The sequence below is a fragment of the Felis catus genome, chromosome B1, assembly GCF_018350175.1.
Source record: "Felis catus isolate Fca126 chromosome B1, F.catus_Fca126_mat1.0, whole genome shotgun sequence".
In the NCBI taxonomy this organism is placed as follows: Eukaryota; Metazoa; Chordata; class Mammalia; order Carnivora; family Felidae; genus Felis; species Felis catus.
The window spans coordinates 195,511,496-195,655,674 of NC_058371.1; the positions used below are offsets into that span (position 1 = coordinate 195,511,496).

Consider the following 144,179-nt stretch of genomic DNA (forward strand, 5'->3'; position numbering starts at 1 on the left):
TATTGTTGTAGAGGAGAGCTGTGTAAAACAAGGTTCCATAAGGGATCAAAGTCAAGGATATTATGCCTCAGAGAACGTTTGTGCCATAACTCTCCATGGAATCTGGAAGTGCAGAGTTTCCTTAAAATCACTGACTTCTCTATGCTCCTTCTGGACGGTCAGGGAAATCCACATTCCCAAAGCTCCCACAATCAAGTTTCAAATAATATTTTGCATTTGTACCATAACTTCTCTTTTTTCAAACCATTTCTACACCTATTACCTTATTTAACCATGTCAGACTCACTGGTAAGTTGTGATAGGTCTGGTTTTCACAGCTGTAGAGGTGACTTGAGAATTCTCCTGCTTTACAAATTTTTGGTTTTGTCTGGAGCTATGCTTTAGGAATCAGTGAAGCACATCCCCAAGCAATGAGGCAGAACTATGGACAGCTGGGAAATTGCAGCTCGCACACCAGCTTGGGATTCTGTTACCAGCAAGGGTTTTTTTTTTTTTTTTTTTTCCTTTTCAAACAAAGGCTCTTAGATGATTGTGAAACTAACAAGTTTTCTGTATTCATGGAATCTACTCACATCGCGGAGTTCTCATCTGCCCACTGTGAGAAGGACTGTAGCTATTTAGCGTTTTGTTGTTGTTGATATATTTTTCATGTTTTTTTCTGATTATAACACACAGGCATGCTCACTATAAAGAATTCATACAGTGCAGAAATGTATAACACGGAAAGTGACAGTTCTTGACGATCTCATTGCTATCAATGGGTATTAATAATACGGTTTTTATTCTTCTAGGTGTAATTTTACTATTTATTTGCTATCAGCTATATACTATATTATGTTATGTTACATTATACTATTTTAATTTAAGAATAACGTACTTACAGAAAATCGCACTGTCTTAAGATTACACCCCAGTGAGTTCTAGGAAAGTGGGCACACTCATGTGACCCACATAAAAAAATAGAACCTTACCAGTCCTCCAAAAGCTCCTCTTGTGTCCCGCTCTTGATCACTTCTTCCTCCTCCCCAGAGGTAACCATTTATTTGACTTTGAATTGAATACCTGAAGTTATTTTTTTGAGCCCTATGTAAATGGAATCATGGAGAATATGCTCATTTGCATCTGCCTTCCTTTCATTCCACATTATATTGATGAAATTGTTTCACACTGTATCATGTAGCCACCCATTCATTGTAACTGCTGCATAATTTCCCGTTGTGTGAATATACCACAATTCGACTGTGGATGGACATTTGCAATGGTTCTAGTTGTGGGGTATCATGAATAATGCTGCTGTGAACATTGTTGTGTATGCGTTTAGGTGCGTTTCGGTCAGATAGACACTAAAAAATGAAATTGTTGGTCTATTGGACATACATTCAGCTTTAGGTGGTGATGCCATACTTGCTGCCAAAATGGCTTCAGATGGGGCGCCTGGGTGGCGCAGTCGGTTGAGCGTCCGACTTCAGCCAGGTCACGATCTCGCGGTCCGGGAGTTCGAGCCCCGCGTCAGGCTCTGGGCTGATGGCTCGGAGCCTAGAGCCTGTTTCCGTTCTGGGTCTCCCTCTCTCTCTGCCCCTCCCCCGTTCATGCTCTGTCTCTCTCTGTCCCCAAAATAAATAAACGTTGAAAAAAAAAATTCAAAATGGCTTCAGAAAAATATACTTCTACAAACAGCACATGGAAAGTTGAAATGCTCCAAATCTCCACCACTTGGCAAAGCAGTCTTTCTCATTTTAGTCATTCTGGTGTGGGTGTGGCGACGGTTCATTGTGGTTTTCCTTCACATTTACCTGATTACTAATGAAGTTAAGAAACTTTTTTGTTATTGGTAATTTTCTCAAGTGTTAATTCAAGCCTCGTGTCCAATTTTCTATTGGGTCATTTGTGTCTTTTTCTTATTGAAATAGGTATACTTTCCAATTCTAGATACAAATCCCTTGTGAGTTATGTGTATTGAAAATACCTTCTTTCACTCTTGGGTTTTCATTTTTAATTTTCTTAAAGATGTCTTTTGATGAGCATAATTTTATTTTTTAAATGTTTATTTATTTATCTTGAGAGAGAGAGAGAGAGAGAGAGAGAGAGAGAGAGAGAGAGAGAGAGAAAGAAAGGGAGCGGGGCAGAGAGAAAAGGAGACAGAGAGAGAATCCCAGAATCCCAAGCAGGCTCCACTCTATCAACACCGGCTCCGTCACAAGAACTGTGAGATCACTATCTGAACGGAAATCAAGGGCTGGTCGCTTAATGGACTGAGCCATCCAGGTGCCCCTTGATGAGCGCAATTTAAAAATGTTAATGTAACTCATTTAATTACCTTTTCCCTTAAAGATTGGTTTATCTTGTGTCTTCTTTAAGAAGTCTTCACCTAGCCCAAGATCATGAAAATACTTTCCTGTGTAATCTTTTGAAAGCTTTCTTACTTTATTTTATTTTCTATTATTTGTTTAAAGAAAGATCTACATCGAATATGGGGCTTGAACTCATGACCTCGGGATCAAGAGTTGCATGCTCTACTGATTGAGTCTGCCAGGCACCCAGAAAACTTTCTTACTTGGGACTTGGCTTTACAAAATGCCTGGAATTGATTTTTGAATATGGCATAAGGTAGGAGTCAAGATTCATTTTTGTTCTATATGAATATCTAATCGGCCCAGTGTTATTTATTGAAAAGTCTTCTTGTCTCGGTGTTCTGGAATGCCAGAATGATGAATCGAGAAAAAAGGTATTATCTTTTGGAATGGCAATTATTTATTTTGAACATAGTCCGTTTGTCTTTTATTGTCTTCTCTGTATTTTCTATCCCACTGCTTTTGTGTCCTTCAGTCTAGATATTGTTTTTTGACTTCCATGTTACTTCTGTCTTCAACTATGTCTAACCTGCTATTCAACTTACTTTTGGGGTTAATTTCAGTTATTCTATCTTTTATTGCTACTTTCCATTTGGTCCTTTTTTTTAGTTTCCACCTCCCTAACAAAATTCTCAATCCTGTCCTATAAACCCTTACACATATTAGCTACTTAAAGTCCCTGTAGCATAGCTCCATTATCTGGATATCGGTGGCATACTTGTGTAGCTCATAATTTCTTTTGAGTTTTAGTCACAAAGTCTTTCTTCTTATATCCTAAGTGTTTGACAGAGAGTCAGAAATTGATCATGGGAATTGTAGAGCTACCCTGATATTCCTCCAGAGAGACTATAGCTTTGCTTCTAGTAGTTCACTTAAGGGCACCAGCAACCACCCCCCCCCTTCCCCTCCTGCCCCCGTCATCTGAGTCCAATGAGGGATTGAGATAACACAAAACTTGACTTTAGTTTCTGTGGAGATAATTATTTTCTGGTTCAACCACCCTCACTTCTAAAAATGGAACTTTTCAGTGTCTTAAAAAAGATGGGAGCTGATGTGTGCTTAACTCTAATGTTTGCTCAGACCTCTGTTCCTGGCTCTTGAGAGCACTACTTACCTATCGTTCAACTCAATTCTTTTTTGTTGTTGTTGTTAAAAATTTTTTTTAATATTTATTTTTTTAGAGAGAGAGAGAGAGAGAGAGAGAGAGAGAGAGATTGAGCTGGGGAGGGGCAGAGAGAGGGAGACAGAGTCTGAAGCAGGCTCCATCCAGTCTCTGAACTGTCAGGGAAGAGCCTGACATGGGGCTTGAACTCACAAACCATGAGATCATAACCTGAGCCAAAGTCAGAAGCTTAACCGACTGAGCCACGCAGGTGCTCCCTTAAAAACAAACAAACAAACAAACAAACACACAACTTTAATGTTTATTTATTTTAAGGGAGAGGGAGAGAGAGAGCAGGGGAGGGGCAAAGAGGGAGGGAGAGAGAGAGAATTCCAAGCAGGCTCCTGTGCTGTCATCTTGAAACCCGACCAGGGGCTCCATCTCATGAGAACCGTGAGATCATGACCTGAACCTAGACCAAGAGTCAGAGACTTAACTAACTGAACCTCTTAGGTGCCCCTCAAACTCAACTCTTGAATCAGCAGATACCTTCTGGGAAGAGTGGCCCTACAGCTGGCTTCTGCTCTTTGGGCTTCCTTTCTCCATTAGATCTTTGGTAACTCTCTGATAACTTCAAACAGATTAAAATAAATGTTATGGCTAGCTTTTCCGGCTTTCCTCAGTGGGAAGATTGGTCCTAACTGACCTATTGTTGATGGAAGCTTATATGATCCTAATGGTGCTTTTTGCCACATGGATATATAAAGTTTTAGGCACACAAATTATTGGTATGTAATTTTTTGACTTGAATTTTATGTGATGCTTACAGGAGTTATTTCCATCCAAAGTTATAAATATTGTCCCATTTCCCCCTAGTTTGTTATGGCTTTATTTAAAGAATATGCTTTAATTTCATGTGGAATTCATTTCGGGGTAATGGATGAGGTAAACATCCAGTTTTGAAAATTAACACCTAGTGGGTAATAACATGTCTTCCCCACTGACTAGAGATGCCACCTTTTCTATTTATTTAATGGCTTTATATATCGCAACCCTTCTGAACTTTTCTGTTGAAGGAATTCATCTATCTAGTCCAGGGTATTTTCCATATAATTTTTAAAACAATTTTTAAGTGTATTCATTATGAGAGAGAGACAGAGCAGGGGAGAGGCAGAGAGAGAGAATCCCAAGCAGACTTTGCACGGCCAGCGTCGAGCCTGACACAGGGCTCGAACCCACGAATTATGAGATCATGACATACGCCGAAATCAAGAGTCGGATGCTTAACCGACTGAGCCACCCAGGTGCCCTTTCACATGAGTTTAACTATAGTAGTTTAATAATACTTTAAAAATATCTGGAAGATCTAATCCCTTTTCAGTATTTAAAAATTAAGCAGGTGTCACTTATTTATTTATTTTTTTTAGATACTGATATAAATTGTGTTCCTGATCTGTTTTTAGTCAGCTTGGGCTACCATAACATAATATTGTAGACTGGGTAATGTAAACAACAGAAGTTTTTTTTTTTTTTTTTTTTCTCACTGTTTTAAAGGCCAGAAGTCCCAGGCTCAGCAGGTCAGTTTCTGGTGAGGGATCTTTATCTGACTTGCAGATGGCTGCCGTCTCGTTCATTCCTCATGTGGCTTTTCCTTGGCATGTGCAGATGTAGGGAGGGAGATCTCTCTCTCTCTCTGTCTCTCTGTCTCTGTCTCTCATTCTCTTTCTCTTCTTATAAGGACACCAGTCCTGGAGCTCCTGGCTGGCTCAGTTGGTGGAGCACGTAACTCTGCATCTTGGGGTTGTGGGTTCATGCCCCACATTGGGTGTAGGGATTACTTCAAAAAATATTAAAAAAAAATAAGGACACCAGTCCTAGGACTCCACACCAATGACCTCATTTAACCTTAATTACCTCCTAGAAGCCCTAATCTCCAGATGCAGTCACCTTGGGAGGTAAGATTTCAATACATGAATTTGGTGGGTGGGTGGGGGTAAGGACACTATTCTTATGTTGAAGACCTAATCCCCACTGTGTTTGTTTCTCTTCTCTCTTATCCATCTTCCTGTCTTGAGGTTACCACTAACTAGAATTTTATGTTTATTATTATCTTTTGGGGACAATTTTTATCATGTATATACATATATATGCATATACACTTAGTTTTGAGCTCTTGTTTTAGAGCTTTATAAATATGGTATCATGCTGTATGTAGTCTTTGGGGATTAGCCTTTTTCACTCAATATTATGTTTCTAAGGTTAATCCACACAGCTGTAGTTTATTCATTTTACCTTCCTATATGATATTTCCTTATGTGAGTATGTCAAGATTTACTCATTTTGCTCTCAAAAGATTTTGGATTATTTCGTTTTTTTAATGTTTATTTATTTTGAGAGAGAGAGAGAGCGCGTGCATGCACACACACAAGTGGGGAAGGGGAAGAGCGAGAGGGAAAGAGAGAATCCCAAGTAGGCTTTGTACCACCAGTGCAGAACCCAACATGAGGCTCAATCTCATGGACCGTGAGATCATGACCTGAGCTGAAAATAAGAGTTGGACGCTTAATTGACTGAGCCATCCAGACGCACTGGATTATTTCTCAAATGAAAATGAGCCTATGAAAATTCTTGCACAATTCTCTTGGTGCATGATGGGAGTTTTCAGGATCCATACCTAGGGGTGCAATTTCTAGGTCACAGGGTATACAAATCTTTAATTATGCAACATAATGACAAATTGTTTTCTAAAGTGGTTTCGTATACTCTCTACAAGAAAAGTACAAGTTCCTGTTGATCCGCACTCTCCTGAACAATTGGTGTTGTTCTGGTTGTAATATCATTGTTAAGCCCCAACCCCACCTTCTCTATGGACTTAGTATGATAAGGGCTAGTACTCTCTACTCGGCATTGTTCTTTTGCTCATTTTCTTCCTTTCAGTTTCTGCCAATGGCAGGGGTACTAGAGTTTTGAAGGTAGGAGGATGCAGAGGGGCTTTTCTTCCCCATTTTTGGCATATTCCTATCAATGTTCTTCCAACAATGACATTTCACCTCAGCAGCATTTCTAGTTTCCCACTTCTTTCCACACTCCTAGAATTAGCCTCATTGTGCTCACATAGAGGCACCAGAGCAGTGGAATGGTTTTTTTTTCTCCTCTGTGGGGAGTTCTAGCTCTGGAGGGGCCCCCTGTGCAGATCTTCCAATGCATGGCTTGTGGCAGCAAGTGGAACTCTGTCCTCAGAATTCTGACTCAGCTACTTGGGTTCTTTCTGTCACTGAAGCACAGCAGCAGTGAGCCAATAGTCTGGGTCCCAAAGCCCCAGGCTTCCTTCGAGCTTTAATGTTATGATAACTCCTGACCTCTTCCCTTTATTCTCTGGGTCTTGGGGTAGTTAACTGCCTCCGGGAGTGACTAACTTGGTGTTACCGCAGTGTTTCCTTTTTGTTTTTTTTTTCAGTCTTTCAACACCATGTAACCAATTCCCTATGTTAAATTCTCTCTGATAACATTACTATGTGGTTTCTCTTTCCTTGACTGATAAAGATTTGTTGGACTTCTTAAGTTTTGCCAATGTACTGGGCATGAAATGGTATCTCATTGAGCTCTCTTTGTGTGTGTGTGTGTGTGTGTGTGTGTGTGTGTGTGTTTCTGCGGTTATATTAAGGAGATTGGACATTTTGCATAAGTTTATTTTCCATGTTTCATTTTCTGTAAAATAACTTTTTATAAATGTGCTCATTTTTCTACTGAATTTTTTTTTCTTATTGATTTGTAGTTCTTTGTGGATTCTGGATATCAACTGGTTTTAAGTTTTAGGTGTTGGAAATATCTTCTCCCAGTTTGTGACTTCTACTTTCCCTTTCTTTTTTTTAAAAATGTTTATTATTTTTTAGAGAGAGAGAGAGAGAGAGAAAGAGTGTACAAGAGCATGAGCGGGGGAGGGGCAGAAAGAGAGGGGGGACACAGGATCCAAGGTGGGTTCTGTGCTGACAGCAGAGACCCCGATGTGGGGCTTGAACTCGTGAATCGTGAGATCATGACCTGAGGCAAAGTCAGACGCTCAACGGATTGAACCACCCAGATGCCCTTCTACTTTCTTTATGGTATCTTTTCATTAGTCGTTTTAAAATTTATTGTAATTTTCTTCATATTACCTTTTATGATGCACTCTTTGTGTCTTGTTCAAGAAACCCTTTTCTATCTCAAGATGAGAAAAGATAGGCACCTCAAATCATTTAAATTTTGATTTTCACATTTAGAATCTTGATTACGTTGGGATTGTGTATGTGAGAGACAGATGAGATGTAGGATCCCAGTTTCATTTCTTTTCCTGTATGGTTTCTAACTGCTACCTACCCTTTTATCTACTACCATATATATTGTGTCATATATCAAAGTTCCATGAATATGGGAGCCTATCTGTGGCTCTCCATTTTTTTAAATAATGGTCAATTTGTGTATCCCTGAAATAATATACTGTATCTTAATTCATATAACTTGATGCAAAGTCTTGACGTCTGTAAAGCAAATTCTTTACTCTTCTTTTCCAGGAATATCTTCCGTGTTCTTGGATCTTTGCCTTCCATATGTACCGTTCCAAATTCCATGACAAATTGTATTAGTTGCATTTACACTATAGGCCATATGATAGAACTGATGTATTTCCAGTATTATGTTTCTATACATGGACGTGAGATATATCACCATTTATTGTTTATTTACTGTCTTTCAATGTTTCATAATTTTTTTCCTATACATATTTGAGATACATTCCTAGGTGCTGCATGATATAGTTGCAATGGTAAATAGTGTCTTTTGGAAAAATTGTGTTGTCTGGTGATCCTTTCATCTCTTGCCTCTTCCCTTAATTTTCCTCATTGCTCATTCTTTTGGGTGAGGTTTAACATTATCTGCCATTCAAGACAGGGAGGTTTTGGTTGAAAATGAGCTCAATCTGTTTATTTGTGTGGAACTGGCATGTTAGAAACCCCTGTGTGAAAACTGAAGTTTCAGTGGAGACCACTAGATATGACAGATGAGTCACTCCAAAAGCAAATCAACACATCTAGATGTTACAAAGATGTTCTCAAAAACAGCTCCATGATTATTAAATGCTCCAACTATCTCAAGGCTATAAAACGTAGATGGACGATTGGTGTGTGTGTGTGTGTGTGTGTGTGTGTGTGTGTGTGTGTGAGCACTTGTGTGCATGTGGGAAAGGAGAGTGCTATTTTGTGGTCTGTGGTTTTCTTTGAGGGAGACATGAAGCGTTATTCATAATATCCCCAAACTTGAAACAATCTATTTGTCCATCGATGATGGAGTGGATAACTAAATTGTGGTTAATTTGCACAATGGAATAGTATGCAGCAATGAAAAAGTACAAGCTATTGCTGCACATAACACCGTGGATGACTCTCACAGACTATATTTAGTGAATAGAGCCAGATACCAAAAGAGTACATACTATATGGAGTCTATTTATATAAAGTTCAAAACCAGGTAAAATTAATTTATGGTGCTAGAAGTCAAAGTGGCAGAGGAGGTAGTGATGGAGAGACAGCACAAGGAAGCCTGCTGGGATTCTGAATTGTACTGTATCTTGATCTCTGTGGTGGTTACATGTACCTGCAACACACACGTACAGATGTGTATAAGCAAGGGAGAAGAGAATTTCAGGAAGAGAGGCTTGCTATGTATGTATGTATGTATGTATGTATGTATGTATGTATGTCCTCTAGGAATTTAATGGACCAATAAAGCCTATAGATCATTTCTATATTTTTCTTACGTTTTCAGCAGAAATACAGCCACAGCGCCCAAGCGGAAAGCATGGCCATTATTCTGCCTTCCTCAACAATATTTTACCTTTGTTTCCAAATCTATCCTCACTTGGGCTTTAATCCTAAGGCCTGCATCTTCAAAATTATGCAATATTTAAAAAGATGACAGAAAACTAATGGATGGCTCTTGGATTTAAAATGATAGCAGACATGGGGGTTTTGAAATTAGTTTACTTGTTGATTCACTTACCATTTTTCCATCTTAATTGGTGATACATAGAATGTTCTGATGGTTTGACTCTTAATTCTATCCATTGAATGTTTTATTACCTATTTTACCTGAATCTAAGATTTTCCTGTTGATGTATGAAATATCTGTGTTCCTCCTTGGATTAGTTTCCTGTGGCCATTGTGACAAATTACCATAAACCTGGTGGCTTAACACAACACTTATTCTCTCATAGCTTTGGAGTCCATAAATGCTAAATCCGCATTCACTAGACTGGCGTCAAAGTGTGGACAGGGCTGCACTCTCTCCAGAGGCTCTACAGGGAGAATTCCTTCCTTGCCCCTGCCAGTTTCTGGCGGTGGCTGGCATTCCTTGGCTTGGGGCTCTATCATCCTAGTTATTGTCTCTGCAGTCACATTGCCTTCTCTTTTTTGTTTGGGTCAAATTTCTTTCTGTCTCTCTTTCATAAGGTATGTATGATTGCAATTAAGACCCAACCCAATAATCCAGGATTATCTCTTCATCTCAAGATCCTTAATTTAATCACATCAGAAAGATACTTTTTCTGAACAAGGTAATATTTATAGGTTCCAGGGATTGGGACCTGATAGCTGTAGGACAGTCACCATTCAGTCTACTATACCTCTCCACCAAGTTGCAGGGACCATGGGAGCAGAGCCCTTGTATATTTTGGGTGCTCTTATTGCTTAAAACAGTGCAATGAGAATGTCTGGCACATAGTGGTCATTCACTTAATATATGGCAGGTAAGTAATCATAATGAGTAAATTTGAAGATCTTCTTTTAGAATAGGGGAGATCTGTTTTACTCCAAAAGATAGCCAATACCACTAGTTGGGATTTATAGTGAAGGGCTTCAGTTCATCTCAGAAAGAATATTCTAATAACTAGACCTATCAGTCCACAGTTCGAGTTGCTTCATGAGGGAATAAACTCCTTGTATCTGGATGTATTCCAACAAGGTTTATCATCTGTTAGGGAGGGATGCTACAGAAGGTATTTTAAAATTAGTTGGGAAGGTGGTAGCAGAGAGCAGTCAAGTTTGTCTTGTGTAAGTACTTTTACTTCTTCATATCTAAAGAACCCTAATATCCCGAAATTGCTAGAATTCTTCTTTAAGCATTTTGTTAAATTGTTGGTTTTATGACCACTGAAAAAGATTCCCCTAGTTTATGGCCCTGTTGTGGCTGTTTTACAGAGGCGCCACAGAAATTTTTTTTTTTTTTTTTCCCCATGGATCAGCTCTATGTCTCTGTAGACTGGTAACACCATACTGGAAGTTTTCAGTGCTAGCTAGCCTGAAAGAGGAATTTTCTTTTTCTCTTTAATTTACAAATATGGCTCCAAGTCTTCAAATCTAATTTTCAACCTGGAATCTTGCCACTGATGTATAAAATATGGTCACTAAAATAATGCAATTGGCTTGTTTCATGTAGCAACACTGCCCAGGGATGAATCCATATGCAAATAAGTGAGGTCTCTCCATCAGGGCAGTTGTCTCGAAAATTGATGATAGGAAAATGCAAAGTTGTCTTCTAAATTTCCTCTCACATGAAGCCACACACGATAATTGATCTTATGATCTTAACTAAATCGAGCTTTTGGCCAACGTAGTTGTGCCAGTTGGGATGTTTCTATCTGCAAGTAATGGAATTCATTGCCAAAGTGCCCCATGACAAGAAGCTTGGAAGATGGGCTGAAGCAAGTTGAGGCAGTACCAAACATTATGTCCTCACCCAAATAATAACAGCAAGGGAAAGGAGGGGGAGATGTTTTTCCCCGCATGTCGTCGTCGTCTTCTACTTCTTCTTCCTCTTCTTCTTCATCAGGGAGGAAAATCTTCTCCAGATGTTTCCCAAAGCATATCCTTTTCTGTCTCATTGGTCAGAACTGGGTCACATAATCATTTCCATTAAGGATGAGTAGAAAAGCAAATTTGTATAACATTAACTCCCTTCATTGACAAGAAGGGGTTAAATCTGTCCTCATTAGAAACAGATTCCTCAAACGAACATTTACAAATAACTTTGCAGATCCCTTTGAGGTACTTTTTCTGATTCTCATTAACACACCTAGTAATGTAGGAAGTTGTTGTTAGTGGTGGTGGTTGGGAGTAGGGAAGGTACTGGGAACTACTACTAACTGGGTATCATGGACTAACCGTATCTACAGATGAAGAGACTAGACTCTACATAAGAAACCTGTCTAAGGTCACATGGCTAGGAAGCAATGATGCTCCAATATGGACCATCGCTAATGATGATGATGAAGATGATAATTACATCAGTTAATATTGCGTGCTTACTAGTATATGTCAGGCATTGCGCTGTTACTTTACATTGATTACTTCATTTAATTTTCAACCTTATGATGTAGTGCCTCTGTTTTGTAGATAAGGAAACTGTGGTTCAAGGTCACACATTTAGTAAGTGTGGGTCTACGATTAGAACTCCAATGCTCCCCTTAGGGCTGGGCACTTCTTAAAACTGTACTGGTTTCCTATTCTACTTCCTACATTCTTTCCAGGACCACTGCCTCTGAGCTAGGCTTTCTGTCCCTTAAGCTCACTCATCTGTAAAATGAGATAATTCTACCTACTTTATGGGGTTCCCACGAGGAATCAACCGTGATAATCCCTGTAAAGTAGTTAACAACGAGACAAGCATAGGAGTAAGTTGGCATTATTATTGTAGAATTTATCCTACTATCTTGAAATTTTCAGTTATGTCTTTTTACCTACCCTAATGGACTGAGATCATCCAGGACAGCAGTTCTTGTACTTTTGGGACTCAGGGCCTGTCTACACTCTTAACAAATTATTGTAGACCCCAAAGAGCTTTTGTTTATGTAAGTTATAGTTATCATGACTGCTTTGCAATTAATACCAAGAAATGTTTGAAACTTCGTAACAAGCACACGCTTCCTTAACTGTCCGAGCAATGATACCATACACATCATGCATCCCCTGGAAAACGTACACTCGTGAGAGAAGGAACGCAGAAAAGGCAAAAAGGTGTTTGTATTGTCATGAAGATAGTTTTGACTTTATTGGGAACCCCCTAAGGGTTTCTCGTACCACACTTTGAGAACTGCTGTTCCAGGGTACTTGCTAGATTAATGAAACATCGGATTCTGTTCGGTCGAGAAAATCCATGGTTCGAGAGGTCAGAATAAGCGCTAGAGCTCCGTTAAACGGCAAGCCATTATCGCTGTGTCCCCGAAGGCAGCGCGATCCCGAGCAAAGTCCGCGGCGTCCACGCTCCTCTGGGGTCTCCACCCCCGGCGCCCACACCACTTTCAGAGGCCCCGCCCCAGTGCGCTGCCCCTCGCAACCGGCTTCCCGGGCGCCTGGAGACAGGCCCCGCCCCACCGCCTTCCATGGCAACCGTGGCGCGCAGCCCAGGCGTCTACGCGCCCCCCTCCCCTCGGGCTAAACCATTTGCTTCAGGGACCTTCTCAGGAGGTGATGGAAACACGGGAATATGATACGACGTCTGAGAGCTCCTCAGCTTCCACTTTTCTACCTGGTTGGGACGCTATATTTTAGTTTTATGCTTCACAGCTGCCCCTGCGAGAGGAGCAACCATCTCTCCCTGCTCGGTTCGAATGCCTCCCCCATCCCAGGCCAGCGGATGGGTCGGCTCGCCAGGGAGGCTCGCGGTCGGCGCGGGTTGGCCCCGAGGAGGGGGAGCGCGACCGACGTAGCGCGTGGGGGGGCGGGGCCGCGCTCAGGGGGGAGGGGAGGTAGGCAAGATGGCGCTCGGCGACTGATTCTCCCCAGATACGTCCAGCGGCCGCTGAGACACCGGGGCGGGGGGTCCTGCCCTCACGGTCGCCCTTCCTCCTCTCCCCCACCCCCGGAGACCCCCCCTACCCTTCCTCCCTCTACCTCGGGGTGGGGGTGGGGGGGCGAGCCTGGTTCCCGGGACACCATGTCGGACTCTGAGGAGGAGAGCCAGGACCGGCAACTGAAAATCGTCGTGCTGGGGGACGGCACCTCCGGGAAGGTCAGTCCTCCAGCGGGCCCGCCGTCCCCGGCCTGCAGGAACCCCGGCACGGCCCCGGCACCCCCCTCCCCCCGAGCCTTCTCCCCGCCGCTCTGCGTCGCCTCATTACCCCAAGGGCGGGGGCCCACCTGGTCGTGTGGCCTGGGGCCAGACACGAAGTAGGCGCGGGGTGAAGGCTGACGGAGCTGTCCAGCTCCCATTAAATTAAAAAAAAAAAAAAAAAGAAAAAAAAAGAAAAGAAAAGAAAGAAAGAAAGAAAAAAGGAAAAAAAAAAGTCACTCCCCAGCTCTCTCTGCCTGGATCTCGAACTCCTACTTCTTCAAGAGTCGGGCCAGCATCGCCCTCCTGGGAAGCTTTCCAGCTTCTCGCCTCCGACGACTGGCAGGCATCTGCCAGGGCCTCTTACTTGTTCTTCCTTTAGTCCAGGTCGCACTTTGCCTCCGCGCCCCCCACCCCCGCCCCCCAGTCTCCGCGCCCCCGGCCGCTTTACGGTTTCGGACACCAGCACTGCGCTGGCGGCTGCCAGGAACTTGGCTCTGGAGTCAGAGTCCCTGGGTGCGCCTCGGGGCTCCATCGCTAACTGGTCGGGGCAGCGGAGGGCAAATTCTTAACCTGTTTGGGCTTCATCGGTCAGGTGGGTATGGAGAGGGGTCGCCTCAGAGGGTGCAGTGTGCAAATGCACATGAGATGTGAAAAGCCACGTAAAGCTTTCAGAACGCGGCGTGCACCCAATAAACGCCAGTTGCTGTTTGATGGCGTCATACCTCGTCGTCGCTGCTGCTCATGCAGCACCTGTCCGCACAAGCATTCATTCAACAAGTACCTGGGCGCTCCTAGTGAGGGCCGGGTGCCGAGGGGTACGGCCGCTCTCCTGCCAGAGGGGATCCTTGCTTAGGGTCTAGCCTTTGGGGACGGTTGGTTGAGCCCGAGTGCGTGAGAACATCCGACAGCCAGTCTCCTGGCTTGTTAGGCTGAGGCTTTTAACTCTGGGTCGTGGAGTTCCGCAAATGGTATAAAATCCTCTCTCGGTGCTTGCTCTTTGGGGAGGGTCCACGGGATCCCGAAGGGTCAGTGACTCTCCCCCAAATAAAGCCAAGAGCTGCTGCCCGCGGTGCCTTCACACCTGTCGCTTCTGTCAAAGGCGCCCACAGTTTCTGGAATCTTGCTGCAGCCTGTCTCCGCTCCTCCCCTCTCCCTGTTCCCAGCCAGAGTCTGCAGAAACGCAGGTGGTTATTGTCCACCAGTGTCCGGCTTCACCGATCCGTGCGACTGGTGTAGCTCGGACCCTGGCGTCTGTGGCGACGCCTGGTCGTTGCATCTTCCCTGGCAGTCGGCCCTGCAGAGCTGCCCCTGGCTTTGTGGGATTCGAGTTCCCTGGGGCACCTGGGAGAGGTGGCATCCACACGCAAAATGTGCAGCATTCCGTTGATTTCCTTCTGCCTTCCCGGGTGGAGATTTTGTTACTGATTTTTATTGCTGAGGAAAAGCGTCCTCGTACCCTCTAATGACCTTTGAAGGTTTTGGGGAAGCAACTTTTTGAATAGTTCGACTGTTTTAAATAAATCGGCATTGTTTCTAACACTCTTATTTAATAAAAAAAAAAATTCAAGTTGTGTATTTGTATGGTTTTATTCAATTTCCTTCTGAATACCTTCTAATCTTTCATCTCCTAAATCTTTTTACAGTCAGCTCATAACTGAATTTATTTCCTGTTTCAAGTTGTAATGACAGTCTATAGCCCCAATACACTTGTTTAAAGAGACAAAAATTGCCCTTTATCCTGCATTCTATCATAAGTCTTTAAACTTTTGCTCATTTTTTTTTCCCTCCTAGTATATATCAGTCTTCATACATGTGTGACTCAGTTGAAGTTTGTTCATCATGTTGTATTTGGGCTTTTTATTTAGCCTGCCATATGTTTTTTTTTTTTTTTTCTTATTGCTAATTTAATGTGAGTAATTGCAGTTTTTCATCTCTTTATAAAATTCCGTCTAGTGTAGGACAGGGCATAATTTCTCTCCCTTCCATACTGTTGAATTAGGACTATCATTCTGCTTGAGAGGGTAACAGTGGTAACTCTTTATGGTGTTCTGATTGAGCCTATCATCTCGACTAATCTATTTGAAAGCTGTAAAGGCATTTTCTGCCCGAGATTCTCAGACACAAACATCAGGAACTGAACGTTCTTTCTGTTGGTATACCAAGCTTTTTTCTCCTTCATACCCTGTCCAGCCCTCAAGTTACTGGCTGCTATCAACATCCCCATTCTGTTTCCTTTACTATCCTTTTATGAATTCGGCCTCCCTTTCATTCTTACTTGTGTCCTGATTCAACGCCTGACTGTTTTTTCTAGCATTATTTTTTCTTGTTAGTTTTAACTCCTGGCATTTAGATACACATGGACGGAGGCAGTGGAATATTGAGATAATCACTAACAGTTTCTCCAGGAGAAATATAAGCTCCTCCTCCTAATAACATGTGTTTCTATTTCTTTCTGTTTTGATTCATACTTTTGATTTTATTACACATTTCTTAAGATTTTTTTGAGGCAAAATGTTCTTTTTTGGTCCCTTTTTTTTTTTGGTATTAGTAAATGTAATATTGGTAAAAATTATAAGCAGAAGTTCACCCCAAAAAAACCAATATAAAGAATCAGATAAAAATGTTTCAGATGTGGTAGATGATTGTTTAAGAATGATATTTATATAATGACTTGTGAGAACTTATTTGAATATGAAAGAGGCAGAAAGTCCAGAGGATTGAGGAAGTGCCTACCACTGATTCAGCCGATTCTCTGTTTGCCCAGAGATGGTATAAGAACACGTGTTAATATTCTGTGTTCCCAGTGACCTATGCTTTTGACAGATTATACTTTATTCCAATAAAAATCCTAGCTTTACGTTTGCCTCAAAAGTGTGAGGGTAGGGCTTTCAGAATCTTGCAGTCCTGTTTCCAAGAAAAGAACCTTCGAATTTTTCTAAATACTCATCAATGTAAAAATACTGAACTTTGAAAACCCTAAATGAATGGGAAAAATTACCTTAAATGGCACGGTGCTAACGCTATATGTGCCTTGAATTTCTCTTTGTCTTATAAAAGTATATCAACCATCCCTGTGTTAAACACTTTGAAACATCTGTACTAAATAGTGGTATTTTTCTCTAAAACTATGAGCCTCTTAACAGATTTTGCACTCTAAGTTAAACAAGCTCGGTGGCATAAATAAAGCTAAATGAAAAACAAAAAGCTTTAAAAAGGAATGCTTACCTTTTTCATTCTAATCTCTTAGTTTTTATACTATTGTTCAGGGAAGCCAAATAAATTTTCATTTGGGTGTAGTGAGTTTATTTCTCAGTGCCTGGCAGAACCTCTTTCCTATGGTGCTCAATAAATATTTGACCAAATATCTTAGAAATTTATTGCAAGTTCTGAGTGTTTAAATAATAGAAGAATTGGAGTGAGGGTGTGCAAATTGTTATTTGTGTGAAAAACCTGGTTCTTGTGTCAAAAAGAATTTTAGGTCTTTTTGTTTGAAGGAATTGAAATGTGGCCAAGTTTTCTTTTGCATTACTGCACTTATGTCATAATTAATTATACTAAATTATCTTCGAAATTTTATTTTAGTTTTTGTTATTTTGGGAGTTGACATCTAATTTTAACTTTCAGAGTAAAAAAGGGTAATTTTCACTTAACTTTGGGAGTCTTGCTTAAAGAGCATAAAAGCTTCGTGAAGCTGCCTTTCTCCTTTTTGGTGAAGTGTCCAAATAAATAGTGCATTTAATGTTTAAGAAGCCTTTAAGTTATTGAGTTATTTCACTTGTTACCAGAGTGATGATTCTACTTTGATATGAAATGGTTGGTACTCTAGAGTTTTGAGTACAACTTTGAGTTTTTATTTAAAAAAAAAATGTAGATATATATATATATATATATATGTATATATATATATCTGTTCTGGTTATAATAATCTTGTGACTTTTAATCTTTATGGTTGTTGGATTGAAAATACTTTTTTTTGCCTATAATATTAGTCTCAAAAATGCTTTTTAATTTTAAAGATAAATATTATCACAGTCGTTCTATAGGATCATTTTCATTTAACATCTTTAATGTAGAGAAAATTAGACATTTAAAGACACTTTTTTGTGGGGAAAAAAGAAATTATATAAACAGTCTTTCCCCCTTTTTAATTAGTACTGCTTGTTATTGGCTGAGGGCACAAATACTCAGAATATTTAACCTCAGAAATGAAACTTAGAATTCTCTGAAATTTGTATTCAACTGATATCTATAGATATACATATCTTTAGTCGTGTTGTTTTAGTTTTCTTGTTGATATATCTCAAATTCTGATTTCCAGCAAGAAGGAGCTTGACTATCTGGGGATTTAAAGAGATCCAACCCATTAGCCTGTTGTCCCCACCGATAGTAGTTGCAAGTGAATTTACCTGGTGGAGTGTTAAGTCCCTCCTCCCCTCGCAACTGATTAGAACTGCTTAAAGTTGCTTGTTGGATTAATGGGAGTGTAAATACTAAGATTACTTAATAAGGTTTAGTAGTGATTTTATGTTTACATTTCTAAAACAAAGACATTAATTTTGGTTTTCTGTGCATCAATTTTTTAGACCTCCTTAGCTACGTGTTTTGCTCAAGAAACTTTTGGGAAACAGTACAAACAAACTATAGGACTGGATTTCTTTTTGAGAAGGATAACACTGCCAGGTAAGAGACTAAAAAATCTTAACATAGTAAATTGTATATATCTTACAATAAGAGACATAGGGAGACATGCAAAATAAATTTGGGGGTCGCTTCTGTGTGAAAAAATATATAATTAGCAAATCTATCTTCAGAGGTTAACTTCATCAGCATCTACCATGAAGACGAATTGTCTATGGGCGTGAGAGAAAAGTTTATATACTCCCCTACTCTCCTGCTATTTTTGACCACTCTACACATTTTTTTGAGGATACATAATAGTTGTTTATAAAATTCTAAAAAGTTAAAAAAATCAAATGCTGTACAATTATAAACAGATATTGTATAAACTAAATGTGAAAAGACTGGAAAGGATTATTTTTTTTAAATATTATTTTGATTAGCCTCTGCTTCAGTTTTTTGTTCGAGAGAAAGTTGGAACAGAAGTATAATGTAGCTATGGAACTTCTGTGCTCTAATATGTGAATGCTGTTTTATGCAAGGCAGCATGAAATTGCTGGCATTTAATAGACCACTAAAATTTAGGGTCCCTAGGCACTCATAAAAATACAGTTTGAGCATTCAAGATGTTTCAGTTCACCATGCAAAGAAACTATTTAGATGCCAGTTGCAGCACATTTTGTGGGAAATACAGGGAAATAATAACAAAAAGAGAGTGGTTTCTGTTTTAAGTTAGTTTCTGAACAATTGGGGCTTTAAAATGCTCTGTCCATTCATTTGTAATGGTTAAATTATATGTTTAAAGTATTTTATTAAAACCAGTTTATCTTGATTGACTTTCTGAACCAGTCCATCCCTCTCCTCTCTGAGGAAACACATTTGAGTAAAAACGGTTGCAAGTATAGCGTCAGATTCATATACTGGAGCATGAGTGATACAGTGGGCAGGGGTTTAAAAAATTCCAATATTATTGAAATATGTTAACCTCTCAAGCATCCCATCTATCAGACATCTCTCCGTGAAAGTTTTAGAGCAGCCAATGAAAACTCTTGGTAATTGAAGGTATTCTGCGTATCTCACTGGTAGAATGTTCTATTTTGTGACTGAATGCAGCTACCAATGAAGAATGCATTAAAAGATACAGTGTGACAAAAGATTTCCAACTTTCCATTCTAAGTTATTGTTCAGCAAGAGGCTTAATGAGAAACATATGCATATTTTGTTTCGATTGTATTCACTTTTAATCTATTCAAAACTGAAAATCTCATTTTATTATTCTCACTAGTGTGGATAGGTCAACGCTACATTCAGAATTTTTACAGCAGTCACTAGCAGAATACACGCTCAAATCATGTAATATACATGCTAGAAGCTTATTTTTTGCAACAGTGTTTTCAGGGATGCCAATTGTACAGAGAACTTTAATATGCATATAATTATTGACCGTTTTTGCTGCTAATCGGCAAAAGCATCAGCTTTCTGTACCATTAATATTAGTTTTTCTGACTTTTTTAGTTCAAAGGCTTAAATAAAGGAATAAGCACCACGCAGATATTAAGATATTTTAAGACTGGTTTTGGACATCTCATATATATATATATATATATATATATATATATATATATATAATGTGTATGTGATGATTTTGGATTTGTTGCACAGTGTGACCCATTTTAAAGTTTTGATGACTTTGTAAAAATACTTGGTATTTTTTGAAATCAACATTTATAGTATAATATTTTAGAGTTAGAGAGTACTTCTATTAAAAATGATGTTAGGAAATTGATAGTCCAATGTGTATTTTAATATTCCTGATTAAGTTTTTATTTTGATGGGTAGAGTTCCAGAAAAAAAAAAATTTTTTTAAGGCAGTTGATTTTATGCTGCTTAATAGACTCAAAATATGTTAGAAATTTCAGCAGGAAAAATTATTTTCGTATAACTTGATTTTATACAATTAATAGTATATTAACAAATGAGATAAGTAAATTACAAGGTTCATAGTATATCCTTTATAACTTCAACCTTAATTTCAACTGTGTCAAATGTAGAATGATTAATATTTGTATCGTTAGCTGAAACATTATAGACAGCATTATTGAATTTATAGAGTGTACTAGGCAAATCTAATGTTTGTTAAGTATTCTGGTAAGTCTTCTGTCCATTCAGATTGTTAGAAGTGTAATACCTCCTGTCCATCTATTGACATTCTCTTCATGCAAGTTTTCAAGGTCATTACTTTGTAAATATTCATCCATTTTAGTATATTTCATGTTCCGGTATGCTGTATAGTCTGGATGCAACCACTGTGCAGATTTTACTGCTTAAAATAGTGTATCTGTTAGTCAGAGATTCTGCTGATAGAGCTTCTTAAGAGCCTTAGTCAAAATACTTTCAGGAAGCTTGTGGGTACAGTCCAGTAAACAGCGTTCTACTGTGAAAAGGATTTCTAAGTCTTTAGTACAAGAAGTGGGCAGACTTGTGTTTTTAGTTCCATCTTGACTATGCAGCACTTTAAGTAAGGTTAACCAAGGCTCCAAGTGTACTTTCACAAGGTCACTGTTGAATCCTCTTGGTGGCTTTGATTCATACCAAAAGCAACTTACCTGTATTTTGTCACCTCATTTATTTTATTTTTTTCCCTGGTTACATGTCATTTCTTACTGAGGAGCAGGAATTTTGTAGCATTTTACATTCAAGATTAGATTGCTGACAATTTCCTTAATGTTGTTAGTTGGAAATTTATGTTAGATGGATTTTTGGTTTTTAAAAATTTTATAGTATTGATTACTTGAATACTCATACATAGGTTATTAGGTATGTCACTTTGAAAATATACTTGGAAGCTTTATATGTTTATGTTTGGGAAAACTAAAATGAATATTAACTTGAATTTCATCCGTATGTGAGTTTGTTTTCCAAATAGAGGACTCTCATTTATTTTTATTTTTATTTTTATTTGTTAATAAACTTAAAATTCAAATGTGGAGGTTAAAAATATGTTTCTAGATATATGAAATGAGTATGAAACTAGTATCATTTGTTGAAGCTATACTGATAGCAAAAGTGTTTTTTTTTCCCCCCCAGCTTTGGCTAGCATTGTGGGTTATCAGTAATGCCTAACTATTTTTATTTCTGAGGCACTAGAATATGTATATTAAGGAAATAAGAAATAGTAAAGAAATAAGCCAACAACAACCAACACTGTTTATTTGGAAAGGTATGGATTTAAAAAATACCTACAACACATGAATATAAATCAAAGCTTCTTGGATGGGAGACAATTGAATAAACAATGTAGAGTCTTGAAATGATGTCGTCAGAATTTGGAAACGTGTAATGAAACTCATGTTCCTAAAGTTGTAGTTAAGGTGTTCACAATAACTAATTCAGATAGGATCTCGCTATTAGAATTTAAAGAAAGAAAAGCTTTCTATTTCTTGATAAAAGTTAAGTGATAGGAGTTATTGACCTTGAAGAAAATGGGATTAAATGCCTTTTATTAAGTGTTGCCTAAAATCCTATAAGAAAGTTAATTTTGTTAAGCACTGTTGGTTTGAAGTAAATAAATGACTGTAAGAGTGTGCAAGTAAACTGGATAGAGTACTGCCTGTTTATCTAGGGGCTTCTGAAGCTGTCTGACATAGATCTAGTGACTTCTGGCCCTTTCTCACCTGCTTAATTTGAGACCACATCAGAGGAGAATGAGTTCAGCTTTGAATCTTGAAAAATTTAGATTTTTAAGTAAGTGGGTTTATCCCAGTTATTGGATACAGTCTTAGTTTGTGACATTTTGGTTTTCACATTCATAGAGCTTTAAGAACATTTTTGTCATTACTCTGTGAGCCTTGACGGTGTATGTGGGAATGATGACGAGTGATAAACTCCAGGAGCTCTCATTAATGCTCATGGAAGTTCCCCATGTAAATCCTTTGCCCATTGGCAGATGCAACAGACCCACCTCAAAATAATGGAAAGACTGTATTACAAACCCAACAAAACTTAGAGTCAAGGGTAAAACTTGGCTGGTTAATCCACTGTTATACTTGCTTTTCAGTGGAATGGTGAAACTGACATTCTCCAAGTTGAGTGTTTTGCATTAGTATAAAAATTCATGTCTTTATAATCTTTTTTATTGTTGCTTTTGAAGCAAGACCGTTTTTTGCTGTCTTTAAGTTTTTATTTTGAGTTTTCCTTATTTGCAAATCATTCAGAAACATACATTTGTAGTATGGGAGTTCATTTTGAAGGTGCTAATTGAGACTTTGTCTAACTTTGGAGAAAACTGTATGGTTTTCTTAGGAGAAACAGTTTGTAAATGTTAAAAGCATGTTGGACATGGTCTTTAACTTCTGGGGTTCTGCATTGATAAGAGAATAGCTTATCTCATAAATTTTTGGATCAGCCGAATATTTTGCAAAATAGAAAAAAGAAATTTAAAGATTGCTTTTTAGTATTTTAAAATGCTTTCATTATGCTTGTGTGGGGAAGATTTACACCATTTTATGAAGGCTTCAAAGCACATGTAATAGTTTGTTTCACCGGAAATTCTTTGAACAGTTATAAATGTATCATAATATTTAGTGAAATACTGGGTATCTATCCTGTCTGTTATGAAGATAGCTATCATATGTGTTTATATTTTATAGGTTAAATTTGAAAACATGTAGTTTTAAAAAAAAATGTGTTTACTATTGCATATAATAGGTGACATTCAAATTTTAAAGGTCCATTAATTTGAGTTGAAACTCTGGGTCCATTTTTGTATTCTATTATTAATCTATGAGTATTAGAAGCTATGGAGTTTAGATTACAGCAAAATTCATTGTGTGCTATAGGGTAGGTTAGTATATACGGCTCTATTTTTATTTTTTAAGTATATTTTTTTTTACCCCACATGTAAGTGCTTTATTGTTCTATTCTCCGTTTAAGAAAATTACTGTTTTTTTAAGTTTTAAGAGGTTTATGAAATTAAATCGTTCTTTTGTTTTGAAGGTGATTATAAATACAGCTCTATAGAAATGGGGTAAAAGTATAAACCTAAATTCCCCCACTATAATATCTTTTGGCAACGTTATTTCACAGTTCCAAATATCTGACCATAGGAACATGCAGAATAAAAGGCAAAATAGATTCATAGTTTATCATTATGACTTAGTGTTCTCTGAAACTGTATTCAGTTATTTTGTTACTTATCTTTTCTGCATTCTTATTTTTATATTCAAGGAAACTTGAATGTTACTCTTCAAGTTTGGGATATAGGAGGACAGACAATAGGAGGCAAGATGTTGGATAAATACATCTATGGAGCACAGGTATGACATTCTGTGATTATTCCAGTATTAAAATATCCTCTCCCAAGCACATATAGCTGGGTACACGCACGTGCACGCACACACAGACACACACACACACACACACACACACACACACACACACACACACTATAACTTGATTTTTATCTGATATGTGGAGAGACTGATTTTATCTTTGTGCTAATCCTTTCGTTTCATCGCCCCCAAATTATGTTTGGAATGATTTGGGTCAGGGAACTTGTGTGACTGTAATACCTTTTGTATGCTTACTTATATTGTTAGGTATTATGTCAGCAGTTAAATAAATGCATGATAAGTGATATATTTATTAGCTGATTTGGTTATGGTGACTGCTTTCAGAATATTCAAACTGAATGAAAAATATAGAAGGGAAAAATTTAATTTCATTTTAAGTTGTAAGGACAAAAAGCATATTTATATATTTTTGTGCTATAAAATGGTTTACTAAATATTTATAATTCTTCAGATTTAATACATATATGAATCTATTATATGAGCAAACTAAGTATGAAAAATTATATATATGAAGCACATACAATATCTTAACATAATATATGATATCTTTTCAGAAGAAAATCTATATAGAAGAAGAAAAATCACTCAAATAATTATATAACACATTTTTTTTTTGGCAACATGAGCTTATATGGACATAATTTATAAGTTGCTAAATTATTATACAAATAGAAAACGTGCATGGTAGTGATATACTTTAAAAAGTTAATTATTGACATGCTATTTAGTTTTGCTTTTTCTTCCACTCTAGTGTGTGTCTTTTACACCATCATGAAGCATCAGAGGGGGTAATAGCCATAACCCTTATTTGGTTCTCTATTGGAGTTTAATGTTTTAAGTGGGAGGATTTTACCTTGGTTATGTGGAACTATGTTTATAGGAAGTGACAAAGACAGGAGACAAAGTCAGACTGTTAAGCACTGTTCTGTACGCTGATGCTTGGCATGTGCCATTGCCTTAATTTTGGATGGAAAATAGATTCTGAATTATTTTCTAAAATATTCAGAGAAAAGTACATGAAGCTCATATGGTTCTGAATCATTTGTGAAGGCCCTAGAGTATTGGTTTTTGCACTGTTAATATATAGATTTGGATCTTAGAACTATTTTTTCTATGCGTTTTCTTCTGCATTGTTCTTTGTCTCCTGAAACTCTTGTTGCTTATTTAGCATTTTTCACTTGTAACGTATGACTTAATATTTTATGCGTATTCATTTTTCTTTTAAAAGATAAGTCTCAAGGTTTTTGTGTCTGGCTTTTTGTTGTTTAATTTTTTCTGTTTTAAACTGATTATATTTAACATAGGTATTAAGCTAAAGAAAAATTTCTGGACAGAGATGTGTGGGAAGCCATAGTTGTTTTTTTACTCCCCTGTTTGGTAAAATTGGTTTCGAAAATAGTAGTCTCTTTCCCCTTTGTCCATTAAAGTATACCTTCAAGGGTGCATATTGGACTTAAAAAAAAATAAATATTAGATGTGTCAAGCTTCTCACAATATTTGACTCTGAATGTCAAATAAAGTAACTTTTTATTATTTAGATTTATCTAGAGAACAGGAAATTTTATGACTCTCAGGGCAAATAATAATATGAAATTCAATTAATGAATTTTTTTTGACTTAAAAATTGAGAGAATATAGTGTTCATGATTTGGATTCTCTTAAATTTACCTTCAGATCATTGAAAATTTATTATTTGATTTATGTAAATTAATTCGGTTTATTAATATAAAATTATATATAAAACTAATGATGTGAAATTGACAGGATATAAAGTTAACCATTTTAAAAGTATGTAATCAGTGGCATTTAGTGCATTCACAATGTTTGTGGCCATTCTTTTAAATCATTTTTTTTTACAGTGCATATTTTATGCTATTATGTAACTGCTTAAAAATCAGATATTATTGGTTAAATTTGTAGAAATTAAAAATTTTTCATCTTTTCTGAGAGGACCTGACTTCAGTAGGATGTCTTCATTCTCTTCTTGTACCTCATATCTTCTGAGAAAGAGCTTGTTATATTTATATTCCTTCTTAGAACTTGTCAAATAAGATTTCTGTTTTGAAGGTACATGGGAGGTTTTTTCCTTTGGATGGTGCCTTATATTACTTATATTTTACAATTTCTGTGAATGTTATAAGCGTATGTCTTGTCTCATTAAACAACAATGTAGTACAGTATTTCTGAGAAGTTCATGAACATTTCCATGAAATTGTGCCAGGAAATGGGGAATTCTGAGGTGATAAAATGAATTATCATAAATTAATGATAACATAGTAAATTTTCCCTGCTTTCCAGAGATTCTAAACTAAATTATGCGTAATACATAAACAACATTTACTAGTAGTTTCTTTTGTAAAATATATGTAAATTAAAAAAATTTTTTTAAATGTTTATTTATTTTTGACAGAGAGAGAGAGAGAGAGACAGAGCATGAGTGGGGGAGGGACAGAGAGAGAGGGAGACACAGAATCCGAAGCAGGCCCCAGGCTCTGAGCTGTCAGCACAGAGCCCGACACGGGGTTCGAACTCACAGACCGCAAGATCGTGACCTGAGCCGAAGTTGAATGCTCAACCGACTGGGCCACCTAGGTGCCCCAATATATGTAAATATTTTATCTAGGCCAGAGAAGCTCAGACTACAGTTCACTACCATAAATTGGAGGAATGTTACTTTTTAAAAATACTGCTTTCAGAAGCATTCTAAATAGTATTTTAATATACTCAATCACTTTATATTGTGTAGTCATATAATTATTCTTCAGAGTGGATCTGTACTTTTTCCAGAGTTCTTGTAGATGCTTATGTTGGTTATGAATACTTTGTATTTTGGTATACATGCTACAGGATAGAAATCTTTCAGACATGATGTTTTGACTGGCTGTTTTGAGGAAGGACATCAGTTTACTGTGTATTTAGGATTTTCTTTTAGGTTCTCTAACTTCTGTATGGTGTATGGAAAGCCTCATCTTATACATACCTGGGCTATTAAGCTAATTAATCTATTTTTCTTTTTTTTTTTAATTTTTTTAATGTTTATTTATTTATTTATTTATTTAACATTTATTTATTTTTGAGACAGAGAGAGACAGAGCATGAACAGGGGAGGGGCAGAGAGAGAGGGAGACACAGAATCTGAAACGGGCTCCAGGCTCTGAGCTGTCAGCACAGAGCCCGACGCGGGGCTCGAACTCATGGACCGTGAGATCATGACCTGAGCTGAAGTCAGATGCTTAACCGACTGAGCCACCCAGGTGCCCCAATGTTTATTTATTTTTTGAGAGAGAGAGAGAGAGAGAGACAGACAGACAGACACCGAGTATGAGCGGGGGAGGGGCAGACAGAGAGGGAGACACCGAATCCGATAAGCTCCAGGCTCTGAGCTGTCAGCACAGAGCCGACTCGGGGCTCGAACTCACTAACCGTGACCTGAGCTGAAGTTGGATGCTCAACCGACTAAGCTGCCCAGGCGCCCCTTGAATCGATTTTTCTGAAAACATTTCTTAACATCAGAAAGAGGTTTACTTGTAGGCTGGGAATGAACTTAGATTCAAATGGAACTGATTATTTCACCCCGTTCACATTTTTCCCCTAGCAGCATTAAACTTCAGCAATCGTCTGTTGAACAGTGTTGGTTGAAACAAAATTGGATTGACACCCAAGAAAGAATTAATGAGGTATTTTGACAAGAACTAGTTCTAAGAATTGAAGTATTTCCCAGTTAAATTCCCAGATTTTAAATTAACTTGAAATTTTCTAGGAGTCTTCAGAAAGATGTTATAGGCTATTTTTCGTAGTGGTTACGAGCAAACACACAGTACATAGTGTTTAGTGCCCTGTAACCTGTGGCTAACAGAGGCTAATAACAAACCTCAGAGAAGGACTGGGTGTTTCATTTTGGTAGCTCTTTCCGTCCTGGAATCTAAGTGGTTTGCAAACACTGCCCTACTGAGCATAAACTCAATGAAGTGTAGTCACTTGTAAGGCAGAACATAACTACTATTGTGTGCCAGTGCCCCCCACAGATGAGCTTGCCTGTTAACCAGCTACAAAAGGATTGGGTTGCCTGGATGGCAGCTGGGGAGAGAGCGCATCTCAAAGCTGGACTCTCTGAGACCCTCTGCTGTCTTTTACTATGCATTTTTAGTTGGCTATTTGCCAGCTTAGAACTGATTATACACCTTTCTTGGATTAGTGTTCCTTCTTACACAGCAAAGTATGTGTTGTTAGGACTGTGGTATAATCTGTATGATCTAATCCATTTCTGCGTATAAAAGGCTACTGTAGATTATTTGTCATACAAATCAGGGAGAAAAAAATACCTGCTTTGTGGGATTTGGGACCCTTTCACTTTTGGGAAGGTTAAATGGTGTACTACTCTGTGGGTTGAATTTTAGAACTAAATCTATGGAGTCACCTACAGGACTTAAATGTTGCCACCAGTTCTCACGTTTCCTTGAAGACTTCAGTGTTCCTTGGAGAATGGTTTCTGCCTGGTTAATGACTCGTCGTGTTCATCAGATATGATGATCAGTAGAGAGATGAAAACAGAGTGCTGTGTGAAGAGACTTTATGTAATATTTACCAAAAGTGTTGAGGTTTATGAAGAGAAGGGTGATAGTAGAGAAGGGGAATTGTAGGTGGAAAAAGTGAAGTGAAGGCATAGAAAATATAGGGAATTTTTGTTGAAGAATTTGAAACTATAGAAGAATGTATTAAACTTGAAATCTGATTTCCAAAAGCCCTATCAAAAAGATTTGGGACGAAGAGGAGCAGTTGGAGGGTAAGGTGGGAAGAGCGAGCATGGGGCAGTGTGGGGAAAAGATGGAAGAAGATGAATGGATAGGAGGGTGATAAAAGCCCATCAGGGACAGCAGACGTGATGATGGATTTCAATGGCCACCGGCTTGCCAAGAAAATGGCTTCCAGCAGTTCCTGGTAGATTCTTCATGATTCTTCATCCCTGTTGCCAAGATGTGTTGCATTTCTGAGGGAGTTACACCTTCTTGTGGCTGAGAGGATTCTGATAGTTTTCTGGAAGCAGTCAGAAGAGGTCTGGATTGATGGATGTGGGGAGATACGTAGGCATTGGGGGTGCTTGTGTTCTAGGCTCCTGAAGAGGTGAGTACTTAGAGGTCTGGCTCTGGGGTAGACTACAAAGGAATTAAACTGGAAATCAGTAATTGAAAGATAGCTGGAAAAACTCAAAATCTATGATGATTTAAAAACATGTTTTTCAATAACACAAGTCTCCAGAGAAGTTTTAAAATATCTTAAATTAATAAAAATTGTGGGAGATAGCAAAAACAATGCTTAGAGGAAAATGAATAGCAGTGAATATATATGTTAGAAGAGAAGAATCATCAGTAATCTAAGCTTCTACTTTGAGAAACAGAAAGAAAAGCAATTTAAGCTTAATGAAAGCAGAACCAAAAAATAATAAAAACTAGAGGAGAGCTCAGTGAAATTTAAAAAAAAGAAAATAATGGAGAAAATCAATAAAACCAAAAGCTGGGAAACCTCTAGCCAGGTTAACCAAAAAAAAAAAAAAAAAAAAAAAAAAAAAAAGAGAGAGAGAGAGAGAGAGGAAACGCAAATTAATGAGGGACCATCGCTACTAATCCCATAGGCATTAAAAGAATAATAAGGGAGTAACATAAATAACCCTATGGCCAAAAATTTGCTCATGTAGATGAAATAGACCAGTCATTTGAAAGACACAAACTACCAACATTCATACAAGCAGCCTGACTCCCAGGCTTGGTATGATTTCCGGTCTTATAAATTTGTTAATGTATGTTCTGTGGCCCAGAATGTCATCTGTCTTTGTGATATTTCATGTGAGTTAATTGATTTTCTCCTTGCTTAATGTAAAAGTCAATGAAAAAGGGGCATTGAGGTCTCCAACAATGCTAGTGGATCTGCAGATTTACAGTTCTATCAGTTTGCCATTACATATTTTGATAGTCTGTTGTTAGGTGGGTATACATAAAGGGTTGTTATGTCTTCTTGGAGAATTAACTCCTTTATCATTGTGCCAATTTCTGTACCTAATACCTTTCCTTATTCTGAAGTCTGCTTTGTCTGAAATGAATACGAGTACGCCAGTTTTGTTTTCATTAGTGTTAGCATGGTATTTCTCTATTCCTTTACTTTTAATTTGTGTCTTTATATATAAAGAGAATTTCCTGTAGTCATCATATAGTTGAATCTTGGTTTTTCATCTATTCTGATGATCTGTCCTTTAATTGATATATTTGGATCATTCACATTTAAAGTGATAATTGATGCATTTTGGTTCATTTTTATCATATTTGTTTTTTATTTATGTTTGCCTTTTTCCTTTTCTCTTTCTCTTACTGTTTTATTTGAGCATTTTAGCTTCTCTCTTAGCCTATTAGTTATACTTGAACAATTTTTTTTAACAATTGCTCTAGCATTTCCAGTATACATTTTTAACTAGTTTAAGTCCACCTTCATCTGACACTGTATTGTTTTGCATGTAGTTCAGATACTTCATGAACACATATTCTCCATTCATCCCTCTTGTCCCTGTGACATTGCTGTCATTCATTTCACTCACCCATATGTTATAATCACTCAGTACATCGTTAGTATTGTTACTTTAAACTGTTGTATTTTAGATTAGTTAAAAATAAGAAAATAAATGCTTTTGTTTTGTCTTTACTTATTCCTTTTCTGAAATTCTCCTTTTCTTAATGTAGAAATGAGTTTCTGACCCATATCATATCATTTCTTTCTCCCTCAAGGGCCTCTTTTTTTTTGTTTAAAAAAATTTTTTTTTAATGTTTATTTATTTTTGAGAGATAGAGACAGAGCATGAGCAGGGAAGGGGCAGAGAGAGAGGGAGACACAGAATCTGAAGCAGGCTCCAGGCTCCGAGCTGTCAGTACACAGCCCGACGCAGGGCTTGAACTCATGAACCATGAGATCATGACCTGAGCCCAAGTCAGATGCTCAACCGACTGAGCCACCCAGGCACCCCCTCAGGGGCCTTTTTTAACATTTTCTTTGGGGCAGTCCTGTTAGCTCTGACTTCTCTCAGGTTTTGTTTATCTGAGAAAGTCTATTTCTCCCCCACTTATAAAGGATAATTTTACATATAGAATTCTAGATTGGTCTTTTCCTTTCTTTCAACACTTTAAATATTTCACTCCATTCTTTTCTTATATGGTTTCTGATAAGAAATTCACTGTAGTTCTTATCCTTGTTCCTCAGTAGATAACATATTCCCTCTCACCACCCCTTCCCAACCCCTAGACTTCTTTCAAGATTTTCTCTTTGTGTTTTGTTTTACACAGTTTGGATGTATGCTGTGCCTACATGTAGATTTTTTGGGTATTTATCCTACTTGGTGTTTTCTGAGATTTCTACATCAATGGTGTGGTGTCTTTAATTGATTTTGGCAATTTCTTGGCCATTATTACTTCAAATATTTCTTAAGCTCTGTTCTCTTTTCTCTTCTGGTGTTCCAGTTATATGTATGATATACAAATCAGAATTGTCACATCGTTTTTTAATGTTCTGTTTTATTCATTCTTTTTTCTCTTTGCATTTCAGTTTTGGAAATATCTATTATAATGCTTATCTTCAGGCTCATGGATTCTTTCCTAGGCTGTGTCTAGTCTACTGATGAGACCCATCAGTGGCATTCTTCATTTCTGTTACAGTGTTTTTGATAGCTAGCATTTTCTTTTTGTTATCCTTTAGTGTTTCCATCTCTTTGTGTACCTTATCTACCTGTTCTTGCGTGTTGTCTACCTTTTGTACTAGAACCTTTAAAATATTTATCATTGTTATTTTAAAGTCATCATCTGATCATTCCAAAATCTGTATCATATTTGAGTCTTACTCATATTCTAAGGCTTACTTTTTCTCTTCAAAGTGCCTTTTAATGTGCCTTCTAATTTTCTGTTGAAGGCTAGATAAGAACTCAGGTAAATAGGCCTTTAGTGTGGAGCTTTATGTTAATTGGCCAGGAGTTGGTCTGCGTTTAATGTTTGCTGAGGCTCTAGGTTCCAGAGACGTCAAATTCCTCTAGTGTCCTTGTTTTTTTTCTCCCCTGTCTTTTTAGACATCTCAAAGCACTCTTCCTCAGTTGAAGTTTATGTTTTGCAGCTCTTTCAAATAGTGTACTACTATTATGCTGGAGCCCAGTTGGTGTCGTGGTGAAGTGTAGGGAGGGGGAGGGAATTCTCTCATTCTGTGCTCTTATGACTAAGTCATAGCCTTATGGTGGGCCTGTGTCCCTGGGCTGTGACCTTCACAGGTATTTATTAGCTCTTCCCACTTAGGTGACACAGGATGGCTAGAAGGAGCTAGAGATGGGAACTTGTCCTACCCCCATGTGATATAAGACACTCATTAAGCTTTATTCCTGGACAGTATGCCTTTTTTATGGCTAATACTCTGGGCATATTTACAGTGGTAATTTCTCCCTCCCCATGTCAGAGCCATGTGGGGATCTTTCTTGATTCTACCGAGAGGATGTGGTAGGGTTTCTGGAGGTAAAATCCATGAAAGTGTGGGGGTACCCCCACAGACTGTGTCGCCTGGTAGTTGTTCATTCTCACAGTGGAACAAAGGCAGCCTCCACCAGTTTATCAAAATTACCATTTAAGTGTTCCCACCGTTTCCTGGCTATGGTGGCTTCTGCGCCAGGTTAGCATATTTGGGCTGTGACTCTTTGGATTCACCTGCTCCCCAGATTTCAGGGTGGCGATTTACCCTGCAAACTCAGCTCTCTGTTTTGTCCAGAAGAGTCATTGATTTTGTTTGTTTGTTAGATTTTTTCTTACTGTAAAGACAGACATGATGACTTCTTGGGTCTTTACGTGTCAGAATTGAAGCTGACAGTTCTAGAACTTTTTTGTGTTTTGATGTCTTTTTGGTTTTCCCATTTCCCTTTTTGGATTTTGACCACATTGGTATAGGTTAGAACTGATGGAAAAATTGCCATATTAGGAGCAAAGATGGAATCATAGTTTTTACATCAAGTGGTATTGAGAATGGGGTATATGACGTTTGGTTTGTGGATAGCTAGATTAATGAAAGGCATTTAACCTTTTGCCTTTCTCATGACTTCTGGAAGATTCATACTTATTGATCTCTGAAAAATACTGACGCACACTGGTTTAGCCCTGGAATTGGCCAGCTTTTCCTTAGAGAGCCAGACAGGAAATATTTTAGGTGTCACAGGCCGTACTGGCTCTGTTGCAGCCACTCAATTCTCTAGTTGTAGTACAGAAGCAGCCCTTGATAATACTTAACCAGGTAAGTATGACTATATTTCAATAAAAGCTTATTCACAAATATGGGCTTTGAACTGAGTTTGACTTGGGGACCATAGTTCACTGACTTCTGGTATATAATAGATACCTATTCTAAGCTTAGTGTTTAGTTTTTATTCTAAGCTCTGGTCTAGTACTGATCATTAAGGGATTGTGGCCATGTTTTATTTGCATCATATGCACGTACTGGCCCGTGTTGAGATGAAGATTTTCACATATTGATTTCGAAGGGTTCCAAACATCTTAAGGTTTAAGAGTCATCGTGGGTCAGCAGCTCAATCTATGAGTTATAAAAACTATCACAGAGTTGCCTTGAAAATGTGATTCTTACACAGAATAATAAAAATTCCCAGTAGTTGTGTAGTATGTTAGTTTTTAAATAAATCTTTTTGTTACTTCCCATAATCGCTTAGACATGGCAGCTGTCATGAAGGTAGATTACAGAAGCATTGCTCAAGATCAGTGGATGGTAGGGCCAGGCCAAGACTGCAGTCCAGCGGCGATCTGACTTTCAGGGCAGAGCTCCTTCAACACAATATGTGGTATCATTCGAGTCAACTGAAGGTGGAGTCAGTCGTTTGAAGATTAGCTTCCTTTCTTCCTCTCTTCCTCTCTATACGTGCTGCCAAAATGAGTACTGAAGATTAGTTTTCTTCAGAGGCCAGTTCTGGGGCGTTATTCTTAATAAGAAAAGTGGGCTTGTGCTGATTATTTCAAATAATTCTATTGCTCGGCATTATTTCAAAGCATTTAGGAAGACAGAAAGAAGTGTCTAAGCTACCAAAATGAATCAGACAAGTGATTTTGCATAAAAATTATAGAATATTTAAACTGGAAGGGATGTTAGAGACCATTTACTTTCAGTGATCTAATTTTAGAGGCAAACAACCTGAGACCCAGAGGAGCTAAGTGACTTAGGGGCCAGTGTAATTTAATAAAAGAACATGGTCCTAGAAGGTTATAATAGTAGTATGCTATTCTCTGGCTTGAGAAAGGCAGTTGTTAAATTTTCAGGAATTTTTGTGAGCCAGTCGTCAAATACATTCATGATTAAAAATACATAAACTCATCAATTGCATTAAAAACGAAGATATATGCTCAAAATTCATCACTTACTAATCATTTTACCAGATATTTTCTTAAGTATGTTCTTGAAATTATTGATGTCTAATGTACCTGTATGGTTCAGATGCAATCTGGCGATGTCCTACCCAGCTTTGTTGAGTGAAGTGACATTGATAGCTTGAAAATGGCCACAGGGGAGTATTTATACCACAGAAATAGGCAAATGAGACAAATAACACTCTACCCTTTCCGACCCCCACCACGGCGCTAGCCAGTTTATTAACATTTACCAGCATATCACTGGTCATTACTTTTGTGTTCTATACTTGTCTGTTTATGTGCCTGGCTGCAAGACTGAGTTTCTTGAGGTTTGGAATTTATATCCTTAGGACCCAGCACAATGCTTGGCATATAGTTGGCAGACAAATGCTTATAGAATGCATGAGTAGACTTTATATTCACACAGCCCTTGATTCAGATCTGGCTTCCTCACCTACCCTAGTGGTAGTGGTATGTGACCTAAGTATGGTTGACCTTCGTTATTGTAGCCTCTCCTTATTAGTAAAATGAGAATAAGAGTTAGCAGCATTAGATGATTATTGTAAGGACTGATGAAAAGATCTAAATATACGTCTAGATGGATAGTAGGTACAAAAATGTAGTAAAAGTTTGTGATTATATCCTAAGAAGGAGGAGACGTAAATGCTATTAGGGTCCAGACTTAGACTATATGCAGAGCTTTGTATTAAGTGTTTGACCACGAACTGGATGAGAATCAAGAATGTGGCACTGTTATTTTTGTGTGTGTACATACTTCTCCTTCCCACACAAAATAATGGGATATATTAAAAGGAATATGATATATAAGAGGCAGGAAGCAATCCCTCTGTTATATTTGGCTTTGTTCAGGCTCTTATTACAGTATCATGTCCAGTTTTACATTGCTCATTTTAAAGAGGATGTCAAAAAACTGTATGTAGTGTGTCCTGGGAAGAACCCAACAACTATGATTAAAGGGATAGAAAATAGGTCCTTTGAGGCAAGTTTAAGGAATTGAGTTTGTTTATTCTGGAAAGGAGATGGTAAAGGAGTCACTTAACTATCTTCAAGTACATGAAGGGTTATTACAAGGAGGATACCCCAGTGTTGTTCTCCAAATGCACAGAGGACCAAAAGAGGAAATCGACTTACTTCATTTAAAGAAAATTGTGTTAAACACTAAAATTGACTATCAAGGGATGTCATGGAATCTCATTTTTGAAAATATTTAGAAAGAGCAGCAGCAGATGGTTATTTACTGGAAGGTTTACATGTTTGACCTCATGAAAGTAACAGGCAGGATTGTAGACCTTTGCAGCCTTTTCACCCATGATAGGATTTTTTCGTATTTGTGGTAGCTCACCACGTCTATGCCAGGTATCTTACAAAAAGTTCTGTAACTCTTTTGTGACAGGGAATCCTGTTGGTATATGATATTACAAATTATCAAAGCTTTGAGAATTTAGAAGATTGGTATTCTGTGGTGAAGAAAGTGAGCGAGGAGTCAGAGACTCAGCCGCTGGTTGCCTTGGTGGGCAATAAAAGTAAGTCATTAATGCTTCTTTCTGTATCGTTGTTTATCTGCCTATCCTTTAGTCTTTACAAATTTATTTAGTCTAAACAAATTTTGATGTGTAGAAACATAAAAGATACAGCTTTCCTGGAGTAAGTAAATTGCTTGAAGAGAAAGTTTGCATGGATATATACGATCTTTTCAGTGACAGTTCTGATGCTTGATCTCACTGCCCTGCTGCTTTGGCCGATTCCCGTTAAGGTAAGTTCTGTTCTGACAGTGTGTGTTTTGGCTTCCTGTGGTCTAAGGAAGCAGCACGGACTATTAAGAACAGCAACACAGCTGCAGATTTTATGATATTGCACTGCAGCTTCAGCTCTGCCCCAGAGATTTTGAGGGAGAGATTTCATTAAATGATCGCCCGTTGTAGGGAAGAGAGCAGCGTCGGGTGGAGTTTTGGGTGTGTGGTTCCTTGCTCCTGTTTCTCGCAAACGTCTCTCTAAATTTTGAGATTAGTTCTAAAGTACAGATAATTTCTTGTGTTGTTTTGTTTTTTGAGAAAGAGTGTATTGGGGGAGGAGTCGTGCGTGGTGAAAAGGGTGGATAATTTTTGAGATCTGTCAGCTGGGCTATTATATACAGCATATAAAATTATAAGGCTGAATTTTGTACAGGACTGTTGGTTCATAGTCCTGCAGTGCAGTTACCTGGAAAAAGAGACCTTAATAAGGGTTTTTAAATATATAAAATATTATAATATGACCTAATCTTCTACAACTATTTGAGGTCACAAAAAGAGAAAATGAATTTAAATTATACCATGGAGGATTTAGGTCAGGAAGAGTTTCCTGACTACAAGCGTTGTTAAACCAATACCCAAGTATACTACCAAGAGAATTATCTTCTCCAAAGGTCTTTAAAAGTATAGTGCGTTTTTTTGGTCTGTAATTATTTAGGAAATAGTACTTCCTGAAGGACTAAACCAAGATTTCTTCATTATGTGGTTTTGCACACTTAGATGAACATTTAATAAATCCAAGCCTTACTTTAAAACCATTACAAAACAGGTGTGGATATCATTTCTCTGAAGAGTTAAAAATACAAATTTTATAATAGTGTCTAGAAAAATAGTATTACATATCATGAAATGGATGCCTTGGGTACAGTTTTTTTTTAAGTTTTAGGTGAATTTTACTTTTCTGTTCCGTAAATAATTCTAATTGAGTGAATCTGATGCTTTTCAATTCATTGAAATTCCCCTTTAGAAATCATAAGTTTTGGTGACCTTACCTTCTATTTCTGAGTGCAGCTTTTCATTTTAGGAGACCCTTCCTTTCTTCCTTCCTTCCTTCCTTCCTTCCTTCCTTCCTTCCTTCCTTCCTTCCTTCCTTCCTTCCTTCCTTTCTTTTTACGTTTGTTTATTTTTGAGAGAGACAGACAGAGAGAAACACAGAATCTGAAGCAGGCTCCAGGCTCTGAGCTGTCAGCGCAGGGCTCGATGTGAGGCTCAAACTCATGAACCCTGAGATCATGACCTGAGCTGAAGTCGGACGATTAACTGACTGAGCCACCCAGGTGCCCCTAAAATTGTTTGTGTTTTTATGAAAATATAGTAAACTGAAATTTGGACTGAAGAATGAGGATACTCTTAGGTAAGGATGAATTACAGGTTTATTTTTACTAAAAATTGTGTTTTATTATGTTTAAATATAAACAGTAACTAGAGTAGGTTAATGAAGTTGCCAGTAGAGGAAGAGATTTGCTTTAATGAAATAGAATTAGTAATGACTAAACTATTTCAGTGTATAATACTTAAAACAAGTTTATTTTTTTCCATATTCTGAAAGGCTGTAAGACACTAGTTAGTGATTTTTTTTGTAGTATAGAAGACTTTAAATGAAGTATTGAGTCATGGTTAAGATCATAGGACTTTGAATTTAGAGACTGCTTTTACAAGGCCGGGTTTTTTCACTTAACAGCAGTGTGACATCAGATAGGTTACTTTATATCTTTATACCTCAGTTTCCTCATCTGCAGGTAAAGATAGTAGTTTCTGTCTGATAAGGTTAAAGATTGAGATTTACATGGAAAGTGCTTAGCAGGAGGTCTGTATACTGTAAATGCTCAGTAACTATTATCATCATTATTATTATTAATCATAATAGCCTTTAAAAAACACTAACTATAGCTTCAATTTGAGTGATCACAAATTACAAATTAGTACAGCTGAAACAGACATCTTACAAAAGTGGCCTGGAGGAAATGGTTCCTAGAGAATTCCTTTGTCACTATCTTATGCCTCATTTATTTCTTAAAAAAATTTTTTTTAAGTTTATGTATTTTAAGAAAGAGAGGCAAACAGGGTGGGGGCAGAGAGAGAGTCCCTAGCACTCTGCACTGAAAGTGCAGAGCCCGACGTGGAACTTGAACTCATGAACCGTGAGATCATGACCTGAGCCAAAATTAAGAGTCTGATGCTTAACTGATTGAGCCACCCAGGCGCCCTCCCTCCTTTTTTTTTTTTTTTTAGATTGATACTTCTTGTACCATAAGATGGGTAGGGCGATTCAGTTCAGCAAACACTCTTGAGTGCCATTTATGTGTATTCAGTTAGTCATTGTTAATTTGCACAAAGTTTGAGCTAGAGTGCTTTTAAGTAGTGAAAGGGCCTGTTAACCTTACTCTTAGTTTTTTGAGGTTGTTTTTTTTTCCCTTTTTTTTTTTTTTTTTTTTTTAGCTGACTTTAAGTTTTCTAAAAACTTGACTGCCTTTCTTTTGCTCTGTTTGGTTGTTGGGATTAATAAATACAATTATGTCCAAATCTTCATGGAAGGCCCTACTTTTTCCTAGCAAGGTAAATATAAATTCCTGCTAGGTCTTTTCCAAAATGGGAAAGAGGGTAAGTCAGCTGTTTATTCTGTGTATTTTACAGACGTTCTGTTGAAGTTTGATCATGTCTGTAGCCCGATGTGGGGGGAGATGACTGATAGGCACCTGGAAACAATTGTATTACCATCTAAAGGCAATTTCTGCAATTCACAGAGCCATCTTTACCAGGTCTGATACCTGGTTTCCTGGTTTTGAAAGTCTTGGTTTCCCACTTGACCAGAGCCTACACTGCAGAACCTGGGGGTTTTCCATTCATGTCCACTTTATGGGCTTATTACAGGTGCACCTGGCCATGGCCTAACACTGAACCATCACCTCACACACGAATACTGCAGTAGCTTCCTAACTGTCCCTCCTGCTTCTAGCTCTGCTCTCGTACTATCCAGTTCTCTAATGGCAAATCATGGTATGCCTCTTCTAGTGCTTTCTCATCACACCTAAAATGAAACCTTAACTCTTCATCCAGGTTTACCAGACACTAGGTGATCTGGCTCCTACTTGCCTCTTAGACTTCATCTGTGTGTTCCCTTGCCCACTCTGTGCTAAGACACACTTGTATTTTTTCCTCTACTTTAACATTCCAAGTTAATTTGTATCATAGGGTTTCTTCTGCTTGAAATACTTTTCTGGTCTTTACTTGATTGGCTCCATTTTATCATTTGGATCACATCTTAGGTGTCACCTCCTCAGAGTTGCTTTTCTTGACCACTCAGTGTAAACGAGCCATGTAGTCCCTTTGTCTCAGGACATTCTGTTTCACTTCTCTGTGTCACCTCAGTGCCACCTGATGTTTCTTGTTTGTTTCCTGTCTGTCTTTCCCTGCTAAAATCTAAGCTCAATGAAGCATAGGGACCTCATCGCTTAGAATAGTGCCTGAATGAGTGAATACTGAATGAATGAATAAAAGCCTTTTCATGAAGCCTCTGTTGGAATTAGAAGTGTTTATGGCCTGGGATGTGTTATTAAGGGCAAATGGTTTTCTTAATGAGGAAAAATACATACGTAGATACAGGGAATCTATTAGATGGCCTTCAGGCCCGGCTGGCCTACTGAATTCCACTTTGGTGAATAATGTCAGAGAGTTTCTTAGGAAATATTCTGAAGTTATATTATGCTGGATTATGTTCAAGATAAAATGTCATAGATTTTATATCATGACTTTAGGTTAAATGAATACAAAAGAATTAAGAATTTTGCTTTTTCCGAAAGTGACCTTTATGTAATGATAGAAAACCTACACTTTTGACTTATTTATTTTTAATTTTTTTGTTTAATTTCAAAAACCATCTGCATTGAAGTAACAGTTTTCATGTTTCTTTCAGTGTTTCAGGAAAGGTTCACATTGAAATTAAATGAACATTCAGGAATATTCATTTTTTTTGAATTAATTTTAAATTCAATCCATGTTGTTATAAGCACATGGCATTTTAATTTGTCATTTTGTTATTTTCTATCTTTAAGCTGTTATGTTTTCCTACTATCTGATCCATCAGCTAGTTTCTCCCCTGACTAGCTAACATTCTCGGTTGGATAGATTGTAAACAGAAATTAACAGGGGTTGCATAGAAGCTGCCCTCTTCCTGATTTATAGTTTCTTAGTCAGTGGAGGGGTGGTGGTTATCAGTAACTTGTATTGGGGGTAGGAATTATCACGCTCCAAGATAGAGTGGATAGATGAATGATTTCTGCTCTTAAAGATATTAACCAGATCCTTTCCCAAATAAAGACTAATAACTCAGATTTTTAAACAATCTTCATGACAGATGAGGGCATCGAGAAGAGTGCATCAACACTAATTAACAACGTTGAGTGTATATTCTTCTTAACAGTGATTGATTGTTCTTGGAGTACTATCTCTGCCCAGGAAGTGATGTGTTACACTGCGAGGTTCAAAGGTCACATTTTAATGTACTCTGTAGTTGTGTTCCCTGAACTCAATGGAAATGTATTAGTAAAACAAGTACATTTCAGGTTGGAAAATTTAACTGATACCCTCAATAAAATTATGACAATTTTTTTAAAGATTATTTTTAGTGATAGAGGAGTGTGAAGAAATGGTTATGCATCCGGCTTGAAAAGTTTCATGGGAATTTACATGAAAGTGCTTGCCTATACTGTGACTTTTTGAGTCTTCAAAAATCCTTATTTTATCTGGAGAGTAGAAATAGGAAACTGTGAGGTAGGTGACATTTACTCTGATTCCTAAGTTGAAGAGTTCGTATCAACTTCTGTAAAATTTACCATCTACAGTATTATAACAAAGTGAACGAGTGAGTCATTATTATCAGTTTGCTTAAGAGAATTTGTAATTTATAAAGCATGAATCAAAACTCTTGAAGATTTGAAAAATTCATTCTGTTTATACATTATGAATTAAAACATTCCACCTCTTTGCCCATTTGTTTTAATACTTTTTTGTTCTGGGAATAGTAATCCCAAAGTATCAGATCCAAGTGTCTTTTTCAGATGGACTTTATATTTTTGTTTCTATTGCTTCTTCTTTTTTTTTTCCCCCTCTCTATATGTACATTTGTTTAACTAGAGCTATGGTTATTTGCTAGTAGGTGCTGATTGCATCTGATTCTGATAGTGACAGCATCAGTATTTTGTGTACTGAGAGTGAGCAGGGAAGGGGCAGAGAGAGGGAGAGAGAGAATCCCTGTGTTGACAGCCCATTGCCTGACACAGGACTTGATCTAACAAACTGTGAGATGAAGACCTAGGCCGAAATCAAGAGTTGGATGCTTAACCAACTGAGCCACCCAGGTGCCCCTAATACGTGCTCTTAAAACTATTCTTTTACATGATACTTCACACTTCTGCTGAACTTTCAGAACATTTTGATAGTATTTCCAGTTTAATTGGTGGAGTTGTTTCCTCAAATGCATAAGCTTGCATTCAGACTGGTTTTAGGACTCGTAATTATTGGGGAACAAAATGTCAGATGAGTGCTTTTTCATAATACTAATCAAAAATCATTTTCACCTGACAATTGTTGCAGTGATGTTACTATGTCATTTCAGAGTAACTTTTTTTTAGATAGTCTACTTCAAACCACTTGACAGTATTGTAATTTCCTTAGCCTGAGAAGTATTAAGATTTCTGTGGTTTTGCTTTGTTTGGGGCAATTATGTAAGCATTGTATATGTTATAACAATCGGTTTATATGATTTCTGTCCATCTTCTTGTCATGATAGAGTTTATTAAATGCTAAAGAAAGGATCATCCACTTTACTTTTTATTTCTTTTATGATGAATCTCTGATTTTAAAAATTAGAAGACATAAAATATTAAACTTAATTTTAATCTATTAAAAGTTAAAAAATATATAGCATTGTAAAATGTATAAATTAAACTTTTATTGGTATAAAAACAGATTTTGTGAAAAGATTTAAAATTTTCACTAATGTAATTTAAGTCCCTTTACTAATTTAAATTTATTTGCAGTGATTGAGGAACAAATCCAATACAGATTAAAGGAACATTTATAGGGAGGATCAGAAAACTTTAGCTTCTGTGCTAGGGCTGTCATTTTATCTGGTTATGTCACCTTGGGCAGTTTACCTAATCACTTAGGATCATCCTCATGTATAAAATGAAGGATTATACTCGGTAATCATAAGCACCTTCCATTCCTAAAATACAATGACCCAAACATGTCCAGTAATAAGTCTGCTTAATTGAACATATTTACTGCCATATATATTTTTTTATAATTTGTTTAATGTTTATTTATTTTGAGAGAGAGAGCACTCACATACAAGCGAGCAGAAGCGAGGCACAGAGAAAGAGAGACAGGGAGAGAGAGAGAATCCCAAGCAGGCCCTCCCACTTGTTAGTGCAGAGCCCAATGTGGGGCTTGAACTCATGAGCCATGAGATCATGACCTGATCCGAAATGAAGAGTAGGATGCTTAATCGACTGAGCCACCCGGGCATCCCTGCCATATAATTTTTTTTTTAAACGTTTATTTATTTTTGAGACAGAGAGAGACAGAGCATGAACGGGGGAGGGCCAGAGAGAGAGGGAGACACAGAATCTGAAGCAGGCTCCAGGCTCAGAGACATCAGCCCAGAGCCCAACGCGGGGCTCGAACTCACGGACCGCGAGATCATGACCTGAGCTGAAGTTGGACACTGAACTGACTGAGCCACCCAGGTGCCCCCCTGCCATATAATTTTAAGAGAGTTTAATTTTAACTTTATGTGTATTGTAAACACTGTCTTCTTATCTTTGCAGAGATGGTTTCTTAGGTCATTTTATTCACTTGTTAGATTATTAAGCATCTATTTTCTTGATACATGGATAAGTGCCCATACCTAATAATAACAATAATAAATCTAGCTAAGATTTATTGACTTCTTACTACTTGCCAAGCACACCCTGGAACTATGGTCAACTTTGGAGTGTTTGGGGGGCTCTAAAAATAGCATTTCTTCTTAATTTAAAATTGTTCTTGAAGTTAGATTTAATTATTTTTTATATTCTATGACATTTTCTCAAATTTCACATGAATGTGTAGTTTTGCAGTATAAATAGAGCAATTCAGCATGTATTTCCTTTTTTTTTGCTTTCTTATGTCTTCTTTCATTCATTTCATTTAAAAGTTAGTGATTGAGCCCATACCTGTCTAGGTGTTAGGGATACAGAAATGAAGAGACAAACTTTTTTGCCATCATCTAGCCTGGTTCCAGTAGAAGAAGATAGTAAATAAGTAAATCAGAAAATATATAATATGTTAAATGATGGTAAGTTTTGCATAGACAAAGCAGGAAAGGGAGAAAAAGGAAGACTTGGAAGAGGGTGTTAAGATTTTAAATATGGTAGCAAGGAAAGTTTGAGAAGATGACATTTGAACAAAGAGATAAAGGAAGAGACAGTGCCATGTAGATATTTGGATGAAGAGTTTCCACGGCTCCTGGGTGGCTCATTCGGTTGGGTGTCCGACTTTGGCTCAGGTAATGATCTCATGGCTCTTGAGTTTGAGCCCCGCGTCAGGCTCTGTGCTGAAAACTTGGAGCCTGGAGCCTGCTTCAGATTCTGTGTCTCCCTCTTTCTCTGCTCCTCCCCTGCTTACGTTCTCTCTCTTTCTCTCTCTCTCTCATTCTCTCTCTCTCAGAAAAAAAGAAAAGAACTTAAAAAAAAAAAAAAAAGATTTTTCCAAGTAGGAGGAAGAGTAGGAACAGAGCCCTGAGGTAGTATTTTGTTTTTTGATTTTGTTTTTTCTCCCTAGGAGCTATAAAGAGGGGTGTGTGTGTGTGTGTGTGTGTGTGTGTGTGTGTGTGTGTGTGTAGGTAGGTAGCAATTAGTAGGGAATAGTCAGCAAAAGAATAGTGTAGGACATGACATTAGATATAAAGAGGGAAGGATCTAGGAAGAGGACAAATCAGGAACAGCTTTGTAGGCCATTGTCAGGGCTTCAACTTTTACTGTGTGTGAGATGGAAACCCACTGAGGGATTTCAGCAGAGTGAAGTGATTTAACTTGAAAGGATCACTGCAGTTCTTGTTTTGAGAATTTACTACAGTGGGTAAGAATGGAAACAAAGTAAACAGATAGGAGACTGGACATATTTCAGGTGAGAAGTAATGGTGGCATAGACTAGGGTTACAGCAGTGCAAGTGGTGGAGAAAATGAGTTGGTTTCTGGATATATTTTGAAGGGACAGGTGATGGATTTTCTCATAGGTTGGCTGTGGAGTAGAGGAGAGGAGGCAAGATAATGCCAAGAGTTTTGGCCTAGGCGTTTGGAATGCTGAAGTTCAGGTTACTGACGTCAGAAATTGAGTGCAGGAAGAACAGATTTGGGTGAGGATCTCAAGTTTCCTTTTGGACATGTTAAGTGTGAGGTACTTCTATTAAGCATCTCTGTGGAGCTACTTAATAGGTAGTTGGATATATGAGTCCGGAGTTCAGAGGCAAGAGAAGGTCTAGAGATAAAAGTCTGGGAGTCAACAGCATATTGATGATATTTAAATCCTTGAGACTGGATGAACTTTACATAGGAGTGAGTATAAAAAGGGAAGAATTACAGAGATTAATCCTTGGGTTACAGCCATGTTTTAAAGCTTGGGGAAATAAAGAGAGATCAGCAGAGGAATTGGCATGTGGCTAGTGGAGGTACGAGGAAAGTCTGAGAGTGAAGTATCCTGGAAGCCACATGTGAAGGTGTTTTAAGAAGGGAGTGATCAACAGGTGAGCTCTAAGAATGGTTATTAGATTAAGCAGGCTGAAGTGATTGGTGATCACCTTGGCAAATGGATTCATCGGAGTGGTGGGGGTGAGAGCTGAGTATAGTGAGTTGGGGAGAGACAGGAAGACAATGAATTGTAGACGACGAATAGAAGCAACATGTATATGTAATGCCAGTCTACAAGGGAATTGACACATGGGGCAGCAGCTGGAGGGAATGTGGGTCCGAACTCTTTGGTGTTGTTTTTAAAGGATGGGAGAGATGACAGCATGTTTTGTGTTTATGGGAGGAGAGAGACAGACATGGAGGTATGTGTGCAAACACTTGATGATTAAGCGCGTCTTACGTCTTCTTTTGTTGTTTTAGCACTGATTCTATTTTTAGATATAATTTTGAATGAGTCAGCTCCACTCCTTAATCTTCAGTCTATTGCACTGATTCTGATTTAGTGAAAAAGTAGAACATGAGGGGTTTGTGAGGACTTTCCCAAATCTTAAACTCATCTTAGAGGGTTGAGAGACATGAACAAATAGGAGTAGGACAGAATGCTAGGTAGTTTCTTGCTTGATTTTAATAATTATTAGCTATTTCTTGCTTTTTAAACTCTGAGATTCTTCTGAAAAAGTCACCTTTTTTTCGAATACACGTTTCCCCCCCTACCCCCTTTGCAGTTATCCAGGTGTTCTGTAATTGAAGCTCCATGAAGGCAGAGACTGCTTTGTTCACGGCTGTCTCTCTAGTATCTATCTAGCTTAGTCCCCGAACACCCGAAGTGCTCAGTAGATACTTGTTATGAATGACTTGAAAAGTATTCATTCTCTACCTCAGTGAAAAACGGAACTATGGACTTTTTGAGATGATAAAGTGAAAATAATACTGTTCTTCTAGCTTTTGTGTAATGCTGAGCCCAGGTTTTTGAATCAGAAGAGGAGTTTAATAATGACAGACTCATTTCATGCTTATGAGTCACTATCACATCAGACCAGGCAAGACACCTGCTACGTTACACATGTAGTTCTTTTGAAAACCAAACTCCTAACTTTAATTAATCTCTTAATTTTCACACAAAATTTTAGTTTAAAAAAGATGAGAAATTGTATTTTCCCTTATAGATATTTACTTTATAGTGCGTCTGGCACGTTAATATTGTCCATACAGTGGTTAAGGGCACAGACTTCTAAGTAAGACCACTTAAGTTCAGATATGGGCTCACTTATTAATTGTTGACCATGGTAAGGTACTCACTTCTTTGTAGCTCGATTTTCTCATCTGTTAAGTGGGAGTAATTTACAGGGAGGTTGTTGCAAGACTTATTTATATAAAGCTCCCAGAACCAATGCCTGTATGTAACAGGTGCTATGTGTGTTAGTTGTCATTATTGTGTCTCCCACTGTGTCCTCAAATTCTGTCTTCTAATTATGGATAATGGGAGGAAGTATTGCTAAGTACATATAATTTTTTACTTTAAGGATTTAAAAGTCAAGACCATTAAAAATCATGTGAAATGTCTCTGAAATACATAGTGATTAAAATTTCAGTTATAATTAATATTTGGAAGCCAGTCTTCATTTAGCTTCTATTTTAGAAACACATTTTTCTGAAAAATTATTTAAACTCGGTGGAGGTGATACGATTTTGATATCTAATCTCAATGGTGAAAGCTGGTGTATAGTTGCCATGAATTTTATCTCAAGTTTATTTTGGTATGTAGACATATGTCTAATAAAAAAAAAGATGCTGCATAAACCATCGTTTGAGTTTCAATGTGCTTCTGTTTTTGGTGGAGGTATAAATGTTATTTCTGGCCGTGTCCTTCATACTTAGCTCTTCTTACAACAAATGGAAAGGCCTTAATTGTACCTAAGGGAATAGTTAATCCACAGTGGACATATGGTGGACAAAAGCCGAGTCTAGTGAATGAAATAAAATTATAAATGGTAAACATGTGAATGCTTGCAACGTCTGGCAGCCATGAAGGATGGAGTATTGTTTGAGATTAGCAAATTTGTGTGCAGCATAATAATTCTTTTCTTGACATGTTTGGATTGTACAGGTTTATAGAAATTCGATTAAAAGATTCTTATATACAAAGCATATTTGTCTCTTTTATTGTTCATTAAGCTTTGTGATATGACTTTGGTGTCAACAATAGAGGCTGATGATCTCACATTTTTGGAAAGTTACTGCTCTTTTGATTGGGGGCAGTTAATTAGCATTAACCCAGAACAGCTCTTGGGCTTTATGGATTTGAGCATTATATGTGGTTGCACTGCTCCAGCAAAAGGTTAAGTATTAATGGAAAACGGTCACAGCCCTTTTACTTAAAGAAAACATGTTACTTGTACGTTTTCTTTTGATTTTACTTTTACAGTTACATTGAATGTCTTCATTCATTTAGCCATCCATAAAGCAAATATTGTTGCACACGCAGTGGATAATAAGTCTTTTTAGGACTACTTGTGTGGTATGTCACAGATCATTAACTGCAAGTAACCACCTGACTTGAGGGAAGCCTGGAAGCATCATTATAGTGAAATAAGCTTTTATTTAGGTATCACTGCAGCACATTGATTTATTGAAATGTCACCAGTTGCTACTGTGAAAATATATTCTCATTATCATTCAGGGAAGGGTAGAGATTAACTGCTGTAGACTGTAAAAGAGATATATTGCTGACAATGGAAAGAAATAAAAAATGAAAAAAATGTTATGTGGTCTGTATTTGATCTGATAATCACTTTTAAAGAAGTAATTAGGTAATTAGGCTAAATTAGGTGATTCTTTAGGATGCTTTCAAGTCTGTGTGTGCTTCTACATATGTTTTGCTTTCTCCCTAATTTGAAATACCTTTAAGTTAAGCAACATAGAAAGGCAGCAGCAAACTTCATTATAACAGTCCATAAAGTAGTAAGTTCTTTCTGTGAGCACATGGCTGCTTTCTAGGCAAATATATCATGGATCCTACTTTTAGGAAATTTCAGGTCTTGTTGTGGAAGTGAGATTAACATAAAAAGTACAAAGGAAAGACAACATATAATTTGGTACTGTCGTATCAGTGGGAGGGAAAAATTGCCACCTAAGGATTAAGAGGAATGTGTAACTCACACTGAGTCTTTGCAAAAGTAGTAGGGTTTGGATATATAAATGGAAGGACTGAAATTCAGGCAAAATGTTAACATTTTAAGATAAAGTGTAGTTAGGGAGAATTTGACAGAGTCTTGAATCCTTAATTATTTGATTCATTTAATAGAGTCTATGCCAGGTATTTACTATTTTTCAAAGCAGTATAAGCTATGTGTCAATTTGATTTTATTTGGGCTTTATTATTTAAATTATAGTAAAAATTACATTATAGGTTTTGGCATTTTGCTGCCACACACACACACACACACACACACACACACAGTGCTTAGGTGGGTAGCTTACTGTTCCTTTTGGACTAATGCTGAGTTGTTTAAATATAGTGATGGTATGGTGTTCCCTTTTATAGAACATTTGTTATGTGCCAGGCATTCATGCGAAGTGATATCCCTTTATGACTGAGGAAGCAATCTCAGAGACGGTAGATTGGTTGTTGTTAGATAGCTAGTGGGAGGTGGAGCTGAGAGTTAAACTCAGCTGTTTTCCTCCTGAAGACCTTCACTCCTTTCCATTTTGTTACAGCTGTTTTGAGCCAATTCAAGGATATTTATCCATATGGAACTTAATGTTGGCTCTTTTGCAATTAAATAAAAAAAACACTAAAGAAACATGTATACGTATACCATAACACAAAAAGCTGGTTAACTTTTGCTTTAGGGATGTGGAATTTACTATTTCTAAAGCCCTGCTGCACCCAAAACAATTCAGCTTCTTGGGAAGGATGTCCAGAGCCCTTTTACACACTTATATCTCCAAAGAACTCATTTTAGTTTCTTGAAATAGGAGTTCTATTTCTTTATTTTGTTTTTGTTTCCATGCTAAGAAAATCTAAATAACTGAAAAATATTAGAGCCTAGGTTAATTTGGCAGGGTTGCCATAATGAAGTACATCGGACTGGGTGGTTTAAGCAACAGAAACTTACTTCTTCACAGTTCTGGAGACTACAAGTCCAGAATCAAGGTTTCCTTTTGAGACCTGTCTCCTTGGCTTGCAGCTGGCTGGCAGTCATCTCCCTTCGTCTGCACACGTTCTTGCCTCTGTGCACGTCTGTATCTTAGTCTCCTGTAAGGACACCAGTCAGAGTGGAGTAGGGTCCATCCGTAGGACCTTGATTTTACCTTCTTACTTTACAGGCTGTATCTCCGAACAGAGTCACATTCTGAGGAACAAGAGAATTAGAACTTGAACATATGAATTCATGGGGATGGGGGTGACACAGTTAAGCCCCAAACAGAACCATTATGTTTAATATGTTGGAAGTAAATCTCAAAGAATTATAGAAGTTGAAACTAGAAGAATCTAGAACTTTTTTAATTTTGTTATTTTACTTACTAATGAGAAAACCAAAATTAGAGCTCTTTTAGAAACATGAAAATTAGTGGGAATTAAATTTACAAATTACCTTTGAATATTTAGTATATAAAAATGTGGTTTATTGTGGTGATGAATCAGATTATTTAAATAACTTTTTTTTTTTTGGTATTAGGAGAATCAAATGCACATACTTTGCAAATTAAGGAAGAATACTTCTAAAAGTAAATGGTGCCCTCCCTCTTTTTTTCTGTTCCAGTACTTCTAAAAATATAATGGAAGCCAAAGGAAGGGTGATAGTGAATTGATTTACAGAAATACAGTATTACATATGACTTTTAGAAACATATTTAACATTCAAATGTACTTTTTTTTTTAATGAGTATGTAGGTTTAATTACAGAAGCTTGGTTATTTTACCTCTTTTTGAACTAATGCTTTTCTATGGATTTTTCTCAAATTTAATGAATGTGTAATATGGAACTATAAATTTTAAATAATTTTTGGTAGATGATGAGGTACAAATGAACTATACAAGAAGCTACTGGGTACTTACTAAAAGTAACTGTGTTTCTAAGAAGTACTTCGTATTATAATCTATCAATTTCTATATGATCAAAGATTCTGATGTTGCTCCCTCCCCTCCCCTCTCCTCTCCTGTCTTCCAGTGTAATGTGTAGTGTTGTATAACTGTCAGGGGTACACTATAGCAGTTCATCCATTAGTGCCCATATATTACTCAGTGCCCATCAGCGTATGTGTACGCTTAATCCCCTTTACCTATTTCACCATCCCCTCCCCCATCTACCTCTCCTCTAGTAACCCTCTGTTTGTTCTCTGTAGTGAGGAGTCTATTTTTTTGGCTTGTCTCTTGTTTGTTTGTTTGTTTTGTTTCTTAAGTTCCACATATGAGTAAAATCACGGAATTTTCTTTCTTTGGCTTATTTCATTAAGCCATCTGTATAGACGCACCCATGTTGTTGCAAATGGGAAGGTTTCATTCTTCTTAATGGCTGAATTATTTATGTATGTGTGTATACACACACACACACACACACACACACACACACACACACACCACATGTTCTTTATCCATATTCATCTATCAGTGGGCATTTAGGCTGCTTCCGTAATTTGGTTATTATAAATAATGCTGCAGTAAACATAGAGGTACATATATCTCTTCAAATTAGTGTTTTTATATTCTTTGGGTAAATACCCAGTAGTATGACTATTGGATCATAGGGTAGTTCTATTTTTAATTTTTCAAGGAACCTCCATACTGTCTTTCACAGTGGCTACACCAGTTTGCATTCCCACCAGCAGTGCACAGGGGTTCCTTTTTCTCCACATCCTCACCAACAATTGTTTCCTGTGTTTTTATATTTTAGCTATGTGTGATATCTCATGTGGTTTTGATTTGCATTTCCCTGATCACAAGTGATGTTGAGCATCTTTTCATATATCTGTTAGTCATCTGGATATCTTCTTTGGAGGAATGTCTGTTCATGTCCTCTGCCCATTGTTTAATTGGATTATTTGGGTTTTGGCTGTTGAATTGTAAAAGTTCTTTTTTTTTTTTTTTTTAAAGTTTATTTATTTTGAGAAAGAGACAGTGAGTGGCGGAGGGACAAAGAGGGAGAGAGAATCCCAAGCAGCCTCCCTGCTGCTAGCGTAGAGCCCAGTGTAGGGCTCAATCCCACGAACCATAAGATCATGACCTGAGCTGAAATCGAGTCAGATGCTTAAGCAAGTGAGACACCCCTAGTTGTTTAAGTTCTTTGTATATTTTGAATGCTAATCCTCTATCGGATATGTCATTTGTAAATATCCTCTCCCATTTGGTACGTCATCTTTTGGTTTTAGTTAGCTTTTTATTTTGATGTAGTCCCAATAGTTTATTTGCTTTTGTTTCCCTTGCCTCAGGAGACATATCTGGAAAGATGTTATTATGGCCGATGTCAGAGAAATACCTGCCTGTGGTCTCTTCTAGGAATTTTATGGTTTCAGGTCTCACATTTAGGTCCTTAATCCATTTTGAGGGTGTGTGTGTGTGTGTGTGTGTGTGTGTGTGTGTGTGTGGTGTAAGAAAGTGGTCCAGTTTCATTCTTTTGCACGTAGCTGTCCAGTTTTCCCAACGATATTTGTTGAAGGAACAGTAGTTGTTTTTTCAAGTAAATCATCACAGAAAACATTTTCTGGTGCAATAAAGGCAGTCATGGCACACTTGATGTAATCAGTTGTGCTCTGTATTACAAATAATTTAGTAATAATAAGGCAGATCTATGTATGTAATATATGATAACTATATAATGTACTATATGTCTATATAAAGTATTACCTTGTATTCTGATTGGCTTTCTAAAGAGAGAGAGAAATGAGTGGAGATTCAGTAAGTGCTTTGGGAATTGTGCATACATAATTGTGTTTGATGGCATTATTCATCGCATATTGTATTGGAAAAAAATTTGAGGATTAAAAGAGGCTCTGGGAGTCTTGTATGCACGATTTAAAGTTTTGTTGTCCATGTATTAGTTCAGATTGTTAAAATAGGAATCAAAACACCTCTTAATAGTCCAAGAGACCATATAGTATCTTATGCTTTTATAGTTTTTTTCCCTTTTATTGTTTTAAGATGCTGTAGTTTTAGGATCTTTTTTGTTTGTTTTGAGATATAATTCATATACCGTAAGATTTGCCATTTTATTTATTTATTTATTTATTTAAAAAAAATTTTTTTTTTCAACTTTTATTTATTTTTGGGACAGAGAGAGAGAGAGAGAGAGCATGAACGGGGGAGGGGCAGAGAGAGAGGGAGACACAGAATCAGAAGCAGGCTCCAGGCTCTGAGCCATGAGCCCAGAGCCTGACGCGGGGCTCGAACTCACAGACCGCGAGATCGTGACCTGGCTGAAGTCGGACGCTTAACCGACTGCGCCACCCAGGCGCCCCAAGATTTGCCATTTTAAAGCATATAGTTTTTAGAATATCTACTAGGTTATGCAACCATTGTCACTATTGAATTTCAGAACATTTCTGTTACCCCAAAAAAGAAACTCTTTGCCCATTAGTACTCATTGCCCTTTTCCCTTCTTTCCCCTTCCATTCCTAGCCCCTGGCAAGTACTAATCAACTTTCCATCTCTGTGGGTTTGCTTATTCTGGGTATTTCTTATAAATGAATCATGAAATATGTGGCCTTTGTTTCTGGGTTTTTTACTTAATGATGACGTTTTCATGGTACTCTGTTATAATGTGTATCACTACTTCATTTCTTTTTATGGTTGAAGAATATTGCTTTATATGGAGACACTTTACCACATTTTGTTTATTCATTTATCAGGTGATGGACACTGGCTTGTTTCTAAGTTTTGGCTATTATAAATAATGCTGTTATGAACATTTGTGCACAAGTTTTTGTGTAGACCTGTTTTTCATTTCTCTTGGGAAGATCCTTAGGAATGGAATTGTTGGGCCGTATTTGACGAAGTGTTTGAGGAATTGCCAAGGTACTTTTTACAGCAGCCGCCCCATTTTACACTTCTACCAGCCATGTGTGAGGGCTGCAGTTTCTCTACATCATTACCAGCACTTGTTATTATGCTCATTTTTTAATAGCCATCCTAGTGTGTTTTCTGAAATGATATTTCGTTGTGGTTTTGATTTGCATTTCCCTAACGATTAATGATGTTAGGTATCTTTCAATGTACTTAATGTCTATTTGCAGATCTTCTCTGGAGAGATACATATTCAGATCATTTGCCCATTTTTTAAATTGGGTTAATTTTAAAAAAATTATTTCTTTAAATTTAAGTGAGTTAACATACATTGTAGTCTTGGCTTCAGGAGTAGAACCCAGTGAGTCATCACTTCCATATAACACCAGGTGCTCAACTCAACAAGTGCCCTCCTTAATGCCCATCACCCATTTAGCCCATCCCCGCACCCGCATCCCCTTCAGCAACCCCTGGTTTGTTCTCTATACTTAAGAGTCTCTTATGGTTTGCCTCCCTCTCTGTTTTATCTAATTTTTCCTTCCCTTCCCCTATGTTCATCTGTTTTGTTTCTTAAATTCCACATATGGGTGAAACCATATATTTGTTTTTCTCTGACTTATTTCACTTAGCATAATGCACTCTAGTTCCAGCCACATTGCTGCATATGGCAAGATTTCATTCTTTTTGATCACCAAGTAGTATTCAATTTATTTATTTATTTATTTATTTATTTATTTATTTATTTATTTATTTATGTGTGTATGTATATATTTATGTATTTACATGTATATATAAATTTGTATGTATATATTTATATATTTATGTGTATGTATATTTATGTATTTATGCGTATATGTTATATATTATAATTATATATAATATATTCACATACATATATACACATAAATATATATTCATACACATATATACACATATAATATATATTCACACACATATATACACATACATACGTAAATATTTACATACACACAAATATTATATTATATCACCTTCTTTATTCATCAGTCAGTGGATGTTTGGGCTCCTTCCATAATTTGGCTATTGTTGGTAGTGCTGCTGTAAACATTGGGGTTGCATGTTCCCCTTCGAATCAGCATTTTTGTATCCTTTGGATAAATACCTAGTAGTGCAGTTGTTGGGTCATAGGGTAGCCCTGGTTTTAATCTTTTGAGGAATCTCCATACTGTTTTCCAGAATGGCTCTACCAGTTTGCATTCCCACCAATAGTGCAAAAGGGTTCCCCTATCTCTGCATTCTCGCCAACATCTGTTGTTCCCTGAATTGTTAATGTTAGCCATTCTGGCAGGTGTGAGGTGGTATCTTATCGTGGTTTTGATTTGTATTTCCCTGATGATGAGTGATGTTGAGCATCTTTTTATGTGTCTGTTAGCCATCTGGATGTCTTCTTTGGAAAAGTGTCTATTCATGCCTTCTGCCTATTTCTTTACTGGGTTGTTTGTTTTTTGCGTATTGTGTTTAAGTTCTTTATAGATTTTGGATGCTATCCCTTTCTCTGATGTTTCATTTGCAAATATCTTCTCCCATTCCATCTGTTTGCCTTTTAGTTTTGCCAGTTGTTTCCTTTGCTGTGCAGAAGCTTTTTATCTTGATGGGGTCCTGATAGTTCACTTCTGCTTTTATTTTCCCTTGCCTCTGGGGACATGTCTAGCAAGAAGTTGTTGCGGTTGACTTTTTATTATTGAGTTGTTAGTGTCCTTTATATGATATTATACCCTTATCAGATACATGATTTGTAAATACCTTCTTTGATTCTGCAGATTACCTTTTATTTTCTTGTTAATGCCATTTGATACACAGAAGTTTTAAACTTTGATGAAATCTGTTTTATCTCCCCCCCCCCTTTGGTTGCTTACACTTTAGGTGTTATATCTAAGCAATTGTTGCCCTATCCAGGGTCATGAAGATTTATATCTTTGCTTTCTTTTAAGAGTTTTATAGTTTTAACTCTGTAGGTTAGGTGTTTCATCCATTTTGAATAAGTTTTTTTGTATTCTGTGAATAGGAGTCCAGGTCTATTCTTTTTTGCATATGTGTATGTTCCAGCATAGTTTGTTGGACATACTCTTTCCCCATTGAATGGTCTTGGCACTTGTTATGGTCAATTGACTGAAGATGTATGAGTTTATTTCTGGACTCTTATTTATATTTCATTGATCCGTATGTCTGTCCTTGTGCCAGTACCACACTGAGTTATTACTGTAGCTTTGTTTGAAATTAGGAAGTGTGATTCCTCCTATTTTTTTTTTCTTTTTCAAGATTGTTTTGACTATTCTGAGTTCCTTGCATTTCCATATGAATTTTAGGATTTACTTGTCATTTGCTACAAAGAAGTCAGCTGGAAATTAGGTACATATTGTGTTGAATCTGTAGGTCAGTTTGGGGAGTAATGCCATTTTAACCATAGTAAGTCTTCCAGTCCATGAAATTGGAAGTTTTTCCATTTATTTAGTTTTTCTTTAATTTCTTTCAACAATGTTTTACAGTTTTCAGAGAGTAAAATTTATACTTCTTTTGTTAAATTTATTCCTAAGTATCTTATCCTTTTTAATGCTATTGTACTATTATAAGTAGAAATGTTTTCTTAATTTCATTTTTGGGTTGTTTATTGCCAGTGTATAGAAATGCGATGATTTTTGAATATTATATTCTACAGCCTTGCTGTGCTAGTTTATTATTTCTAATAGTTTTATGTGTGTGTGGATTCTTTAAGATTTTCAACACATAAGATCACGTCATCTCTAAGTGGAGATAGTTTTACTTTTTTTCTTTCCAACGTGGATGCCTTTTAATTCCTTTTCTAGTCTAATTGCCCCAGCTAGAATTTCCATTGAACAGAAATGATGAGAGCAGATATCCCTGTTGTGTTTTTATCATGAAAGAGTGTTGGATTTTATGAAATGCTTTTTCTGTATCTGTTGAGACAATCATCTCTTTGTTTTCTTTTGTTTTAGTTTTTGTTTTTCTGTATTCCAGTTTGATTATGAATAGCCTCAATGGACCTGTCTTTAGGTTACTCCTTTTTCCTGCCTGCTGGAATCTGCTATTCTGTTGAATCTGCTATTTTATGACTTCAACTTCTCTAGTGAATTTTTCATTAGTGCTTGTTAATTAACCCCATGATTTTTATCATTTCTGAATCTGTTTCTCTGACTGGCTTTTATCCTAGTATTGCTCAGATTTTCTTGTTTCTTTATATAAATACTTATTGGGCTTGGACAATTTTGAGTGCTGTATTTTATTACCTTCTTTTGTGCTTTGGTAGGCACTTAAATTTTTTGTAGCTTGAGTTTTTAAGCTTTGTTAGAGTCCCTGTACTCTAGGGCCAACTTAGTTCCATTCCTAAGGTGCTCCCCTGTTGTGCTCTCTACTTAATGCCCTGGGTATTCAGTGAGTTCCATCCTCTGTAGTTGGTTGGAAGTTGAATATCTGCTAGATCTAGATCTGTGCATTCTGGCAATCTTTCTGGTTCTTCTTTGCCCAGCCTTATGGAATTTTGCCCTATACACATGTACCTTAGTCCAGAACAGGCTCAAAGAGACTCTCCTAAAGATTTCTGGACTTTTTCTCCTTGTAGAATTGTCCTTTTCGGTAGTCTGTTGCAGAGTCCCAGGTGCTTCTGCTGACTTGAACTGTGTTCCCAGTTTTCACTCGTCAGTGAGCTGATGGTGCTTACTTCAGTTCTCCCTTTCCTTTGTATGGTCCAGAAAGTCAAAGTGACTGTAAACTCACTTTATTTGTATCTCATCTCTCAGGGGTCATCCGGCCTGATGTTCAGTGTCTGCTGAATGTATTTTGTCCAATTTTCTAGTGGTTTATGGTAGGAGAAAAATCTCGTCCCAAGTATTCTGTCGTAACTGGAAGTAGTAGTACTTTAAGAAAGTCATCAAATATTTTATATCTTCAAAATGTTTTGTATTTTCAGATTTGTATATCAAATAAAACATAGATTATACTTACCAGTGTTTTATATTAGGTTTTTTTTTTATGAAGAGAGTTTCAAGATTAAAAATAATTAGAGAAACTCAAAACTAGATCAGTTCAGGGGCACCTGGGTGGCTCAGTTGGTTAAGCATCCAGCTTCAGCTCAGGTCATGATCTCGCGGTTCATGAGTTTGAGCTCCACTTTGGACTCCCTGCTGTCAGCCTGTGAGCACAGAACCCACTTTAGATCCTGTCCCCGTCTCTCTGCCCCTCTTCCACTTGCACTCTCCCCACTAAAAAAAAAAAATCAGTTCATTTCAGAATACCAATCTATAGGGAATTTCACTCATTTGGGTCATGAGGCTGAGCCGTTTTCTTACACCGTACATACCTTGATTTCATGGAAAGTAAAGAGAAAGACAGCGTTGATGATGATTAAAAAAACCACACAAACTGATGTTTTTTTTTAAGAAAGTGGCCTTGAAAATCAAAACCTCTGAAGTACATGTTGTTACCCATAGGGTAAAAATATTCTTGTTAGTGATACTCTTTAGAGTAAAGGTTACTAAGACTAATAGTTAAGTACTTTAAAGGTCAGCCAAATATTTTGACTAATACTATTGAATAACATGAGTATCATCTCAGCAGTGCAATATGGTAATATGCTTACTTAGCAAATATCTGTTAAGGGCCTGTTATGCCTAGGAATCATACTAAATACTGGGAATACAAGAAGATTAAGGTGTGGTCCCTATCCTTAAAGACCTGATAGTTTTCAAGATATGGTCATAAAATTACAAGGAAAGTTGGAATAATAAGGTTGGAAGTATGGACAGTCAGGGGAAGGTGGGATATTACATGGAGATCAAGGTAAAGGATCAGTACTATGTGAAGACTATGGAATAAAAAAGGCATAGATGTGGATGACATATCATTTGGGGTTTTATGGCATCACTTATGTTTTTTTCCTCATGGTTCTCATTCTATTGAGGCCTCACTTCAGGTTCTCCTCCTCAGAGAGTCTTCCCCAAGGTTGCTTCTTAAATTGCACAGGATTCCTGTGAGATTAGGTGAGACCAGATGGTGACCTGAGGTGAAGAAGAGGATGAATTCTGCTCTGTCCTCTCTTCCCCATTAAGGCCTTTGCACTGAATCTTTGCGGAGTCTCCCAGGAATTTTTTCAAAAGATGGGAATGTCAAAGAGAGGGGCTCCAGGTTGAAACAGCAATCAGGGCAAATTTGTGTCCTCTTCAATTTGAACATTATCTCAAGTTTAAATCTCTAGAGAAAATAGATTTGATAGTAATATGATAGTCATGAAACTTAAGCCAAAGTTATCAGTGTGACATTTGAAATCAAATCTTGCCTTTAACCTAAGTTTTAATTTGTTCTTTATTAAAAAAAATATTTTAGTGTTTGCTTATTTTTGTGTGTGAGAGACAGAGAGAGAGAGAGAGAGAGGGAGAGAGAGAGAGAAGGAGGGAGGGGGAGAGGGAGGAGACACAGAATCTGAAGCAGGCTCCAGGCTCCAAGCTGTCATTACAGACCTGATGCGGGGCTCAAACTCACAAACCATGAGATCATTACCTGAATCAAACTCAGACCCTTAATTGACTGAGTCACTCAGGTGCCCCAAATTCTTTTCTCTTTTATTTATTTCGCTACTGTAATACAAGTAGGTGTTGAGTGGGAATGGAAGGGGAAAGTAGTATCTCACAGTGATAACATTATGAGGATAGTCATGTATGTATTGTTTAGAATTGATTCAGCTCCAAAGTATGACTGTTGTACTGTTACGTTTTTCTTGCCACAGAACTTCGTATACATGTGGTAAATTAAAAAATCAAAACCCAGAAAACTTCCAGGATGTATTAAAGCCAGGAACTTTGCTAGAGGTTAGAAATTTCTATTGATTTGGGGCACCTGGACGGCTCAGTCAGTTAAATGTCTGACTTTGGCTCAGGTTATGGTTTCACGGTGTGTGAGTTTGAGCCCTGCTTTGGGCTCTCTACTGTCAGCCTGGAGCCCGCTTTGGATCCTCTGTCCCCCTCTCTTTCTGCCCCTCCCCTGCTCACTTTCTCTTTCTCTCTCTGTCTCTCTCAAAAGTCCTTAAGAAAAAGAAGTTTCTATTGATCCTCCTATAATGCCAAATTCAAGATGTTGAAAAAAATATATGTGGATCAAATTTGGCTTTCTCTAAGAATTCCTCCTGCTCAGTTGCCTGTGTATACACCCCCTGCAACCTCCACACCAACAGCTTTAATGTAGGATCTTGAGTGCTTTTCATATTGTTTTTAAGTTTATTTATTTTGAGAGAGAGTGCAGTGGAGGATGGGCAGAGAGAGAGAGAGAGAGAGAGAGAGAGAGGGAGGGAGGGAGGGAGGGAGGGAGGGAGAATCTTAAGCAGGCCCCATGCTGTTAGCGCAGAGCCCGACACAGGAACTTGATCCCATGAACTGTGAAATCATGACCTGAGCTGAAATAAAAAGTCGGGCACTTAACCAACTGAGCCACCCAGGCGCCCAGTCTTTAGTTTTAGTAATATCCACGGAAGCTTATTTAATTCCGGAATCAGCTGCCTGCTTACTGATACTCTTTTTTTTTTTTTTTTTTTAAATATCATTAAGACTGATTTTTTTAGAGCAGTGTAAGTAATATTCACAGGAAAATTGAAGGGAAGGTACACGGCTAGCTTCTCCCATTTTTCACACTCCAGAGTGGTACATGTGTTACAGTTGATAAATCTACACTGAAACATCATAATCACTTAAAGTCCGTCGTTCCCTCTGTGATTCATTCTTGGTATTATGCCTTCTCTGGGTTTGGAAAAATATGCAGTGACATTTGTCCATCATTATGGTGTTGTACAAAAGCCATATTGGAATCAACAAGTTTAGATTATTCTTCTGAGGAGTTTTAAGAAAGCAGAGAAATAGAAGTAGGGGATGGTGAAGAGTTTTAAAATTATTTTTGCTTTTGTTTTTTCAGATGAGAGAAATACGTTTGTATGCTGATAGAAATGAAGTGATAAGGTGGAACTGATGTAAGGCAGCGAGGTTAGAATCGCTGGAGTGATGTCATTAGATGGTTGAAAAGGGGTAGGATTTAGGGTGCAAATGTTTGGCTTGAGGTATGAGGATGGACCGTTTATCAATTCATAGTAACAGGAGTATAGGCAATTTCTTATACCATGTTTGTGTGTGGAAGGTCTCGGCTGTTTCCAGTTTCTCAGTGAAATAGGAAGCATAGTCTTTGTTGTGGGTTAAACTGTTTCCTTCCAAAAAGGTATATTGAAATCCTGACCTCCAGTACCTGTGACTGTGACCTTATGTAGAAACGGGATCTTTGCAGATGTAATCAAGTTAAGGTGAGTCACACTTTGATTAGAGTTAACTTTAAATCCAATGATGTATCCTTTTAAGGAGAGAGAAGTTTGGACAGAGACAAATGAGGAAGAAAGCCATGTGGAGGTGGACTCAGAGTTTGCAGTGATGCAGCCGCAAGCCAGGGAATGCCAAGGTTTGCTGGAAACTTCAAGAAGCTAGGAAGAGGCAAGGCACCGTTGTTCCCTGTAGCCTTCAGAAGGAGCACAGCCCTGCCAATACTTTGATTTCTGACCTCTAGCTTCCAGAATTGCGAGAGAATGAATTTCTGTTGTGTTAATATAAGCCACCTAGTTTATGCTACGTTGTTAATGGCAGCTCCTGGAAACGACCAGCCTTTAACTGATGGGGAGAATGGAAGAAGCCCTAAGGTTTTGATTTCTTCTGGATGTCTCTTAACTTTTCTTTCTTTGACCTAAGACTTCATATGATGTCAGGCTGCCTTGACATTTTCATTGGCTGGTGGGTAGAATGTTTCTCCCCACTTTTAACGGACAAGGCATCTCTTCAGGATTCTCGGCTTCACACTAGAGTCTTGGTACTAGTTTTCTCTCCGTTTGCATCTCCAAGCACATGAGTTTTCTTCTGGGCAGGTTTTAGAAAAGCTGACTGCAGCACTTAGAAAGGATGGAATCTCCCTTCCCCTCCTGGTGGGCTAATGTAGAATTAGTTTAGAGTCAGTTAAAAGACTGATTTTATTATTTTATTTTTTTAGCATTGTTATACAAATTTTTAAACACAGAGAAGTTGAGAGAAGTTTTCAGTAAACACTTGTATACTTACTGTCTAGAGCAAGGGTTAGTAAAATTAAAAAAAAAGAGAGATTTTAGGGGAGAGAGAGAGAGAGAGACAGAATGTGAGTGGGGGAGGGGTAGAGAGAGAGGGAGACACAGAAGTCAAAGCAGGCTCCAGGCTCTGAGCTGTCAGCACAGAGCCCACATGGGGCTTGAACTCATGAACTGTGAGATCATGACCTGAGCTGAAGTCGGACACTTAACCACCTGAGCCACCCAGGTGCCCCAAGCTTTTTTTTTAAAAGATCTAGATAGGGGCACCTGGGTGACTCAGTTTGGTTAAGCCTCCGAATTCAGCTCAGGTCATGATCTCACAGTTTGTGGGTTTGGGCCCTGCATCAGGCTCTATGCTGACAGCTCAGGGTCTGGAACCTGCTTCTGATTCTGTGTCTCCCTCTCTCTCTGCCCCTCCCCTGCTTAAGCTCTGTCCCTTTCTCTCTTTCTCAAAAATAAATAAACATTAAAAAATTTAAAAAAAGGAAAAGATCCAGATAGTAGATATTTTAGCCTTTGCAAGCCATGCAGTGTTTGTTACAAGTGTTCAACTAGCCCATTGTAGGGCAAAACCAGCCACGGATGATATGTAAATGAATGTGTGTGGTTGTGTTCCAATCAAACCTTATAGATGCTGAAATTTGTATTTCATACTTCACATTCATGTCATGAGTTATTCATTTATTTTCAACCTTTAAAAAATGTACAACCATGTCATTAGCTCATGGGCCATAACATAAACAGGTGGCAGACCACATGCGGCCCACCGGCTATAGTTTACTGACCCCTGATGTAGAGTTTACAATGACTGTCTTGCTGGTTTTGCTTTACCACATATCTGTCCATCTGTCCATCCCTCTATCAGTCTAGCAGTTCAGCTACATTTTGATGCATTGTAAAATAAGTTGCAGACGGTGCTCTTTAAACCTAAACATTTCATTGTATATATCATTACTTAGAATTCCTTTTTTTTTTTTTTTTTTGGTGGTGAGATTTAATGACAGTGAAATGAAAAAAATTTAATTCTACCATGATGCAGAAATGAAAGAAGCAGAATTAGTAGCAGCAGCCCCCAGAAGGCAAACAGGAAGAGACTGGAGATGAGAAGGACAGGATGCTTGCATGTTTTATTTTTTGCATTGTTGTTCATTTTTTTAATTGACTCTTTCTTGAGAGCCAATAGCTCTGTGGCCTCACATTCATGTTTTCGATTCCTTACGATCTATAGATGCTTGCTTCTTCCTATTTAAATGTGTAGCTAGAATTGAATGGTATTAGTAGCTGATCCGGGTTTTAAAATGTATGATGAAAGCCAATTTGGATTTTCTTAGCAGTTGTTATGAATGTGAGGACAGATCTCAGGGCTTGCAGTATATTTCATCCTGAACATAGTGTATTGGTAGGATGTTGAAAGGTCAGGCTTAATTTAATTTAGATATACAGGCAAGCAATAGCTGAGACACCCCCCGTCCATTTTGAAGTTGAGGAATTTCTTTGCACCGATTTACCACTGATTTCCCAATCTGTATAGCTGTCTTTCACTCTTTATATCTTTGTAAAATTTGAGGTTATGTGGAGTTACTGATCTGTTTTTTCTCTCTGGTGGTCACCTTGGCTGACCTGAAAACGTTCCCCCAAATTTCCTTCCGTGTTTTGTTTTGGATAGTACTGGTTACATTTTGCACAGGAAGTGACAGGCATGCTGCATGCTTTTTGCCTCTCGTAGGGTCGGTGCTGAGTACCAGGCACTGTGTCAGCTCTCTTACAGTGTAGTGTTCCTGATTTGTTTGCTCATGTTGTAGGTATAGGATTGCACATGGTTTTCTTTCTCTCTCTCTCTTTCTTTCTCTCTCTCTTTTTCTTTCTCTCTTTTTCTTTCTTTCTTTCTCTCTTTCTCTTTTTTTCTTTTTTTAATGTTTATTCGTTTTTGAGAGAGAGAGATTGAGACAGAGCTCAAGCAGGGGAGGGGTACAGAGAGGGAGACAGAGTCCAAAGCAGGCTCCAGGCTCTGAGGTGTCAGCACAGAGCCCGACGCAGGGCTCAAACTCATGAACTGTGAGATCATGCCTGAGCTGAAGTCGAACGCCTAACCCGCTGAGCCACCCAGGCGCTCTGGTTCCAGTTTGTTCTTGTGTTTATCGGTTCTAGCTCATCCTCACAGGTTCCAATTTGTCTTTGCTCCTCTTCTTATCCAGTTCCCTTGCTGACTGCTGGTCTGGCTGACCTGTAGTGACTTCAGGCTCAAGATTAGATGCAGAGGCAGCATACTGCACCTACTGCTCCAAAAGCTTCTGCACCCAAGGTCTAACTCCTACAACAAACACTTCTTCTTTATCACCAGACCGGTTCTGCCTCTTTGATCCAACCCTGATTGATACACTTTACCTGTTCTAGGATTCATATAGAAACCTTTTATATTAGATCCCGTACTTAGAGAGTTGTTTCTACCAGCTCATTTTATCTTCCAGGAATTTTTTTTCTCTTCTACTCTTGGCACCTTTTCCTTATTTTTTAAAAATACTGCTATGTATTCTCATTTTTAATATTTCATCTGGCATATCAATGGTACTTTGAGCCTTAAATAACAGTTTGGATTAAAAAATCCTTATTGTGCTTAAGGGCTGGTTTTAAAAACATTTAACAGGCATATTTTATTTTATTTTTTATTTTATTTAAAAAAATTTTTAGTGTTTATTTTTGATGGAGAGAGAGAGAGAGAGCATGAGCACGGGAAGGGCAGAGAGAGAGGGAGACACAGAATCTGAAGCAGGCTCCAGGCTCCAAGCTGTCAGCACAGAGCTCGACGCGGGGTTCGAACTCACGAACTGTGAGATCATGACCTGAGCCGAAGTCAGACACTCAACCAACTGAGCCACCCAGGCGCCCCAACAGGCATATTTTAAACATAGTTGAAGTCTTTTTTACCAAAAAGACTCATGTAACAAAAACATTAAGCTGGGGAAGGTACAAAAAACCCAAAGAAGTCCTCACATTTAAAGGGTCTAGAGTGAGACACAAGTGTCACTTTAAATCAGCTCTGTGTGGCAGAGGCATAATGAAAGATGTTTGACAACTGACATTCAGACATAGCTTTGCATTATGCTATAGCCATATAATGTGATGTGATGTGATGATCAGCATAAAGTTTTCTTTTTGGCAACTTTAAAGTTTGAACAGCTTTCAGTGACATGTGATTGATTCTTCATTGGAATTGGCTTGCATATCTTTTTTTTTAGCATGATTATTTAGTATCAGAGGTTGAATGTTTTGACTTTTGAGGTTGACTTTTTTGTTGGCAATAGAATTGTTTCTGACCACTCAAATTAATTGATGCCACTTTTGCCCCACGTGAGATCTTATTGTAATGCTTTATTTTTTTCCAAGACACATTTAAAAGACAATGTAGTAAATAATTATTGAATGAATTAATTCCAAACGGGGAGATCTGAAAATATTATTAAATTTTAATAAAATATATTATTAAATATTAGTGGAGTAACTTCATAACTTCTTACAGTGCCATTGATGCCAAAGATGCCATTGATATACTTATTTAAAAACTCATTTTTCCGTACATTTATGTCTCATATTGAAGTTTTAGCATAGTGGAGTATTTAATATATGTCACTGTGTAATGTATTCTAAGGTATTGTTATAGTGTTATTCTAGAGTTATTCTACAATTACTATGTAACAGATATTTTGTAGGATTTTAAAGTAAAGAATGATCATTCCTCGGTGGCTCGAGTTGGTTAAGCGTCTGACTTCAGCTCAGGTCATGATCTCACTGTTCACGAGTTCGAGCCCCGCGTCAGGTTCTGTGCTGACAGCTTAGAGCCTGGAACCTGCTTTGGATTCTGTGTCCCCCTCTCTCTCTGTCCTTTCCCCGCTCATACTGTCTCTCTCTGCCTCTCAAAAAATGAATAAATGCTAAAAAAAATAAAAATTAAAAAAAAATTATCATTACATACTCGATTTAGAAAATGTGGAAAATGCAGAAACCTATGAAGACAAAAAAAAATATCACTCATAATTCTACCTAACAGAACCGACCGCTTATTAATATGTGCATGTATTCTTTCAATCTCTTTCTGTATATGTATTTTTTCACTGACGGTTTTAAACCTATGTATTTTTCTTGAATGCAGACCTGTTTTTTAAAGCTGTGTTTTGAAGAGCTACCTAAAATTTTTACTGATTGGATGCCTTGTAGGTTACTTATTTTTCTATTTATGATTATTTCTTTGTGATTATTTCTGAATTCAAGAACCATGACTTTTATAATGTTCACTATTATAAGAGAGACAGTGAATCAAGAGTCCAACTTAAATGAATAATAGATCCCAGTAAACTGAGAAAGTGATAAGAGGAATGGAAAGAGGAATGGAAAATTCTTATTAGGTTCTCTCACCTAAAAAGCTTTAATGCTTATTCATTCTAAATTCTCAAGGTGTAATCTTCATTTATTTTTGAAATAGTGAGTATTCTGAAAAAGGGGAATCAGAGTTCAGTAGTTTCCTTTTCATTGCTCTCCCATGATTACAATATTCATTAAGAAATCTCAGAATTTTATCCATAAATACTGGTTGCATTACTGATATGTAATTAGAAGGAAGGCTGTCAGCTTTTCTTATTAAAAGTTTTTCTTTTAAAAGAAGTCTGTTTTGGGGGGCCTGGGTGGCACAGTCATTTAAGCGTCCGACTTCAGCCAGGTCACGATCTCGCGGTCCATGAGTTTGAGCCCCCCATCAGGCTCTGGGCTGATGGCTCAGAGCCTGGAGCCTGTTTCCGATTCTGTGTCTCCCTCTCTCTCTGCCCCTCCCCCATTCATGCTCTGTCTCTCTCTGTCCCAAAAATAAATAAATGTTAAAAAAAATAATAAATAAAAAAATAAAAGAAGTCTGTTTTTTGATAGTCTCAGAATCAGATGATTCATTAACATAAGTAAAGTTACCTATCTAAAGATACACTGTAGTTTTCAGTTGGATTTTCTGTAATCTCTAACTTACAGTATAATTCATATAGGCTGACAGCTTTCTTTTGCCTCTTTTGGGTGTAAACACGTGTGTTTATTGTTTCAGCTTCATAGAACATATTGCACCCATGAGAGATATTTCTGAGATTTATGTTTTTTTTTAAGATTAAAAAAATTTTTTTTAAATAATCTCTACACCCAACATGGGGCTCAAATTTACAACCCCAAGATCAAGAGTTGAATGCTCCACTGACTGAACCAGCTAGGCACCCCTCTAGGGTTTAATTTTGAATAAGAAGTACCCTGTGCTATATTTGTATGTATTTGAATGTCTTTTATTTATTTTTATTATTTTAATTTTTAAAAAATCTTTATTTATTTTTTTAGAGAGAGAGAGAGAGAGAGAGAGAGCGCACAGGGGAGGAACAGAGAGAGAGGAAGACACAGAATCCGAAGCAGGCTCCAGGCTCTGAGCTGTCAGCACAGAGCCTGATGCGGGGCTCGAACTCATGAACTGTGAGATCATGCATAACCTGAGCCTAAGTCAGACACTGACTGAGCCACCCAGGCACCCCATATTATTTTAATTTTTTTAATGTTTATGTATTTTTGAGAGGGAGAGAGAAAGAGAGTGAGTGGAGGTGGAATAGAGAGAGAGGGAGACACAGAATACGAAGTAGGCTCCAGGCTCCGAGCTCTCAGCACAGAGCCTGATGCAGGGCTCGAAGTCACGAACTGTGAGATCATGACCTGAGCCACCCAGGCGCCCCTGTTTGAATGTATTTTAATGTTAGGATGTATCATTTAGTTACATACCCCAATAAAAGAAAGACTGATAGTTTTAAGTCAGATAGTCTTAGATTTGAGATTTTGCCTAGGTGGTTTGTTTCCTCCTCAGCCAGAAGACTTTCACTGAATCTTCCAATACAAGCATTGACTTCTCAAATATGGGTTTACATTTTTATTAGGAGACACAGATTTTCTACACAAAAATGATAAATTTTTTGAAAATGAATACCTGAATGTAGAGTTTTAAGAATCTTCAGGAGTGTTTATTAAATGCTACTTTAGAATTTTTCTGTAATTTGGGACTAGCCAAAAAGTAGAAGTGGTCTGTTCAGTCGTAACAAAAAAAACCCCAAAATGGCAGATGTCTGAAAACAAAAAACAAGTGAGTGTTGTTAAAACTTATCAACTGCATTTGCCCGTTTTAGTTTCAGTTTAAAAACGTATTTTTTGATTTAAAATTGAACACCAAAATGATTGTATAATTTTGTTTCGTTTTTTATTCCGTCTTCTTCCTCACCACTGCTACATATAGCCATAGAGTTGCACCTTGATCCACCAATATATTGAGACTGGACTGAATTCTTTGTCAGTGGAGATTAGTGTTTTCTAGGTTTGCAGTTAAGCTCCTTGTTTCTTCGGGATCTCTTTTTTTTAAGCATTAAAAATTACTGATCACTATTCTGTATGTAAGAATTTATACGAATTGATTAAATTTTACATTTAATCTTAGGTTCGGGAGTGAAATTTTCCTCTTTCAAAGGAAGCTTTCTGTTAGGAATTATCTGTATTCTTGCTTATTGACATTTGGGCTAGCACCACCTTCTGAGAGTTTGTCATAGTTTAATATCAAAGTCAAAGGGACATTTTATAATTAAGAAAATGCTTTCAGCTTTTATGAGAATTAAATTTTTTTTTCTAAAATCAGTTTGGTTAAAACACATGCTGATGACCATTAAAAACAATTGTGTGTTAGAATTTGACTGTTATTATTGTAAGTATTTGCACACATTCAATTTCTGCTTACATTTAAAAGTATCCATTCATTCATGCCTTTGCTGTACCAAGCACAATGGTGGAGGAGCCATATGATAGTGTTGTCCTAGAGTGATGTGCTTGGCACACAGGGGCACTTTACAGCAGAAGTAAATACGTAAACAGAATCTTAAGGGGTATGTCTCATCCCTTAAGGAATGTACCATACAGAGAAGGCCAAGAAAGACCAGTCCAGGACTTTAGAAGCTAAGAAACAGTCTGAAATATAAGGGAAATTTACATATGTCCCAGCTGGAAGTTAGGGTGTAAGGCAAGGAGAGTTGAGAAACAGAGATAATGTTTTAAGGAGTTTAGATTTTCTCCTGAGAGCTACAGAAGAGTGATTTGACCAGTAGTGTAGAGCAGGGGTCAGCCAACTATGGCCCATATCCTCTTTTTGTATGGCCACTAGCTAAGAATGTTTTTTATATTTTTAAATGGTTGGAAAAACATCAAAAGAATGATATTCCGAAAATTATATGAAAATCGACCATTAATAGTTTTATTGGAAGAGAGCCACACTCATATTTTACTGTGTTTGTGGCTGTTATTTTCACCACAAAGGCAGAGCTGAGTAGTTGCTATGAAGAACGTATGACCCACAAACTCTAATATATTTACTGTCTGACACTGAACAGAGAAAAGTTTGCCAAAACCTTGTCTAAATACAGAAATTAAAATATAAAGATATTCAAAATGGATAAAGACACAAGGACCACTTATATGCTATCTGTAAGAAACCCGCTTTAAATATGAAGATATAGACAGGTTAAAAACAAAAGGAATGAAAAAGATATATTCTGCAAACACTAATCAGAAGAAAGTTGGAGTAGAAAATTAATAACAAGGAATTTAGTTCAGGGATTAAAAAAAGATATTACATAATATTCAGAGGGTTACTTCACAAAAAAGTAATCATAATCCTTAATGTGTATAAACCCACAAACATAACTTCAAAATACTTAAAGCAAAAACTGATAGTAAAGAAAAATAGGCAAATGAACCATTGCAGCTGAGATTTCTTACTACTGGCAAGACTTCTCACTCCTCTCAATACTGACAGGGCATATACACCATTAATCAGTCAGGACATAGCGACATGAACAACATTGACCAGCTGATTGGCGTGATTGACATTTATGGAACATTCCATCTGACAATGGCAGAGTAAACGTTGCTTTCAAGCGCACACGGAACAAGACATTATATTTTGGCCTATAAAAAAAAGTCTTAAAAATTTAAAAGAATTGAATGTGTTTACTGTCAATAATGGAATGAAACTAGAAATCAGTAACAGATATTTGTAATATCCCCAAATATTTAGAAATTAACTCACTAAGTAACCAATGGGTCAAAGAAGAAGTCACAAAAAATTAAATATTTTGAATTTAGCAAAAATGAAAATACTGCATATCAAAATTTATGGGATGCAGCAAAGTGTTAGTGTTTAGAGAGAAATTGTTAGCATTGTTAAATGCTTATATTCGAAAAGAAAAAAAAATTTTCAAAAAATCAGTGATCTAAGCTTCCTCCTTAGAAACTAGAAAATGAAGGGCAAATTAAGCCTAAAGCAAGCAGAAGAGAGGGAAAAGTGAAGGCAAAAGTAGAAATCCAAAGCAGTAGAGAAATCTATGAAACCAAAAACTGGTCCTTTGAAATCAGAGCAGTAAAATAGATAAACCTCTAACCGAACTGAACATGAAAAAAAGAAGACACAAATGACAATATCAGAAACAAAAGTGAAGAATTTACTACACATCCTGCAGGTATTATAAGGAGAATAAGAGAATATTAAGAAAAAATTTTATTTCCATAAATTTGGCTACTTAGATTAAATAAATTCCTATAAAGATACAAACACCCAGAGTTCATTTGAGAAGAAACAGGTAAACTGAATACCGCAGAAATCGAAGTCATAGTTTAAAATGTTCTCACAAAGAAAACTACAAGCCCAGATGGTTTTACCTGTGAATTCTACCAACACGTATGGAAGAAATAATACCTGTTGTATATAAAGTGTTCCAGAAGACCAAAGAAGATATAACACTTCCCTATTCACAACAGCAGCATTAATCTGGTACTGAAATCACGTAAAGACACTATAAGAAAACTACGGACCAATATTCCTCATGAACACAGATGCACACACATAAAATCTTTAACAAGATACTAACAGTGAATTTAGCAATATACAGAATAAAAAAGATACTACGTCATGTCCAAGTGGGGGTTTATCCTGGAAATTCAAGGCTAATTCAGTATTCAAAATCAATTAATATAATTTGCTCTATTAATAGGCTAAAGGAGTTTAAAGCCGTTTGATGATTTCAATAGATATCTAAAAAGCATTTGATAAAATTCAACATCCGTTTTAACTCTGAGCAAACTAGGAATGAGAAGGAACTTCTTCAACCTGGTAAATGGAACTTATGAAAAGCTGTAGTCAGTATCATACTTAGTAGTCACAGGGTGAATACTTTCCTCCTGAGATCAAGTACAAGGCAAGAATGTCTACTCCTACGACTCTCGTATTCAACATCATTCTTAAGGTGTCCTGGTTATTGTAAAACAGTAAGAAAAAGATATAAGATGTACAGGTTAAAAATGAAACAAAATGACCAAATTCTGAGATGTGATTAACTATGTTGAAAATCCCTGTGTTGAGAGTCACTCTGACAGTGTGGAGCCTGCTTGGGATTCTCTCTCCCTCTCTCTCTCTGCCCCTCCCTTGCTTGCTCTTTCTCTTAAAATAAATGTAAATAAACTTAAAAAAAAAAAAAAAAGAAAGAAAGAAAGAAAGAAAATCCCTGTGTTGAGAACAGTGTATAAGCATAAAGAAGACCCAAATAAGAAAAATTCAAGGATACAAAGTCTCAGTATTATAAAATTGTCAGTTCTTCTCAAATTGATTTATTGATCCAGCATCATTTCAATAAAAGTCAGATGGTATTTGTGTGTGTGGTGTTTAAGTAAGCCAAATCTAAAATGTATGTGGAAGAGTAAAGGACCAAGAATAGTCACTATGCTTCAGAATTAGGTGAGGAACCTTTGCCCTGCCAGTGATCAAGACTTTTTATAAGTAGCTTTTAATAATGACAATGTGGAGTTCATTCCAGGAAACACAATAGAGGTACTGGCAACGAAGCTCACGTAAATGGAACTTTGATGTGATTTTGAAAATGGTCTTGGAGACCTTGGAGAAAGAGTAGAGTGTTTAATAAGTAGCCCTAGGACAGTTGTTTACTTGAAAAAGAAAATGGATCGCTATGTTATTCCCATACACAAAAAAACTGTTCACTTGGAATGAAATGTTAATGGCACAACTGTTTATTTATTTATTTATTTATTTATTTATTTATTTATTTATTTATTATTAAATTTTCTTCTTCTTTTTTTAATATGAAATTTATTGTCAGATTGGTTTCCATGCAACACCCAGTGCTCATCCCAACAGGCACCCTCCTCAGTGCCCATCACCCACTTTCCCTGACCTCCCACCCCCCATGAACCCTCAGTTTATTCTCAGTTATTAAGAGATTCTCAGTTATTGAGAGTCTCGTATGGTTTGCCTCCTTACCTCTCTGTAAGTTTTTTCCCCCCTTTCCCTCCCCCATGGTCTTCTGTTAATGTTTATTCATTTTTGAGAGACAGACAGAGTGCAATGGGGGAGGGGCAGAGAGAGAGAGAGGTAGACACAGAATCCGAAGCAGGCTCCAGGCTCTGAGCTGTCAGCACAGAACCTGACGCAGGGCTCGAACCCACGAACTGTGAGATCATGACCTGAGTCGAACTGACTGAGCCACCCAGGTTCCCTGGCACAACTTTTTAGAAGAAAAAAAATAAAGGAATTTCTCTCTTACCTTGGTACATAGAAGGGTTTCTTAACCAAGATGCAGTTAAATATTGAATATATCAACCACATAAGATAAACACGTTTGCTTCTCTCAGGTGACACATTAGAGAATTCAAAAGATGAGCCACAAACTGGGAGAAGGTATTTATAATAAAAGTAAATGACAAAAGGTTAGTATACTTTACAAATATATGAGGAAAAGACAACTCACTAGATAAATGGAAATGAAACAGAAATAGGGATTTCACAGAATAAGAAAGACAAATGACCCAAAGAGGTGAAAATAAGTGCAGTCTCATCACTAAGAAGGAAATGCAAAATAGGACCACAGGTAAGAAATGAGGTACAGATCAAGAAGCCTCAGAATAACAGTGATGGAGACATAATATGAATCTATAAGAATTCATACTCATTACTGGGTGGATTATAAGTTGGTACAATCGCTTTGAAAATGACTTGGCGTTAATCTGTGAAGAACATTCATAGACGATGCTTGGTCTTAGCCAAAAGGCCGAGAAGCAGTGAACATTCGTAGACTATGATTCAACAGTTTTACTCTGCCGTGTATCTTAGACTGCTTCCCATGTGTGTCAGGTGACGTGTACTGTGAATGATCACAGTGCTTCGTTGTTGGTAATAGCCAGCAACTGGGAGAAGCTTGCGTGTCCATCAGCGGGCGGAAAGATCTCTAAGTTGTGTCCGTCCAGAGGTGTCCTCTGTGGCGGTGAAAGCAAGTGGACTGTTCGACTTGGGATACCATGCCTGAAATGACGTGGTATGAGAAACAGACCGTCTCGGAACACTACATGTGTGAAGGGCAAGTTGTACGGGAGTTGAGAACGCAGACTCTGGAGCTCGATTGCCTTGGGGTGGAATTCTGGCTCCCCTCCTCGCTAGATGTGTGTCCTTCCAGAAGTCCTAAACCCTTTCCGTGCCTCAGTTGTTTCATCTGTCAATGACGGTAGCTGTGAGGATGAATAGATACGATATAGGAGTAAAGCACGTGGAAAACTGCGCTGCTGTGTGTATGTCAGCTGCTCCTACTGCTCTCTGTTCTTTTACTGTTTCCTTTTTGTTGTTATTTGAAATGATGTTCTTTCATTGCGCCTCTCTCAGTAGATCTAGTCTGTGGTGGGGAATTGGAAAATATAAAGAAGAATTGGATAACCATAGTGTCATTGCCAGTTGAGGCAATTCTCACTGTGGCTTCTGTTCTTTGCAAGATCCCAGGGTATGCTGGTATCTAGGCAAGACAGGTACACTTTTTTTTTTTTGTCCCATGCAAGTCTGTGTATGAAAGGCATAAGTGAACTTGGACCTTACTGTGTCTATTATACCTATCTATTACATATATATCATGCAGAATTTTGCAAACAAACCTATATAGTTCTGTGCAGGTATGCGATTCCCTAGTGAGAATTCCTATGGAGAATGTTTAAAACGTGAATTAATTTCCCAGTTCCCTTAGGCTTTTGGCATATGGGCTAATGCTAATCTTCATGATTTATGCACACATGTTCTAGAAAGCAACAGTAAGTTGTAGACAGCCACAGATGTAGAAAGATTTACTTACTCTGTGGTGCCGTGTTCTCATTTCGACCTATTATTTCATTTTAGCATGAAGTTAGAGGAGAAATAGTTATCCATTATCTATCGCCAGAAAGAATTTAGGTGATCTAATGAAGCTAAATAAATTGAGGAAATAATATGAGTTCTCACATACTCCCTCCTGTCCTGTTGATTCCGGCTGCTGTTGGTGTTGGTCTCGTGACTCCACGGAGTTCATGTTCATTATCACTTCAGAATTCTTATACCTTGCTTTGTGATACGTATGTGACTACAATACAAATGCAATGCAAAGGGATTAGGCAAATTCTGTAACAATAGAGAGAATCTGTGAACGTGTTGCAGGATTATTAGAAGCAAAGTAGGTAACAAATGAGGCTCTGGCAGAGTCAGGTGGTAAATAATTGAAGAGAAAATCCACAGGACTCATGGCGCATATAGGTCAAAAGAATAGGCTTTGATAAAGGATTGATAAAGGTCCTTGGGAAAAACTATGAAAACTGTCAGTTTTTTTGCAGCAATGAACCTTCTTTATGATCATATGAAAAAATAGGTTTGAGGAAAAGACTGTCATGATTATCATTTTAATAGGAAGTTTTATATAGTGAGATCTACGTACATAAGAATATGTAAAATCTACGTACAGATGAGAGAAGAGCCATTCCCGGGTTGGGAGACAGAGCATTGTATTGCCAAGCACCCCAGAGGCCCACGAAGTGTCTTTATCAATCCTCTTTCTAGCTCTGGAGGCATCTATTACCTTCGTCCTAATCTTTTCCTTGCTGTTGTTTGTGGTTTTGTCATCTGATGTTCTTCACCGGCATCACTGTCCTGGGAAGTGTGCTGTGCAGGCAGGTCCGCTCCTTGTACTGCCGAACAGGTGCCAGCGCTGAGACGCCTGGCAAGGCTTAGCTTCTGGTGTCTTCAACATTGCGGGACAAACCTTAGCTGCCACTGCAGCCCAGGCCCCGTGACCCCTGACTGGGATGCCCTGGCTCTGCCACTGGCCAGAGCTGACTTAGCCCCCATCCCCAAGGTCTCTGGGACTTGGTGAGACATCATTACCTGATGTCTCCTCTCTGGTGCCCCTAATACCACAGCCGGGACTGCCGAACCTGACGGAGGGGTGTGGGGCACCCGTGTGGGGAGCGCAGTGTGACTCAGGCACTGCTTCCCTTCCACCACCCCTCCCCCATCCCCCCCCCTGCCCCCCATAGGTCATACTACTTACTGCCACCTCTTACTCCAGCCCAGCCTCCCTCTGCTGTGCCAAGGCAGTGGCTTTGGTTATTTAAATAAAAAGGAAGTGGGACTGGAACTCAAAAAAGAAAAAAGAAAGGCCAACATGCAAGTGGACGCATGCAGCTCAAACTCAGTCCTTCGAGGGTCCACTGCGTATTATTTTAGACACAGTTGATACTTTGTATTTCTTTTAAGAGCTTAAAAATGTTTTTGTCTTTATTCAACACCTACTTTGTCAGTGGCTCTTGTGTTCTGTGCTTTCCTGTGCTCATCTGCTTTTGTTTTTAGCTGCACATAACAAAAGAACCAAATTAGCAGGTCTTAAGTAATTAAGTAATGAGTTTGCCATCTCAGTGTATTTGATTTCATGAAGTCCGAATTTCTGTGTTTCTAAAGCATCATGAAACAATTGAAAGGAAAATCCTAACTTGAGGGGAATGTTTGGAACAAATTTGGCAAATGTCCTTATCAAAGAAAGTGCTTATACACATTGATAAGGTTAAACACTTAAAACACAGTAGAAAATGGAAAAGAAAGGAAGAGACATTTGATAAATAAATATAAAAACTAGTATACACACACACACACACACACACACACACATACATATATATACACACATATAAAACATCTAGTGTACAGGAAAAATGGTAAACTGCGTTGAGGTCTTTATACTAGAAGCTAAAGTAGTTTCTTTGATGACACCTTTTTTCTTTATCTGTGGAACACAGTGATTTCCAGGCAGTTATGTTTTTTTAAGAAGGTTGGTTTAAGAATCTACAAAGTCAAGTTCTGGTAATTTTTTATTTTGTGGCATTAGCAATTCTTCTAATACAGTATGATTTACTGTGTCATCAGAGAAAGACAGCATTAGAGAGTGTACATGGCAGGGTAAAATTAAACACATGCTCACAATCAAATTAATGTATTTCATCTGTCTTCAACTAATAACAATCTGTCATGTTATCTATCTGAGTAGGGGCATAAACAGTTTATTTTGTGTTTGGAGTAACTTCCTGGAGGTAGTTAATGTGACAAGTAGTTTGTTTGAATTGAGTATAACCAGATCAACACTCTAGATGTTTCCTTGATACCCTAAAAATTACTGTGAAAATCTGTACAAGTGCTGTGTTTCTATTTTGCTTTTACTTCTTTAAGTTAGACAGCAACATATTTTACAGTCATTTCACGGAGAATATTCTGTTTCTGCCATCATATATGAACTGAGGGGCAAAACCAGTTTATCCTTTTAATGCTTTCTTTCCACTGATAGGGAATAGACATTAATATTTAGCATCTATCTAGACAATAATAATTAGCATCGTAGAGCGCTTTCCCTTTTTGTAAAAACCTGTAGTAATACATTCTGGCTTGGATGAAAAAGTCATATTCATTATAGAATATGTTTTTATATCATGTTTAAAAATGAATATTAGGAAAATAGGAATATTGTAAAGTTTCAGACCAAAATAAAAAAAATAGTATTATGTTTTTTAGATTTTAAAAATCTTAAAATTTTTCATCACTTAGTCTCTTATCAGTAGCTCTGATTATTATACATTTGATATGGTTTTTTTAATATACCTAGTTTTGAAGCTATTTATTACATTTGGTACTGTAACTTTGAAGACTGCTCTGTTCATTATATCAGTAATCCTATTGGTAGATGTAGTGGAGGTCCTGAATAAGGATGCCTGAATGCCAGTAAACAAATAGGACTTACAAAGAGAAGTTCTCATATACTTGGCTAATTAATATTAGTGTGTGTGTTTTAGAAGTCAAAATATATACATATTTTAAGCACATGTAAATGAAATTTAGTACATTACTAAAGGTATTTTACTTGTCATATTTGGGCTAATCATGATGGATCATTTTTAAACATTATGTAATTTCACAATTTGTACAGCTGCAAGTACTTTGTAAAAGACTTTGTATAATCAAGTGCTAAGGCAAAGAGTATCTTAGTTTATAATGTTGATGGGCTCAATTTTATGATTTACTGTTAGTAATGAATACTTTTAAAGTACTAATAAGTAGTAACCAGGTATTTAATAGTTTACTTTTTTATAATGATGAGAATTTAAAGTTTGTATATCTATATTCTTTTAACTAAATCTCTGTTAGGTTGATGTTAGATAAAATAAGGAAACATCATCCCCAAGGCTGATGTTCATTCTTCTTTGCAAGACATTGAATGGCTTGGTTCTAATTCTGGTGCTACTGACAGCTAGCATTGGGTCTGTGGTTAAGTCACTGTGAGCCTTGGTTCTTTTATGTGTGAGTTAGATGAGTGCTTTACCTATTTGCCAGGAGTGTTACCAGGTCCGAGTGTTTTGCAGATTTTGAAACGGAGTTTAGATTGTTTCTGGAGTCTCGTAGAATGGTTTCTCTCTGTTTTTGCCCTCCCATCCTTTCTCCTCATCTTTTCTATCCAAGTAATTTTTTCAGAACACAAGATCACATCGTGTCATGGGCTATGACCCTGCAAGGGCTTCATGTTGCTGAATTTGGCTCCTATCCTCTTGTTACACATGCCACATGTCCCCACTCTTGATCATTATGTTTCTTGGTTTTCCTCAGTTGTACACAGTCATTTTCCTCTGTTTGGTTTTGTCCTAGTTCCAGTGACTGCAACATTTCTCTCCTCCAGCCTCCTCTTAGCCTGATTGGCTTGTTCTCATCCTTTATGTCTCAGATGAAAGAGGTCTCCTATAGCCATCGTATGAAACTGTCATCATTACTCTCTTGGCTCCTGTCACTCCCCATCTGCTCCTCCTCCCCCAGTGAGTCATCTGTAGGTTGATTAATGTAGGATTGTTACAACTTTGGGGAGGAAGAATCATCAGCTGCACACGTGTAACACTTGCCACCTTCTATTTTGAAAGTTACAGATAATGGTAACTATTTCCATATACAAGCTGGCTAAACGGAAAAAAAATGCCATATTCATCAAATCTGTAGGAGTGCACCCTTTTTTATCATTTGTAATTTTCTTTTGAATGGTCTCTGAATTTGGAAGCAAGGAGTTGTCACTGTATAGTGAATGGAAGTGCTTTGAACCCAACAGGGGAAAGATGAGGGTTTGCTAATATATGTCACCCAGAGGGATTTCCTTTTTGTGCCTATAGTTTTGCTCAGGTGGACTGGAATACATAAGGTAAGATGGGCGAAAATGTGGCTGTGTAGATGGAACCTATATGTGTATGAACTCCTTAGCACCCCATACAGGACCCTCATGTCCCAGCCCTGCTGATTTCACCAGTTCTTGGAAGCCAGGTTCTTCCAGATGCTCATGCACATTTTTTTTTTTTTTTTTTTTTTTTTTGCTGATGTTGTTAAGGAATGTTCATCCTCTCTATCCCCAGGGTTGTGTGATTGTTTTTTCCCCTCATAGTTTAGGAGGCAACTGAAGCATCATCTTCTCTGTGACATCTTTCCTAGCCCTCTGAGCAATTCTAGAAATTTCATTTCTCTTTTCTCTTGCTGTACCTTGTCTTATACAGACCACTATTGTTCTCTTGGTCTCAGAATTCCATTGTATAATATCTGTCTACATGTGTTTCTCTTAGCCTGCCTAGCAGTTATAGCACTTACAAGGTGCTGAGTAAATAATTCACGAATAAATGAATGGATAGACAGACCATAATACACTAATACTTACTGAGTATGTGCCAGTCACATAGTATGCGCCTTTCCATGTACCAATCAGTGCTGCATGTGCTTTATACGTATTTCCTTATTTTATCTATCACAGTAACATTATGAGGTAGGTATTGTTATTGCCTCCTCTTATAGGTGAGAAAACTGAGATAAAGGGATTGATTTGTTCAAAATTCCACAAGTGGTAATAGAATAGGAAATCAAACCTAGGCAGTCTGGCTTTGGAGACTGCATTCTTTACTTACCATGTCTTACTTCTTGAGGTAAATCAGTGAATTTTTGAAGAACCATAGTTTTTTTTTTTTCTCCCCTATATTTGCCTTAGTGCAAACAATTGAGAATTTCAGAAAAGTTATTTCTTGTATGAGAGTAGTTCTTATATGTAATATATCACTCCAGATCAATAAAATAGTAACAAAGATCATCTACTGGTGTATGAATAATTTTTTGTAATAACTCTTTATGATGATATTTGATGTGATGTGACTTATTAGAGTAATTGTTTATTAAACATCATTTACTTCTTGTTACTCATAAAATCGGTCTCTGTATCCTCATATACAGGCCACTTTATCCTGAAAGTTACCCACGTGGATAAATTTTGAACCATCACATCAACTTATGGAGTTAGTATTCCATTGGAATTAGGGCCAAATGAAGGATGAAGTGACAACTTTAGATTCAAGATTGGGTCTTGAGTTGTTAGCTCAGTTAACTAATGATTCAGGACCCAATACCTAAAGACCCATTATCTACCTTATCAGTAAGGGCTGGAGGTGGGATAGGTGGCCTTGTTCGTATGCCTCTTTTCAGACCATTCTCCTTTGTCTTCCCTAAAACCCTTAGATTTGAATATCAAGCCATGTGATTATACCTCTTGCTACTTGTATTTGTTGGCCTTATCAGCCAACCCCTGCCTGAATCATTCCTTGAATTTCTCAGAGAAATTTCTCCTGGATTACAGTCACACCATTGCTGTTACTGTCACCATTCTTGGTAGTTTCAGTACCCATATGGACTGTCCTCGGTCTCTCATGTTCCATGAATCCTTTACCTCCAGTCATCTTGCCCCCGATCGACACCAACAGAGTTATTCTGAAGACCTCGTCATTAACAGTTTCTGAGCTTTCCCCATAGTATTGATATTAATTTCGTATACCCCAATCTGTCCATTATCTCCTGTCTTTCCAACTCAGCTTCTTTAGTAACTCAACTCCAGTAAATTTTCGACCCACACAAAACCTTAACATCAGTTATCAATTACATCTTAACAGTTTTCAATTTCCTGAACCTCTCTTTACCCAACTTGGATTTCATGCTTCATCGAAATAATCACTTCCTTACGTTTACTGTCCTCAATTTACCTGGCCTTCTTTGCAGTAATTGTATGTGGTACAGTTTCTCTGTTTAATTAGTAAGTAATTTCTCTGCTTGAATGCACCTCCACCCATGTAGCTGAATGTGGCTGGAATAAGACCTGTAATATACTGTGTCTCATTTTAAATCCAGGTTACTATCTGCAAGTGATTTCTCAGAATCTCTCACATCCCACATCAAATCCATTAGTATTTTGTATTTACTTTTTATTCCAAAAATATATTGAGAATCTGCCCTACTTTTTATCATCTCTACTGCTACCAACTAGAGTATTGTCCAAAGTACCATCTTCTCTTTCATATGTGTATATATATATATATATATATATATATATATATATATATATAGGACAAGATTAGAGGGAATTTTATTGCCTTACATAACTGAAAAACCCAATAACTATGCTGTGTTCAGGTGTGGTGTGATCCAGGGACTTAAAAAATACGTACAATCTCTGCAACCCAGTCTCTCTTGGCTCTGCTTTCTTTCCTGGTGGTTTTGTTTGTTTGTTTGTTTGTTTGTTTTCTTATATTTTTACAGTAGCTTCCTCAGTGGCTTCTCTGCTTTACATGTGACTCTGTAGTTTATTCTCTGCAGAGCAGCCCATATTAACCTTACAAAACGTGACCTGCACACCCTTTGTGATCTGGTTCCTAGCTTTTTAAACCTCATTCCCTACTGTTTCCCTTTCTTGTTAACTCATTTCAGCCACTCTGGCCTCCTGGCTTTTCTTTTACTGCTATGCATAATCTTCCTTTAATGCCGTTGCCCTTACAGTTTCTTCTGCTTGGAAGGCTTTTCCCAGATTTCCTTGCCCCTTAGCCTTCTGAAGGTCTTTGGCTTACCTGTTTAAAATAGTACTTCCCCTCCTGTGCCCTTTATTTTTCTCCATAAGATCTGTTAGCAGTTGCCATACTATGTTATTTTATTTGTCAGTCTCTTGCCTTTACTAAAATGTAAGCTCCTTGGGTCCCCAGCACCCAGGACAGTGCCTGGCCATAATAGGCACTCCTATATAACCAAATGAATGAATGATCAATAAAGTGGCTGTCCTTAGAAATTGTTAAGCCCAGGGGAGCCTGGGTGGCTCATTCGGTTGAGCATCCAACTTTGGCTCAGGGCCTGATCTCACGGTTTGTGGGTTCAAGCCCTGTGTCGGGCTCTGTGCTCACAGCTTGGAGTCTGGAGCCTGCTTCGGATTCTGTGTCTCCCTCTCTCTCTGCCCCTCCCCTGCTCACACTCTGTCTCTCTCTCCTTCAAAAGTAAACATTTAAAAAATTAAAAAAAAAAAAAAAGGATTGTTAAGCCCATGTTTAAGCAGAGTTGTAGTGTGGTTGAGGTGAAAGGAATTGCACGTATGTATGATGTGAATGCCTTTGTCCTTCAGTTGCTTAGATATTGGAAGGATATATGCCAGAATGTTTGGGAAATGAGTATGTATTACTGTTATTAGGAAATTTTTATTCCATTTTCAAAAATGTGAGAACTGGAAAGATGATGTAGCTCACTGAAGGACATAAAAGAAATTAAACGGTAGCAGTGAGAGTATTATCGCATGTATGATAGATGACTACTGGATAATAATCTTAAGGATGCTCTTAAAAGTGAAGAAAGGAAAGATTTTAGCGTTGTCTCACCATAACTTTATCTTCAGGGTGTACATTTCTGGGTTATTTAGAATTAAGTATTCTAGTAACTGTGTCCTCTTCAGGGTTGCCCACTAAATTCTAACAGAACAGAGGGAAACTTTGTGGTGAAGTTCTGTGAGGGCCTTTTCTTGATCTGCTGTCTCCTTTGTCAGACTCTCAGTTATTTAAAATAACGTTTCTGATGGTCTTTTATGTTCTTAAAGTAGGGTGGTGGCTTTTTTAGGACCTGGATTGTATAGTTTTCTTTTTGTCTTTTCTTTCTTTTTTATTTTTAATGTTTATTTTTGAGAGAGAGAGAGAGAGAGAGAGAGAGAGAGAGAGAGAGAGAGAGAGAGAAAGAGAAAGGGGCAGAGAGAGAGGGAGACACGAATCCGAAGCAGGCTCCAGGCTCTGAGCTGTCAGCACAGAGCCCGATGTGGGACTCAAACTTGTGAGCCGTGAGATCATGATCTGAGCCGAAGTTAGACAGTTAACTGACTGAGTCACCCAGGCGCCCCATGGCTTATATGTTTTTATCTTTGGGTTCTCACTGCCTCCCACAGTGCTTGGTATATAATAGGTGCTCAATAAATGTTTGTTGGATAAATGTTGCTGCTGTTTTCAGTTGACCAGTGACAGTACTAGTTTCTTTAGTATCTTTATTAGGAAAAAAATTCGTACTTGGGTGGTTAATTCCCCAATGCTATAGATAAATGTAAGTGGTAGTTAGGGAGTTGGGGGGCAGGTGGTAGGGAAGAAGAAAGAGAAAGAAAAAACAGAACACTGATAGACTATTCCATTTGAAAAGACAAATGCACACACACATTAAGTGACAAACTTCATGTTTGTTTCTTTTTAATTGGACAGTGATTTCATTGGGTAATTTTCTTAGTGACATGATTTGTTCTTACTCATGTTGCATTAGGAAAGCATTTTAGCCTCAATATTATGATAAACTAGATGTATAAATGTCAGTGCTAATAGCTCAGTATTTTAGTCTTCTACAAATTGATGCCTGTGGTATCTGGACATTTTTTGGCTTGTTCTTGTAAATAAGGTCTCAGTGATGTTTAAGGAACAGCACTTGTGGCCAGAAAGGAAAAAAGCTCCACATTATCCAAGCTAAGCAGTGTAAATGGGACTCAGAAATCCCCCACTAGATCAGAAATCTCCTAGAGAAAGATCTGTTGAGCCTACAAACTAAAGACCTTCGATATAATATTAAATAAAGCCTTTTATGTAGTATGAGAGCATTTTTTAGTTGATAATCAATTGCCACTATTATGTAGGCTTAGTAGATTTGCAAATTTACAAGTTTTTACAAGTCAGTTGGGTCCCTTCCTCAGGAAATCAGTTTAAGTTTTTTTTTCCTATATTGACTCAAAGAGCCTAGTTGTCCTTAAATCCTGTGAATATATTTGCCTTATAATTTGACGGCATTGAGTCAACACCCTTATAGGGTCTGTAGTGTTGTAAAAGGAGAAACTGTTCAATAAAGGATCACATTTGAAAATATAGACTGTGCTGGATAAAGCCAGTATTGGCTTTGGTACCGTGCTTTGCTTTAAAGTACCTACAACTTTCAAGGAAATATTCGCTTGCCCATTACTTTCAAAATGTACACTTTAGATTTGGAAAGCAACTGAGCTGTATCTTTGTGAATCAAACTGTGGCTATAAATAAAGTAAACATGCAACAAAATATTGTTATCTTTTGGCACAAAATTAATTTTGTATTTGTGTTAACATTAAAGTTTCTAGGGATTATAGAACTATTGTACTTATTAAGGTAATTAAGTTGTTTCAAACTAAATATGCTTGGGGAAGTGCATCTTGCTTTCAATTACAGTGACCTTTGAACAACATGGGGGTTAGGTGTGCCCATCCCTCGCATAGTCAAAAATCTATGTATAACTTTTGGCTTCCCCAAAACATAACCACTAACAGCCTGCTATTGACCGGAAGACTTACTGATAACATAAACTGTCAATGAACACATTTTTTTTTTTAATTTTTTTTTTCAACGTTTATTTATTTTTGGGACAGAGAGAGACAGAGCATGAACGGGGGAGGGGCAGAGAGAGAGGGAGACACAGAATCGGAAACAGGCTCCAGGCTCTGAGCCATCAGCCCAGAGCCTGACGCGGGGCTCGAACTCACGGACTGCGAGATCGTGACCTGGCTGAAGTCGGACGCTTAACCGACTGCGCCACCCAGGCGCCCCAATGAACACATTTTTTATTCGCTATATGTATTATATATTCTTTCAGTAAAGTGAGGTAGAGAAAAGAATGCTATCAAGCAAGTCATAAGGAAGAGAAAATACATTTAGAGTACTATACAGTAGAAGTCCACGTGTAAGTTCAAACCCATGATGTTCAACAGTCCACTGTAATCATTGTGTTTAAACATGTGATGCCAAGATGAGATCTTTTTCGTGTCTCATCAGTGTGCCTGAGGCTGTAGATAATAGGAATGAGTACTTTCCATTTTTTGAGCACTTTTCATGTACTGGTCATTGTGCAATGTTCATGGAGTCATTCTCAAATAACTCTATATGAGGGAGGTCTATTTGTTATTCTCCGTTTTTAGATTTATAGACTCAAGCATAAAGAGGTTAAAGAAATTGCTCAAGGTTACACAGATAGTGTCTAAGCTGGGATATAATATTGGAAAGTAAGTCACAGTTAAACTTGTTAACAATGTATTGATTGACTCTGATACTGAGTTTTGTTCTGTTTGTTTTTGTTCACTTTTCTAGTTGATTTGGAGCATATGCGAACAGTAAAACCTGATAAACATTTACGGTTTTGCCAGGAAAATGGTTTTAGTAGCCACTTTGTCTCAGCAAAGACAGGAGACTCTGTAAGTAAAATAATGAATACTGCATATTATAAGTGATCTTTTGTTTATTACTAATATTCATAGGAAGTATACTTCCCAGACATAACTTTTGGAACAAATTGATTCCTGTTGAAGATATAAAATAGATATAATGTTTAATTGGTCTGTATTACATTTGCAATTCATTTAACGTAATTTTATGGATATGTTAGGGAATTTAAAAATATGAGAGTTAAAAAGAACATAAGAAAAGAAAAAGAACGTATAAATCATACATTATCTCAGCATCCAGAGGTGACCACTCACAACCTCATATGATTCCTTATAGTTTTCTTTTTCTGATGCGCACAAATACTCAACATTACTGCTGTTGCTGCTAGCGAATTGAACTCACTGGATGCTTGCTTCGTGACCGCACTGTGGTTCTCTCATTCTCTCGCTATCTCTGTGCTAAGGATGAGTCCTGGAGAGATGATGTAATGGGGTCCAGGGTGCACAGCTAATGAGTGGTGGGGATAGGATTTGTAAACCCAAGCGGTGACACTCCAGCGTTTTGAACTGCACTAAATGTTTATTTAAAAAATTAAGATCATAATGTAGAAATAATTTTGCGTTTTACTTTTATTTAAAAATTTATATGCCGAAAGTTTTGCCATGTCACTTAATATTACTAAATAGATTTAATAATCCATACTACCACCAACATTTGTATGAGTGCCATATCATGGCACTATTTTTTAGCATTCAGGATTTATGTATTTACTTTTAAATCTTTGTCAATTTGGTAGGCAAAAAAAAAAAAGTATTTTCCTATTTTAATTTCTTTGATTTATCAAGGTTAAACTTTTAAAGATTTCATTATGTATTTATTTTCTGATTATTATCAGAACCCTTTTCCCCAAGATAATGCAAACATCAGCACATACCCACACATGCCACTTAAAAATATACAAAAATCAGTACTCCTTGGTAAGTCTATCTATGGGCTGGGCTTCTACTCTCATTTATCTTCCTTGGAGTCTTTTGTCATTTTAGAATTATTTTAACTTCCAGTATTTTAGTTTGTGTTTAACCACTCAGTACTTTTTGTGTACTTATGTTGAGCCACCACTAAAAATCCTCATTATTTTCTTTTTCAATGCAACTTTGAAGTCATTTGTTCTTATGGAATCACTTTGACACTTGTAGTCCTCTCCATCTAGAGGTTATTCCCCTCGTCGCTTGAGGAGTTGCACTCCTAATTTACTGTACTTTTCTCTAATACTACCTTGGTCATAATCCTCGGTGATTTCATGTTCTTTGTCCTCCACTCCACCTCAGCCACTGGCTCCCATGCTCTGTCATTACAAATCACTGCAGCTCTTTTGTTATCTCTGTCTCAGTGTCAGACGTCCTAATCACTGACCACCCTCCCATCTTTCCAGCTCATACCCCTGACTGCCCTAATCCAGTCAATCTGCAGTCTGGGCAGGACCTATAGACCCTGATCTGAACATATTTTTAATGTTCCTCACCTCCTGTCATGTTCTCATTTTCCTCTTTTCCTAACTTAAATCTCAGGTGCAATCAAAATTATGTCGTGCACATGCCCTTAATTCCATTTCCCCACTTTGAGAGTATCAGACTCACTTGGCTAAGTCTTCACTCTGGTTTAAAGCAAGCCCCCACTGTTTTGTGGCCGTACCCAAGTATTTGAACAGAGGCATGCTAGCTGTTTCACTCAAAATTCATACTCATCAACCTGAGGTAGGCCCTTAATGCTGCCCAGTAATTATGCCACGTGTCCCTAGGCCATGTCTCTGCTGCTCACCTAGGATGAGCTGTTGACTGTTTTTATCACTTCTCTTCTCTCCTCAGATCTTCAGCATTTCCTCCTCCATTCTCTCTGCTGATGGCCTTTTTTCCTAGTTTATAAGGAATTTGAAGCCAACAGAAGACAGCTGCATACTCTTGCCACAGTTACCCCTACTTGCCATGTTTGCTGCCTCTGTTCCCATATTTCCTGTCTTCTCTACGATTACTGTGGGAGACCTTCTGTGCTCCCAGGCTCAGTGTGTGTTAGTCCCATTTCTCCTTGCCTAGTGAAGAACATTGCTCAGCAGTTCTCTCTTCTTCCTACATCATTGCTTGTTTTCTGTCTATTGGATTATTCTATCTGCATATCAAATATTATGACTTCTCTTATCTTAAAGACAAGGAACTGTGGAGCCCACATCCTTCTCGAGCTCTAGCTTTCTTTCTTTCCCCTGGTTTCAGTGGGATGTTTTGAAAGAGTAGCTCCCAGTTCTCTCTTTGCAGTTTCTCTTGAACAGTTGCGGTTGGACTTTTGCCCCCAGTATTTGATGCACACTACTGTTATTAAAGTCACCAGTGACCTCCTTTTTGCTTAATGCGGTGATCAGTTCTTAGTCCTCATCTTACTGGACTTAGTTGTGGCATGTAAAATAGCTGATCACTCTCTCTTCTTTGAAATACTTTCCTCATTACCTTCCAGGATACTGCCCCTCCTGGTTCTCCTCTTCCCTTGCTAGCTACTCTCTTTCATTTCATTTTGCTGATTCCTTTTCTCTCCAACTTCTGAATATTGGAGTGCCCTAGGGCTCAGTCCTTGGGTATCATTTTCTAAACTTACTTCCTTGGTCATCTCATTTAGGCTCAGGGCTTTGACCAGACCTCTTCCCTAAACTCAAGACTCATATATCCAATTGTCTGCTCAGCACCTCCACTTAGATGTCTAATAAGCAGCCCTAACTTAATTCAGGTTCAGAACTGAACTCTTGATAGTCCCTCCTAAAATCCCTCATTGTCTTCCCCAGTTCAATAAACGGCAGATCTTCTACTGTTGCCAAGGCCGAGAAAATTTTAGAATCAGTCTCAACTCCTGTCTTTCTTTTGCATCCCACGCCCCACATCTGTCCTTTGCCAAGTCCTGTTGGCTCTACTTTCGTGATATGTGCAGGATTTGGTAACTATTTTTTACCCTCTCCTTGCTGCCACTTCGTTTCAAGCTGCCATCATCTCTTACATCAGTGTCCTTGCTGGCTTCTCTTTTTGTACCCTTGATCTTCTACAGTGAGAATACTCAATACAACCATCAGATTGACTGCATTAAAATAGAAGTCACATCAGGCCATCTTCCCATGGCTTCCATTTAACTCAGAGTAAAAGCCAAAGTCCTCCATAGCCTGCCAGATCTTGTGATTTGTATTGCCTTCATCTCTTTGCTCATTTTCTTCCACAAACCCTCTCTTTGTCTCCATTCCAACACACCAGCTTCCTTGTTTTCCTTGACTGTTGACCATCAGACTATAATGCATAATGCTTTTTAGGATGTAAACAACATATGCCTGTTGGGTATATGTATATCTTTTTTTTATTAGAAATCAAAATTAAATTTGTTGCAATAAATATTCAGTAAGCAATCATGAGATAAGTAGGAGTAAGAATATGATAAGACACTTATGAAGCAAGACAAGTTATACATCATAGTCAGTGTGCGATTGGAGCCCTAGGAATCATAGTGGGCCCATTATAAGTCACATATGTATGAAAGGCTATTTATAGAAAAGTACTGTTGATTTCTGTTTAGTGATAACAGTTTACTGTTCTTTTACTCTGCACTGATAAAATACAGTGGACATCACTAAGTTGTTTTGCTCAAGATATACGGAGGATTTATTGAAATCCATGAGAGCCACAAAGATTATTAAAGGGTTGGAAAGTAAGACCTTTTGAGATAGGCTAAACCTAGACCAAAAATGGATACAGAATTGGCAGTGAAAAACCTGGGTACTGAAGTATAGGCTAATTTATTTTCATCTTCTCCAGGACTTCTAGGAGTTTGTTATACTAGTAGTTTTTGTTTGTTTTGTTTTTAATGTGGTATCTATAATTAATTGTTTCATGTTAAAATCTTAAAAATTAAAATTTTTAGGGATAAATGTCTTTATGTTTAAAATCTTTTTTTTTTTAACGTTTATTTATTTTTGAGACAGAGAGAGACAGAGCATGAATGGGGGAGGGTCAGAGAGAGAGGAAAACACAGAATCTGAAACAGGCTCCAGGCTCTGAGTCATTAGCACAGAGCCCGACACGGGGCTTGAACTCACGAACCGCGAGATCATGACCTGAGCTGAAGTCGGACGCTTAACTGACTGAGCCACCCAGGCGCCACTTTATGTTTAGATCAATTTAGTGAATTGTATGATTTTCAAATTATGATTCAATATTAAAAAAAAATATTACTCTTAAAATGTTAGTGTATTTGACAAAGCTATTTTTGGAATAACCTGGTACATCATATTTTTGCAATTCTTGCTGTTTATCATTTTTTAGAAAATTCAATTTATTTGAAGGAACTTAAGCATGCCTGTTTTAAATCATTTAAACCTATTTTTGTTATGTAGGTCTTCCTGTGTTTTCAGAAAGTTGCTGCTGAAATCCTTGGAATCAAGTTAAACAAAGCAGAAATAGAACAGTCACAGGTGATTATATTTGAACTTTATATTTTTAAAAAACAATTTATTTCCTAAAAGGCATTAATTTTCATCACTGACTCCCTTCACAATTATGCATTCTATGTACATATCCCTAACAGCCTTAGGAATAAATTGTGTGTGTGAATCAGTGTTTATTGTGGAAGGTGGAAGATGTGAATAATTTTGCCAAATTATGATGCCCTTCAAACTCCATTTTGTCCTAAAGTTGAGATTATTATAATACAAATTTCATCAGTGATTAAATAATGGGTTAAGATGTTGATCATATTGTTTTATACTTCCTTATTTAAGTTCTTCCAGGATTACTGCACTATAATATTTTTTGTGTTTCATATAAAATGCCAGAGATTTATCAAAGTTCAGTCTCAGCATTTACTCCATGTTTGCTTTGGTAAAACATTATGTTTTCTTTATGTCTCTATTCTCCGTTCTTCTCTAAAACATCCCCCCCCGTAAAGATATTAATTCTTGATGTTATTTTATCATTAATTTAATACACAGTTTAATGATGGTATTAATTATTGAGAATTTCTGAATTCTTTCACTATTTCTAGAAATTCTTAGACTAAGAAACAAATGCGAATACCAACAATCAAGCATTTAAAATACCACCATAATATTATGCATTCACATGTTTGATAGAATGAAAAATCAGAGAAAGAGCCTATCGTATAACGTTAAGCTTTTGGTTTGCTGAGAAGGCAACAAATAAATTACATTTTTCCTCAATCCCCTCTGCTCTGTCCCCAACCCATACAGCTAAAAGGGTATAATTGTCCTTTTCCCTTTTTATATTTTTCTTTAATTCTTTCAGTGTTCTGTTTCTTATTTTTATGGTCACTCTGTGTGTGTGCGCGCGCGCGTGTGTGTGTGTGTGTGTGTGTGTGTGTGTGTTTTAAAACAGCAAATATCAATTGAAAATTGTCACGCTGATGTGGCTGTTTCTAGGATTTGATTATAATATTGAAACTGTGGAAATCTTTTATTTTTTAGCTTTCAAGACTTATTATGGTAAGGCACAGTGTTAAGATATTTTATGCCATGTAAATTGCTCTCAGACATATAAAAATAGCTACAGTTGACTCTTGAACAACACGGGAGCTAGGGGCACTGACATCACCCTCTGTAGAGTCGAAAATCCGTGTGTAACTTTTGGTGTTCCCAAAACTTAACTACCAATAGCCTAGTGTCGATTGGAAGCCTTACTGATAACATAACCAGTTGATTTTCGTATGTTATATGTATTATATACTATATTCTTTGATAAAGTAAGCTAGAGAAAAGAAAGTGTTTTTTAAGAAAATCATAAGAGGAAATACATTTATATTACTGTATTTATAAAAAAAAAAAATCCGGTATAAGTGGACTGGTGCATTTCAAACCCAAGGTCAACTGTGCTTGGCTTTGGCCCAGGAGGATGGCTACAAGAAAGAGCAATGACCATGACTTGCTTGATTGAACAGAACTTGGCAGACTCCAGAGCTTGAATGATTTCCTCTCCTTTTTAGCTCCTTTTTTTTTGTTCTGTTTTTTAAGTTTATTTATTTATTTTGAGAGAGAGAGCACACAAGCGAACACATGCGCATACATGCACAAGTGGGGGAGGGGCAGAGAGGGAGGGAGGGAGAGAATCCCAAACAGATTCTGCCCTGTCAGCGAGGAGCCTGACGTAGGGCTTGATCTCACGGACCATAAGATTGTAACCTGAGCCGAGATCAAGAGTCAGATGCTTTACTGACCACCCAGGTGCCCCTAGCTTCTCTTTCTAAATGATGTTTGTCTCTGGTTAATTAGAGAGTCCATGAGTGATTATCATATTGATCATATAGATGTGGTATAGTGGTGGGTCTAAAGAAGATTTAAAGGAATTTAGTTTCTGCCTTAAGTGAAGAAAATTATGATCATGTACTAGGCATTGTGTTACCTCATTCAACCATCTTCTTAACTCTGTGGGGCAGGCAGTGTTTCATCATTTTATGGGCAGGGTATGGAAACTGTTGAGATTGAGTAACTTGATTTCACTGACCTATGATTAGGCAGTGGTGGAGGCAGGATTTGAACTCAGGGTCATTTGAGAATGACGCTGCTCTATTGGAAGATTTGCTGGGCAGGTTGAAGTAGGAGGAAGAAAATGACGGAAAGAAGCTCGTATGGACAAGCTGAAAAGCTCAAGTTATATTTTAGAAGCAGAAGGGCAGTTTGGTTAAAATAAATGACCATTGCATTGTAGAGTGAAAGGGATTTGAAAAACAATTATGGAGATTTATGAATGCCAAGTGGATACATTTTATGTAACATGTAGATAGTAGGAAATCATTTTTTAAAGCTGGGAAATAAAATGAAAGCAGTTTTTAGGTAGGAGTAATCGAATGGCTGTGTGCACACACGTGTGTGTGAGTGTGCGTGTGTGTGAGAGTGTGTGTGGTTGGTAGGGAAAGAGATTGAAGCAAGGAGACTATACTGCCTTCATGTGATAAGGACCAGACTCAGAGAGGAAGGGAAATAATGGATGTAAGAGAGCAGAATCAACAGGGCTTGTGGATCGACTGGATGAAAGAGACAAGTCCAAGATTGCTTTGCAATTTCCCTCCTAAGGGGATGGACAAAGGAGAGCCCTGGTGACTGGTGGGCCCTCCCTAGAGTGGAAGGTGTGCTGATACATCGCAGGCAGCCACTCCGGGAGAAAGTTCTCTGTACTGCCTCATCTTCACAACAGTGGTCAGTTTCAAGAAAAACTCCAGAGAGGTGGACTAACTTGGGATACTTTTGACGGCAAAATTTTAGGGAGGCTTTAAGGTTCTTAGCTCCCTCTCAGTCACCAGAGCCAGATAGCTACTATTTTGACATTAGAGATGGATTTAACATCTAGGCATATTTTTTAAAAAAAAATTTAATGTTTATTTATTTTTGAGAGAGAGAGAGAGAGAGCGAGAGAGAGAGAGCCCACCCAAGTTGGGGAGGGGCAGAGAGAGAGGGAGACTCAAAATCCGAAGCAGGCTCTAGGCTCCGAGCTGCCAGCACAGAGCCTGACGTGGGGCTCGAACCCACGAACCGTGAGATCATGACCTGATCTGAAGTTGGATGCTTAACTGACTGAGCCACCCAGGCACCCCCTTTTTTTAAAAAAAAAATTTATTGTTTATTTTTGAGAGAGAGCACAAGTGGAGGAGGGGCAGAGACAGAGGGGGACACAGAATCTGAAGCAATCTAGGCATATTTTAACTGCGGAGGTATCCAGATGTGTAAATTACATGGCTCTCTATACTTCCTGTACACCTTGTAAACCTTGTTTGTTTAGTGCACCCTGTCATCTTGTTTATTATGTGACGACATTTAATTCAATCTTCAGTTTGTTGGTGGCGTTTACTTTGAATTCATTTCTTTGAGAAGGAATTCAAGTTACTAGAGCCCTCCTTTGTTGTGTTTGTCAGAATCCTTTGTGTAGGGAAGCCTCATTTTTCTTTCCTGAACCTGACGAATTTGGTGTCTTTGCCAATTAAATTACTGATTGCACAATGAATGTTTCTCAGTGGAAACATTTTTGAAAGTTTATTTTTTAAAAAGAGATTTCTAAGAACCTTACTTGCAAGCCAGCCAGCTGTGGTGAGCCCAGAGTTCTTTCTTTCTTTTTTTTTTTTAATTGAAATTTATTTGGTATATAACATTGGATAAACTTAAGGTGTATGACACATTAATTTGATACATTTACATATTGTAATATGGTTGCAGTTGTAGTGATAATTAGCACCTCTGTCACATTACATCATTATCCTTTCTTTTTAGTAGTTGGAATAATTAAGTTCTAGTGTCTTAACAAGTCTCATGATTATAATACAATACTGTTGTCTATCCTCAAGGTACTGTGCGTTTCATCTCTAGAGTCTATTTACTACTTGTTGAAAGTTTGTACCCTTAAACGACATCTCTTTGGTCCTCCCCATCTCCTATCCCCTGGCAACTGCCATTTTATTCTCTGTTTTCACATGTTTGACTTTTTAAAATTTCACACATAAGTGATACCACACAGTGCTCGTCTGGCTGACATCTCTCATTTAGCCTAATGAGTTCAAAAGGATATCCATGTTGTTGCAAATGACAGAATGTCTTCCTTTTTCGTGGCTTAATAACACTCCATTATATATATTTTCACTACATTTTTTTTTATCCATTCATCTATTGATGGACACTTGGGTTGTTTGAGTATCTTGGGCTATTGTAAATAATGTTGCAGTGAACATGGGGATGCGTATACCTTTTCAAATTAGTGTTTTTCTTTGGCTAAATACCCCGAAGTGGGATTACTAACTCATATATATGGTGGTTCTGTTTTTAATTTTGGGGGGAACTGCCATACTGTCTTTCATAGTGGCTGTACCAATGTACGTTCCCACCAATAGTGCAGAAGGGTTCCTACTTCTCCACATCCTCACCAACATTTATCTCTTTCTTCTTGATGATGGCCATTCTAAGTGGTGAGTGAGAGAGAGAAGGAGAGAGAGAGAGAGAGAGAGAGAGAGAGAGGTGGGGCATGGAGGCAAGGCAGGGTGGGAGAGCCCACGCACACTTGTTTTCTGTGTTTTTTATGCCATTTGAAGGATACCTGGGGGAATTTAGTATAACATTTGATAGTGTTTTGTATTATTTTATGGAGAAGGAGCTGGATGGTAGACTCACCAGACCCATGGGAATTGATACTTTAGTAATTGAGTTTGTGAGATAGGTATTTATAATCAGATTAGAGTCTTAGTTCCATTCAGTGATTATGTAAAGAGATTCTGCTATTTTAGTTCTAACCTGCATTGTTCCTCTCAGGAAGTTCTAGAAAACAAGTTACCAGCACGTTTTGCAAGCTTTGCAAGGAAGGGAAAGGGGAAAAGGGAGGAAAGAAAGGGCACACAGTTCATTAATACAGCAGACACTGTTTGATGGCCTCCTTCATGCCAGGGACCACAGCAGCGTCTGGGGATACAGAGAGAAATGCATTAAAGTCCTTGTCCTCAAGGAGCTCCCAGAATCAGCGGGGACAGACAGCTATTTAGATACTTAATGTGCACTCTGGATGCCTTTTCCACAATCCCTGATTTAAGCAATAGCTGCATTTGTATCCTTTATCTGTTCTCCACCCTGCCCCACCCCTCCCCTCAACTCTTCTCCTGTAGCATCCTATAAAAGTTAGGACTAGTTGTTAACAGATGTCCTCATTTCCCATGTTGCTTAAGTTTTTGGTTTGTTTGTTTACAAAGTAGTCAGACCTTTAGGGGAAAGAACGAATTTCCAATTGCTGTTCTCTAAAACGTACAGCATTTAGCTTTTCAGTAATCCATCAGATCATCTAAGAAGAAAACACATTGTCCTGTGTCTTCCTTCTTTCAGTCTGAATTGCAAGGAGGCCTTGCCATATATACTTGGTGTTAAGAGTTCTTAATACATTTTTAAGCCTTGACATTTTTCACTTGCCAGTTAATAAACTGTTGTATTTCTGTTTGGTTCGAACTTGGTAAGCATTAGTTTCTTTAAAACAAAAATTTCTCTCATGTCTGAGATACTAAACTTGCTAAAAACATATGTATTCCTTATGCCCCCTCTGAGTATTTTCATACTATATATGAACTTACCTAGTATAGGACCTGGTATGTGGTAGGCATGCTCAAGACTTAACTAAAGTCAGCACATGACTGTACGACTCAAGCACTGTTTGACCCCTGGTCCCAGGGTCCCTCTCTTCAGCTGTATCTGAAAACTGATCTTCCTTAAGGAGCCATGAGGAACATAGATTCTTCTTAACCTACACGTTAATCTTTATAAATTTTTTCAACCTGTTCACAAAAACTGCACTGGGATTCTTTTCTTACCCTGAACATCCTTGTCTTCCTTGTGAAACGTATTTACTCACTTTGTACATACTACTCTAATTCTCGGATACTGAACATTGCTTCATGGATCTCCATATCATATCCCATGTTTTTCGTTCTCTCCTCACCTTTTAAAGTTACTTTTCTCGTATGGTGTCCAGATCTAAAGGTGGGACTTTAGAGACCATGTATATAAACCTCGTGTTTTATAGACCAGGAAGTTGTGAGCACCAAAGCGGTAAAGTAACTTTCACCCAACGTAATGAAAGCTACTGGCAGCATCTGATGGCACATTGTATGGAAGAAAAAGAAAAGTAGTTTCCTTTAAATTCCTACGGTGTGCAAAGTACTGTGCTTTAAAAAAAATGCAATATCCATGCTTTAAATGGTACTCTACAATTTTGTTCCACTTTGAGTGTTTATCCATCATGATATTCTTTAATATTTTATGTACCTGTGTTCCATGCTAGACTCTTAGGCATCTCAAAACCAGAGATTATATATTATTTATCTGAATGTCTTCGATATCTAGAATAGTGATTGGCTTTGAATGAGTGATAGTGACAGGTGTTTTAGCCTTCAGGGTATGTTTACTCCACATCCTGAACATGACAGACTACGAGTTTTACCATAGTAAATGTGTTGCTGCTGTCTGGATTAGGACACAATTACAGAATTGGCCAAATTTATCTTTAGTGTCTTCCCACGAGTCTATCTACTCCTTACACCGTATGGCCCCAGCTCCTGGGTTGCTTTCTTGCTTGCCCTCTACATAGCTACAAGTTCGTTTTCAGTATCCACTCATAAATACTCTTCGACAAATAAGGGTTAAGCTGGTGTTCTTTCCCCTTAGGGCCACTTCTTTATTTTGACTCCATTGATTAATAGCAGAGAATAATAGCAGAGTGTACTTTGTGGCTCCACAAGTAGAAGTTGATGTTTTGTAGGTAACATTTTCTCTGAAAACATCACTGAGTGGCTTGTAAACAAGCTGACTACTATGAAATCACCTACCATGAAGTTTACTGCATGGAAGCTATGTTTTTCTCCTCATAGAAAGCAAAGTTTTGAATCTGCAGAGCCTCGGTCTAACTTCCAGTTCAGAAACTTCGTATAAAGCTTTATGTCGGACAGCCAATGCCTCCGAGAAAGATACTGCCTTGTTAGTTCTCCGTTAATTTGATGAAAATTAATGGTGAAAATCCAATTCATTTATGTTAGTCAATACTTCAACCAAAATGTTTTGACCACAGGTCAGTAACCTGGTTGTGTTTATAGGATAGGTTTTAAACAACATTGCGGAGGATTAATGAGTTGCTTACTGATTATGAAAATCCCTTTTCTTTATTGTAACCCATAGTTTGGCCTGAAACGGTTAGGTTTGAGGAGGTCAGATAATGGTGTTCAACGTTAATACCTCATGTGGCAGTTGGTAATGCTTCTGTTGATAGCATCAGGCCAAATGCCTAGTAAATCACGAGTCTTGTCCAGAAGTTAATGCTGCTTGCTAGAGAACTGGAGCGGAGCCCATCCAAGGCTAATATACCAGAGCGCCCTCTTTGTTTGCTTTCAGTTGTTTGTCCACAGTCTCTAGAAATGTCGTCACAAACAGCTGCCCAGATTAATGTGCTTTTCAATATGTGTTAAGAAATACTATTATGAAGAGAGTTCTTCTGAAATCAGGTATTTGAAATCATAAAACAAGAGAGGATAATTTCAAGTCTACCACACTCGAGGGGATGTTTATCACACCTGCTTGTGATACGTTCTCTTCTTATCTTCAGGGTCATAGCGATCCAAACCGAGCAAACTAGTTGTGCTTTTTCATTCAACCAAACACTTAGATATTTGAAACAACAGCTCTTGGGCTTAAATATTGTATGTCAGGAGTTTTTTTTTTTTTTTTTAAATGATAGAAAAGTATGCTTTGCAGCTTGTTTACTTCTATATGGAATTTGGAAGCGTGAAGGTAAGGGTTGTGTGGGATGAGGGAATGAGCCTCAAAATTAAATCTTTGACAAGGAATAGACATTATTAAATGTAAAGATCGTGACCCATGGCTTCCTCGGATTTATGCATCCTCTCCCCACCTTCAGAGAAAATTAATTACTCCTTCCCCTGTGTTCCCACAGCGTAGTATAAGTCCACTAGTAGAGCACTTATCTTGTATGGCAATTAGCTGTGTACGTGTTTCTCTGCCCATTAAGTCCAGAGCTCCTTGTGAACAGAGCCTGTGAACTCCCCCACGCATTCCCAGTACAGGATGACTGGCACAAAGAGGGGTCTTCAGTAATGTCGAAGGAGATGGAATTAAGTACTTTCACTGTGCTTAAGCATAGAAAAGCCCTGAAATTCCTTGTTGTCCTCTGAAATTCTGGGCACTACGTATGTTATGTGTAACTGTGACACCAAAAATAGAACTCACAGCCCGTCTGGGAGGGTCAGTAGCCATGTCTATTTCAATAACTAAATAGAGTTGCAAAGAATTACGTTTCCTGGGTCTTTGTTCATTTTCTTTCCTTTTATATGCATATATTCTGCTGTTTCTTTTGTGACGTGTTGAAAGTTATGTGTGTATTTCTTTTTCTTCTTTGATGCCCCCTTCTATTATCGTCATTGAACATACTTTCCATTTTTTTCTTTCTTTCTTTCTTTCTTTCTTTCTTTTTGTTTTTCTTTCTTCCTCATCTTGTTTGTATCGTACGGAATTGGCAGCATATTGTCAGGGCAGAAATAGTGAAGTACCCGGAAGAAGATAATCAACGTACCAACTCTGCTCAGAGTAGAATCTGTTCAGTACAGTAGTGCAGGTATTAATGGGCAAATGATTGCAACTTGGGGGAGGAGGGCGGGAGAACTAGTGGTTGCTATCTTGTTCTTTATTCTGAAGTTCAAATGATTATTGCACATTATTGGGAATTAATATTGTGTGAGTCCTGTTTTAGAACTTTGGAAAATTGATTCTTTGCCAGGAGACCGACAAATTAAACAAGGAATTGGAACAAATTAAAATAACATTTCGGTTACTTTCAAACATATTTGTCTTTATAGTTGTGTTTATTGCATGTGCAGTGAAGTGGAGAATTGAGACAGTTATTTCATTATTCACTCCTTCCCATTTTTCCTGAAGTAGCGTGGTAATCAAAAGAGTATTTTTAAAATTTGCCTTGAATTACCTTTCTTTGTCTGCTCGTGTGTGCAGACTTAGTAATAGAGTTGAGAACAGTAAAGGAGCTGTTTTAATTTAAATTATTACTTAGGGCATAATTGCTAAATTCATCATTGAAGATATTCCTTGAAGTGTGGGTTAGAGGGATGGAAAGAAGAGTTAAAAGTGTCTTTTGGTTGAAATTATTTTAAAAACACGAATCTGAGGTAATCTTCTAAATTTTTCTTTCTGTATTTTGTTAGAAACATTATTCATAACCCAATAGTGAGCTCTTTGGAAGTAAGTTAGGGATTTGGGAGGAAAGTTTTAAAAATTGGGCTGCTCAAAACATTTCTCCTTTATATGTGACTCCTATTTAACATTTACACATTTTCTTACTAACTCACAAATTGCTGCAAACATTCTAAAAAAGTTAACGGCTGGAAATAATGGTCTATTTAAATATTAATAAATAATGACTTTTTTACTTCGAAATTATGAGGTCTTACCTATGAATTAAAATATGCTGAATGATTAATTTTAATTCTTTTGCCTTAAATTATAAGGCATGTTGATTTGTCAATTTTTTATTAGACTTTTGGTGACCTCAAGTTAGCGTCATGAAACCGGGGAAGACTCGGCAAGGGAATTAATATTCCATCCTTTTTTTAATTTAAAAAAAAAAATTTTTTTTTTCAACGTTTATTTATTTTTGGGACAGAGAGAGAGCATGAACGGGGGAGGGGCAGAGAGAGAGGGAGACACAGAATCGGAAACAGGCTCCAGGCTCTGAGCCATCAGCCCAGAGCCCGACGCGGGGCTCGACCTCACGGACCGCGAGATCGTGACCTGGCTGAAGTCGGACGCTTAACCGACTGCGCCACCCAGGCGCCCCTAATATTCCATCCTTAAAAAACAAAAAACAAAAAACAAAAACCCACGTCCCTCTCTCCCCACCGTCTGAGCTCTACATGAGTTTGTTCTCTGATTGATTCTTCTAATATCCGCTCCGGCTTCATTTATGATGTCTGTCATCAGGAGTTCACCAGAGTTCAGAAAATAAAAATATACTTTAAGGAGCTCTTTCTAAATGGTCTGATGTCCTGATAATGACTCTGTTTTCTTTTATGACAGAGAGTGGTGAAGGCAGATATTGTAAACTACAACCAGGAGCCCATGTCAAGAACTGTTAACCCTCCTAGGAGCTCTATGTGTGCAGTTCAGTGAGCACAGCTTGCTTTTGTCCCCGTAGTCCTGGCTGCCCCTCGCCTCTGTGTGGGCCCGGCGCCTCTGGAAGCTTGTGTTCTCCGTGGCCATCTCTGTTGTTCAGTTAACGCTTTCCTCTCAGCTCCCCCAGTCAGCCGCAGGCCGCTCCCTGGCCCGGACGGAATTCCACTTCTGGACGGCACACTTGGAATCCGAAACGGCCCTTCTCTGGACTTAGACGGCTTCACTGGAGAAGAATAACGTCGGTCCTCTTTACGTTCTCCCTTCTCTCTCACCTGATGTAAACTTTTTTAGACAAATCTGAAAACTCCACGAGTCTTGGTCAGCAGCCAGGATTTGGCCACGGCACGGTTTCATTCTCTTCTCTGAACTCCTACCTGGCAAAGTACGCGTCAGACTGCAAACATTTAAACAAGTAACGTATTTTATCTACAGATACTTCAGAAGGCATTCTTTTGCTATCTCTTGTGAGTGAAAATATCTAAAGTTGTATCCACCTGAAAATGCTTGAAATAAAGCTCTAATAGATCTATTTTTTTTCATTTTTTAAAAAAAGGCCTAAATGGTTTCTATAGTAGCTATAGTTCACAGAGTAGTGAGTATTTGATATTGTATTTTTATTACTGTATCATGCTCATGCTATATTGTGCACTACTCAGGTTAGATGGCTTTGTGAATTTGGAGAACTGTCCAGCTGGTGCTGCACACGGATGTGGTCCAGCGACCGTGCAAGAGCCCTCCCAGGACGTGTCACGACTGCTGTTGGATCATTGTGGGTCGGACTGTCCCTGATGTTCAGACGTTCTGCAAATAAACTCATTCCAGTTACTTTTCGTGGGGGTGTTTTCCTTCTGCCGTTTGCCTTGTAGTGACAGTAAACGATGTGTTCGGGTACTGGATGAGCGATCACGTCGCGTTTCCTAAGCGTCCGGTCACTTCGAATCGTTAGGTTGTTCCGTTGGATGGATTCGGGTCCAGACCCTGCAGCCTGGCAACGTCAGGGGCTCCACCCTCCACCCGCCTGCCTTTCCTCCCGCCGCCGGCCCGTGCCCTGCCCGCCTCCGCGCAGGCTGAGCTCGGGCTCGCTCCTGTGTGCTGCTGGAGGCCCTGCCCTCCCGTCTTGAGGTCCAGGTCCCTCTGCCTGGCCTCCCTCCCGCTCCAGATGTCTGCCTCCTGCCAGCCGGCCTCAGGCACTGTGAGGGCCTGGCTCTGTCTCTCTCAGGCCCGGTTGTGTGGTGTTTTTCGTACTGAGGCACGCTGTCTGGCGTGGTGCGTGCTTTGTATCCGCCACCCGGAGACAGGCACGCATGCCCCCCCGCCACGAAGCTGGCCCTCGTCTGCACGGCCCACATTCCGCGTGAGCGCCTCTTGGATGGCCGTTCCCCCTTCCCACCTTGAATCACAGTCACTTGCATCCTTGTGTTTTATTGCTTACGAAGCCATGAGCCTGTGGAAGGACAGTCCAGGTCTGTCCCGGGAGTGTCTAGCGGGGGGCGGGGGGGCGCCTCTCTCGGGGGAGACTTACTGCCACAAGTACGCGCAGAAGTCTTGGACACCTAATTTTACAGCTGTAAGGGATTTTAGAAAACTTGTTCTTTCGTACCCTGTGTGGTTGAGGAAGTTTGGAGTTTGGAGAGAAGAAGGAGCTTTCCCAGAGGTCACGGAATCAAAGCTAGACCTGATCGGAAGCCTTCTGTCTCGAGGCCAGGGTGACCCTTTCCCAAGAGTGATTTGAAGTTGAAGAAATTTAAAAAAATCGTGACTTCTGTAGTCCTCAGGCCACAAGTCCATGCTTTCTCAACGGTGGTTTCTTTGTTTTTTATTTTCTAGCAATTAAGCAGCCTTTTCAGCCTTGCAAGGCAATAAGCCCTTCAAAGTATTTCATTTTATCCTTCCCTTCAGCCTCTCCTACCATTTTGGCCGGGCTTCGACGGAGACCGTATTCTCCCTGTGTTCCTCAGGAGAATAGAAGTTTGAATAAAAGAGAGCTCAACTCTCAAGGATCTTACAATCTAACAGGAGACATGTTTGTTGTTGCTGCTGTTGTAAAAGCTGTGATTAAATCTACTATTAAACTAAACTTGCCCAAGACGGTACGTTCAGCAGGAGATGAAGCCATGCTCCTGCTGTCATTTCGTGTTGTTTTTACGTCCGTGTGAAAACTGGAAGATTTTTCAGTTTTTTTTTCCCCCTAATCCAATTACTGCAGCACTAAAAGGTATGACTTGAAAAATATATATGATTGTACAAGCTGAGTGCTGCACGCATTCTAGCAAAGGCAGAGAGAAGTTACCAAAGGTCTGTGATCACACCAAAGCACTTTAGTTGTATGTTTATAAAGTTAGAGCACTGAAGGGGACTGAGCCGGGGCAGGAGGGAGAATGGTCTTTGTAGGGTTCGCTTTGTCCTGGACATTTTCAGGCACTTGTCACATGAGCTTTTTTTTTTTTTTTTTAATTTTTTTCTCACATCGGTCTGCAACATGAGTATCATTGCCCTCATTTTACACACGAGGGCCCCAAAGCTGAGAGGGAGTGGTTATAACCAATTCCCTCCTTGAGTCCATGGTAGAGCCAGGATCCGCACAAACCATTTCTGGGACGGGATGGACAAGGCTGGGTACTGATTTTGGCTGCCTTCCATTTGTGCAGATCACAACGCTGACCTCCTTGTGGGGAGTTGACCCGGCCTGAGTGTCTCGAGAAGTAGTGATGTCCACCGCTGGTCCCTCCACCTTCGCACACCGACCGCCTAGACCACTAGTGTCTAAAGAGGCTGGTGGCGGTTAAGTTTGCCCTCTGATCCCTGACTTGAGGATAGAAAGTGTGCTCCCCACCCCCACCCTGCGCTTTTGGTCCCATCGGTTTTGTCTTCCCCACCTAAACTTGACCCATCATTGAGAGCCTTTTGGCCCAAGGAGAGCAGGCACAGCGAACATGCAGTGTAACATATGGCCAAAGCAGATTTCTGAATTCCATATTACAATTTTCCCCATACCTCGGGTTTTATTTTTGAAAGAAAAAAGTAGGATTCATGCTTATTTTACTTTGACTGTTACCTCTCCTGTCTACAGTTTTTAATTTAAAAAATTACAAGTCTTTCCATCTAGTTTTAGGCACTTCGTCTCCTGAAGACACATGCTATAAAGTTTCAAACGCATTGTGGTCACTTCTGTTGCTTATTGAACTTTCAAAAAACACAAAAGTTTTCAGCCAGAACTGGTCATTGGATGCTGCCTTTCAAGTGCACCCTCTATTATGTGTGGCAAACCGCTCTGGAGTGGTTTTTGGAGTGGCCCAAAGAACTCCTGCGACTGCTTTATTATTCCAGGAGGAGGTAAGCCAGGGCCCTTTAAAGTCGATCGCTGAAACAATGTGATGGAGCATAATAATTTGTGTGTCAAATTTAAAAATAGAAAAGTTTTCTGGCCATCGCCCAGGCTAGTGATTGCTGTAATGTTGGCCATCCTGGAAGACCGTTGCAAGACTCAAAGGCCGCGGAAATGCAGACCTACCGAGCACTGTGGTAGACATCTGTTCACTGCCTCCCCAGCAGCCACGCCACCACACCTCCCACAGTATTCCCTGGTTGCCTGGTGGAGCCCTCCTCCATTTCCAGTCATGCAAAGCCCTAGGAGTGGATCCTCACTGGCTTGAACCCATTAGGATATTAATTTTTCCTGGCCTCGGGGATTGGCTCAGATATGAGTGGATAACTCCATGAAAGTTAATGAAACTGGAGGGGACATTTGCTGAGGTTTCGGAAAGAGAAAAGAAAAGAAAAAAGTTTCCATCCCCTGAGGTTTCCAGATGACTCTTTGCCCACTGGACTTGAACGAGCAAGGCTATGGCCCCGAGCAGCCATGGCAGCCGTCTTGAGAACACAGAGCGGGGGGCTGCCCAGGTACAGAGCTGATGTCAAGGGAGCAGAGGTGACGAGCGGGAGGGTCCCAGTCCCGGAAGCGGAGCCCCGGATCCAGTCATGCCACAAATTGTTTTAACAGCGTGACTCAATTTCCTTTCTCATTTCAGCTGTTGATTTATTCTTTTCTTAATTCTTCCATAAGCAACTGTTATGTACCGGGGCCTTTGCTTGGAACCAAAGACAGGGGTGAACGTGATCTGTGTTTTGTCCTCAAGACCTTAGTCCAGGCACATGTACGACTCTTCAAAGTGTAAAGACCCTGTTGAACGCTTCAATGAAGCCAATATAGGAAGATGTGGCTTAGCAGTGTGTGTGGCAAAATAAGGATTTCAGATAACAGGAGTCAGAGTCAACGGTGGGACATAATCACCTTCAAAAGCCAATATGATCTTAGGCTACATTGATGCCAAGAGAGTTTGTTCTCAAGGTGGTTTGTGCATACAGATCATCCGGAGGATCTTGATCCAGGAGACCCCAGGTAGGGTGGTTCAAGGTTCTGCATTTACAACAAGCTCCTAAATGGTACTTCATGCTGCGGGCTTTTGGATTACACTTCGCACTGTAAGGAATTAGACCATGCCTGCAGCATTTTCCCCCTTCCCAGTACCCCTCTTTAAGAGGATGACAGGTCATGTTCTGATAATGGTGAGGGGATCCAGTGTCCTGTGAAACAGTTGAAGGAAGACAGTATGCTTAATATGGAAAAGGGAAGGCCTCAGAGAGACTCTGATCATACTCTCTAAGTAGGTGAAACACTGTAGTTTAGAAAAAGATGAATCTTCTACTGTAGAACCTATAGGACCTCAGAAGTAGGATGGGTAGGCAGAAGCTATAGAAAGATTTCAGTCCAGGTCAAGAAAGAACCTTTCAAACAGCTGCTTCCCAAAGAAGACGTTGCTCTGGGGAGTGTGCCACATTGCAGGGCTGCAAATTCGTGGGCCATCAGGGACTAGGTAGGTAAATAAATGAATAAAGAATGATTAAGAATGTATGACAATAGGGAGTGGGTATTAAGCTGGGGTGCTCTGTCTAAAGCCATTCCAATCCAATTGTTAAGTTCTATCTGCCCAATAAAACCTAGGTATAGACAGGGCCACTTCTAACCCATCATAGAATTGTTGGGCCGATTGGACAAACAAAATGTTCCTTTCTCAAGTCACTTTGCTTCCATCTTTCTTTAAGAAAGATGTCCTTTGTTAGAACAAGGCATTTTACTGTCCTGGAAAATGGGTGATAAATCTACTATACTTGTGATATGAATGGCAGCTCATGGCTGTGGTGCATTCAGTCCTTTGGTGGCCAGATGGCCACCCTTGTGACTGTAAACCTTAGCGTCTGGATGTAAAACTGATGGAATTAGGAGGGAGAATTATTTGTCAGACTTCTACTTAGCAAAACCCTGGTGTTCATACTGGGCCCTAGGGACATGCGATGCCCAGGGATGCGTTCTCTGCCCTCAAGTTACCAGGGCGTCATGGCATCCTGGGTGTCAGGAGAGAAGCCGTGCTGCTAAACAGTGTGAGGGGCGCTGAGGGGTAAGTAAGTTCTGTCTGGACGGCGTGAGGGAGCGGTCAGGACAGATCTGATAGGGGAGGTGAGGCTTGGACTGACAGCCTGGCCTGGGGCACCCTCCCTCCCAACACCATCAGCCCGGGGAAGTGAACCTTTCTGTAGAGTGGGGCCTTTGGGCCGAGCTCAGAACCGCATACATTCCATTCTGTCTGGTCCTTCATCGCATCAGTTTTCCACCCCAGAGAGCTGGAACCGAGAGGAAAGGCAGACTATTTGTTTTAAAGTGCTGTTTCCAAGTTGTATTGAATGCGCCTGGGCCTCCCACACTGTAGATTGAAGTGAGGCTCAGGGCTGGAGGTTGGGCTGGAGGGGCAGATGTCACCGGTACTGTGCACAGGCCAGCTCAGTGAGCCACTGTCACCTAATCCTGGTGACCTGGCCACCTCAGTCCTTAACTAACCTGAATCCACAGGCGGCACGTGGCTAGGCCTCCTAGCTACCGTATCTCATCCCCTGATGCCCGGATTGCTCCAACAGCCTGCTTCCTGCAGAGACCTCCACAATGTGCTGCACACAGCTGTGAGAATGAACTTGACCCATGGGTCTGAATTAAGTTACTCTTGTTCCAAACTCCTCAGTGGCTCCCCTCGTGGCTCAGTGTCCTCTTCCATGAGAGGACAATGACCTCCTCAGCCTGACATTCAGAACCTCTGACTGCCTCCCCATGCTTGCTTCTGTGACATCCGTTCGTCTTCAACTCTGGTGACTGCTTCATTCTAGCAAGTGGTCCCTCTTCTCTGGGTCTCCACTGGGATTTTCTCAGTGGAAAGAGAGACCCCGAAGAGGCAAGTTAGAAAACCCGCGCTTCTGCTGGCTCAACAACCAATGGGCTGTGTGATGAGTGGCACCACTTGACGTCTCCAGGCCCAGTTTCCTGGGGCCCATTTGTGAAGCACGGTTCTGTTTGCTCTTTGTCGTCACCATGGCTCATTATGGATGCAGAGCAGGTATACTGAGCTCTTTGTAGACATCTTCTCAGTGCCCTGTGTGGTAACCAGCCTTTCAGATGGCCCCATGACCATCGCCTCCTGGTATTCCCATCCTGTGTTCTCCCCTCCTGTGCCGAATCGGGGCTAACCCATGTGACCCGTAGAATACTGCAGACGTGATGGAGTTCAAGAGGCAGTACAGCCTCCACCGTGGTCCCTCGAGTTGTTCCTTCTGAGGGAAGACAGACACCATGCCATGAGGACGCTCAAGCAGCAGTGTGGGGAAGGCCACTGCGAGAAGACCTCCCACCCACAGTTAACCGCCCCTTGCCAGCTTGGAAGTGAATCCTCTGGCTTTTCATTTGGCTGCAGCCTCACCAGAGACCCTGTGCTAGAAGCACCCAGCTGAGGTGTCTCCAAAGTCCACAGAAACTAGGAGAGATAATAAGTCATTAATGTTGTTTTAGGCCACTAACTCTTGGGACAATTTGCTTCACAGTGCTGGGCGACCAATACTGTGGGTATTTGTATTCTCTCTGACAGATGGAGAAACTGAGGCTTAGGGCAGTTTAGTAACTTGTTGGAGGAGGTTGTACAGTTGGGGAATGATGGAACAGGGATCCAAACCCAGGTCTGCTGGGCTCAGAAGCCTGACTTCTTTTTTCTTTTTTAATTAATTTATTCTTTCCACCTAATGTGGGCCTCGAACACACAACCCCAAGATCAAGAGTCACGTGCTCCTCCAGCTGAGCCAGCCAGATACCCCAGAAGCCTTAGGTACTTCTTAGGTATTGTGTGATACTCCTTACTTATTAGCATCCCTGTGGCTGATTCACAGTACGTGCTTACTAAGCAATTTCAAATGAGTGAACAAACTTCTTTCATGACTGAACATTTAAGTGGATTGCATGTAGAGATATATTAAAAATAATGAATATTTGCAATCTCCATTAAGTCAGGTTGGAGTTTCTTATTTATTGCTAGGACTAAGTTTAGTCTCCAAATGAAAAGACCTCTGTCATTTTTCTGATTATATAGATATTCTAAAATACTCATGCACTGTTGGTGGGAATGTAAATGGATGCAGCCACTGTGGAAAATAGTATGGAGGTTCCTCAACAAATTAAAAATAGAACTAGAATGTAATCCAATAAGTCTACTTCTGGGTATTTTTCTGAAGAAAACAAAAACACTAATTTGAAAAGGTATATGTGACCCTATGTTCACTGCATCATAATTTACAACACCCAAGATCTGGAAACCAGCCAATGTCCAGTCGATGGATGAATGGATAAAAATGTGCTATGTATATATGTACATACAGTGGAACATTAGCTGTAAAAAAGGATGAGGTCTTGTCATTTGTGACAGACCTACAGGGTCCTATGCTAAATGAAATAAGTCAGACAGAGAAAGACAAATACCATATGATTTCACTTTTGTGTGGGATCTAAAAAAACAAGTGAAAAAAACAAAATAGAAACGGACTCTTAGGTGCAGAGAATAAGCTAGTGGTCGCCAGAGGGGAGGGGGGTGACAGGATGGGATAAATAGTTGAAGGGGATTGGTAGGTACAGACTTGCAGTTATAAAATAAATAAGTCGTGGGGATGGAACGTACAGCATAGGAAATACAGTCAATAGTGTAATAATTTTGTATGGTGACCGATGGTAACTAGACCTGTCACGGTGATCATTTGATTGTGTATAAAAATATCAAATTGCTATCTTGTACACCTGAAACTACTATAATATTGTATACCAATGGTAATTTTTAAACAATATGAATAACCTTCCTATTTCTCAGCAATAAGCATTAGATGACTTTTCAAATCAGTGGGGAAAGGGTGTATCACTCAACAAGTAATATTAGGAAAACTAGCCAGCAGTAAGGAATAAGTATAAACCTGGATCCCTGCCTCATAGCACAAGTCCACTCATATGAGATAGAATTTTAAGAATTATTTTAACATACTGTAAAATACTTAATACAGAGGAAAATAAAGAGGTTACAGTCGCCCCTGCCCTGCTCATTATCATTGACATTTTGATGAAAAGCCACATTCTAGATCTCTCTGTGCATCAGTCCACAAGTCCAGAGGCTATACTAATAATGAGTTGCATTACATTAAATAACTCACTTTGCGATGTATGTTTTTCACTAAGTGCTATCATAGGTAAACATCCATAACGTAAACACACATCAGTTGTAATGGCTTCCTGGTCTTTGAGTGGATAATCCAATAACTTATGTAATCATTCCTCTATCTATGGACATTCGTTGTTTTCCCAAGTTTTCACTGTTACTGGAAACTATGCTTTGTTGAGCATCCTATGTATAACTTTCTGTATTTGCCTTTATGTTATTATCCACGGACTAAATTTCCAGAAGTAGGATTCTGGCTCAAAGGGTATTTTGAAAACAATTTTATATTCTCATAAATTTTGCCAAACCGCGTTTCGGAAATATTGTACCACTTTTTCTGCTAATGGCAGGTGACACTGTCCACTTCCCCGTGACCTTGGCAACATCAGAGTACGATGAGTTCCTCGTGTAAATGTAGCGGGTTCACTGACCTGCCTAGTGCCCTCCACAGCACGGGTGTGGACAAACTTTCATCAACAACCGTGAGCAAAGGCAGATCTGGTCTGTGTGCGACAACGAGGACTCAACGTCTACAGGAACGCTTCCCTGCTGCCTCTATTTCGGTCCTAAGTGTTTTAGTGTGTCAGATTGTTCCTTGTATACCCAGTAAATATCCTTAGAAAGCTTTCATTCCGAATCGTTTATCCTAACTCGAGTTGTATAAAATCACGGCACGCAAGTGGCTTTATTAAAACAAAAATAGCCAGCCTTCCATAGAAGGAGCCTTTGTTTCCTTGTTTCTCTCTGCCTTCCTCTGAAGTCTTAGTCCTCCCTGGCCGCAACCCCCTGCCATCCGGCAGAACTTACTAAGCCCTCGTGCCCCTGTCTTGTACATGGAAGGGAATCCTGCAGCTTTTCATGGGACCGCGGCCCCAGCAGAGACCCCGGGCCCAAGCGCCCGGCCAGCTCTGAGCAAAGTAGGAGCACCGAGCCGTCCCAGGGCCAAGTCTCTCCTGTTCACTCCTCTTCCGACCTTGAGCTCTCCTTGTCTGAGCCACTCGCCAGCTGTGTGACCTTGGGCAAATTCCTCCACCCCTGTCAGGCTCCGTTTTCTTCATCCACAGCGAGTTTAGTACATGCCGTCCGTGGTTCCCAAACCTGGCTGATTGTCAGAATTACCTGAGCGGCTTCACAAAATACCGATTCTGGGGCTTGACCTCAGCTGCAGGGCCCTGGATTCTGTTTGGAAATCATCAGACAGGGGCGCCTGGGTGGCAGAGTCGGCTGAGTGTCTGACTTCGGCTCAGGTCCTGGTCTCATGGTTCATGGGTTCGAGCCCTGCGTTGGGCTCTGTGCTGACAGCTCAGGGCCTGGAGCCTGCTGCGGATTCTGTGTTCCCTCCCTGCCCCTCCCCCACTAATTCTCTCTCTCTCTCTCTCTCTCTCTCTCTCTCTCTCTCTCTCAAAAATAAATATTAAAAAAAAAAGAGGAAAGCACTGGACAAACTCATCTCTCAGTGTATCTACTGCTCCCTTATGTGACCCAGAACATACTGCCAGTTTTGAAGCCTCAATCTGCAAATCTGCAAAATGGAATGATGATCATGGTGACTGTCCTAGGAGCTTCTTGGGGCTGACGTGAGACCCTAATCACGGGAGGCAGGACTTCAAAAACTTACAACAATTCCAAACAAGCACGTGAACTGTTGGTCTTTTCTGTGTGCTTTTCTTGGTGCAACTTGGGAGTCCAGTTTTGGCTCACCAATCCTGTGAGGGCCCCCCTTGTTACGGATAGGCAATCTGCTGAGGCCCCTCTTTGGCTTCTCCCACCAGCAGATTAGATTCCCTTGAAATCTCCTCATTTGTTTCTAATTTGGGGATGGGGCGGGCGGTGTGGATTGTCTCCTCCTGGCTTCCCAAAGACTCTTGGCCGTTGAACCAGCTTAACCATTTCCTCTCACGGCTCCCCACCCCCTGCTCTGTCGCTTGTTCTTATCCTCTGACACTTTCTCAGATTTGTCTTCCAAATTGGCAGGTGGCCCACTAACGGATTGGCTAGCTGCCCTGTGTTTGGGTCAGGGTGGAGGAAGATGCCATCGAAGCTGAGTGAACCAAGATGTGCACCCCATCCCACACCTCCTTCCCCAACCGAGAACAGGGGGGACCTAGCCTGGCTCATCTTTGGAGGCTCACTCCTGAAGACAGTGGAAGATGAGGGAAGGTAGAGGGAAGACATCGGAGGTTTACTGAGTAGCTACTCTGCACCAGGTACCGCGCTCGGCACTTTGTATGTATATTTCATAACAGGTGGCCTTTCTATCGCATCTGCTTTGCCAGGCAGTATTACGTAGGCCATCTGGTTTAATCGTCGTCCCAGGCCCCCAGTGGCAGTTGTGACTGTCATCTTACCAGGAAGCAGAGACTCAGTGGAGCGATGGGTCCTTGTCCGATATCACGCTGTCAATAAGAGGGAGGACCAGGATTTGAACCGGGCTCTTAGTGACTCCAGTCTGTCCCGCCCAACGGCAATGGAGTTCATTCACGCTCCACATTTAGCCTCTTCATTTCCAGGGACATGCTTGAACCTGGAATGGGGTTTCTCTTAAGTTTTTGGAGCCAAAATTATTTTAATTTTATGGCTAGGAAAAATGTAAACTTACATTTTCAGCAGACCAGAGATGATAAAGTATGCATTTGTCAAATAAAATTCTTTGCTGTGATAAAGTAAATCATTCCTTGGCCTTGTAAAAAATGAGGCCTCACTTGAACTGTTTTCACTTCAGCCTTTGCTAATATTTCTGTTATCTCCATTAGGGATTACAATGATGAATGCCTTTTATTCGCGTCGTTAAGCACTTCAGCGAATGTGTGAACACACAGGGCATCATAAGTCATAGGGAAATGAAACAACATGGTCTCCTGGAAAGAAGGAAAGTCTCGAGAGTCTGACAGATCGGGGCGGGCATTCTGCCCCCTGCCACTCTCTAGCTATGCAAACTTGGTCAAATTCCTCAGCTTCTCTGGGTCTCAGTTGCCTAATGTGTAACACATAGATAATACTTATCTCACTGGGTAATTTTAAGGATGGAATGAAATGACATACTTCAGGCACTTTGCACAGTTTCTGGCATGAAGTAAGTGCATAACAAATGTCAGGGTTATTATTGGAACAGCTCTCAAGGTAACTAGTTATTTAATGACACGCCCCGGGGCTCACGTTAGTTATTAGTCTTTTGGGCAGCAAGACTGGGTCTCACTAGGCTTACTGTTTGGGGGGGCCCAGCTGCTGATGTCCTTCTGCGCCTGTTAGAAATGGCTCAGGCAGTAGGCAGGGGAAGCTCATTAGTGGGTATATCTGTGGAGAGCTTTTTGGCTGCAAATAACAGAACGTTTAACTTCAAGTGTCTTAGACAATTAAGAATATTAATCGCCTCTTACCACACGTATTCTCAGGGTAAGCTGATTCCAGGATTGTTGAACAAAGCTGCTCAAAGATGCCACCAAGTTCCCAGATGCTTTCCTTCTTGTCTTTGCCATTCTTAGCCTGTTGGCGGTTAGGCTGGCTACCTCATGGTCCCAAAATGGCTGCAACGACTCCAGGTTTTTATGTCTTTATACTGCAAAACCCAGGGGTCAGAAAGAGGAAAGGGGATCCATCTTGTTTTCATGTCTCCTTTAAAGAAAGAAGAAAAATTTCCCCAAAGCCCCACCTCCCAGAAGACTTCTCATTCCTTTTGTTGGCCAGGATTTTATCAAATGCTCATCCCAGACCAGTGGTAGGGGGAATGGTTAGGGCCGGTGACTCTGAATTCTGGTGGAGAGTGAATTGGGAAGTCTTTAAAATATGTTCAGGTGTCTAGGTTATGCCCTTCAGATTGATTTAATTGGGCTTTGTTTATGTCCTTTTGTACACTCAGGTGAGCGTGTGTGTGTGTGTGTGTGTGTGTGTGTGTGTGTGTGGCACACGCATTCCAAAATGAACATCTAGGGTTAGGAATCATTGGTGTAACTCTACCAAGTTTTAGCTCCTGGTATGGGGGGTACCTTTTTGGAAAGGGAAGTATGGCTATCTGAGTAGACATCCAAAAGAATCTGCCAACATAGGTACAGTTCCAGGGAGCTAGGAAAGCTCTGGAAAGAGGGACTGGCATAGGAGCTGAGAGCCCCTCCCACCTGAGACACGCACGGGGCCCTCGGCAGGGGTAGGTGGTGGAAGGTTTTCGATGGCCGTGTAGAAAGAGCAAAATGTCGATCCTGGGTGGATTCTAAGCTGTACCAGAGCCTGAAGAGTCCATGCTTCATGGCTTAATGGAAGCTCTGGGCATGGCCAGCCTCCCCTGTGTCAACCCGGCAGCCTCTTTATCAGCCCACCATCTAAGAAAAAGAGTCAAGTGTAAAGTAATGGTTCATGGAAGTGCACCATCAGGTCACTGAACCAACATGTTATAACCGGTTAAAAACAGCAAGCTCCCTTCCCCGTTTATAAACATCTCCTCGATCAGCTCTTCATAGCATATACAACCAAGGAAAACGAATGTCCCTGTGTCCGTTGCCCTGGAATCACTGTCCCCTGCGCTTGTCCGGATGACCCTCCGATTCTGCTCAGTCCAGCACCCGCCCGACGCTGCTCACACGGACTCACCTGAGCAGAGTTCTGTGCTGCTTCTGGGCTGAGGGCCAGGGATTTCCCAGGAGGGACAAGTTGGGTCCTCCAGCTTTAAACGGCTTAGAAAATGGGGAAAAGGCAACTCCGGGAGACGGAACATAGGGGAGTGATCATGGACTGAGAAGTCAGGCAACCCTGGGCTCAGATTCTGGTTCTCAAGTTCAATGTGGTGTGACTTTGGCAAGTTAATGAGTCACGTGGTAAAAGTGTTGAATTTCTGAAGCTTTAAGTCCACACACTCGGTAAAATGGCATGAGAAGAAGAGAACTACTCTCAATAAGGTGGGCGATGGTGGTGATGGTGCCTGCCGGTCCCTTCAGGGAGACCGTACCCTGAGCGAGAGGTGGGAGGTATGGATCTGTGCCGAGTCAGTTTTGTTCTGGGGGTCTCCTGCTTCGACAATCTTGTTGTGTTGGGTGCCATTCAGGTACTTAGGGCAGTCATACTTGACCACAGACCTTTTTTGCTCTGCTTACTAACTTCAGAATCCAATCCAAGCCCTGTGCAAGAAGAGATTTCCCCATGGTGGTGGCACTGCTTCGGCCCTATTAGGTCACTCTCCCTTCCAAAGTGGGAGTCTCCTGGAGAGAGGAATCTGTTTCCTCGCCAGCATTTTGTTTCCAGAGCCTAATACAGAGCCCTACACTTAATAAATACTAAAATGAACACTTGGTGCCTGTCTGTTCCCAGCTCATCCTTAAACGATGGCAGAAGGCATTTAATTGTGACTCACCCTCTCTAGCCAAGCTGGTCAGCTCAGGGTGAGTTCTTGATCCAAACAGACCAGTGAGTTCCTTTTCCAGGATTACTGAATTGAGGAAGGGAACAGTGCCTTAGAAATGCAAGATGGAGACAGAGTTTTTGAAGGCATTCAAACCCCTAGTTCCAATGCATCCTGGAGCCCAAAGACGTGTCTGGTCTTGAGCGAGAGCCAGAAACATTCTTATAAGAAACTCACATGCTGGGGGACCTGTATTGGCTCAGTCAGTTAAGCACCCGACTCCTGATTTCGGCTCAGGTCGTGATCTCACAGTTTGTGAGTTCGAGCCCCACATCGGGCGCTTTGCTGACAGCGTGGAGCCTGCTTGGGATTCTCTCTCTCTCTCTCTCTCTCTCTCTCTCTCTCTCCCTCTCTCCCTGTCTCTCTGCCCCTCCCCTGCTTGAGCTCTCTCTCTCTTTCTCAAATAAATAAACATTAAAAAAAATGTAAGAGGCTCACATGCTTACCTAAGCTAGTTCAAGGCATGCACTTTTGGCCAAAGTAATCTTAAGCCACACAGTAATTTAGGTAGAAAATAATCCAAGGTCACTTGGGTTGAAGGTGCAGAGATTCTGTCACATTGGCAGACATTCTCACTGGCAAGCCCCTGCCTTAGGAATGAATGCTGCTGAGCAAATTGTGACATGAGTATATACTCTATAGATGATAGTCTATTGGGTCAGTCAGTTTGGATGCACTGGTTATGTGTCCTCAGATGTAACTGAGGAGTCAGATGAACTGTAGAGACTGTCGGCTTTGCTTTTCTCCTAATGACTCTTCCTTCAGGCAACTGCAATTTGGGCAAATGGCTCAGCTTCCGGGCTTTGGTTCTGCCCAACCTAGGGCATCCCGTTCCCATCCTGTTGCTTTTGGTAAAACCATAACAAACTATTTCAGCAGGCAATGTGAGCCTGAGATTTGGAAGACCTCAATTCTAGTTAGCTCTGTGATTAAGAACAATTTGCTTCATCTGTCTGGGCTCCCACTGAGTGCTTTGTAAAATGAGAATATTAGATCGGGAAGGAAACATAGGCTTGTCTTGCCACCTTCCTCCACACTACTAAGCAGCTAAGTCCACTTCTCTCTTCCCACCCAAGTTACCATGCAATGTTCCGTGTGCAAACTCAGGAGTATTAGAAATATACCTTTATTTTTCTATTACAATGAACTTAACTTTGTTTTTTTTAATGTGTATTTTTGAGAAAGACAGAACATGAGTGGGGGAGGGGCAAAGAGGGGGAGACACAGAATCCGAAGCAGGCTCCAGGCTCTGAGCTGTCAGCACAGAGCCTGATGTGGGGCTCAAACTCACCAGCTGTGAGATCATGACCGAGCTAAAGTCAGGTGCTTAACTGACTGAGTCACCCAGGCGCCCCAACAAATTAAACGTTTATCTCAAGCTCCTTTTACACTTGAGTCGTGTGTCCCGTCTTTCACCAGGGTCACGGACAAGTTCTGGAACCTTTTGAAAGAGACTGATCGATTTGGTCTTTGCTACATCTATCCTCACCAGCATCCATAGAGACGTCCCCCATTATCCTGTCTCATCCTCAGTCACTGGTAGTTAACTAACATGCTCAAAGTCTCAGATGGTTTGTAAATGACCACATGGAATGGCAAGCCCCAGACTGTGAAATTCTAGGTCAGTAAAATGTAAATATAGACATTTAGATACAGATACTGTCATATATAGATATAATAAATACACACACATATGTGATGCTTTTTAACAATTCTCCAAAGTCACTGAGGTAGGTTTCATTACCCCCAGTTTACAGATGTAGAGACTGAAGGTCCGTTTTTGTAAGTAGCTTGTCCTAGTAAGAAGAGGGCACGGAGATTCTAACCCAGTTCTGCCTCACTCCGGTACCTGGGTTCTCCCCGTAAGGTGCCTGTCTCAATTACGTTTGCAGAATTAGGTGAGACCTTTGGCAAAGTATCCAATGGAACACAGGCTGATTTCAGGGCTGGCTGGCACATCTGTCCCATGGTGAGGACAGAAGCTTTCCTGTGGTCTGGATGCAGTTCTTTGGACACAGCAACGAAAAGCCTGTGTTCATGGCAGGGGCGGTCTTTGGATTCTCCAGGGGAAGGGCAGTGAAGGAAAAGGTGAGAACTAAATTATGAGGCAGATGGGATGGTCCCATCAGGTGTAACTTGAAGAATGGGAGAAAGATTTCTAGCAGAGGTCAGAGGTATCTGGAGCTCTGATTCTTGGGTACATTTATAGAAGGATGAGAATTATCGCCTATGGAAAAACTTAGCTGTTGTAAGTCCTACTGTATTATTTAAAAAATTTTTCAGAATACATTCAATGAACTTGTAGAAAATCAAAGACACGGTACTAAGAGGCACCCACAAAACCTCCATACCTTAACATGATCACAGTTGATGTTAATAACTTAGACATGTTTCTGAAGTTTCTTATAAAAATAATTGTGACTTGAATTAGGAATCGTGCATCTTTTTTGTTCAGCATCGTTTTATAACTCCTTTTTAAATATGGCCACATCATTTCATGACTATATGTGAGCATAAGATATTTTGTTTTATTTTATGTAGATATAATTATATAGCCCTTTCCCCCTTTTTGGACATGGAGGGATTCCCCAACTTTTAAGCTCTAGCAAATGGAGCAGTTTCTGTCCTCTGCTCTTGCAAAGGAATCTCTATGCCTCGCCTTACCTTCTCACAGTCTCAGATGAAGCCACAGCACCTCTTCCGTCCACTTGGGTTGCCAGTCTCCTGCCTGGGCACCTTCTATGGCATCTTAGAGGGTGGATGACCCCATCTCTCTCCCATCTTTTTTTTTTTTTTCTAATGTTTGTTTATTTTTGAGCATGAGTGGGGCAGGGGCAGAAAGAGAGGGAGACACAGAATTAGAAGCAGGCTCCAGGCTCTGAGCTGTCAGCACAGAGCCTGGTGTAGGGCTCGAACCCAGGATCAGCAGGATCATGACCTGAGCTGAAGTCAGACTCTTAACCGACTGAGACACCCAGGAGCCTCTCCCATATTTTCAACCCATTAACACTTCCAACCATGTGTAAGTTTTTTTTTTTTTTTCCCTAAAATATCCCCCCTTGACCTTGAGTCTGCCGATTATCCCACCTATTATCTCTCTCCTCACCCAAGAATACCCAGGGTATTCTGACTTCTGTCTCCTCCATTCCACTGGAATTGTTCTTGCAGAGGCCCCTGGATGGTCCCTGTGGACTTTTCTCTGGGTGTATCTTTAGGACCCTGCTTCTCCACCTGATTTCCTTGGCTTCCATGACGTCCCTGTCTTAGTCCCCCTCCAAGTTCTCTGTGCCTTGGTCTCCATCCCCTTGTACTGGTATGTCTCATCCATTCCTGCATGTTGGTGCCCCCAAGGATCTCATTCTTGGCTCTCTTGTCTTCTCACTTTAGAGACCCTCTCTGCCATTTCATTTATTCTGAGTTTTAATCACTTTCAGTAGTTGCTAACCTCCCCCCACCAAACCTCCGTTACTATCTTGAACCATTCTCCTAAGCCTTATTCAGGCTTCCATCCTTCCAATTTACAAACACTTGTCAAGATCTTTACATGTGCTAGGATTTGCTCTAGGTTGGATTAAAAAATGAATAAAGCATGGTCTCCGAAACTCATATGTCCATTGGTTACTAGATGTCTCCACTTGGATGATGCACACATTCTACAACTCTTCTCCAGATCCGCTCCCATGCCTGTGCTTAGTTACTGGTATCACACCCAGCTAGGTGCCCAAGCAAACTCAGGGCTTATCCTAGACTCAATCTCTATATCCTGTGACTCTGTCAATGAATGTTTCTGAATCTATATGCTGCCCTTTTCACCTCTCACTACAGCCCCATCCTTGGCCCTCATCTCCTACCTATTCTTTTGCAGTTACCTTTTAATGGACTTGGGGGGCCTTCAGGATGGTTTCTGATAACAAATATGGCTACATCATCCCTTGGTTGAAACTTCTGGTGGCTTCCTATTCCGTATGGAGTACACTTCAAGTGCTTTCCTGGAATATCCTTGTTCCCTACTCTATTGGGCATATCTAAGGGCGTCCTGGTCCTTACCCCTTTAGCTATTTTTAATGCCACTCTGCATGTTACACTCTATGCTTTATAACACTGAACTGCTTGTAGTTTAACCATCTTAATTCCTTAGTAGAGGCATTACTCTCTTTACCTGTAATCCCTTACATTCCTGTTTCATTTCTCCAGCTTCATTTTTTCCTTAAATCTAACCTCAGTCTTCGTCATCTCAGAAAGCCTTGCCTGGCCTCCTCCTCCGCATCTCATAGGCTTGGTCACCCCAGGTTCTGTGCAATCCTAGCAGCCTGTACATGTCTTCTTCACTATATACATCACACTGTTTATCTGTTCACATGCCTATCTTCCTTAGGAATTCAAACAAATGTTGAACAAATTAATTAAATATCCCATGTATGTACCTAGAAATTCTGTGTTAGTTGCTGATCACTCTAGTTCAGAATAATTTGTGCAGCTTCCCATCATAAAACCAAGGGAGAAATGTATCCTCAGGATTCTCCAAGGTCCCCAGTTGGGCCAAGAACTGGGATTTCACCTTTGACCTCCTGACTTGCCATTTTAGGCACTGACTTTTTGACCACAGCAAAGCTCCCAGAATTTCAAGGCACTGGACAAACTCTCTGCCCCACAGATTAATTTTAGAGTCATTGAAATTCTGCCAGCTCTGGGGGCAATGATTGGGAGCCAGGCTGACAACCAGCAATGGAGGAAATTGCTCTGTGTCTATTTCAAGATGAGAGAGTTGTAACCACGGTCCCTCCCCCAGTGATGCTGTTCGAAAAAACATAAATTTAATACTTCCATGAAACTCAATCTTCTAACCATAAGAGTTTCAGGGCTCTCTTTGATGTTCAGGAAAAGTAGCTTAGTGCCAATGTCTCTTGCACATATGGTGTGAAAGCCGCCTCGCACATGAGCTCAGCATCTTGGGTCCCTAACTATTTGGAAGGAGTAGTTAATATCTGTTTCAATAACTCAACAAGTATTTATTCAGTGCGTGCTATGTTCAAAACATATTGTGTTGCTGGAGAATGAGTATAGATTTCTGGGTCAGATGAAAGGGTGTTCACATCCTATCTTGGCCCCTAACTGGCTGGACATCGTTGGCAAACCCTGCTTCCCACTGAGCTTTGGTTTTCTCATGTGTGTGAAATAGGTGTAGAATATTTACCTTTCAGAGATCTAGGAAGGATTATGTGAGGTAGAATAAAAAAGAATCTGCCTAGCATAGTGTCTGGTACCTAAATGGTCATTTAAGAGAGAGACCAGGAGAACCCAGTTTCCTACAAGTGTAATTCGAGTTGACAACTTGAGGTCCTTATCTTATTACAGGTAGCATGAAAAACCATTAGGGATGCATCCATTAGAAATGTGTTTGGCTGTGGAACGCAAAACCAGTGGCGAGCCAGTAAATGATTAACAAGTGACACTCTGGGGAAAATTAAATGCTGATTTGTAGTTTTTGCTCATTTCTATGGTGGAAATAGTCCCACCATGGCTGATTTCAAGCTCCCATTATGATGTCAACCAATGTGGAGTTGAGAAGATATGCAGTACCTGGTAGAGTGTGTACTATCACGTATAGTATGGTGTCGGGAGATACGTGCCATCCCCACACTCAGATACAATACATGTCCATAGCCTCATGAGCGTGGATAATAGCAAAATTTGTAAAATATTTGGGCATTGATGAGTTTTCAGTATTTACTGCCGTCAACCAATTTATTTGAGTGTAAGATTATATAACTTAATTTTTTATGAGAGTCTTTATTTTTAATGTTTATTTTTGAAAGAGAGAGAGAGAGAGAGAGAGAGAGCGCAAGTGGGAGAGGGGCAGAGAGAGGGAAACCCAGAATCTGAAGCAGGCTCCAGGCTCTGAGCTGTCAGCACAGAGGCCGAGGCAGGGCTCGAACCCGTGAACCAGAAGATTATGGCCTGAGCCGAAGTCAGACGCTTAACCGACTGAGCCACCCAGGAGCCCCTATAACTTAATTTTTAATAATGTTCAAGTTTAACTGGCTCACTAAGTTTCTGAAAAGTTAACGATTCTCTCTCAGGATCTGGTTCAGTCAGTTCCAGCACACTGCTGCCCAAAGTCCTACTCTAGTGCCTTACACACTCACATTTTATTTGTGTTGTGATGAGAAGTTCAGGGATGGGCAGCTCAGGGCTGGTGGTTTGGTGAGGTCGTCAGGGACCCAGACACTTTCTGCTCCACCATGCTGAGAATGGGTCCTTCACCCTCATGGGTATTGCTGCAAGATTGCAAGATGGCTGCCATCCCTTCAGACTCCGCATCCACATCCTATGCAGCAAGAAAGGGTGACATGTGTTTATTTGGGAAGAGACTCAGTATACTTGCCAATTGCTGCTGTAACAAATTATTACATGTTTAACAAAAAAACAACAGTGGCTAAAATCAGCACAAATTTATTACCTTCTACTTCTGGAGGTCAGAAGTCCTTAATGATTCTCACTGGGCTAAGGTTGAGGGGTCGGTAGGGCTGTGTTCTTCTGTGGAGGCTCTAGGCAGTCACTGAATTTCTTGGCTTATGGTCTCATTCTGTCCTCAAAGCCAGGAATAGCCAGTTGGGTCTTTCTCTCCTCATATCACTTGGACTCTGCTCTTGTCACATCTCTTTCTCTGATTTCCCTGCTTCCCCCTTGTTCATTTATGAGGCCCTTGTGGTGACATTTGACCTACCTGGCTAATCTAGAATAAGCTCCCCATCTCAAGATCCCTACCTTAATCCTATGTGCAAAGTCCCTTTTGCCAGAGAAGGTAACATTCACAAGTTCCAATGATTAGGACATGAGCAACTTTGGGGGCCATTATTCTGCCTACCACAGACACCTTCCCAAGGCGCTATTTCCTACCTCCCACTGCCCAGATCTGAACTGTCACAAGGCCATCCTGAGTACAAGACAGGCTGGAAGATCAAGTTTTAGCTTTTAGAACAATATAGAAAGCTTGAATAAGGAGGCAGCAGTTGGAAATGACAATTGTGTCCGCCAACCAACAATGTCTGCCATATTGGGAAACAGAAATTAATAGCCAAGCAGGTCTGTCCGGAAGTCTGCTACTTGACTCAATGTAATTATTATTATTTTTTAAATAGGCTGCTATCCTAAATTAGTAATTGGTGGGTTTGCTATATGAAAGGTCATTGTTTGAGCATACTTCCTTGCTTGCCTGTCCTTTTCTCTTCTTCTCTTCCTCTGTGGGTTTATCTCAGGTTTCTAGCCTATCTCCTGGCATGTAGTAGACAAAGGAGATGAGTTTCCAGGCTCACTTTCTTGTCTTACCCAGGGTGGGTGAGAGGTTGACCACTATTCTCTTCAAATCAAGGATAAGGATGTAGCATAATCCAGTTGCTCTCACCTATCCATCGTCAATCTTGTTGGACAATTTGTCCCACATGGCTCTTCCATCCATTTTTCAATTGCTTAGACCCTGTAATGGGAGGAGTCATGGGCAAGGAGTTAGGTAGTCAGATATGTTGACATGGAGACTAGAGTTGCCTACAGGGAGGAAGGACTTCCCGGTGCAAGAGGACACAATGGCTCCTCACTGGCTTCACCACAGTACCACAGTACCGGACGGGAAGCAGGTCACAGAAAAGTTTGTAACTGGGAGACGCGTTCCTCCCCAAGTTGGCCACTGCAAAGAGGATAGAACCCAAGAGCAAATAGTCTTGTGGTGTCACTCAGGTAAACCTCCAATAGGCAAGCAGGAGAAGTTGGAACAAGACCGTGTCACTCAGGGTCCCATTTATAAGGTAAGAAATGGCAGAACTTCACTACCCTCAAAAGCTTTGTTGCGCTTAGAAACTTCTAGGCTTTTTCATTTTGACAGAGATAGCTAATGTGACAGTGCATCTCTGAGGTGAAGCTACAGCAGCTATGTTTTTTAGAGTTTAAGCATTTTCGTTCTCCTTCCACAGTCCTGATTATGTGTACTTTGCTAACTTGCGTATGTATATGTGCTTCACCAATCTTTTGGGCGCACAGGTGAAGTAAAAATAAATGTGAAAACGAACAAGAGATTGGGCAAGCAAGAGGCAAGCTAGGAAATCAGCTCTGGGCGTCCGAGGGAAGCCAGGACGGTCAGAGGGCCGGGGGACTGAGAAGCCACAGGAAGCAGGGGGCGATTTGGATAAACACTTGATGTCTCTATATGGTGCTGAGGTCGGAGGAGGCCCGGAAGGAATTTCAGGGAAGAGATATTATAGACTAAGAACTTCCCTTTTGAGCCTCTCTAAACAAGGGCTTCGTATGCATATGGAGTGGTGTGGTTTTTCTCGCTGCTGCTTCTCCTTTCTGTAAACCGCATGTGCTGCATAAATGAAGCCTGGAGTCGTCCAGATGCCGTTGAGCCAGCTGAGAAGCTGCCCGAGGACACCCGGGAGCCCTTGGAATAGGCTCCATGCCTCTCTTTGTCCCTTCCCGTGCTCTGCCTCATGGTAGTATCCTGGATTGTACAGGATCTTGTGAATCCACTTACTCCTGTCTGCCCGCGGGAGCCTTTGGAGGTAAACTTGATTCAGCCAGGTGATTCAAGGCATGTTTTGTGACAGGGCATCTATCTTCACACATGGTGTGGGGCCAGCACAAACCAAAGGCTCTCCACCTCAATACACGATCATTGTTCAGACACGCATGGGAAGCACACGTTCTTTAAAAAAAAAAAAAATGTGGTTAAGTATATATAACATAACACTTGCCATTTTAAATAACCTTTTAAAGTTGATTTATTTTGAGAGAGACAGAGAGCGTGCATGAGCGAGGGAGAGGGGCAGAGGGAGAGACAGAGAGCATCGCGAGCAGACGCCGTGCCCAGCGCAGAGCCCAGAGTGGGGCATGACCCGTCGCATGACCATGAGATCATGATCTGAGCCTAAACAAAGAGTCAGGCACTTCATGGACTGAGCCACCCAGGCGCTCCCCCCCCCCCCCATTTTAATCATTTTTAAGGGCACGGTTCAGTGGCATTAAGTACATTCACGTCGTTGTTCAACCATCGATACTGTCAGTCTCCAGAACTTCTCCAGCTTTCCAAAGGGAAACTCTGTTCCCACGAATCAGTGGTTCTTCCTGTCCCTTCTTCCTCGCCTCTGCCGACCACCATTCTGTACCATCCCACCGTCTGTTGCAATGAACGTGACTACTCTTGGCACATCATGTCAGTGGGATCGTGCAGTATCTGTCCTTTTGCACCTATATTCTTTCACTTTGGGTAATGTCTTCAGGGCTCATCCATGTTATAGTACATGTCAGAGTATGTGTACTATGTGTCCATGCAATTGTATGGATATATCCTATTTTGTTTATCCATTCATCTCTTGCCAAGTGTGTCTCATTCTGGTTTTGATGTCTGTTTCCCTAAAGATGAGTCACTTGGGGTATCTTTTCATGCACTTACTGCCCATTTGCAGATCTTTGGAGAAATGTCAACTAAGGTCTTTTGCCTCTTTTTATTCTTTTTAACCAAGTTGTTTATTTTTTGTTGTCAAGTTGCATACGGTATGGAATACTTGCATAACCGACCAGGGAACAGTGATAAGTGTCACGTTCAGAGTCCTCACTCGCCAGTAAACGGGCCTGCCCACCCTTCCCTCATTTTAGGTCAAGGTTTTAAAGTTTCATTTACAACCGTTTGTGTCTGGAATATTCCAGTCTCCTGTTGTCACCTTGGCAATCACTGGGCATTTCAGCAAGAAGATATCCATGCAAATGGCATAGCATTGTTTTGGAACTAAGGAATCCAGAGAGAGGAGAGTTGGAAATCTGGCAGCTGGTCTATTGACTCTATAATGTCGACTTGGGCAGAGGGCCTGAAATGGTAGAACCCAACCCAAGTTTTCCATGTTCTAATTATCTTTTGACCACTGTTGGGCAAAGCTCCATTTGGCTTACCTTACTGGCACTTCTGCTGCCCATGCCGTCTTGAGGGAAAATAGGGTGGCTCTCTGAAGAAAACGCCATGGAATGTTAAAAAAAACAAAGCAAGTCGGCCTTACGGCCAGGGGTGGGGGGATGTGAGAGTGGAGTGAGAAGGAACTCCAGCCTCTGAGTACCCCTCCAAGTCTTCAGAGAAGCCCAAGAAGCGACTACATCTTCAGTCCTCCAGGAATTTGCCCTGTCAGCGTTGTGTGGCTTCAGTTTTATTCCTCTGCCACTCTTGATTTCTGGAGCCATCCATCTTCTGGGCATTGCTCGTCGACGCTGGCCCCAGGGCTGCCGATACCTACTAGTACCTGCTCAAGGCTGCTGGAACTGGCCTCAAACACACCACGTCCACTTGGTGCTCTTGGCATCAAGGTTCGCAGGTACCCTGCCCTGAAGCTGTCCCATTCTTCTCAGATTTGCTTTTCTATGGCAACCCCCTTACTGCAAATCCAGCCCGAGCCCTGTGTACAGGACCTTCTGGCTCTCTGTCTACCTGACAACAGGAGCTCTACCCAGACCCACCCCACAGATGCAGACAAGTTGCTCTCTCACCACACTTGTGTCCAGGAGCTCACTCTCTTGAGGGCAAGCTTTGCTCTTCCAGGACAGTCTTATCTCTCTTCCTTATTAAAATATATCCCGTTGGGACCCCACTATGCCTCCATCATTGCCAGCTGTGAATAAACCTCAGGGTGGGCACAGATGAGGCTCAGACTAGGATCCCAGTGTATTATTATTCTTAATTAATTAATTAATTAAAGTTCAAGTTAGTTAACATACAGTGTAGTCTTGGTTTCGGGAGTAGAACCCAATGGTTCTACTTGCATAGAACACCCAGTGCTCATCTCAACATGTCCATCACGTATTTAGCACATCCCCCTACCCACCACCCCTCCAGCAACCCTCAGTTTGTTCTCTGTATTGAAGAGTCTCTTAGGGTTTGCCTCCCTCTCTGTTTTTATCGTATTTTATCTTTCCTTCTTTTCTCCTATGTTCATCCGTTTTGTTTCTTAAATTCCACATATGAGTGAAATCATATGGTATTTTTCTTTCTCTGACTGACTTATTTCACTTAGCAGAATATACTCTAGTTCCATCTATGCTGTTGTAAATGGCAAGATTTCATTCTTTTTGTTCACTGGGTAATATTCCATTACACACACACACACACACACACACACACACACACACACACACACCAGTCTTCTCAATCTTCTTTATCATTCATCAGTCGATGGGCATTTGGGCTCTTTCCATAATTTGGCTATTGTTGATAGTGCTGCTATCAACATTGGGGCGCATGTGCCTCTTTGAATCAGCATTTTTATATCCTTTGGATAAATACCTAGTAGCACAATTTCTGGGTCATAAGGTAGTTCTATTTTTAATTTTCTGAGGAACTTCCATACTGTTTTCCAGAGTGGCTGTTTTCCGGTATATTCTTTTGAGGAGAAAGACACTATATTTCAGCTACCGTTATTCATTCACTCGTTTTCTCTGGAGATGATTCTAACAAAAAAGTACTTCCATGTTTCAAGTTGCAAAGTCTAAATTTTATTCCTTCACTGAGAATACTTGGGCATTGTATCTTAAAATGTTTTGCTCTGTTCTTAAGTATACACACACACACACACACACACACACACACACACACACACACCCCTACTAACGTATTCATTTCTGAATCCTCCTGGGGAGATTGAGGAACCTAGAGAATTTAATTGAGTTTAGAGTCTTCCTGGAATAACTAAAAGAACAGCCATTAAAGGCTAATGGGATGCATTTATTATTCTGCTAGGCTCTTCTGTATACTCTTTCAATAAACAACTCCAGTGGAGAAGAACCCAGAGCTAGGCTGTATAACATTGGGACTCACGGACGGGGAAGGCAAAGTGCTGTGCTCATTGAAGAAATATTTCCTTTTTTTCACATGGCTTTAAATGGCATTATAATCAAAGATGGAAGAAGCACTTGTGGTTAATTTAACAGATCCGTTAGTGAAAGGACCTTTGGACACATGTCCAAACTTTTCATTATATAAATAGGGAAACCGCTCAAATGGGGAAAATAACTTGCTTGAACTCAAATCCTAAGAGCCAAGTGTCACTTGTCCATCATCTGTGGCCAAATAAGCCTATGCGGGTAGTTCTGAATCATAGTTATTATCCTCAAACTGTTTGTAAATGGTTGTTACTGACTAGTAATGACTCGTGGTATTTACCTTTCCAGGGTCTAACATTTTAACATGTCACAGAAACTTGATGCCTAGGAAGAAGGTTTTGATGGTAAAATCAGCTCTATTCTAAGACCATCTAGAAAACGGGCTGGGCAGGGCTCTTTACCTAGGGTCTTTGGAAGGACTTCCAAATTTGGAAGGACTTCCAAATTCCACTGATATTATATGAATTATTTTATGCACGGGTAGGTTTGTGTGTTTTCTTTAGGGAGAAGATCTGTTTATCCTGGACTCTCTTGGTTGTATAAGACAGAAACCTTGAGCATAAAGGTAATTTATTGGCTTATTTTTCATGGGCTTATACCCAGGGCACTAATAGCTTCCAGAATGGCTGAATATGGTTATTCTGTTTCTCTTTTCCACCTCTCAACTAAACTCGCCTGTCACTTCATTTCTGATTTGATGTTCTCTCTCCTTGGTGGACAAAAAAAAAAGCCATCAACAACTCCACACTCAGCCCTCCCAGCTTAGTACTTCCGGATGGTAAGAGAGTGACTGTTAGTCCCTAGCATGGGTCACATAGACCAGCCTTCACCATCCCTGGGGCTAGGGCCTTGAGCTCCTCTGGCTGATCACCCTGGGGTTGCACACACTGATATTGACAGTCTTACTTCTAGAGCCATATGTGGGGAGAGGTCCACACAGAGGGCAGAAGGAGGGGGCCGGTAGTGCACATGGAGCATAGGCTGCCATTCACCAGATTTTCAAAGGGTCTGTGGTCGAAAAGTTGAAAAACTGTAGGCATTTCTAAGAGCAAAGGCCATATTATGGACCTCCTCCTAAACACTCTCCTGGTCTAACTTAAGGAGATAGGATGTTTTATTTTTATCCAGGAACACATGTTTTGCTGCATCCACACAGGTGTGCTTTGAGTTCTCACGCTGCGATGTAAATGTGTTTGCGATTTCAGTTTCTTATTCGGAGACATTTTGTGTCTGGCTTGGCTTCCTCTGTGCAGTCTACAGATAGGGTCCCTGCCAATTTACATGGAATAAATAAAACAGTTCTGCTCTCTGTAAGATGTAATTTGCACACCATGTGATTTTGTCACAGCCTGACCGCTGTGACTGTCATCCCTGGAGGAGCTACACAGTTCTCGTCCATCAGGACCCGGGAGCATCCTAATCCCCGGAGATCTCACAGCACAACCTTGCTTCCCTCAGCCTCGGGGCCTGGGAGTCCACCCAACTAAGTGCTGTACTGCGGGCTCAAAACCTTTACAGAAACCCATGAACGTTCAACTTGTTTGGTCTTCCTTTCTTGGGGAATTAAAAGAAGGAATATTTGGGGCCGTTCTAAAGAGGGGAATCAGCCTCCCCCGGATTGATAGAGAACACCTACCCAGGAGAATGGAAATTAGACAAAGTGTGGTGCTGATGAGGAACAGAGGGAATGAGCTTTCATTAGGTGTACATTAGAGAATTTGTGTTAGTGTTCCCCTGAGGCTCTTTCTGATGGCCTATCAGGGTGTATTGAGGGGCTATTAAACTTCAGGGCTTTCCGTGTGGGAAGTCAAGTGGGACGGGGGTGGGGTTGCCGGAGGTGCAAGGAGTCGGGGACAGGAGGGAGTCCTGCTCAGCTCTCTTGTCTCAGGGGCCATCCTGCTGGATCAATAACCCTCCACCGACTACCTCCCTAGGGAGCTAAGTTCTGCCACAGGGAGTATTCTCCCAGAATTCTACCTGCTACCTTCCCTCAGGTCACCTGTGAGGCTCCAGAGACCTAGGAAATAAAGCTCTAGTACTATGCTAGAAATGTTCACCTGAGCCTATCCGCATGCTTGCCCAGGGCTGAGATGCTGGGGTAGGGATATTACACGAGTCACATTTGTCAGTTGAAGAGCACGGTGAGTTGACTGTGCAGAAGAGTGTCTTGTCAATGTGAGCACCACCATCTCCCACCATGAAGATTTCATGCTCCTCCCTAAATCACAGGGCCTGGAGCCTGGGAATGACCCGTCCCAGAATTCCTTGCAGCAAGCCTCCAGCTCGGATTTCATTATCGACAACGGGCCCCAAGGGGTGACTTACAAGGGGGAACAGAGGCCAAATCAGTATCATTGCTTCTCTGGCAGCAGTGAGGGGTGGGTTTGGGCAAGTGGGGGGCTTTGTGGTGGTTTCCAGGTGTTATCCTGGAGTTAACCCTTTGCTGCCTGTGGTTTTCATCAGTGGTCATTCTTTGACTCCTTCAACTTTGGCTCCTTTCGAAGTTAGTAGTGAAGCAGGGGGCTGGTGGAAGCCGTCCCTGGCTCTCTCTTCTTCAGGTCTCCCTGTGGTTTCGTTAGAACCGATTTCCCTTTCTGTGTGAACTACCTGCAGTGTATTTTTCTGGCTGTTCCGTGACTGCTACTGAAAAGCGTTTGTATGTGCAAAGATGTCTGTGCGTGAGAGGGAGTGTGAAAATTCAGAGTTTTTGAAAAGCCCAAAGCCCGAAGTGGGCTTGGGAAGAATACCACGTGCTGTAAATGTTGCCTCAATAAAGCGGTTATTTGGGGACCGAGTCTGATGGAATTTCTGGGCAGTGGCTGTTTGATTTAAGAGAGGATATTTAGTATTGTAACATACTATTATCTTCAGAATGCTAAGAAACCAAAACAAAACAATCCAAGATACTATTTTGTTAATGTGAATTCCTTGAAGTGGAGCTCAATGAAATCTTGGTTGGTGGCGGTACTTGGAAGACAGGAGTGATTCTTAAGGATTCGAAGGAGAGAGGCCTGAGCCCCCCAGAGGGAGGAGCTTCAGGTTCTCCACTGGGCTTGGGCTGCTCCCTCACCTTTGTGGGTCTATGCTCAAATGTTATCTTGTCAGTGAAGTTCTCTATGAGTGAACGCCGTTTCAAACCACCTTCACCTCCACCCTTCTGAGCCTTGCCTTTTCCCCATTTCTGCTTCCTTGCTCCCTTTTTCATCATGGTGCAAGGTGTCTGACAGACTGTATCTTACAGTGCAGAACCGGCTTGGGATTCTCTCTCTCCACTGACCCCCATAAAGGCAGACAGGTTTGTCTGTGGTGTTCACGGCTCTACCCTCAGTGCCCGAACTCTCCTCGGCACCTACTCGACACTCAAGAGGTAGTTGTTGAACAAGCGAGTCTCATTACCCACACGTAACCACAGGTAATACTTTCTTTTCTTCTTCTTACATGTATATTTAATATAGCTCTATACGGGATCTTAGATTCTTGTTTATTTTTTTTTTTAATTTTAGTCTTTTCCACTTAGCCTGAAGGAGTGCATCTCAATGGAAAATAAAATGAAGATGCACACGTTTTTCTCCAGGATTTGAGGTGCGGAGGGTGGGATGGGTAAAGCCTGGCATGTAGCACTTGGCTAGCCTACCGGCTCTGCCTCCTGCTGGGGGCTCTTGCTGGTGTCTGAAGGGAGGAAAGTGCCACAATGAAAACTAGTCTTGACCGCACGTCACTGAAATATCTGAAAATGTCACTGAAAGAGACAAAGCCAAGAGGGTGCCAGATTTTCCCCAGACTTCCCCGGGCTGGGGAGGGGGCAGCACAGTGGTCTCCCGCTGCTGGGGCAGTAAGTGGCCCAGAGATGTCACCCGACCAGGCCCGGCGGGAGAAGACGAAATGGCAGGTTCTGTCCCTCAGCCAAGAGGGCCTTGTTTCCGGCCAACAGTGTGTGTGTCCTCGGGCACACAGGGGACACCGGGTGGGGACTTTCTGAATGGATTGGGAAGAAGTAGGAGGCAGGGGCTCCCGGAGAGCCTGACGATACTGTTTTTACCCTCGGATTGCGGACTCTGTTTTACTCTTAGGCTGCGACAGCCTCAGAAGCCACGGATTATACCTCTGCTCCTCCAGCTCCCTGGTTGCAGAGACCATGACAGGGACCCCTTCTGTTCTTTCCTGTCCCTTCTCCTCTGTGCTGAGACGACAACTTCAGTACAAATATAGTACGGCTGTCACGCCTGCTGGGAACAGGCACGTATCACATTAATTAAGTTGTTTTTTCAGCCTTAGCCTTTGTCAAGTGGTATTGGGTGGCTCTGATTTAGTGGTAAAGACAAATCATACTCAGAAGTCTTAAATCTTGGGGCGCCTGGGTGGCTCGGTCGGTTAAGCGTCCGACTTTGGCTCAGGTCATGATCTCACGGTCCGTGAGTTCGAGCCCCGCGTCGGGCTCTGTGCTGACAGCTCAGAGCCTGGAGCCCGTTTCAGATTCTGTGTATCCCTCTCTCTGCCCCTCCCCTGTTCATGCTCTCTCTCTGTCTCAAAAATAAATAAACGTTAAAAAAATTAAAAAAAAAGAAGTCTTAAATCTTATGAAAATACTTGTTGATGAGACAGTGATCTAGAACACCATCATCTAAGAGAACTTTCTGTGCCGTCCACTGTGGTGGTCATGAGCACATGGAGTGAGGCTGGCGTGACCGAAGAACCGAACTTCTAAATTTCTTAAATTTTTATCAATTTGAGGGACGCCTGGGTGGCTCAGTCGGTTGAACATCCAACTCTCAGATCATGATCTCATGATTGGTGAGTTCGAGTCCTGCATCTGGCTCTGTGCTGGCAGCCTGGAGCCAGCTTGGGATTCTCTCTCTCTCTCTCTCTCTCTCTCTCTTTCTCTCTCTCTCTCTCTCTCTCTCTCTGCCCCTCCACTGCTTGTGCGCGCGCTCTCTCTCTCAAAATTAAACATTTAAAAAAATTATAAAAAAAACTTCTTATCAATTTGAATTTAAAATTTTAGTAGTCTAGGGGCACCTGGGTGGCTCAGTTGGTTAAGCGTCCGACTTCGGCTCAGGTCATGATCTCACAGTCTGTGGGTTCGAGCCCCGCATCAGGCTCTGTGCTGACATCTCAGAGCCTGGAGCCTGCTTCCAATTCTGTGTCTCCCTCTCTCTCTGCCCCTCCCCTGCTCATGCTCTGTCTCTCTCTGTCGCAAAAATAAATAAAAACATTAAAAAAAAATTTTAGTAGTCTTGTCGTGATGAGCACCAGGTGACACAGGGAAGTGTTGAAACATTGTATTGTGTACCTGAAACTAAGACTGTATGTTAACTAGTTGGAATTTAAAGAAAAAGTTAACAGAAAATTTGATAGCCACATATGATTGATCTAGAATATACTTATATGCTTTTAAAAAGACTATCATGAAAATCAAAACACAAAATTTAAATGAAAATTTAGTCCTCAGAGAACAGTAGTCTCAATGACATGTAGATTCAGCCTTTCTGTACTTTTGCTTTCATTTTGCTTTTTATGTGATGATTTTGATGACTAACCCTTGATATTTAGGCAGGGATCCCAGGGAAGGATTGACTTCTTATATCCTCTATCAGTAAGAGATTGATCCTCTGGACATGCTGAACCAGACTAAGGGCCAGACCCTGGTCCAGATGCATTCTCAAAGGATGTGCCCACTGAGGGCCACCAACTAGCTGGCCATCTTTTGATGTCACCTCTTCCACCTAGAACCTTCTTTCCAAAGGTCAGTGGTACTCACTGTAACTAAGAAGACAGGCACAACCTATTGAATGGTCATTTTAGGCCAGACACCATGGTAGATATTTCTGTAGGTATCATTGCATTTCATTCAACTTTGCATGAGCAATATTTTCATCCTTGTTTTATATATGAGTAAACCGAGCCACTCTCTTTTGGTCACATAGCTAGAACGGGACACTTGGCCTTGAGCTTAGGACTCTGTTTCCCAAAAGACAGTGCTCTTCCTCTGTGCCACCCTGTCACCATAGCCAGGCTCAAAGCAGCCTGAGGTAAGGCAGGAAATGTAATTTGACCCACATGCACTCAAATGAAAGGGATCTTCCTAAGCAGCAAGACATGAACTTGGGTGATTCTTGAAAAGCTTATATCCCTTGGGCTTCTGGCTTCCACTTTACAGAGCATATGTTTAAAATGAAATCCCCTTCCACGTCTTCTTGTTAAGCACTATGATTGCCTATGCGAGATACTTGTTTCTGTTGGGGTCTTTTCTGCAAAGGAAGCCTTTGTTCACAAAGATTCTCAGGACTAGGGACCCACAGAGTCACATTCTAGATAATCTAAGTGAGCAGAAGCTGGTTCCCTCCACGCACAGGTTACAGCCCATCTCTGGCTTCACTCAACTGTAGAAACACCAGAGCAACAATAGTGCCTTTTGCAGCTGTCCACTCAGAGACACAGGCCAGATCTTCAGTTTGACTGAAGATTAGAGAACAAAGCAATTGCTATTTCCCAGGAATCCTGGCCCCAGGAATTGTGGGTGGTGGTTGGCAATAACAGACGATGCTGTAGACAAGAGGCATTCCCAGAGCATCACACACGATGTCTTTGCTTTGAAGACAAGATCAAGTTACGTTGGTCTTCATTCTGGGAGAATCCCCCCTTTGACACTTGATGTGTGATCATGCTTTTCTCTTTTTTTTCCTTGTTTTTTTTTTTTTTTTTTTTTGTAAAGACCTGATGAGAGTTTATTATAATGCAGTTGGTAAGCAAATTCAATTATTTAGCAACACACAACATTTTTTTTTAACGTTTATTTATTTTTGGGACAGAGAGAGACAGAGCATGAACAGGGGAGGGGCAGAGAGAGGGGGAGACACAGAATCGGAAACAGGCTCCAGGCTCTGAGCCATCAGCCCAGAGCCTGACACGGGGCTCGAACTCACGGACTGCAAGATCGTGACCTGAGCTGAAGTCGGATGCTTAACCTACTGCACCACCCAGGCGCCCCTGACACAACATTTTAATAATTATAGTGTCGAGTGATGACATTATACCAGGACATATTCAAACTTGAGGAATTTCATATAATGTTTGGAACACATATAGCATCTACCCCCATAATAAAACTTCAAGTTTATCATTATTGGTCTGACAGTTCTTCTCAGGTAACTCAATGTACCGAATAAACTAGATTAATTAGTCTGATTAATTAGGAAGCTCCTTTGTGCTTCCTCTGAACAGATTGTGGGTGGTGCCCTTGGAAGAGCTTCCAACTCCGAGTTTACACAACAGCCAGTTGGGGCCCGAGAGGAGTTTTATTTGCTAAGGAGCCCTTTGTAGCTGGGTGGGATGTGGTAGCGTTTTGGAGGTGGGCAGACCTTGTGTCCATCCTGTCTGTCCCTGCATAGCCATGTGACTCTGGGAAAGTCATTTCTGAAAGGACTTCAGGTAGCTACTTCTGGTGTCACCCACATCTGAATTTGGGCCCATGGACCAGTCTGCTGGTAGGCTGTAAGCCCACAAGAGATGCCTCACCTCCAGGCTAAAGCATTTAACCACCAGCATGAGACCGTCCTGCGCTCGTTTCCACAGCTGTGCCCACTCTGGAAGCACCCTGTGAGATGCACCTTCCAGACAACTGGGCAGGATTAATGTCTGAGCCACCACAGGAGGCCATCCATTCTGGTCATCTGAATCCACAGAGGACTTTATGGGAGGAAGAAAAGCTAATGAGATATGAGGGTGTTTCCTACCAAAGCATGATCTTAGCCATTTCAACAAGTACATCTTTTCCTTTTCTGTCCTGAAAACACTGAGAAAGGGCCAGGAGTTGTGTTCTAGATCATGCTGCACTGGTACTGAACCTTGGATGAACATGGTTTCCTTCTGCCTCAGCATCGCTTTGCAAGTAGTGGGTGCTTTTGCGTGGAGAGGCTATTTTGATGATGAAATTAGATAAGGAAGAAAATACGATAGAGATTCTCTGCCTGGTGGGCCCAACAGCCCAGTGCCACATGGAGGGAACAGGCACATCCTGGGGCAGGCCACTTTCGTTGGAAAAAATAATTCAGACCAAACTTTGGGAACCACTGTTACACTATTTCAAATCTGTATGTGCCTCAGGGCCTTTGCATAGTGTTCTCTCTGCCTACTTTGCTCCTACCAGGTATTTTAATAACTCACTCTGTCAGCACTTTCGGGTCTTTGCTAGCTTTCTTGATGACGCCTATCCTGAGTGCCTCATTTAAATCACAGTGACTGCTGCTTACCACCACGGCCATTCAAATTGTTCCTTACTGTGCCCTGGTTTTTTTCACAGCACATATCACTTTCTAAGATCATGTTATTTACTTATTTTCTAATATTATGTAATTTATTTATTTACTGTCTGACTCCTCCATTAGGACACAAGGTTCATGATGGATTATTTTGTTCATATATATGTTCCTAGCACCTAGAATGACGTCTGGCATATAGTAGGTGTTCAACAGATATCCTGGGAAGGAAGGAAGGAAGGAAGGAAGGAAGGAAGGAAGGAAGGAAGGAAGGTAGGAAGGAAGGTAGGAGAAGAGGGAGGGAGGAAGGAAGGAAGGAAGGAAGGAAGGAAGGAAGGAAGGAAGGTAGGAAGGAAGGAAGGTAGGAGAAGAGGGAGGAAGGAAGGAAGGAAGGAAGGAAGGAAGGAAGGAAGGAAGGGAGGAAGGGAAGAAGGAAGGAAGGAGGGAAGGACAGAAGGAAAGGAGGGAGGGAGGGAGGGAGGGAGGAAGGAAGGAAGGAAGGAAGGGAAGGGGGAAGGTAGGAAGGAAGGAAAGGAGGAAGGAAGGGAGGAAGGAAGAGCTCTGTGGGACCAGACACTGGCTTATTAACCACTAGACACTTTGATTTATTAACTGCTATTACCTCCAGGACCCAGAACATTCATGAACAGATTGGCGGGCAAGTGGATAAATCCAGTGGATCTCCAGACTCTTTATGTTGCCAGAACTCCCCCTCATGACCTCTAGGTCTTAGTGACAATTTGGGATGTCCTTGGGCGTCACACCTCATGCCTCCCTAGTGGCAGGATAGACTAAAAGGGTTTCGGTGTGATTTCCATGTCTTATTTTATTTACTTACTGATTTATTATCAAGGGAACTTATACTGAAAGGCTGCATAGGTCTGCAAGGGAGCCTGGACCCCAGTGGTACCTCCCTTTCTCCTCCCTTCCCGCCCCCTCCTCTCTCAGTGCCTTGTGCTGAGGACTGCATCCTGAAGGGGTGCTGGCCTCTTTAGGAGCTAATGCCTTTAAAGGCTGAGCAGTGAGACAGGTTGAGTCTTGGGTGTCAAGACCTGTTGCTACTGCCCATCTGAGTGGTCTGAACCCACGTTGAGAAGCAGTTGGGAGGAGTGGAGAGTGGCAGAGCCAGTCTATCCCATGACCTCTCCCTGTTCATCTCCCCCCTGATCCTGGGGGCAACTCCCAGCAGAAGCCAGTGTTGGCCGGTGGGTGTCAGGTACATAGTCCTGCAACCGTTTGTCAATTACTGCTGTGGGTGTTGGCCATGGCATTTCCACGTATGTTAGGTGCCAGGAGCAAGGACCCTTTTGGAAAAAGCTTGTTTAAAATCCACGGTCTAATTTGATTATAGCTTTTATGATCCTTAGATTCTTGATATTTATCTCTTTTTTTAAATGTTTATTTTATTTTTGAGAGAGAGAGAGAGAGAGAGAGAGAGAGAGAGACAGAGAGACAGAGTGTGAGTGGGAAGGGGCAGAGAAAGAGGGAGATGCAGAATCCGAAGCAGGCTCCAGGCTTTGACCTGCCAGCGCAGAGCCCGATGCAGGGCTCGAACTCATATACTGTGAAATCATGACCTGAGCTGAAGTGGACTCTTAACTGACTGAGCCACACAGGCTCCCCCACTTAACTACTTTCTTGATCTGTCTAGTATGCTGTAACAGAATACCCTAGACTGGGGGGCTGAAACAACAAACATTTATTTCTCAGAGTTCTGGAGTCTGGGAAGTCCAAGATCAGAGTGCTGGCAGATTCCCTGCCTGGTGAGACCTCTTCCTGCCTAGCAGCTGGCTGTCTTCTCACTGTGTCCTCACAGGGTGGGAGGGGCAGGGAGCTTGCTTAAACCTCTTTATAAAGGCACTAATCCCATCCACGAGGCCTCCACCCTCATGACTTGATCACCTCCCAAAGACCCCACCTCCTGATGCCATCATCTTGGGGATTAGGATTTTGCCACATGAATATCGGAGGGACACCAACATTCAGTCTGTAGCAACTACCAAGGGATGAATAAACGAAAGACTTGAATTTCACTTCATTGGCAATCCGACTTTCACGTGGAAAGTTGTGGCACTGAAGATTATGACCTGAAAAGTGAGCAGGCTTGGACGAGCAGAGATAGGGGGACGAAGGACACTTGAGATAAGCGTTGTCCAGTAAAAACTTCTGCAGTGTTGGAAATGCTCAGTATCTGTGCCATCCAATATGCTAGCAAATAAGCACAGGCATCCATGAAACATTACAACTTCCAATTTCGTTTAGTTTGAGTTAACTTGAAGGCTACTAGCCACATGTGACTGGTGTCAGCCATACTGGTCAGTGTAGCCCTGGGGAGCTCCCGCATCAGGGTCACGGTTATGAGCATCACAGGGGATTGTGAGGCCTTCACTTCTGGGGAAGCGGGGAGGGGTGGACCAAGTGAAGGGGTAGAAGAGGTCCAAGAGAGATGTGAGATGCTTGTCAGGTGATGGATGTCACCAGAGGAACTGAGCTTTGTTGTGAAGGCTTGGAAGACCTGGTCAGAATTCTCAATCTGGGAAATAACTTGACAAGGGGAAAGAAGCAGAGGGGGCAGGATGAGTGGGCACTGGGGAAGCCGGAAGGCCAGATATTAAGCTATTGCAATCAGCATTCCTTATGAGGCATTTTAATACTGTTTTGAGGATGTTTGTACCAGCCAGGGAAAAATAATTAGTAGATAAGCTAATCAGGGTCTTCTTTGTGATGGCTTGGGTCAGGGTAGACTTATTTGCTCAGCTATGATTTTACCCTTTAAATTCTTAGCTCAAACTTTATTTGCGGCAATAACCGGGTTGAGCTGGCTTACATAAAAATGAGTCATGGTAAGAAAGACAGCTAGATGGCTCACGGTGTCCGGGTACCTCTGCGGACTGAAACCGAGAACCGGAAAATGAGCAAGAACAAGGAAGTCCTCAGTCTCCCCTGGTTTCTGCTTCTTCGTGCATCCGTTTTGCTCTCCTCTCTGCAGACTGCTTGCTCCCATGATGGGAAAACACTGCCTTCAGGGGCTTGAGTCTGTATCTCCTCAGCTGCAGCCACATCTGAAGACTCATGGACTGTCCCGGAATCCTCAGAAACAGGGAGTTTGCTTATTGCCCATTTGTCAAGGGTTGTCCCATGGGTCATAACATCCTGTACAACTTCAGGTTGCACACGCATGAGTCTCAAACAGTTACTAAAGAAACCCCAACGCAGGTGATTTGGGTCACAAGCTATCAGCTGGATCTCTAGAGGAGGTAGAGGCTGAGGTCAGCCATGTAGACAGTCAACCGTGTCTATATAATGGAGACTCTGGACACGAAGTCTCAGGTGGCTAACCTGGTTAGCAACACTACATTTGTTTTGTCACAGACTGCTGTTGAGGAAATCAGTGCTGTCCACAGTTCCACTGGGAGAGGACAACAGGAAGCCCTATACATAAAATTTTCCTGGACTCTGTCCTATGGGTCTCTGTCCTTGGATGATTTTAATCTGTATCTTTTCACCGTAAATAAACTATAACCATAAGAAAAAAAAACCCAAACAAACAAGGGACTTGGGTCAGGTGCCCACTTTGGTTCAAGTGGCCACGGCCAGAAGGGCAAACAATAGCCAAGGGCAGCTGGGCGGGGAGGCAAATTTCCAGAAGCACAAGGTCCCTGCGTCCTGGACAGATACACAAAGGGTGGCCATCACAGTTAACTCTTGCCACCCTCATGTGAAAATATGGGCGGAGTGGGTCCCATTTGAGAAATGCAGAACCGACAGGCATTAATGCCAACAGTCAAACCGTGATTAGAGTTGACAGTCAGAATGTAAACAGAACCCTGACTGGTCAGCTCTGCTGATTTTTCTTTCCCGTTGAGCTCATTAACTTCTCTTGGGCCCACCTTCTGTTAACATGCGCTCCAGACCGAGAAACAGCAATTTCCCTGGGCTAGGATAAAGAGGGCTCCTTCTGTTCTGTAAGGTACAGGGAGAGGTTCAGGGCACTTAACGGCACAGCACGACGAGAACGGAGATGACTGGTCATCGTTTTGTAACAAAATTGAAGAAGGGGTAGTGAATTGCCCACGTGGGTAAGCATACCTTATGTTCTCGACTGCTTTTTAAAAGGTGCCGAAAATTAACGATCTAGTAAGAGTAGTTAATAGAGACAGAATGGTGGGTGTTTTGTGACATTAATCAAAGAATGGCTATAGTGGAGGCCACTCTGGTGTTAATATATACCGTGATTCCCCCACTCCCCATTTTGGAGAAGAGACAGTCACTCTCCCATTTGGATGATGCCTAAATCCTGTAGAATACCAGCTGGCAAAGAAGACAGATCATCTGGCAAGGTGCTACCCTTCCTGCTCATAGAACTAGCTTTTTTTTTTTTTTTTTTTTTTTTTTTTTTTTTTGGTCAGAGAACATAGATTCTCAGGGTGTGGGCTTTGTAAGTGTGAGGTCAAGATGGGAAGGGTCCGAGAACAAGGAGAGAATGTCGAGGGTAAAGGACCTGCCTTTTTTGCTCTGCCATATCCGCATAAATGTCATCTATACTTTGCTTTACCTCAATTGCTTTCACAACCTGTATCTATTGCCCATGTCCTGAACATCCACTATGTGTCAGGCACTGTTCTAAGTAGTTGTGATGGATCAGTGAGTAAGACAAAAAGACGCCCACCTCCTTTCTGCTTCCGTTCTAGCGTGTTGGCACAGTGGGAGAAGACAGATGATAGGTATAATAAGCAAATTACATAACTGGTCTCAGAAGCTAACAGGCCTGGCCAGTACTTTGATGGGAGACTGCCTGGGAATACCAGGTGCTGTAGGCTTAAAAGAAAAGAAAAGAAAAAAAACGTAAGTTATATAGTGTATTAAAGGTGATGCCATAGAAAAAGAAAAAGGCAGGGCAGGCTAGGACTTATTGAGCAAAAACTGGAAAGAGTTGAGGGTGAAGCCTGCACTATTCAGGGAGATGCAACAGCCCGTGCAGGGACTCTGATGTAGGAGAGTCACTAGAATCTTCCAGCAACATCAAGGAGGCCAGTGTAGTTGGAAAGGGGCGAAAGAGGAAGGGGTGAAGATGGTGTCAGGATGGGCAGCATGTGTAGGGGGTCATGCAGGGATCTGGGGGGCACTGAAAGGTCAGTTTTCATCTAAGTGACATGGAGAGTCACTGAGAACCTGTGAGCGAGAGAGTGGCGTGCTCTGACCGTGTAAGTTTTGGAGGCATATTTTACATGCAATAAAATGCACACAGCTCTGAAGAGTCTTAAAAAAATTTTTTTTAAAAATTTTTTTCAACGTTTTTTATTTATTTTTGGGACAGAGAGAGACAGAGCATGAACGGGGGAGGGGCAGAGAGAGAGGGAGACACAGAATCGGAAACAGGCTCCAGGCTCCGAGCCATCAGCCCAGAGCCTGACGCGGGGCTCGAACTCACGGACCGCGAGATCGTGACCTGGCTGAAGTCGGACGCTCAACCGACTGTGCCACCCAGGCGCCCCTAAAAATTTTTTTTAAGTTTATTTATTGTGAGAGAGAGAGAGAGAGAGAGCAAGGTGGAGTGGCAGAGAGAGGTGAGAGAAAGAGAGAATCCGAAGCAAGCTCCATGCTGAGAGTGAAAAGCCCAATGCAGGGTTCGATCCTATAAACCATGAGATCATGACCTGAGCCAAAATCAAGAGTCGGACGTTCAACCGACTTGAGCCACCCAGGCGCCCCTGAAGAGTGTCATTTGATAAGTTTTGGAAAACAATGAAACCATCTCCCAGGTCAAGATTTAGAACATTCTCCTCAGTCTTGAAACTTCTGTCATGACCCTTTCATACTGATTACATTTATTATTTCCTTCTATTTCATTTATTTGGGTCTCATTTTCTCTTTTTTCTACTTTGCGGAGGTGGTGGCTTAGATCAGGGGCCAGCAAACATTTTGTGTAAAGGGCTAGGCAGTAAATGTTTCAGATTTTGGAGGCCATACACTCTTTGTTGCATTTACCCAATCCTGCCCTTGTTGCACAAAGCTGTCATAGGCGGTCTGTAATCCAGCCAAGTGCGGATGTCTTCCAATAAGACCGTTAACAGCAACAGGCAGCAGACTGGATTTGGCCCCTGGGCCATAGTTTGCCAGCTCCTGGATGTCATGACTGATTTTGAAGCTTCCTTCTTTTTTTTATTTTTGCTATTGTGTTGTTCAATTCTAAGATTTTCATTCCTCTTTCTTTATTTCTTTGCATAGACTCTGTTTTGTTTTTATTTTCATTTGTTTCAAGACCCTAATTGCTCACCGAGGCATTTTTTATCATGGCTGCATTAAAATCTTGGGGAGATTTTTTTGTCTTATCTTGGTCATCTTGGTGTGATTGTCTTTTCTTTCTTTTTTTTTTTTAATTTTTTTTTCAACATTTATTTATTTTTGGGACAGAGAGAGACAGAGCATGAACGGGGGAGGGGCAGAGAGAGAGGGAGACACAGAATCGGAAACAGGCTCCAGGCTCTGAGCCATCAGCCCAGAGCCTGACGCGGGGCTCGAACTCACGGACCGCGAGATCGTGACCTGGCTGAAGTCGGACGCTTAACCGACTGCGCCACCCAGGCGCCCCGTGATTGTCTTTTCTTATTCCAGTTGAGACGTTCCCGGTTTTTGGAATAATGAGTGATTTTTTTTTTAATCGAAACCCCGACATCATGGGAATTAGGTTATTGCAAACTTGTGTCGGCATTGGCCTCCTCTGACTCTGCTCTGGTGGGAGAGGGTGGCACCGCCCGATGGCTCCTGGGTGGAGGGAGGAGTCCGGGCTCTCTGCTTGACCTCTGCTGATGCCATCCTGGCTGAGAGAGGCGAGGTGCTTAAGGTTCGATGTTCCCCGGCCACCCCACCCCCACCCCCCGGGCATTGCAGAGAAGTGGCCTGTTACCCTGAGCAGTGGAGGAGATCCGGGTGTTCTTCTGGCAGCCCCCCACCAGATGTCCCTTTACCTCCAGGTAGGGGTAGAAGTTCAACCTCCTGGAGCCCATTACTGCCTAGCAGAGATGACCGTTCCGTTCTCCAGTTTGCCTTCTCTGATGCCATCCTGGTGGTGGGGGTGGCTGTTTTGTGACAGACTGATGAAGGTAGGGTTCTTAGCTCCTCCTTGGCCTCTGCTGGCTGTGGTAGGAGTGGGGCTGTGGGCTTTTCTTTTTAGCTGGAGGAGAGCAGTTAGTGTCTGAAAGTTCCCTATCTGGTTAGACTGCACTTTACCTAGTTCTGTGTGTGTGTGTGTGTGTGTGTGTGTACATGCGCTTTCTTTCTTTCTTTCTTTCTTTCTTTCTTTCTTTCTTTCTTTCTTTCTTTCTTTCTTTCTTTCTTTCTTTCTTTCTTTCTTTCTTTCTTTCTTTCTTTCTTTCTTTTTATTTCCCTTCCTTCCTTCCTTCCTTCCTTCCTTCCTTCCTTCCTTCCTTCCTTCCTTCCTTCCTTTCTCTTCCTTCCTTCCTCTTTCTTTCTTTCTTTCTTTCCTTCTTTCTTTCTTTCTTTCTTTCTTTCTTTCTTTCTTTCTTTCTTTCTTTCTTTCTTTCTTTCTTTCTTTCTTTCGTCTGTGCCTCTTGGGGTTTGGGATTGTTGGCTTCTCTAACCAGTCCAGAATATCCAAGGCAAATAGAAAACCCAGGGACCTCATTGTTGCATTGTTCCTTGGGGCCTGAGCTCTCCAGCCAGTCTGCCTTCTCTCCATCTTCACACGCCTCATCGCCTGCTCAGAGTTGAACTTCAGTCCCCATAACTCACATACATGCTTCCCATTCGGCCATCTTTACCTGGATCTCTTTGGCGCTCACCACTTTCCTGCGCAGAACCACTCTTGTGGTTTTTAATGACTCCTAGATCTCTATGCTCCATGTCTCTCACCTCCTAGTCATGGCTTAGATTATTTTGTCTGCCTTGGAGGGACTTCCTCACCAGAGAACACCTCATCTTTCAAAAGTCTGCTTAGTAGAGCCTTCCATGGTGCCCACTATGAAGGAGGAATTTCTGTCTTTGCTCTTTCCCTGCAGTGCTGTGTAAATATCTCCGTTATTGAACCTCAAAAGGGAGGCCAAGAAAGTCTCCACCATGTGCTGGGCACTGTGCCAGGGGCCAGGACTCACTGGTGAATACTGCTTGGTCTCCTCTCTCAAAGAGTTTGAGCCTGGCCTTCTCACCATGTTGTAACGGAGCTCCTAGTTTCCAACCCTGACAGGCTGTCTCCTGCTAGACCCAACAAGGACAAACCTATGTCTTCGACTGCTTCTGTTCTGCAACCATCTAGCATCAGACATGACATGTAACAGGAACTTCAATGCCTGAAAAATCAAGTCATACTAAGAGCAGGACCTTCACTCTTGGGGCTTGTTACCATCAGCAGTGGGGTTGGGATTCCACGGACACCAAGCAAGGGATTCATCACCGGGGATGTGCCAAAATCCCAGCCGCAACATTTGTATCCTCAGGAATTAAAAGTAGTTCCTCTATGTTGTGGCATCACACACTGTAGGAACTTATCATAGAGACCAACTAATTAATCCAGGGTTTCCACAAGCAGGCATATGTTGGACCGATGGAATACAAGATGACTTAGGGTATAGATTGATTCATTTTTTAATAGTTTTATATCTTGAAAATATTTTAGAAAAATACGCCTAGCATACGCATGATAGTATTTAACAAGTGAATACGTTTAAAGGCAACATTAGATAATCATGTGTTAAGTAAGAGAATAGGTAATATGAAGAAATGGTAAAAATTACGAAGGTGGGTACAGGAATGAGAACGGTTTGCTTATTTTACAGATGACTACAGCCAAGGCAAGGAAGAGTTTTGCTCAAGGTCCTACAGCTCGAGAGTGGCTAAGCAGGAATGAAGCCTCTGACCACTTTGGTCTCCAGCTGGAGAAATTTCTAGGTTGCGTTCCTCGCTCCAGGTGGTTGTAGAGAAGGACAGACTGGAGAGTAGGAATTTGGGTGTGGGCACCAGGTGGCCTGTTTGGAGCCATAGAAGAGTGTGGGAAAGGAGGAGGAAACCAAAGGGAACAGAGAGGGCTGGAGTGTGATAATAAGCCCTCAGTTGAGCCTGGGCTGCCGACAGCAGTGGGTGGCCTCGCTCTGGTTCCAGCTTCTCTCTGCGGGGGGCAGGGTGGAAGCTTCACTTCAAGAGAGGCTCCTGCCCTTAGCTGCATATTAATGCCAGTGGACCCTGGTACCAGAAAAGGGCCAAGTAAGGAATTTTTTTTCCATTCATGTCCAGACAGTGTCTCTTTTTTATTTTGTTATACCATGTAGTACTCTTTGGTGCCTTTGGATTGGAGGTATGTTTTCATCCCACTGGGGGAACTTTCTTCGGGGATTGGATTGGAAGGGACAGAAGAAAGGAATCCCGCTATCCTTCCATGTCCTGCTCCCCAGCCTGCCCTGACAAATACTGAAGCAAAGAACAAACTTGACCCCACCAACAAATTAGTTCTTCAGAGAAATTCGACCTTGTCTGCACAGAGGACTGGGAGCTATCAGTGTGCTGGAGTTGGCTGGCTGTCCTTGGAATGAATGTTGTTTAGGGTTCCTTGATTTCCTTGGAAGGATATCTTCTTGAATGGTTGGATTTTTTATGCCAAGATTCAATGCAGAGAAGACTGCCCCCCAGGCTCCCCCACAGAGCATTAATTTTCCCTCCTTATTCAGCAGATACACACACACACACACACACACACACACACACACACACGTGTGTGTGTGTGTGTGTGTATTCAGCAGAGATATATATATATATATATATATATATATATATATATATATATATATATATATATATAGGGCCCCTACTGTGTGTCAGATGCTGCTTTGGACCCTCGAGACATGGTGGAGGCAAGGCAAGCAAGACCCCTACCCTCTTACATTCTAGTGGGGAGACACCAACACATGCGTAAAGGCAGATTGTGACGAGCACTATGGAGGAGAGACACTGGAGACTGCTAGAGAATGATGGGTGAGGCCTCATTTCAAGGGTTGGGCAGAGCAGCGCCATGGGAAGAAGTGACAGTACATTGAGACCCGAAGAATCAGGAGGCAGGCACCATGGGAAAAGCTGAGGGAGGAGCCCTGTCCACAGAGTGAGCAAGCACACAGGATTGGGGGGGGGTGGGTGGACAGAGATTGGTCCCCTTCTGGAAGGCCAGTGTGGCTGAGTGTGGTGGTGCTGAGTGGATGGGAGGAGAAGCCTGAGGAGTGGGCAAGAACCAAATCATGCTGGTCTCTACAGGTCATGGTGAGGAGTTTGGACTTGCTTGGGAGAGCAGTGGGGAGCTCTGAAAAGCTTAGCACCAGTGGCCAGTGTCACGGATGAGGTGGCAGTCAAGGCAGCCCCACCGTGGGCTGACTCAAGCCTGAGCATCAGCCAGATCCACCAGGGAGGATACAGGGGTGACTGCCCCACATGTCATCCTGTCCTCTCTGTCCTGCCGGATTGTGATTAATACGTCCTAGAGGGACTCTCGAAGTAACAGCCTTGTAGACTTCATGATATACAACAAATATGGGCCAACATATAAAACTTTGTTTGAAAGAACTCCAATGAGACATTTTCTTTACAATGCAATATTAGGAATAGGTAATCTACCTTCTGCAGAACAGCATGTGTTTCTTCCTTCTCTCCGACAGAAAGATTTATGGAACTGTCTCTGGTTTCCTTTCCCTTCTGGTTGCCAGCACACGCAGGGTAAAATCTCTGGACCTCAAATAGGTGGGTGTAGCCTCATGACCTGAACACTCTGATCCTATTTTCCATTCTTGGTCTTGATGTCTGCTTGAAAAAAATATAGTTTTCCTGGTCCTGACTTTTTTTTTTTTTCAAATCCTTTCCATCTATACCAAAGTAGGTGTGAATTAAAACGACAACAACAGCAACAACAACGACAAAACTCACTTCCCCAAATGGCCCTCTTGATCAATATGCTGCCCTGCTGTGGTCCAGGCCAGTGGCCCACCCATTCTCTGGTTTTCCTGGGTCTCCTCTGGGGCCCAGGCAAGTCCCACCTCCTTCAAAAGCTCTTCCCCACTGTGACTCTTCTTCAGACTTCTGCAGCCCTTCCAGCGGGTATCACACTGTTTCTTCTCAAGCCCTGACTCACATTTTTCTTGCATGTTTGTCTTCTCTCTTTATTTATTTTTTTTAAAAAAATGTTTATTTATTTATTTTTGAGAGAGAGAGAGAGAGAGCACAAGCGGGGCAGGGGCAGAGTGAGAGGGAGACCCAGAATCCGAAGCAGGCTCCGGGTTCCGAGCTGTCAGCTCAGAGCCTGACACAGGGTTCAAACTCACACACTGTGAGATCATGCCCTTGAGCCCAAGTCGGACGCTTAACAGACTGAGCCACCCAGGCGCCCCTAGTCTTCACTCTTTAATTAGATTACATTTTTGACTTCAGGGACAAGAATTTAATAAAACTACCATTGACTGAGTGCCCATTGGGTGCCAGGTCTTTACAAAAATTTGCCTCCTAAAGCTCACAACTACCTATGAGGGAGGGATCATTTCCATTTTACAGACAAAACTGAGGCTTAGACATTTGACCGTGAATGAGGCTTGAGGGCAAGTGGGTAGAGCCAGGATTCATCTCCTGTCTGGCTCCAGAGCCTGTTCATTGGGGCCAACTATTCCTTATGTTTCTGAGCACACTGGGCCCCTGATAAGAGCAGCCTCTCACACCACCATGGGGCCATCTCCCACCTGCTGTCTGTGGATCCAAATTTGTCCCATAGAGAGTAGGTTGCCATTTA

At 40.4% G+C, this 144,179-nt stretch overlaps 1 protein-coding gene and 1 long non-coding RNA gene across 9 annotated transcripts; both read left to right on the forward strand.

Moving 5' to 3' along the window:
- The first annotated feature begins 13,206 nt into the window (after window positions 1–13,206).
- On the forward strand, window positions 13,207–109,964 carry RAB28 (RAB28, member RAS oncogene family). Of its 8 annotated transcripts, none has more exons than XM_006931211.4 (8): window positions 13,208–13,491; window positions 18,117–18,213; window positions 23,377–23,465; window positions 35,331–35,460; window positions 83,477–83,580; window positions 87,966–88,043; window positions 96,626–96,720; window positions 98,407–99,113. In XM_006931211.4, exons 1-7 carry the CDS (start codon window positions 13,417–13,419, stop codon window positions 96,713–96,715), a joined length of 663 nt encoding a protein of 220 aa, XP_006931273.1. In that variant the 5' UTR covers window positions 13,208–13,416; the 3' UTR covers window positions 96,716–96,720; window positions 98,407–99,113. The 8 variants fall into 8 exon arrangements, 7 of the variants coding, with proteins under 7 accessions (XP_019685302.2, XP_006931273.1, XP_003985566.1 ...); XM_003985517.5 differs by lacking the exon at window positions 98,407–99,113 and adding an exon at window positions 98,193–98,329; XR_006597223.1 differs by lacking the exon at window positions 96,626–96,720 and having other exon boundaries at window positions 98,407–98,700; window positions 98,945–99,113.
- A 16,574-nt stretch (window positions 109,965–126,538) lies between these two features.
- LOC109499270 lies at window positions 126,539–128,599 on the forward strand. Its single transcript, XR_006597224.1, has 3 exons — window positions 126,539–127,566; window positions 127,658–127,736; window positions 128,225–128,599. It is a non-coding gene; the product is annotated as an uncharacterized LOC109499270 (long non-coding RNA).
- Window positions 128,600–144,179: the final 15,580 nt, after the last annotated feature.

Coding starts and splice junctions, on each gene's coding strand:
- RAB28 (XM_019829743.3), top strand. CDS start 13,417: ATGTCGGACTCTGAGGAGGAGAGCCAGGACCGGCAACTGAAAATCGTC. Junction 18,214..23,376: donor GAGAAGGATAACACTGCCAG/GTAAGAGACTAA, acceptor TTTATATTCAAG/GAAACTTGAATGTTACTCTT. Junction 35,461..83,476: donor TGCCTTGGTGGGCAATAAAA/GTAAGTCATTAA, acceptor TCACTTTTCTAG/TTGATTTGGAGCATATGCGA.